Source organism: Oreochromis niloticus, linkage group LG10, assembly GCF_001858045.2.
Source record: "Oreochromis niloticus isolate F11D_XX linkage group LG10, O_niloticus_UMD_NMBU, whole genome shotgun sequence".
Classification (NCBI taxonomy): Eukaryota; Metazoa; Chordata; class Actinopteri; order Cichliformes; family Cichlidae; genus Oreochromis; species Oreochromis niloticus.
In genome coordinates, this window is record NC_031975.2 from 2,312,329 (window position 1) to 2,434,224 (window position 121,896).

General features: G+C 41.3%; 3 protein-coding genes across 4 annotated transcripts in view; all 3 read left to right on the forward strand.

Moving 5' to 3' along the window:
- mogat2 (monoacylglycerol O-acyltransferase 2) overlaps positions 1 to 13,284 on the forward strand; it is a 13,411-nt gene extending 127 nt beyond the window's left edge. The window contains exons 1-6 of one of the 2 annotated variants that reach the window (XM_003458980.5): positions 1 to 65; positions 966 to 1,144; positions 11,507 to 11,711; positions 11,832 to 12,006; positions 12,249 to 12,448; positions 12,809 to 13,284. The exon at positions 1 to 65 is cut by the window's left edge and continues 127 nt beyond it. In XM_003458980.5, coding sequence (XP_003459028.1) covers positions 1 to 65; positions 966 to 1,144; positions 11,507 to 11,711; positions 11,832 to 12,006; positions 12,249 to 12,448; positions 12,809 to 12,963 — 979 coding nt within the window. In that variant the 3' untranslated portion in view covers positions 12,964 to 13,284. Of the gene's footprint in view, positions 66 to 384; positions 600 to 965; positions 1,145 to 11,506; positions 11,712 to 11,831; positions 12,007 to 12,248; positions 12,449 to 12,808 lie in introns of those variants that run through there. The other variant, XM_025910896.1, reaches the window with a different exon arrangement.
- A 5,862-nt stretch (positions 13,285 to 19,146) lies between these two features.
- dgat2 (diacylglycerol O-acyltransferase 2) lies at positions 19,147 to 28,826 on the forward strand. The gene is made up of 8 exons (XM_003458972.5): positions 19,147 to 19,452; positions 20,914 to 21,042; positions 21,221 to 21,328; positions 22,493 to 22,563; positions 24,949 to 25,153; positions 25,539 to 25,713; positions 27,068 to 27,252; positions 27,450 to 28,826. The coding sequence occupies exons 1-8, from the start codon at positions 19,413 to 19,415 to the stop codon at positions 27,602 to 27,604; spliced, it is 1,068 nt and encodes a 355-aa protein (XP_003459020.1). The 5' UTR covers positions 19,147 to 19,412; the 3' UTR covers positions 27,605 to 28,826.
- A 1,863-nt stretch (positions 28,827 to 30,689) lies between these two features.
- On the forward strand, positions 30,690 to 120,741 carry uvrag (UV radiation resistance associated gene). The gene is made up of 15 exons (XM_003458979.5): positions 30,690 to 31,022; positions 39,264 to 39,381; positions 39,715 to 39,749; positions 40,914 to 41,075; positions 42,653 to 42,727; positions 42,854 to 42,939; positions 50,332 to 50,437; positions 54,549 to 54,675; positions 63,341 to 63,425; positions 65,585 to 65,672; positions 65,911 to 65,971; positions 68,592 to 68,757; positions 79,207 to 79,282; positions 106,944 to 107,035; positions 118,348 to 120,741. Exons 1-15 carry the CDS (start codon positions 30,918 to 30,920, stop codon positions 119,204 to 119,206), a joined length of 2,241 nt encoding a protein of 746 aa, XP_003459027.1. The 5' UTR covers positions 30,690 to 30,917; the 3' UTR covers positions 119,207 to 120,741.
- Positions 120,742 to 121,896: the final 1,155 nt, after the last annotated feature.

The window sequence follows — 121,896 nt, forward strand, 5'->3', positions numbered from 1 at the left end:
ACCCCTCCACAGGAGACTGCAGACTGCCATGGTGCTGCAGTGGGTCTTTACCTTCCTTGGTCTGGGTGAGTGTTGACTTTTCTGTGTGCGTTAAATGGGGAAACCTGGAAATGATGGACGGATGCAAGAGCAACCCTGCTAAAGAAATAAAAGTATAAATGAAGATTTTCACGTTAATATTATTGTTTTGAAACATAAACATGCTTGTTTATCTGCTTTTGATAAAGTAACAATTAGTGCAAAACAGAGAGAACTTTGTTTTAAGTGAGCTGTAGTTCTGCTTGGCCAGAAGAGGGAGCCAGACAGCAGCGCATCCATCCAAGTCATTTCATCCGCCTGTTGTTTTTGTAGTTCTGGAGAACAGTGCTCCTTATTCCAGGTTTCCGAGCTTCTTTATTTTTTGACACAGCCACACAATCCTGTCAATATTTGCCGCCACTTTAACTGATGTTATTAGCAGTAAATTAAAGAGGATATTTTGAGAATACGTTTCCTGTATACTGGAGTTGTTTTTGCCCTTTGTCCCACTGGCTCTGCCACTTCACCATCTCTGTAACTAGTTGACCTGGCAACTCTTCATGAGCTCTCTGGTGCAGCAGGTGATACAAGTCATTCATAGTTACTGTGATAACTAGTATTTCATTCACTATTTTGAAAATATCCATGCTAAACACGAGCTTTGGTTATCTGTCTTCATACTATTTGTCTTTTTTTCACCAAGTCAGATTAAAAATATTGATTCCAAGCTTGCTGGAAAGCAATAAAAATGAGAATGATAGCAAATATACATTTATAAAATCAAGATTTGAACTTTACATCTGTAAATCTGTAAAGGACTTCAAGACTCTGAGATGGTCTTCCCCCTGAACAGAGTCCAATTTATGCATATGCTAACATGGCTAACTCTCATATAGTTACCAGTCCTTTAGTGTCTGTTGTGTTAGTGAATGTGCTTCTCTTCTCAGCACCCACCTGCATCTTCCTGTTCTTTTACCTGATGTTCACTCGCTACTGGCTGATCAGCGTGCTGTATGCTGTCTGGTGGTACTTTGATTATGACACTCCTGCACGTGGAGGCCGCAGGTCGCCCTTCCTGTGCAGCCTCAAAGTTTGGGAATACATGCGTGATTACTTTCCCATCAAGGTGAGAGAAAGCTTTTAGACTTTTTGTTTTTTTGCATCATATATTTTGTGTGCATGCACATTGCTTCCATAAGGAGACAGAAAATCAATATGTGCAAGTCAGAGAGTAGGACATCAGAACATCTGCCTGGTCTGATCTAATCTTCAGCCTGCAATGAGGAATGCTTCTTATCTTTGTCCTTGGCAACAAATGATCCACAGATGGAGGACACTCCTCTGTTTCCTGTTGTAATTAAGTACTGTGACAGTGTTATACAATGATAAGTGATACTCATAGCTAAACATATGAGTTAAAAAAGGTATATACACTACTGGTCAAAAGTTTTAGAACACCTCAATCTTTTTGCAATTCCAGTTGTTCAAGTCCAATGAATAGTTTGAAAGGGTCCAAAGGTAAGTGGTGAACTACCAGAGATTAAAAAAGGTAAGGTTACCCGAAACTGAACAATCATGTCCATTTCAGAATTCTACAAAAAGGCCTTTTTCAGGGACACAACATGTGTTAACAATTTAAAGCTGTTCTGCAGCAATCGAGGTTGATCAAGCCTCGAAAGCTGGTGCTACTAATTCCTACAGGTGTTCCAACTATTCTGGATTACTTTCAGCCCCCTCTGTCTGCATAAAAGCAGTGTTGGAAGACCCTGTGGTACCAAACCCTCGTGAGCATCAGTTGAACAGTATTGCACTGCTGAAAGTAGTGTGTTGCTACAAAAATGGTGAGAAACAGGCAATTAACAATGGAAGAGAGACAGACCAACATAACCCTAAATGTAGGTCTGTGCTACAGAGAAACTGCAATGAAAGTCAAGGAGTACAGTTTCCTTCACCATTAAAAGGCACTCAGAAACAAACTCTGACAGGAAGAGGTCTGGCAGACCCAAAGCCACAACTGAATCAGAGGACTGAGTTAACAGCTTGCGTGGTGGGCGGCTCACAGGACAACAGTGGTCGTAGTGAGCAAGTTTCAACTGTGAAAAGAAGACTTCGAGCTGCAGGTTTGACAGGACAATGCTAAGTCAGGCCATGAAACACGGCCATTGGACTACTGAAGACTGGAAGAAGGTATTATGGACCGATGAATCAAAATCTGAAATCTTTGGTTCATCACGCAGGATCTTTGTATGCCGTCGAGTAGGTGACAGGACGGTTCCACAGTGTGTGGCATCAACTGTCAAACATGGAGGAGGAAGTGTGATGGTCTGGGGCTGTTTGCTGGATCCAGGGTCGGTGACTTGTAGAGAATGAGAGGCTCCCTGAACCAAAACAGCAACCACAGCATTCTGCAGCGCCATGCAATACCCTCATGTAGTTGGTCAGGGGTTCATCCTACAGCAAGATAATGACCCCAAACATAAATCCAAGCTGTGCCAGAACTACCTCAGGAAAAATGAACAAGATGGTGAGCTTGAAAACATGGAGTCTCCAGACTTAAACCCCATCGAGCTGGTTTGGGATGAGCTGGACAGAAGAGTGAAAGCAAAGCAGCCTACAAGGTTCACATTTATGGGAACTTTCTGAAGAATATTTGATTTCTGTTGTAGAAACAATGTCACGGGTGTGTTCAGCTGTTATATCTGCCAAAGGAGGCTACTTTGAGTCAGAAGTTTAGAATACACTTTGGTCTATTAAATGATTCCATCATTTCTTTCTTTTTTTAACTCCAATTGCTTATTTGTACTTAGCTTTCATTTTAGAGTTAAATGAGACATTAAACTGCACAATTTTCAATTAAAAAATTGGAAAAATTAGGGTGTTCTCAAACTTTTGACCGGTAGTGTATGAGCTTGAAACCAAATGTTTAATAAAAAAAACAATATTTTAAAATATAAAGCTGTAGTGGAGAGATGGTTTGTCAGCATAACTAAGCCTAAAAGCTGAAAACAGATTAAAATATTTCCAGTACAGTACGTTTGATGTTTTTCAGGATATAAGCATTTTTCCCTTGTTGCCTGGCAAACTCACAGTCCAGGAAGTCATTGTTAGTGGAGAAGGAAGTCTGGCACATAATCCTCACTGAAGTCACTTGTTGTTACACTTCTGCTTTCTGCATGTGTTAAAAAAGATCAAAGCTTTAATGGGCTGATACAGTATACAGTATATGAATACAGTACTAGTGCTAGTGGATAAGCTTTAAGTTTTAACAATCAGGTGTCAGCCAGTAAACTGTGAACTCACCATCCATATTTACCATGAACATGGGATGCCTGTTAGAACACAGGTTATAACCTTATAAAAACAGAGATGTGGTGTGTAAGCTCCACATCTCAATAAAAATATTTAAAATATTTGTTTGTTTTGAAAGAAGAGATGTTTCAGACAAACAAACTGAAAGCATAAAAATAAAACCAAAAGCCCGGGGACCAACGCCAGAGCACAAAGCAGGGGAACAGTCGTACATAACAAAATAAAGACAGGACTATATATACACAAGGGGCTAATTAGGGGACTAGAGAACAGCTGGGTGGAACTTACTTGATAAGGAGACAAGGGGAAAAAAAAACAGATACAAGACACGAGGGACAAAAGACTACCAAAATAAAACAGGAAGTAATCTGATAAGGTTAACACAGAGACGTGACAAACTACAGGAGCACACAGGAGTATGAACTGAAACTCAAAGAATGAAATATGAACCACAAGCAGAAACTAAACTGCCAAAGGTACAAAAAATAAAAATAAAACCGAGAAGGCCTGAGAATATAATTGTAATGAAGCCAACCAGAAAACATGTGCTGTTAGGAAAGAATCCAAAATACAAAAGAACTTAAAACTTGATAAACGCAGGAATAAAAAAATAATATGAAAATAACATGAAACTCAAAACGTAGGTCCAAAACCCACGATCCATGAGAGAAACTGCTGTAAATAAACTGACGCTGGGTTGCCAAGCCCTGATTGTGCGTTACAGGCTCCCCTCTTGTGTTTCATCATGGCCCTCTTGTCACCACATGGATGAGTAGTATTTTGTCTACACGACTATGGAAGTGACTCCTGGCTTATTTTTTGAACCATGACAAATAAATGCAGAAGACCTTTTCTGTGAAATTCACAGAGAACAAAACCTCTATTAACAACATCTGCTTCATTACATGGATAGACTTCTTGGCCCTGGATGTGACTGATACTTTGGACCGAGCTGATAAGACAACATGAAACAACAATAAAGCTGTTGTTGTTTTTAGCACAAACCCCGTATAAGTGTTCATAGTGTTCATAAAGACTTGAAGTTTATTTGTTTGTTTGGTTTTTCCTATGGGTCAATTACTTTAAATAAATGTTTCACTGAAATCTAAAAATTATGATTATTAAAAAGTAATCATGAAGATCAACTTATTTTTATTTTTAATTTTATTAGAAGGAATTCCTCCTAGAAAGCTTTACATTTGAACAGAAAGTGATTCCAGATATTTTATTTTGAAACTATCTGTAGTGCTGTAAGTGGGTCATATCTGTCTTTATGTGAAGAAGCCCTCAAAGCTATTCATGAAAACACAATAGAAATTAACCAATATATTTGCTCACGTCATTGGCTATTATCGTCCAATAGAAGGGCAATATGAAAGCTTGTCCTTTATCTATAGGTCAGCTATGTCAACGCGCAGTCGGCCATAAAATATGTAACACTAGGGGCTCCTTGGATTAGAAACATGATCTTGATACATTTAACAAAAAATATACAATACTGAAAATAATTTTAAATACAGTAACATGAATATTAGTAATAAGTACAACAAATAATATCGGATACAAAATCACTAAAACTTTGTATGTATATCAATAATAATAATAATAATAAGAAGAAGAAGAAACAACCAACACAAGGCACTATTGTAACAATTTAAGGCCACTATTTAATCAAAGTAATATATATATATACATATATACATATGTATATATATATACATATATATATATATATATATATATATATATGTATATATATATACATATGTAAGCTCAGCTCTCCTTACCATGCATGGAGGGTTTCACCCCAAGTCTAGCACCCTGAGGTTGTACGCTAAGCGGAAGGAAGGGGGCCGGGGACTGGTGAGTGTCAGCACCACAGTCCAGGATGAGACAAGAAACATCCACGAATACATCACGAAGATGGCCCCAACTGACAGTGTGCTCAGTGAATACCTCAGGCAGCAGAAACCCAAGAAAGAGGAGGAAGGCGAGGAACCATCATGGAAGGACAGGCCCCTGCACGGTATGTACCACCGGCAGATAGAGGAGGTGGCTGATATACAGAAATCCTACCAGTGGCTGGACAAAGCTGGACTGAAAGACAACACAGAGGCACTAATCATGGCAGCACAAGAACAAGCTCTGAGTACAAGATCCATAGAGGCTGGGGTCTATCACACCAGGCAAGACCCCAGGTGCAGGCTGTGTAAAGATGCCCCTGAGACAATCCAGCACATAACAGCAGGGTGCAAGATGCTAGCAGGCAAGGCATACATGGAACGCCATAACCAAGTGGCCGGCATAGTGTACAGGAACATCTGTGCCGAGTATAACCTGGAAGTCCCAAGGTCAAAATGGGAGATGCCCCCAAGGGTGATAGAGAATGACCGAGCTAAGATCCTGTGGGACTTCCAGATGCAGACGGACAAAATGGTGGTGGCTAACCAACCGGACATAGTGGTGGTAGACAAACAGAAGAAGACGGCCGTAGTGATCGATGTAGCGGTTCCGAATGACAGCAATATCAGGAAGAAGGAACACGAGAAGCTGGAGAAATACCAAGAGCTCAGAGAAGAGCTCGAGAAGATGTGGAGGGTGAAGGTAACGGTGGTCCCCGTGGTAATCGGAGCACTAGGTGCGGTGACTCCCAAGCTAGGCGAGTGGCTCCAGCAGATCCCGGGAACAACATCAGAGATCTCTGTCCAGAAGAGCGCAGTCCTGGGAACAGCTAAGATACTGCGCAGGACCCTCAAGCTCCCAGGCCTCTGGTAGAGGACCCGAGCTTGAAGGATAAACCGCCCGCAGGGGCGTGCTGGGTGTTTTTATATATATACATATATACATATGTATATACTGTATATATATATATATACATATGTATATATATATATAATATATATATATATAATATGTATATATATATATATATATATATATATATATATATATATATATATATATATACATATATACATATGTATATACTGTATATATATATATATACATATGTATATATCATTAGAGGCCTCGTGTGAATATTTTGAATTTCATACATTAAATCATTTCTAAGAAAAAAAAGAAGAATGTTTTGTGCCATCTAGTTCAAACTGAATTCTGCCCAGCATCATCTGACTGTATGCCACATTGGGCCTGAAACAAGGAGTCCGTGTCAGGGTGGAGAGAAGATGTGATATTTAAAGTTTCCTAATTCGTTTCATTAGCGTGTCTTTGCCCACCGTTTCTAATACACCGTCACCAGCTCAGACTGAAAGCTCACCAGCTGATGTGAGTGTCTTGGTTTCTAAAAGGATAAAAATGCATGCAGAAAGGATAGTGACGCAAATTCAAATGCATCTGAAGGCAATTACAGAGCACATATGGCGTCATTTTCAGGCTACAAAACATATTTTTGCATCTTTATGACGATAAACCACACAGTAAGTCACGCAGTCACACGATCTAGATTTCATGCGACTAGATCCTTTCAGAGCCTTACACAACAATTTTAGGTACTGGCGAGCCAGGCTTGCCCTTTTCCCCCTTCTTGTGTTTACACTAAGCGACAGTATACAGTATTGCTCCTACAGATGCAGGTCATGTTTCACAAAGTTTGTAAGATGTTAAATGTGAAATGAGTTTCTTTGTAAAACATTCGTGTATGACTGAATAGACAGAATAGACTAGAACAGTCCTTTATTGTCATTGGCATCAAGGCGTTTGATATTACAAGATAAAGTCACTACAATAACAGAGCGACAACCCCAACAATCAGACAGCTCCCCACGAACAAGCACTTGGTGACAGTGGGAAGGAGAAACTCCCTTTTATCAGGAAGAAACTTCCAGAAGAACCAGGCTCAGGGACGGACGGCCACCTGCTGCAATCGGTGAGGGGGTGAAGGGAGGAAGACGGGACAAAGACAAAGTGAAGTAAAAAGTTTTTTTCTCCTGTGAATATTTGTTGCAGCCGATCTATAATCGGTTTCTGCAGAAAAAAGCCTGAAATTGGATTTAAAATGCCATTTAAAGTTGACACCACCACCAAGTTACCAAGTCCCGAAGTTGGAATCACTGTTGTCAGTGGTTATGGAAAAGGGCTTTCTCACAAGTGATTTGGGTGATACTCATGTGTATCCCACAGACTTTATCGGCCATGATTGTCTTCCCACAAAACTTTCCCAGGGTACATCTATGAATACCTTTCCACTAATGCAGTGGAAGATGCAGTGTGGAGCTAGGTCCACCTGGGAATTTGGGAAAAGTGTTGTATTCTTTTGAAAACTATCTTGGCAGGAATGATAGAAACACAGATTACGTGACGATGACAGCTCGACAGCTGGTGACGCTATGATAGACACTTCTTTTATTTAGTGCCTCATCACTGAAACTAGATTTAATGTTTAACTTTGGGAGCCACCTGCAGCAGGTCCCCACAGCACGGACACCAACAATCAGCTCCATGAAGGTCCAGTAACATGACTTGCTTATATAAGCTTTACTCACAACCTTCATGTGACCTATTACAATATAATCTGAGAAAGCATTAAAATCTGTGTGAATGCACTCTTATTCAATAAGAAATAAGAAATAAAGAGAAAACATTACTGGAAAAACTGTATCAAATGACTGAAACAGGTTCTGAGATGATTGCCTGATAAAAGTGTTGTCTTGAGTATGAATCTCACGCACAGATCAGTGAATATAGACCCAGCATCCGTCTATATTCACCAATTCCTACAAAAAGAGCATCTCAAGCATTAAAGGAGAATCCCAAGAAATAGGTTTGAGTCAGTGCTGCTTATCTTCCTCGAGATTTTAGTGTTGATAATCAGAGAGTGTTTTTTCCTAAAATATTGCTAATATCCAGTGTTTCTGTGACACCAGAAGTCTTTTACCTTGCAAATAGCAAGATGACCTTTGTCATGTGTAAACACTGGCATATCTCTTTAACCTTCCTGCCAAGTGACAAATACATGTCAGTACAAGGTGTTCATTTCAACTTTTATATAAACTTGAAGAGAGCAACCCTGGACACTTATCGCCTTTGGAAACACGATGGGCCCCCATTGTGCTCACCTTTTAGTATTATACTTTATTAAGTGCTGTTTTCACATAAATCTACATAAAGGGCAGCTTTCTCAAAACTCAACTAAAATCTTCTGTACTTTAAGATGTGTGCCAAAAACACTTTGGAAGACAGCCCTGGTCCAGTTGGCTGAACACAGCTGTGAAGTGGAAATTTGAAGCATTGCAAAAGCAATGAGAACAGTCTTTCAGTGACTCAGCAGACATCCACTGCAATCATTAGGTCACGTTTCTGAAGTCACTTTTGTAATGCAAAATATTTCCATATTTATTCTAGAGTTTTGTTCAGGGGACATCTATGTTAGCCAGCGTTAAAAAGAAAAAACAGGTACATTAACATTAGGAGCAGAATATTTATATTTGTGTTTCAGAAGGTTTCAGGAAGATTTTTTGTTTTCCTGCTGTAAAGCCTTCTATGTGCATGAAGGGTTAGAAAACGTGAACCTGCCAAACCTCTGCAACCTGCTCCTTAACTCTGCTTGAGGCTGCCTTCTCCACGTAACTATTAACATAGCACACCTGAATCTCTGACCTCCTGGTTGGCAGTAGTAGCGCTGTGGGCAGTGCCAACTGTATTTTGACCTTTTTAACAGTGTGCTGGGAGTCTAGAATGCTAAAAGCTAAATTAAGGCTAGGTGCTCCTAATATCTGAAAAACACTGCAAGTGCAGTATTTTTTATTCAAATGGCCCTGGTTATTTTCTGAACTTCTCAGACAAGTCAGTGATTAATTGTTCTTCACTGTTTCCAGCATTTCTCCTTCATTTTTGTGTTATGAAATTTGGTACATGCAGGATGTCCCCTGATTCCCCTGAAGTGCTGGGCTGAAATTAGAGGTGCATGTATTCATGCAGCTCTTTAACATTAGGCCCTACTTAAAAGATAAAGAACTGTTGTTTGCTTGTATTAAGCTGAATTTTAAACATCTTGTAATGTCAGTGATGTTATTTGTGTTTTATTTACATGATGACACCAATCAGGGTCATTTCGACCCCAATATAAAATATGTGGAATAAACAGACAACCAGCCAAAAGTGTAATGTAACAGCATCAGCTCTCCTTTCCATGACCAGGGCATGCCCCAGCTCAGCTCTCAGGTAAAGTAGGTCCAGTGACATCTTCAGTGTTTTTACTTACTTTCTTTAGGACTCCTGGCTGGAGTTAATAAAGCTACATACAACTGAGTGTTTTTGACTCAAGTCCTCTAGCATTCCAAAATATTTCTGTTTTTTAAAAAACAAAACAGCATCAGTAGATATAAACAGACTGAAAAAGGCATAAAGATGAGGATTAATAGATAATAAACCACCGGTGCAACATGATAAAACATGTATGTACCTCTGGGGTCTGCAGCTGTCAGGATGAGGGTTAGGATGTGTGGTAAGAACACTTACAGTCCTGATCCAGTTGGCATTAGACACAGTTGTGATGTGGAAACTTGAAGTCTGCATTGCTTAAAATCTGTGCAATGCATTGGACAATGGAGGCAATACTGGGCAGAAAATGTCTATTGAAAGCTTGAACGTGAAGACATGTAATAAAAAAATCACAGTCAGAAAATCTTTTGCAATACCCGTCATGAAATTGCTGTGAAACAGTTGCTAAACTTCAACAGAACGAGGAGGAATTATATAACCGGAGCCTCTGGTCATTTTTAGTCTCTGGTTGAACTCTGGTTGAACGGGCATCTGGGCCTAGCCTTAACACTTTGTAGAGGAAGGAAATGTCCTTTATGTAGAGTTTAGAGAAGAAATGTTACAGCTGATAATATAACTCAGAGACATGTAAAATAGCTTGAAAAAAGAAAACAACTGGACGTCTTCAGGAAGATATTTCATCGCTCATCCAAGAGGCTTCTTAGGTTATAAAAAAAACGGTGGTGAGTCCAAGTTATTTACCACCGAGTGGTGCTTGTCCCCTGAGGCTCGTTGATCCACTATTGATCATGTGAGTCATCACATTAGCCTATGTGTGAAAAAATGGCATGGGTCATTGCAACGCTCATGCTTAAAACATCACTGCAGCACAGTCATGGACAGAGCTGGGTCAGTAGCTTTTTCAGTGAGTCACAAATACACAACAGTGGCAGCAGGACAGATTAAGAGTTTTACAGTTTTATTACTTTTTATGCTCACTGTTGCCATCCTGGATTGTTAACTTTGGGAGGCAGCAAAGCTGGAGCTGGTAGAGCCTGCAGCGAGTTGGAAATCTGAGTTGAGGGAGCATACCAGTTAAAAATTCTGACTAGGGGAAACTGCTGCGTGACCTTGCCCCACCCCATCACATGACCTATTCTTTCACGAATGTTTGTAGAAATCTGCATGCCTAGGTGTTTGATTTTATACACCTGTAGCCATGGAAGTTATCGGAAAACTTAATTCAATGATTTGGATGGGTCTGGAATATTTTTTAAAACATAGTGTTCCCTCAGTGTTTTCTGTTGTATCTCCTTGTGTCAACCCCATAACACTGCATTTCCCTGTTTAGCTCTGACTGATTTCCTGTTTTATTTTGTGTGTTCAGTCTTACTTCCCCCCGCCTCGTTGTCTTGATTATCTGTACCTGTGTGTTGCTTTCAACCTAAATAAAAGTTTGTTGTTTTCTTGTTGTTGGGTTTTTGCGGTTTTTTGCAGTTTAGGCCCCCCTTCTTGTTATTCATGTCAAATATGGCCAGATGTATGAAGCCACACTTGCAATATACGATTTACTTGTAGTATATACTGTATGATAATTGTATATTTATGATGCTTTTTGTGCAGAAAATCGGGCAATTTCAAAGGTTTCACATTCAGTACTTTATCCTGCCAGTGTGGCTGTGAAAGTCAGACCCAATCGAGTCCTGAAGCCTCAGGCAGGGGAGATGAGGGAAGGCTCAGAGGGTCAAAGACATTGTGTTGAAACTGAGATATTGAGGCACATGTTTGGACTGCAGCCAGAGCCCAGCAACTGCAACGCAAAGTCCAAAACAGCTCTTAGGTTGATGAGGATTAAACTATTTACCATGATTCCGGTGGCCATTATCATCCCGAGTATGTCTGCATGCACTCTTGACTATGTATACATCTACAAGTGTAGTGTTTTTTCCCCTTTCAGTTGGTGAAGACGGCTGACTTAGATCCCAGGCATAACTACATCCTTGGCTTCCATCCCCATGGTGTGCTGGTGGCAGGAGCTTTTACCAACTTCTGCACCTACTCTACAGGCTTCAGACAGCTGTTTCCAGGCATCACCAGCTACCTGCTCATGTTGCCTCTTTGGTTCAGAGCTCCATTCTTCAGAGACTACATCATGTGTGGAGGTTTGAGCCATTGACATCTCAATCATATTTCCCATTCTTTCTTTTTTATGTATGTTAAAAGAAACATATTGTATTTGATCACTTTAGATATTTTTTTTTTCTTCTGTTGCAACATTGCAGGTCTGATTCCTTCAGACAAAGAGAGCGCCACTTATCCACTCTGCAAAAAGAAAGGTGGCAATGCTATTGTGATAGCTGTTGGAGGGGCACCAGAGGCCCTTGATGCCCACCCGGGCACTTTCAATGTACTCTTGGCCCATAAGAAAGGCTTCATCAAAATGGCCATGGAGTATGGGTAAGATCAGCCAGCCCTGAGGCAATGTGGAAAGTTCCTCTCCATCTACTTCTCTGAAATGGTTTTGCTTATTAAAAAGATTGTGTCAATCGATTCATTTTAGGGGGTTTTTGCAGCTTGACTGTAGACTCCTGAAACTCCATGCAAGTGACTTGCATGGAGTTTCCTGGGAAAGCACATATTCTGCTATGAGATCAGTTAGAAATAAGAAACTAATAGAGCTCAACCATTTTTTTCCCCAGAGCTCATCTGGTACCAGTCTTCTCTTTTGGGGAGAACGAAGTGTATGACCAGGTGGAAAACCCGAGGGGAACCTGGCTTCGATGGTTGCAGGAAAATCTGCAGAAGATCATGGGTGTCTCTCTTCCTCTCTTCCATGCACGAGGCATTTTCCAGTACTCCTTTGGCCTTATGCCCTACAGAAAACCTATCAACACAGTAGGTGAGTAAGCAGCTTTACTCCACCATCACTACGTGCAGCTGGATGGATACTTGGGCAGCAGTGTATATTAACACTCTAAAGGCCTAATAGATATCTTCCCTCCGGTAAAAACATATAGTGAAGCATCACTGCACTTCCCAATAAGTTTTCAGCGTTGTGAGAAGCACCTGGTGTCACTGAGTTCAGTTTCGGTGCATGTGAGTAATGGCGATCAGATATAGAGTGAGATTCGCTGTGAGAACAAACACACTGGGCTGTCCTTTGTAACTGGCAGGCACGCAGTCCTCACGCTCGGTAAACATATCTCAAACATACTGTAACTAAACAAAGTACATAAAGCACTTTGTCACATCTCTGCAGTTGGACGGCCAATCAAAGTGGAGAAGAAAGCAAAGCCAACTGCCGAGGAACTTGATGCCCTCCACCAGCTGTACATGGATGAACTCAGCAATCTGTTTGAGGAGCACAAAGGCAACTATGGAGTGGACAAAGACACACACCTGAACTTTGTCTAAAGTGCAACAAGGCCTGTGTGGAATTGAACGCCTCTTTGTAAAGCTCTGGTGCTGCAGATTTACCTTTTCACCAGTTCTGTACACCTGCTCACAGCTCCTCCTTTAACTAAAGACAAAGTGATTGTTTGTACACTCGCACTGGGCTGAACAGGCGCTCCGTGTGACTTAAAGCCATTGCAGAGGTCTGGGTTTAAACCTTTCCTGTCCTGTCTCAATGAAGCCCAAACATGTAAGCTGGAAAGGCTGCCTTTAAAATCTCAGATCTAATGAAAGAATTCCCTTTGTTCTACAAGTGCATTAAAATTCATCATGAAACCCTAATAATGTGTTCGGTTCATTTGGATATTTAAAGTGTGTCTAGCTCTTTTAGCTTTAGTGTCTCTGAACAATTTCTCTTTGAAACGACTGCCCATTCCCAGTTAGGCTGACTCATGCTTACACAGTGAAGTCTAATGTAGTCTGAAAAAAGGGAAAGTTGTTTTTTTTTTAATCAAATGATTCTGTGTTTATTTAGCCATGATTATCAAAGAAGCCAACTGAGGCCACACAGCCAAGACACCTGTAATTCTAAGTGATATATTCTGTAATGATTGTCAAAATGGAAAAGTTGCTCCCTTGGTTCTTTTTTCACCTGGTGCATGACTGTGGAGTGAAACGTGAACAAAATGCTACGGAGCGTGGCCCACAGCTGGCACACGGGCCACGCTCTGAGAACCTTGGATTTAGACTGTTGCCCTTCCTCTGGGGCTACATGTGAAAGTCGGGGTTGTTGCATATGAGGTGTTGGAATTTGTGCAAGGCCTGAAACTTTCTCAAATAGAGTCATAGGTTGAAGTCAGATTACAACATTATACTGGCAACACTGTAAAAAAAAGAAAGAAGAAGAAGCAAAAACTGCAGGATTCATTTCATATTTTAAGCAGTACGCTCTATACAGGCAACCCAAAATCAGTGGAAATGTCCTTCTTTTGTCTTCAGAGATGTAAAAGTAGTGTCAAGTAAGTCTCGCACCATTACTGGTTACTTTTAGGATTAAGATTATGATTTTGAATCCAAGCATTTCACTCATCATGGTTGTTTTTAATACTTATACTGTTAGTTAAGTAAAGCAGCTGTACACGTGGTACCTTTGGCTGACTGAGCTGTAGATTTTAAGACCTAACCATCTCCTGGAGCTGCTTTTAATTGTTGGCGAGGAATCATCCAAGTGTATTCCTTCAGTGTCTGCCTACAGTCTTAATGATCGTTTTAAAATTCTTAGATATATTTTTTTGCCAAATGAGACATGTGACAATAAATATGAATGTGTGTGATTTATTGTGTTATTAGATGGCAAAGGAAAACCTGGAAGGAGAGCAAGAAACACAAACTCAGTTTATTTCGTGTACACGGGCGAAGCTTACTGCGTGGCAAGACACAAGCAAGTCGCGCAGAGCCTCAGTCCGTTCTTTATTTTATAGCAGAGAATAGATTACACACAGCATCTCTAGGTGGAGCATATGTAATAGAAAAACATCTCTAGATATGGTTATCGCATGAGTGGCCGTTATCCATAAGACAAGAGGAACTAGTATCTTTTGTCATATCAGCTTCAGGTTGGAACTCTCTCTGCCTGAGCGTGTGTGACTTTGTATGCTTCTGTTCCTTAATCTGTAGGTTGCAGGCACATCATGTCTTCACAAGAAATTATACTTAAGCAAAATAAAGGTTATCAAAGTAAATAAATGTAAAAATCTCTTAACATTAGAAATCACAGGTTAAAGGGTGTCTGGTTTGTTAATCTGAGTCCCAAATGATAAGAGTGTCTGTGAACTTTGGCAGGTGACTTTTATATCACATGGCACAATTCTGATATTTCCAAATGAAATAACTGACAGACTGGACAATGCCCTGCTCCTTTCAACACAGAGCGGGCAAGATCTACTGTATGTGTGTGCGTGTGTGATGAGCTGACAAAAATGCTGACTAAAGGAAATTTTACATCAGGACGAGCAGATGTGGGTAGAGAATAAGAAAGAGATCCTCTTTAAATAAAGCAGTCTGCACTTAATATAGTGAGTCCCTTTTAACCTTGTCTTGTGTCTGACTCCACAAAGTACAACATGAATCAGAATTTAGATTTCTTGCTGGAAATTATGAGCTCATCTACAGGCTAATGTCAGCGTACCATTTAAAAATCATCTGTGACGTTATTGGGAGGATTTAACGCACATCAGGCATTGATACTGTCAGCAAGACCTTTGCCGTCAGCGCTGTGCAAAAGTCTTGATTTTATGCTTGCAAGGACCCAACCTTGTTGTCATTTCTAAAGCAATAGTTCTCCAGGCTTTCTGAGATCTATCAATGTTTTTGGTTTTTGTCTTGTCTGGATAGAACACTATAGTCACCGACTGGCCTCCCCACATCCTGTACCTGTACTGTAATGTGAAGCAGTGTAGGATCATCTTGACAGAGAATCAAATCAAATCAAATCAAATCAAAATGTATTTCTATAGCACATAATAATACAACAAAGTTGACCAAAGTGCTTCACAGTCGGTCAGAGCGATAGCATGAGACAGAATAAAAAAGAAACAGTTAAAAGGAGGGAAGGAAACAATATGACAATTGTATGAAACAAAAACTAGCCACGAAATAACAGAAGAAAAGGCAGCCAACAGCTGAAGAAGAGTTTTGGGATGTCTGTCGAGAACCCTGCAGAACTATTCCCAAAGACTGCTTAAAGAATGACAAAAAACACAGCAAGAGTTCAGGCTGTGCTGAAGAATAAAAGCGGTCATATCCAATATTGACTTTCAAGCTTGCAGGAATTACACAGACCCTGTTTTTGCCTTATATATTTCCACGTCTGTTTGCACATTTCAGTACACACGTTCAAACGCATGCTGTACCTATCTTCCATTTCTCCGTCAATGAATAAAGAAATGAGGGATCAAGACAGTACTGTATGATGCTAAACCACGTTTGCACTTATAACAACATCACGGCTCTATATTAAAGCAGTGTAGTTGCTAAACTGACCTATTTTAGGTTCCAAACAGCCCAATATTGAAAACATAAAGCATAGCATTAAATGAACAGTATCCCATGGAAGGCCTCGAACTGCTGAGCAGTTTAAGTGCTGCTGAATGAAGATGTAATGCAGCGTAGTGGCAAACATGTCTCTGTCCCACATTTGTGGGAAAATGTTGCTGACAATAAACTCAAAATGAGCTCGTATTTCCTCTCTCCTGTCAAATAAACAAGAGGTTTAAGTAATTATTCTTCAGGTGCAAATCTCTGCAGTGGAATTTTTTTTAAATCTTACAAAGTGTTTCACGTTTCACAAAAGCCGAAACATCAGAATTCACCAGTAATCCACTCAGAGGCGTGGGCGTGTCCTTACTTATGTGAAATAAACAAAAGATGAGAAAATGATCCTGTTATTAGTCTTATCAGTGTAAAGTGATGAAAATTTAATGGGGCATGTTTTGTGTTTTGGAAACAGTCCTTGCCTGATAAGTATGTTGTTAGTGTGCTGCACTAATACAGTACAGGAGACAATGCTTTCAATGTTTGTTTGGTCTCAGGCTGCCGTCAGGTGGGTGTGGGGTGTGAGTGAGGTCAGGATAACAACATTATTGACTTATATTTGAAGACAGTGGTCAAAGTGCAAAAGCATAACGGCACAATGTTTACAGAATCCTCCAGGGCACATCTTATCTTTGTGGCTTTTAAGCTTTGCGATCTCAATACTCATTAAAAATATAAAGTAATTTTGGCTCTATCGTCCCAAATGAATTACAACATTTTAAGAAATGAAAAGTTGCTTTAGAGCAGAGAACCTACATGAGACCTTTTTATGTTAGGGGAGGAAGTCATATCTGTAGATAATGGGATATCTGTTCTACAGATTATTATTATTAAATGAGAACAAGAAATTCTGCAACAGTCGGGGTAAGCAGGATGGATTAATGCAGGTGGTGCATAATTTCAGAATTAACTGTCACCACAGCAGAAAAAACTGGAGCTGAACACTTGAACTCCTCACACCAGAATCAAAAGTCAGCCAGAGGCGGCACTGAAATAGCCAAGAAAGAATAAACAATACTAAAGACTGTACTTTACCAGCAGACTATTCCAACGCTGCTGCTGATGCTGTTGCCCTGAATTATTTCTCAACACTGACCTGATGTCAAGGACTATATGATTGATTAATCCAGAAGCTGTTATATTTCTTGGCTGGGTCCCAGTAGATATGCGATATCAGTTTTTGGATGAAGCACATTAGATACAAAGTGCAAGAGATATTTTTTTTCTCTTTTACCGGAACAGACAGGAAATTATATTTAATTTGTTGAAGTCAAAAGAGGTAAAGCCAAAGAGCAAACATTAAAAAGCATGACTTCAGCAGGATCATGAGCTCAGAAATGATTTCATTTAAATCTGCAGGCTGAATTGCTGCACAATCAAAGCTAAACTTCTAAAACTACACATCCAGTGTCCTATATGGTAATACCCCCCATCGAGGGGGGATGTTACTATTTAAACTTCAGGTATCTTTTAATCTCATTCATCTATTTCATCTAAATGCCATTACATAGTAAACAGTAGGTATTTTTACACTGTGATTTTGGTGGTTTACCTTCTCCACAGGTGGGCTCACATTTTCAGCTATTTGCCAGCAGCTTTACTTTAGTCATGTGTCCTGCTGGTTCTGGCTTGGTGAGTATCCCTGCAGTGCCAAGTGCAGATTTACCTGAGCGCTTTCTTGGACAGATGGCAGCCTCTGTAACCTGTTACACAATGCAACCCACAGCTGCCCAGGTTTGGAGTCATGTCATGATATATTGAGCACTTTTCAGTGCAGCAGGTTCAGCTCAGTTTTTTTTTTTTTAAGTATGATGTTGGTGATTTGGTTGCAGCATCGCGGGTAGACAGAATACAATAAGCACAATCCAGTTCATGAGAATAAAAGAATAAATACAATATTGTCGACAGGTCAAAAGTGATATAAGTCTTTAAATCTTACTTCCAATGATTCTGGAAGCAAGATATAAGCTGATGTCTTTGGATAGCAGCCGCTTTTTCACCCATTTTCAGTCACGCACTATTTTTTTTCTTTGTTAAGCTCCTTAACGTGGACCTATGCAAGAAAAAGGTATCTAACTCAAGGGATGAACCAGTATTGTGTCTACACATAGCGAACAACTTAGGTAAGGCATGGATTGGCCTGGACTTCATTACGCTAGAAGTGTGGGATCATCTTGGTAAATGGCCTGTATTTGTATAGCGCTTAGTCCCTAAGGACCCCAAAGCGCTTTACACTACATTCAGTCATCCACCCATCTTGACAATGAAACGGAGACGGAAGAGCTTTGAGTCTCCGTCAAGAAGCCCGGGGAAATATTCCTGAAGCTACGGGCTGTGTTGAAGAATATAGTCATAACAAATATTGACTTTTAAGTTCATTAGAATTATTAGAACGTTTTCTTGTCTACTTCAATGTATGTTTGCACGTTTCAATAAATCGTTGCACATATTTCCCATTTTCCCAGCAAAATATAAAGGAACGATAGGTATAGCGCAAGACCTTTGCACAATACTGTACATAGATTACATATGTTTTAAATCTTAGATCTTAGGAAAATGATTCTCAGCTATAAATAGTTCCCGACGGCGTTTAAACAAGCGAGTAACTGTTAGCTTTGGCAGTTTGGGGACAGAACATTGAACTCTGTATGTGGAGGGTGCAACATCTCTCGAATGATGTAAGGCCGGTGCAACTTCTTTTGCAAGAGATGCTTTTGGCATCAGTCAATACGACCCTGATATACAGTAGGCAGCTCGGTTCGTTAGTAAAATAAATTAAAATTAAAAAGCAGTTTAAATATAGTAAAACTAACGCAAAAGAGTTAGTTCAGCTTTTGCGACAAGGTTTGTAGCTTTGACCAACTAATTTTGGACAATAATAATAATAATAAATAATTCGATTAAAAACAGACTTCCTTTCTCAAAAAAAAGTATTTTTTTTAAAATAAGTTATAATTATTACTTGGCTACTGGCCATAACACAGCTGGACACGTGTTTGTACACAGCTCATCTGTCCCATGAGGCATGCTGAAGAGATGTGGCAGGAAGGGTCAATACATGTTTTGAACAGGTCGCTGACCCACGTGACTGGCCTCATAAATACAGAGAGAGCAGCTCAGCGGCAGCACTGCGCCTCCACGTTACCTGCAGTCCTGGCCCCGCTTTGGTGTCCGCAGACTCCTGCGCATACCTCCTTGCTCCTCCCCGCGCTGATTAAATGCCCGCTGGACTCTTCAGTCAGCTGCTGTTAAACGCAGTCATGACAGAGGAGCTGTAAGCTCGGAGCTCCTGATGTTTTAACTTATTTTATTATTGTTCAAAAAATCATTTTAAAAGTTTTTCGGGCACTTCGATCACCCAACAAGAAGATTCAGCTATGAAAACCATACTTGCTGCATACTCGGGATTCCTCAAAGGTAAGATGGTTATTTGGGGTCTTCAAAAGTGTCCCAAGGACGTGAAGGAGGCAAACGAATAGGAACCCAGACAAGTCTGGAGATTTGTTGTTTTAATGCATGCAAAAGAAAATGGGAGTTTAATACTTAATATGATAACAGAAATGAAATTAATAGGATATTGCTATGCTCAGTCATCCAGTTAATCAATCCCCAAAAGTTGATTCTGTTCATAATGTTTTCAGTGGGAGAATCTCAAAATACTGTCTAAGAATTTGTAGGGAGGACTACATGTGATCCGGTGAACTGTATTTCACTAATCACTGTGTTTGATTTGTGTTCTATGAATACTTATAACACCACTTCCAAGAAACTCTGAATGGTCTTTGGTTGAGAGGACCTAAACTCGGGCTTTTAACTTAAAACCACACAGTGACTGCTGAAAGTTAGTTCAAAGTTGATGGAATAATGACATGCCAATGTAAGTGACCATACCTCTCACAAACACATGCTTTCTGAATACATCTTGCTTATAATTTGTGGGGTTATTGTGGGAATGGGGGTGGAGGAGTGGGAGTGGGGGTTCCCTGTTGTGTCACTGTCCCTTCACTGGATTTAAGTATACCATTTTGTTTCTGCGTCTCAAATATGATTCATAGCTTAAATGGACACTAGAAACTATACAAACACAAGCAGCCCCTCTGATGTGTATATGTGGGCCTTTTTATTGTTTTAATTACAAAACGTTGTGCTTTTTGCATTTAGAGGCGACTACTTGCATGTCCAATAATTCTAGCTGTTTAGGTTTAGGATGGCTCTTGAAAGCCAAACACGTGGCCCCCCTGTTGTGCCCCCTGTTCTCCAGGGGATCACACTGTTTGTTCGGTTTCAGCTTTTACCCACCAGTTTGATCTAGCTCTAAGCGGGCAGGTTTAACCATCATTGCTGAATTCCAGCCAACTTCTCTGCCACACATTTAAGCTGTGGTAGTCTCAAGAACTCATAGCATCATAGTTTGCAGGCATTACCAGCCGAGCCCCGGTACCAGGTTATTTTCAGTGAGGACAGATGGGATTAGAGGACAGTGTTTTCCTGGAGTGCGAGAGCTTCTTATTGGCTCGCTGTGACACGGGCTCGACTCTCGTTAGTTGCTTCTTAATGTTGCTTTGCGCTCCTTTCTCACACATAGCTGCATGGGTTCACTCCTACAGGCTGGTGAGTAGCTGAGGCTGTGTAGTTTTGGACTCGCTGGAAATGTACTGTATTATTGATGTAGGACAGGTCGGTGCAATCCTTTGACACAGTTTTGTAGGAAATCATTAACTCTTTGTTTTGATTGATGTCCACCTTTGGCTTGGTTTAACTCAAATCAACTCTAGGTAAGAATTTCTTCTGGGAAATGTTGACTAGATTTTTTTTGTGTGATCTTTATCTCTTCCTCCTGTTTTTGTACCTGATCCATTGATTTGTTTTTGTCTCAAGGCACTGGCTCCAGCATCCTCTCCGCTCTGCAGGACCTCCCCTCAGGGTTATGGCCCTGCAGATCCAAGATGGAGAAGCATCTGCAGGTGATCTCTGTCATGCAGTGGGTCATCTCCTTCTTAGCCTTGGGTGAGTGAGAGAGTTGGCTTATTAGTATCACAAGTAAGGAGGTCTTTAAAGTGAACACACACTTGTTTGTGGCTTGTTGGCTTTCTTATGTGTGATTACACCCTGATGATGGATTACGTTAACCCTTTGTGATGAATTCAGGTTTAACTTTAGATACCATTTCCCCGTCTCCCCCCAGGTGTTGCCTGCACTGCATTACTGATCTACATCTTCTGCACTGACTGCTGGCTGATAGCTGCCATTTATATAGCCTGGCTTATTTTTGACTGGAACACCCCAAAACAAGGCAAGCCATTAAAGATGACACTTTAAAAAAAAAAAAAAGTTACCTAATGGTTTGAGTTTTGGCTGCACCAGACTATAGGTCTCAAGTTACAGGTTTTAGAAAGAACTGATTGTTTAGCATTTAAATATTTTCCAATTTAATGAGAGACTTTCTGGCACTGTGAACTAGTGTGGTGGTTTAACTAAAATAATTGCTTATTATTATTGTTTTTATTTGATATGAATTCATTTATTTGAAGTAACCAAAATGAGATTTGTGAAATGACAATGTTGAGTCCATAACTTTGAGATTTTAGGCACTTCTGATGAGGATTTCTGTGTCAGCTGACAGATGTATATTAAAGCAAATCGACACAACACATTCGTCAATGCTTCATCAGGCATGATGTAATAGAAAATTAGTAAATACTAAAGCTTAAAACTAATGATATTTCCTCTGCTTTTTATTTTATTTTAATTAGCTTTCCAAGTTCACAAATTGTTTTCATTAGTTGAATTTTTTTTTTTTTTTTCAAAAGTCTAGTTATTATTTTCATTTTGGTTAGCTATATTTTTTCGACATCTAGTTTTAATTTTTAGTTTAGTTTTTGCTAACTATAATAACTTTGAGTCGTAGACAAAGAATTGTCCATCTGTTGGTGCCAAATTCTTTTAAATGACAGGTTAATCCGGTTAAGTGAATTTTTTTTTCATCATTTTAGTGTACTAACACAAAACTTTGTACTTTAGCTAACATGCTATACATTAGCATGTTAGCTAAAGTATAGCATGCTAACATGCTATACTTTAGCTAACATGCTAATGTATAGCATGTTAGCATGCTATACATTAGCATGCTGGCTTAGCTCAGCACAGTGCTCACTGTACCCCTAGCATGGCAGCACATCTAAACGTAGAGCTCAAGGAAGTTTGGGGTAGTGCAGAAACTTATTAATCAGCCATATTCAGTTCATTTTCCAGCATCTTTATGTGAGGATAGTTGTTTGGATTATTTTGACTGGGTAATATTTGAAGACGTCACCTTGCACTTCCGTGACAGACTGTTAACTAAATGACAGATTAATTAACTATATAATCAAAAACTAAGGTTGAATTGTTATGAAAAATTACTGTTCTATTTCTTTGTGGCATGCTCTGAGTGATTCATGTGTAACTTTCTCCTCAGGTGGCAGGAGGTCCTCCTGGGTGAGGAACTGGACAGTGTGGACGTATTTCCGAGACTACTTTCCAATCAGGGTAGGTGAATGTGTCATCTTTGTGATGCTCCTTTGCTGATGTACTCATCTGTAATATAGGGAAATCTGGAGCTTTGCAGAGCAATGGTGGTGCCAGGACTCCAGGAAATGGATCCTAAACATCTCCCTTATGTCAGATGAAGCTGCTCCTGTGTGAAATGTTTAGTTGTGCACATGTTTAACATTACAGATAGACTTATTGGGGCTGCATTGAGCCATCTGCTCAGTACTCTTACTTGTCCTGTGTTGATTAAGATGACGGTATGATGTTGGCTTCAGACTTTGCCCCAGCTGAAGGTCTAAGGAGCAGTGCTAAGCTTTTCTCTCATCAGGTACTCCACAGTGTGGGGGACAATAAAATCCTTGGTCAGGCTAAAGGGCTATGTGTTGGATGGTGCAGATGTTTAGTAGCCGTTCTTCACTATACCGTCACACAAGAAGTCAAAAGTCACAGTTAAAGCATGCTTAAAGGGAGGATAGCTGTCTTCTTACACATTACACGGTAGTTATAAAAATACAGGACCAATGTTCCACTCTCTAACATCCAGGAGCAATATATATTTACTTACTTATTTAATTTATTTATTAAACAAATATGTTGAAGTTGGTCTGATCTTGAGAACAAAGAGCGCTAAATCCAGGGTGATGAACCAAGCATTCACTCTTTGTCATCTAGATGCTTCACTGTAGTTGAGCCTTTCTCATTGATGTCACCACCTCATGTTTAACACAGATGAAGTCACTGTATTAGTTATTCGCTTGTGTGAAGCTGTTACGTTCAAAGTCAAAGTGAGGGATTTACTGTTTTTTTTGTACTTCAGAATATCCTGAAATTATCTACAAACACATGAGTTAGTCACAGGGCAAGTATTGATGATGACTTATGAGTTGGAAACAACTGGTCAAAGTCCGGGCCAACACTGAAGTTGAGGTGAGGACCGAAGGAAGTCCGAAGTGAGACTTGTTATGAAATGTGTTGCACGGATAGATGTGCAAGTCTGCTTCAATACTAGAATCAAGTACTCTTTTATATTATCGCTGCTACTTCTTGTAACAAGTGACTCTCTTCTTCCTTCATCTCTTTGCTTCTACTTGGAACTGTACGAGGGGTTAAGTGCTGTGTTTGCTGCCCTAGTCCCACTGTAATCCCTCACATATGCCAGGTGGTCTCCTGCGCTGCTATGGAGAGCTTGAATGGGTTCTCCTGTGCTAATGTGATTACACAACTGTTATTTTGGACTAGCTACTAATGGAGCTTTGTTTACACATTGTAATGGATCCAAGTCTGCACTGCACATCAGAGCACACTTTTGTTATGGGACTGTGCAGCTTTACAGCTTTATTGTGCAATGGTAGGTTTGATAATAATGCTAACACATCACTGCTGTCAGCCTGAACAGGTGCACACTGGATCCTAATTTTATGATTGTATGTGCTGCCTGGCTGATAAGAGTGTCCTAGTTTTACTAAAGCAGTATACATCATACTGTGTGTGTGTGTGTGTGTGTGTGTGTGTGTGTGTGAATAATGGCTATCTACTCATCCATGTTCACATGTAGTGTTAAAAATATACCTACAACAGTGTTTACTATTGAAAATCACTGAAGTATACATCTATAATCGTATATTGTTAACATTGTTACTGGAACCCATTTCGGTACTTCATATTTCAGAAGTACTTTGCATTACTATCTTGGATTCTCATTCATTGATTGCTATGTGTATAATTGAACTATTTTTGGGGTTCTTTTTTCCTACATTCACAAACAAAAAGCTAGCAAATACTACAGTTCAGATGATGTCATAAGCTTCTTGTCACAGGTTGTTTTACAGGATGCTTCTGCTGAACAGAAATATAGTTGGTGGTTAAAGTTTGGTAAAAGAGAAGCTAGTTCCTAAACTGTTGAGTAATCGGGCCGTGATCTTTGGAAACATACGCTGCTGCTGAATACTTCAATTTCAATTTTTCTTTTTGAGTTTCGAGCACCGCGAGCCAAATGCCATTTAGTTCACATCACAGTGGTCTAGAATAAAAGTGCCCAGGGTGAATTTGATTTTGAGATGAATTGACCCTTGTAAGCTATTGGATATCACAAAAGCATGAACACACCATTTCAGGCTAGCATTCTTGCCGTTATGGCCACTGAACATTGTATTCATTTCAGTATTTTTTTTGTTTTTGTTTTGGGGGGCGGGGGTCCACCTTTAATCACATTTATCGTACAGTGGCTTTAGTTTTGGTCAAAAGTCTCTTTCGGTTTTTGCACCTTATCGGTTTGATGCATGATAAATGCAGGAAAATAAATCCATGTTCTTCAAACTTTTGTCCTCTTATGAGAATCGGTCTCACACTGTTTATCCACTCTTTGTCCTTTTTGTCCTGCAGCTAATTAAAACTCACGACCTGCTGCCCAGCCGGAACTACATATTTGGCTACCATCCCCACGGCATCTTTTGTTTTGGTGGTTTCTGCAACTTTGGGACGGAGGCCACAGGCTTCTCTAAGAAATTCCCCGGCATCAAGCCTTCCCTTGCAACCCTAGCAGGAAACTTTCGTTTTCCCATCCTGCGAGACTATCTGATGTCTGGAGGTGAGATTTGACTGAAGAAGCCAGAAATTCTTGTTTGAATTCTTAAAATGTCAAAATAAGTGATAACTAGCACTGGGAGAGCTGACCTTTGTCCCGCTGCGGCTTCAGTTGACATCGATCGACTGATTTTGCTGATTTTGAGCTTCATCTGTTTGGACGGCCTGTTTGCTCTTCAGGCTTCATCTTTGCCCTTTACATGTGGAATAAGTGCTTGTTTTCTTTTTTTGAATGTTTAACATTTCTTCTGCATATTGGTGGATTTTGCCTAACACACAATATAATATAGAAATCATACAAAAGGCTGGTGTGTAACTTGTACAGAGACCTAAAACTCAGTGGATCTGAGTTGTAATGAGCAGTTTTCCTACATTATGCCCCCCCACAGGTATCTGCCCCGTGAACAGGAACTCCATCGACTACCTGTTGTCACAGAATGGGACGGGAAATGCTGTGATCATCGTTGTCGGAGGGGCAGCCGAGTCGCTGCACTGCACTCCCGGCTTGAATTCTGTCACCCTGAAGAATCGTAAAGGCTTCGTTAGGCTGGCACTGCGGAAAGGGTGAGTCGGCTGCGCAGTTTCAGACACAAGGGCACGTGTGGTTTTCACTGACCCGCACCAAATATGTTGTTGAAAGTGAAAATGTCATTCACTGAGCTGCAGCAACTCACGGGAATAACGAAATCCTAGATTATTATACCCAGAAAGGTCACATGCTTGCAAAGAGAGAGCTGCTAAGTCATTTTATGAATGTGCAGTGTTGTCCCTGCTCAGCTCCTCGTGACATATAGTTCACTTTCACAGGGCTGGGCAGTGTGAGCTCCCCCCCCCTTGGCTATGCGTTAATGAGACAGACTGCAGCGTGAAGGGCCCTCGGTTTGTCTCACCAGCCCAAACAAGCCCATTCCTTCACAAATACAGCCGAGGATTATCATATCAGTGGGTGCACCCTATCCAAAGAAGCTTAGAACGCGCTGGAAAAGACATGCAGTTATGCAGACCTTTATTCGTTACAATTAGACTAACACAGCAGCTGATGTAAGCCTCAGATATGAATTTGGGTCACTTTGGATTGATTTTGTGGAACTTCTAAGGCTTCGTTTCAGTGCTTATGAAATAGAGACGATGTTGCAACCAGTTGAATAACGTGTTGTGTCGTCACAAAACGAGTGTTTGCTTTAACAAATATATTTATGATTTTTGTCAAAGGGATTGATGCTCTGATTGTTTCTTCTAAAATACTGGATGGAAAACCAGATTTAAGCTTTCACAAACAGCTGGAAAAATATCTCTCTAAAAATGACTGATTCTGTGGTCTAAAAACGGCCCCTGCAAACATTCTAGCTTAGTTACAGATCAGGGTAGATTTAAGAAATTTCCCGATCACATAACACCTTCCACAGTTGTTATACAAAAACTTGGCTGTTCCTCCCCACAGGGACATTGAATGCTTTTCACAAACTGTTCGTGTTCCCTGCACTGATTCCTGATGATCTGCATGTTGGACCAGAAATCCAAACCTGTTGGCTATTTTTGAATATTTGGTAAACCTAAGCTGGCCTGTCAGCCGAGTAGAGACATGTAATGAATGTTGATTATTGAGCGCTGCGTGGTGGTTATCACACGTGTGCAACACTTTAAACTCCATTCTTATAACTGCTTTTAAAACCAGGTGATTCACAGATAGGATTGTAATATAACCATAAAGCCACATATTTCGGGTCACGTGAACAACAGCAAGTCTGCAAAGCTTCAGCAAGAGGACAGTGTACAAATATTTGTTTACTAACTGGCATTTTTCTCAAATACGTCTCAATTACCCGACACCTTTTATATATTCTAGATGTTTCACATAGATGTGTTGCTCTTTACACGGTCGGAGGTGTGTTGAGTCACTTGCTTTTTGTTCCCTCAGGGCTGATCTGGTTCCAGTCTATTCCTTCGGCGAGAACGACGCCTACAAGCAGGTGATCTTCGACGAGGGGACCGTCTGGAGGTCTCTGCAAAAGAAGTTACAGAAGATCTTGGGCTTTGCCCCGTGCCTTTTCTTTGGAAGCTCCTGGGGCATCGTGCCTTTTTCCAACCCTATCACTACCATAGGCAAGTTTGTCTGATGTTTGCTTTGACTGCACGGTATAGATTAGTTATCTCTGACCTCGACATGGCTGTGTTACTAAAGTTTTTGTAGGACGGTGACCAACCAAACAGTTCATAGGACACAGTCAATATTTGCTCAACTGTTTTTTTTTTTTTTTGTTTTTTTTTAAATGTCTCCTGTGTTCTTTTTTTTTAAACAGTTGGGGAGCCAATCACTGTGCCAAAAATTGAGGATGCGTCAGAGGAAACGGTGAATCTCTACCATGCAATGTACATAAAGTCCCTCCAGTGCCTTTTTGACAAGTACAAGACCCGCTTTGGTCTGAAAGAGAGTGACGTCCTGCACATCCACTAGGAAGATGACTGGTTGCTGCTAATGGCCCGAACTGTGCATCTTCAAACTCCTCGCCTCGTCTTCGTTTCACCACCTTCGTCATCGCACCTGCGTGCCTAGATATCTTTGGACTGCAGATGACACATTTTGCATGTTTACTGAAGAAACTTTTGCTCATGGCACCATCTCACACACGCATAGTGCTTTCTCAGGCAATGGCAGGTTTAATGAATGGTGGCCTTTACCAGCTGCTCTTGTCTGGTTGTCCACAGTGCCTCATCAGAAAGTGTGCCTCCCCCCCAGTTTTCTTTTAAAACTTGGGCGTCACGTTTTAACTGCTTCTTTGGCGCAGAGGTCGCTAAGCTCCACTAGATGGAGCCAGAAGGACTTCTTCCTAAGCTCTTTTACAACTCTATTACACGCTGAACGCACAAACAATGCAAATGAAAGGTACCACTTTATCACTGGGTAGTGCCCAAAGATTAATCGAGCCAAAGACATATGATGTCCACAGACATGTGATGATTCCTGCTGTACAAAGGCCGAAAGTGAAGGAGTTCTACGAGATATCTATCTATCTGAGATAGATAGATAGATAGTAAATGCACAAACACATAAGACTGTATAAAAGCCTTAAAGTATTAATTGAATTCTGTAGCAAGGAAATGCCTATTTTAGTGCATTTGTCTCAACAAATATTTGTGGTGCACTTGTGATGTTTTACATTAACCTCTGAGGTTTTAGTCTCAAAGATTTCTTTTTTTCTCCCCAAGACAGTCACTGCTCTGCTTGGCTTATTTCTTTTTCTTTTTTTAATGTTCATACTGGTGACAGGGTGTCTATCTGGGTGGATACATTTAATGTATGCAGTGTAAACTACGTGATTTCTTGTAACTTAAGTGTCTTGGAAGGTTTTGAGCTGTAGTTGAAAAGGATAAAATGGTTTTGTGGGTGAAAATCCAAATGTTTGATGATTCCAGTTTACAGTGAGTTTTATAAAAAATCTTTCAGGGGAATCATTTAAAATAAGCAAGCGTGTGTCATGTCGATGGGAATAAAGCGTAACAGAATTGGCTGGAATTTACAGATGCAGTTTTCACTGGTTTCAGCATTGTGACAACTACTATGGAGCAGTGTAATACCTGTGCAATGGATTTGCAAGCAATAAGCAGCGAGACTTGTCCGTGTGATGAGTAGCATAATCTTTCTGCTGATGTTTAAATTAAACTTTTGTATGTTTTCAGAAAAAAAATGTGTGGTGTATCTTTGAAGTCTTTCCCACATTTATGTCAATGTTTTACTAAATCTGATTCTTATGTATGTGCTGTGTAGGGAGCACGCCCACCAAATATATGCTTTGTTTTGAACAGTATTTGGCTGGAGAGCATTTAATATTGACCACAATTCCTGATTCCAAGATTCTTATCAGCAAAAACTTTCAAAGTCCAGTTGGGGCGTACAGTATACCTCTGAAACCACAATTTACCTCTATGGGAGGAAAAAAAACTCCCTTTCATCCCTCCCTGCAGGTGATATAGATGTGATCCTCAAGCTCGAGTTCTTCACCAGACACCTGGGAGTTTAGGGCTCTGTGCTGTATTTTGTCTGTTCCTCTGGACCGACACCTCTGATGTTATACCTGAAGTTTTCTAGAGCCACTCTTCCAATTTCAGGGTTACTGCTGCTAATTACCACTGGGACCATTTTAAATTTTACCTTCCACATCTGCTGGTGCTATGCAAATAAAACAACCTAATATTTTTGAGGACTATTCCACCCCATTTAAAAACAATCAACATGAAAAGTGACAGATCGTGTAAATATTAATTGTATGTTTTCCATTTTATGCACTTACCATATACACTCTCGTGTATGTCATGTTTTGGAATTGTTAAACCTACAACGGAATGATAAACATTGTATCTACTGCTTATGGAGTCGTTGCCTTGTTTTCAGAAGTGAAACTGAAAATGTTTGAGGAATAAAGCCTGTGAGCAAAGTTCATTTAAGGTTTGTCATAATTCAGTTTCTGTAAGTTATACTTGTTCTTATGGCCTTTTTAGTGCGGTCATTAGTTAATTTGACTTTAGTCTCAGAAAGCCTTAATAAAGACAGGAATTACTCTGCCTCCTTTTATCAGCTGGAAGAAAGAAAATATGACAGGAGCAACACATCTCAGTGCAAAAAGCAGTTATTTCACTTCACATGCCTTGAATTCCTATTTATCTAAATTACAACCTTGGTAATATTTTTTTTTTTTTTAGTTTTGCTACCGGTTCTCTTTTATATGACTTTATTAAAACATCTTCAACATTATTTAAAAAAACAAGAACACAGGAAGTGTATGACTAGTCCATCAAGGACGTTCATTTTTATTTTCCCCAAGTTCTTTTACATTTTATCCTTTTTTGTCGAGGTGACAAAGTGGTTAGGGAATGAGGGTAGGAGCTATTTGGTCATTATCTGACTGCAGCCTTCAGTCTCCTGGCCCTGCACAACTATGTAATGTGGCTGATACAGCCCCCTAGTGGTTGCTTAATGTTCTGCAGTCAGTGTGAATGAAGCTGAAAAAACTGTGCTGCTCACATGTAGGTGGCGGTGGGGGATTTACAAGTCATCCTATTTAAAGATGAATTTCTGCTTTACACTACTGAGTTACACGCAAAACACAGAATCTAAATTGGCATGCAACGTTAAGAGAGGCCTAACAAATATAACATCGACTAATTTGCTAATATGTTAAATATGTGTGTGTTTAAGTTTTACATTGCCTAATCTACCCGCGTATTCTGCAGTTGGTTCCTGTCTCTATTTGCGAAAAAAAGTTCATATCCATTTGCATATACATTTTAAATGCTTTAGTCGCTGGCTGTCTTTGCACAGTAAAGATTATGAGATCAGTGCTACCGTTTAAACTGTCACCTGCATGTCACGCTGTACCATACAACTTCCTCATATTTTGCAGCTTTGACAGAATTCAACGGATGCTCGCCCCCTCCAGGGAGACAAACAGATGATACCGCCAATAGAAGCGCGAATTTTCACGACCAGGCCCCGCCTTTACGTGACGGATATTGGTTTGAGCCAATCAGCAACTGAAGTTCCGCGCCTCCTCTCCGTAGACGGATTTCCGAACGTAGCGAAGTAGCCGAGACTTTGTTTACGTCCTGTTGGTTAGCTGACAGCTGTTGTAGCGCTTTCCTCACACAAACACTCGTGTCCGCATGTCTTTGTTAGTTGTCCGGAACTTCGTCAACTTTTAGCCAAGTGTCGTGAATGTCTGAGATGGGATGCTTTATTGAATGAGGGGCTGCCGCTAGATGCCGACAGGAGGATGAACTCCATCACCGGTCGGGTTCTTGCTATCCCCGCCGCCTCTGTCACCAACTCTGGAGCTTCAGCCTCTCGAGCCCTACATGTGGAGCTCACATCCCAGCAGGTAAATGCAAATCCCATGAGCTTTCGTTGTCATCACACTCATTCAGGTGAACTCGGGAAAGCTTGGACTGGGCTCCCATATTGTGTTATGTACTAGTTTATAACTGCTGCCCGGAGGTCCACAGCAGGCCTGACAGGCTAGCTAGCTAGCTAGCAGTTGCTAGCTTGCAGTTAGCTAGCCCGTTGGAAATAAATGAAGTGTGTCTGACTCGCCAGACACGCCAAACCCAGTTAGGTCGGTGTTTGGCTTTTGGAGTCTAGCCTTTTCATGGTACTGCCATATCTTGAGTGTCTGCATTATTTTTCTACATATTTATGTATAAAGCTAGTAATGCTTCTGCTAATGGTAACTTAACTTGACGTTATGTCAGCACGCAGGTGACAGCTAAGTAAAATCAGCAAACAGGGTGTCATTATTTTGACACTAAACGCTCTCGTACGGCTGCTTTAATGTGATTTGAAGCATTTCAAGACTGATTGCGTTATTGGTCCGTTTAACTCCGGGGATTAAGTGGAAGACTTTTAAATTCCATGCTTTCATTCATTTGACATGTAGGCTTCTCTCGTTGTGATTACTTGCCGTAAACCGGAACTAAGTCTCCTACCGACAAATCCCCGTCAGTGTTTACTGGCTGGGTATTATTTGTAGTAGAAAACATGTTGTTTTCAAATATCTTTATTAGGTTGAGATAAATGACACTTTCTCACTTCAGTGAGCCAGAGGTCTGTGTGCAGCAGGAACCTCTTGGACTTGTTTCAACTGTTATCCTGCTTCAGACCAGTAAACTTCACATTAGGAAGCAAAATATGGAGTTAACCTACAGCATAAAATGAATCCTCAGACTTAAGTCTTCTACTGCTACTACTTCATGGTAGTAAAACCTCGCAAATGTGTATTGACATGTTTTGCAAATTCTTGGGATTCATAACGTGGGTGTCACTGATGCACCATTAGATTTTCTTTTCTCATTGATATGACAGACAGTATAATGTATTTACACCACTAAGTGTAACTCTTTTCTCTCCCAGATTGGTTCTTGATCATTTAGATGGACACTTTGATAATGCAATTTGGAATGATTCAAACTGTGTCCTCGTTTTAGTACTATTGACATATTCCAATCTTATCCTGTATACTGGGTATTTTTGTTTTTACTTTGGGAAACCACAAGTCTCTGACATGCAGTTTTTTGTGGCTAGTGTGTGAGTAAAATCTTTTACTTAAACTGCAGCTAAATATGCACATTACTTGCTCTTTAAAGAATCAGTATACCAATTTGTTGTTTACACTTATCCATGAACTCTGGCCATGCAAATAGTTGGGTTTTTTCTAGCTCTTAATCATCTGCAGTTACTGCATTACAGTGGAAACCAACTGGCTGTGTTTGGCCCATAAATTGCTAAAAAGCATCAAAGATTTCATTTAAAATACTTTTCCTTTGTATTTGTTTAATTAACATGGGTCCTCTTATTTATCTGTGATCTCATTAAAAAAAGCTGATGTTGTGACTCAGTCCTCTTAATACAGACTATATGCACATTCATTTTAACCACATGAGAACTAGATGGATAAATACCTTTGTCATGATGAGAAAATTGGATTGCAGAAACCACGTGGCGTTTCCATACATCAACAAAGAATAAACACATCAGCATAAAAGCATATGATACATCAAGACACATTCATTGGACCTTACGGGATGATTTGTCCAAACCAGCTGTTTAAAAATGTATATGGTAAATGGACTGGTACTTGCATAGTGCCTTTCTACTCACTTTGAGCACTCCGAGTACTTTCTGCTACAAGCCTCATTCACCCATTCAAATGCATCAAAACCCTGTTTTTATCTATACCTAAACACTTTGTGCACTCTTAACATTCACACACACCCTGATGGATGCAGTGGGGACAACTTGGGTTTCAGTATATTTCAAAATATGGCTGGGGATTGATCCAACAACCTTGTTATTGGTACCCTCTACGCCTTTTGCTACAAATGCTCTATTAAATGTCGTGAGGAATAAATTACAGTTTGGCCTGTGTTTTGTAAACAAGGGGGGTAATAGCGCCGTCCAGATGGTTTCGCTTTAAAAGAGGAGGCAAATGGATGCCTCTCGTCACCCACAACAGTATTTGCCTTACTTCTAACCCCATAACTATAAATACATTCCTAACTCTGTAATGCAATTCACTTCATGCTGTTACTGTCTTTCTTACAGATTTTTTTTGTGCCTCAGAGGCATTTCCAAACCAACAAAAGATTAAGAAAGTCAGAACACATTCAATAAAAGCACATTAGAACATGTGGAGCATTTTAGAGCCCGCATCGAAAGATACAAGTTTCCCTGAAAAGTTCTTTACATGTGGTCAAAAATAACCCTAAGTTACTGATATTCAGTCACAGACTGGATCAGCTGTTTATTGGTGATAGTGGGCTGGGATGATTGTTGCCCCCTGAAATCTTTGCTGTGTTGAGAACAAGGTCTGACCTCACAGCATTTAATGAAATGGTCAGGATCTGGCCCATGCTGTTCCTCTCCATCATGTAAGAGATTCACTAAAGTGGTAGTAGTGTTTGTGCGGGAATTGGTGTACCGAATAAACAACATAAGAGAGAAAACACAACCCTGAGGGGAGCCTGTGGAAGTTGTCAGTTTGTCTGAAAGTAAAGTTCCTGCTCTGGTTTAACTAGGAAGGAAATCCTTGATCTCTAAAGCCAAACAAAACGGAAGTGAAAATTCTGTTTCCCTTTTATCTGTTAAAATACTCAGTAAAACTGTTAAAAGTAGAGGTGGGAATCACCAGACACCCCACAATACAATATCATCACAATACTTCACTCACAATACGATATATTGGGATTTTTTAACAAACTAAGTGTGTCCAGTGCTGCATGTTTTTCTTGGTTGAGCTGATTTCCTGTAAATTTGCTCAGCTAACCTTCCTGAAGGATGATGGTGCATGAGATTAACCCTCTTGTTTGTAGTATTCCCAGAGTATTTTATTTAAATAATACTGATATTTGGTGTCCCTATATCAATAGAATACCTCCATGCCTATATATCACAATCCGGTCTTTAAGTGATGACGTGATGAATCCTGCTTCTGGGTCCAAACTACTCTGCGTTTAATAAGGCTGTTGTGTTTTTAACATGTTTTAATGCTTTGTATCCTGTTCTATTTAATTTCAACAAGCCCCTAAAAACAGTCAGTGATTACTGTCGGCCTCTCTCGGTTTTTGTTACCACTATTCCCTTTAAAGCTCAGTTTTTAAAACCTTCCAATGTAACTACAGCCCAGCCCATGCAGCTGTATATTAATGACTAACCTTGTATTGTGGATGGATTATCTCAGTTGTTCTCCTGACTGAAGTTTGGCCCGTTTATAGGATCTGGACCTGGAAACGGCTAATGACATCACACTTAAAGACCAATTTTCATCAATTGAAGATCAATTTTTTTTAATCCAACTCGTAGTTAAAAGGCGGGGAAAAGGCCACAAATACAAGTAGCGTGTGCAATACATAAAATAGTTCAATAAATCACCCTCATAGGGTGTTGGTAGGCAAATTTCAGCGGTCTCTTTGATGCCATGTTTATGATTCCATGTACCTGTTCTCTAGGCTTTCACCACATTACATGACCAGTGATCCAAGGTCTGGTCTAAAGTCTTTGGGGCCTGAAGGTCTCGGAGACTTAGGAACAGGAACAATTATGGATACTTTCCAAATTTAAATATTTAGTATCACAAGACTGAGATGATCTAAAAATCTTCAGATTCAACCATGCCGGTCAAGTGAAGCCTATCCCCTATCCTTATGTGGGACATTTGCTGTTATAGTAATACCCTGCAATTAGGGATGGGTATTGATAAGATTTTCATGATTCTGATTCCATTTTCGATTCTGTTTAACGATTCGATTCTCTTATCGATTCTTATTTTTTAAAAAGGAGAACACTAAGGTCGATTAGCTTAGAACTTTGTTTTATATCTTCTCTTTGAACAAGACAGAAATTTAGGAGTAACATGGTCTTACAAACCCAACAGTGAGCTCTTAAGAGATCCACAGCCTACGGCTCTCCAATGGGGTGTCACAGGGTCCACAGGAAAAAAAACTGTAAATGTAAAATGATAAAATAAATATTCTTCTGTAGCAATAACAAAGTATAACATAAATGATTCTGTAGCAATTACACAAGAATATCCAGTAATGTCCCTGCCTACAATTAAACACATTCACTTACTGAAAATCGGGGGCATCTGCTGTGGCAAATGGGTGCAAGCCTTTGACCACAAACTTAGTCACTGCTCGGTCACATTCGTCTATCCTGGCCTGAAAGGAGACGCTACCGGTAGACTGCAGCGAGAAATGCCAGCCAGACTCTGTCTGTCTCATCATGGTCACCTAAATGCACAGTAATGGCAGGTTTTTGTAATAAGGCAGATCAGGCTAACATAATATGCGCTGTTAGTTGATTATTTACCTGCCGCATTAACGGGAGAGGACGTGCAAACGTTACCGCTGCTGCTGCTGGGTTGAGATTCACGAGTCCGGAGCGGAATTAAAAACACGACATTCATTTAAGGTCATCGCGTGTTTTGTGAGCAAATGCTTTTGCATATTCGTAGTGTTTCCTCCTTTAAATGAAATATCTACTTTGTAAGTATTGCAAGTTGCCCTGTTGTCATCCGTTCTCGTAAAGTATAACCGAACTTTTGAGCGTTTGAGCCGCTTAGGCGCCCTGCCAGGTAAATGACGCTCCGCAACGTGGTGACGTCATTCGGGGCGACTGGAATCGATAAGGGAATCGTTTGCAAAAATGGCAAACAATTCCAAGGAATTGAAACAGTGGGAACCGGTTCTCAACAAGAACCAGGTTTCGATACCCATCCCTACCTGCAATGCATCTCTGGGCTTTCTTGATGACAAAGTGCCTTCTGTCTTTTAACTGTACTCGTACTTGTCTACCATTATCAGTCTTTTAATGTCTTTAAGGTCCCTTCTGGCTGTGTCATTGTGGCTCCTGAAAGCATTTTTGTCTTATGAGGTCTTTGAACTTGTTTGACACCCAAGGGTTGTCATTCGCATCATTTAATCTTTTTGGTTGGGACCACAGAGTCCACACAGAAATGAATATAATCAGTCACATGTGTAGTGTGATCATTAATGTCAGCACTCTCAAAGACCTCCCGTACAGTGCAGTCAAAGCAGCCCCAGCCACACATTGTCATGTCAGTGTAGGGTCTTTCTTCTATCTCAGTAGCCTCTCATAGACAGGGTGTGGATAAACCACACTACGATCAGACGCCCCTAGAAGAGGAATCAGTATAGACATCTTTGACAGTTCCATAGCATCAGAATCTTCTGTTTCCTGGTGGGACAGTCGATCTATTGATGGCATGAGCGAAGCTTACTTTATTGGTACACTAATGCGAAATTGTAATGGGACATCATTTAAATTCTTAAATGTGCACCAATCTTTCCAGTTTAGAAGGGAGTTTGAAAGTCTCTGACCTTACTTGTTTATTGAGTAAACACTGGCTCACTTTTCATGTTATAATCAGTGCTAATCTCATGCTAGATAATAAATGTTTTAACTAAGCAGTTTTGAACCTGATATTTTTTTTTTTTTCAAAAAGTACTATAACCTACCTTTATAAATGCAACTGTGGCATTTTAAAGATACATTGTAATGCAATTCAAAGGTTGTTGGATATTCATAAAGACCATATTCATTATGAATGATTCATAATGAATGAATCATGTATTTTTTCAAGGCAGCCGAAATAGCCTTGCAAATGTATCACTACTACAATTGATAATGAATGCTTGTTTCACATACCATTTGGAATTTAAATCCTTGATGTGCCATATTTAGTAGTGGGGGAAACGTGTTTGTAATGCCCATAAAAATCAAAAACCATATCTCATTTAAATTTGGTCAAGTTTTGGTCATCTTTTAGCACTACTGTTTCAGCACTGCTTTTTTTGGAATGCTTTCTGCCAGCGCAGCGATGTCCACCAGTGTGTTAAAAGCAGGACCTTTCAACATGAATGTATTTTTGGGGAACAACAGTCCTGTATTTTTAATCTTCTGTGTTTGGACAAATTAATTCTTGGCCACTCCACAGTTCAGTTCTCCTCAGACACACCAGGATGATCCAGTAGAGCTTCCAGGGGCGATGCTTTCACTGTACACAATCTCATAATTTTGAAAAGCAAACAACAAGCATGCATTTTGACCTGATTCACTGTTTTTGGGGTTGACTACTGTGGACTAAGTGAAAACTGTTGCTTTATCTCTGGGCCATAACCTGAGATTCAGCTCTCATCAGCAGCTATGATCCATGACATAAAGTCAGGGGAGTTTGAGATCCATGATGCGTTTGCATCCCACTCGGTACACATGGGCAGAATTGGCACTTGAGAGCTTAAAATAGCAGCAGTCCAGAAACTGGGCCAGTATTGCATGACAAGAAAACTTTGAAGGGAAAATTTAATTTAGTTAAGTAATTTTAGATTTATACGGTACGTAGATTCTAGGAACCTTTTGGTCACACTTCTTTATATGTGTGACCAAAAGGTTCCTTGCGTGTAGCAAACAAGAGGAGATAATCCACTTCAGATGACTTCTCACTACTGGAAATACTGAGTTTGGTTCATGTGTGGGAGTTGTCTCAGTACGCAGTACACATGATACCAATTCGCTTGCTGTGAAATAACCTGACACCTATTTGCACTACCCGCTCATGCATAAATGTGACATTACATGGACTTCTTGGGCAACCAGAAGACCTTTTAGGACCATTTGTCCTATTCTATTATAATCCACTTATTTGAACATTTGCATTCTCACCTATACATCTCTGGGTTTAGATTTCAGTGCTGCAGTTCATGTATGAAAAAAGCTTAGTTTATCTTTAGATGCATGGGAGTGGGGATTTATTGGAAGCCTCCTGCATAAAGTTGGCATCAGTTTTAACTGTCTGTACCTAATAAACTGGCATTAAAGTGTGTTTTCATATCAGGACTACAGAAGTATCTGTGAGCTACCTGTCATATCTGCTTTAGTTTGGTCAGTCCACTCTCTAAAACAGGGTTGGGCAACTCCCGGCCTCGAGGGCCAGTGCCCTGCAGGTTTTAGATCTCACCCTGGGTCAACACACCTGAATCAGCTGATGAGTTCATTACCAGGCCTCTGGAGAACTACAAAACATGTTGTGGAGGTAATTTAGCAATTTTAATCAGCTGTGTTAGATCAAGTACCCATCTTAAACCTGCAGGACTCCGGCCCTCAAGTTACCCACCCCTGATCTAAAATAATGTCTGCATGCTCACGAATTACAGAAGGCTTGTGACCACCTAGTCACCCAGATTACAAGCCACGTATCACCATCAGACTTGTATGGTCGTTTTATAACATGCGGTCAAATTTGCAGTGCTCTTGTGTTTGAGCATAGTCTGAGAGGACTCTGATATTTGAGCTGTTTGAATAATTTTGTTGTTTTATTTTTGTTTTGCATGTGGTTCATACATTACATAAATTATAAAATTAATAAGGAGAGGGTTAAAAGTCCCCTGGAGAACAATCATTGTTTTGTTTTTGAAGTAGTTAATCTTTTGGGAAATCCCATGACTTAGATTTGTCCTTGCTATGGCTGCAGGAAGGAGGTGGGCCGGCCATTCAAGGGAAAGGTTAGACTGTAGGACGTGTCGTCCAAAGCTGAAAGCTGCCAAATGGCATCGTTTTTTTTTTTTATTTCCCAGGAATCTGTCACATCAAGATATGAGATTTTTAGTAGATTGAAGAGACTGTTCACTAACAAGGTCCTTGACTTCAAAAACTTCAAACAATCCAGTCTTAAAGTGTTGCTGGATTGGTTTAAAAAGTAACTGATGAGTGAGATATTCATTTGTCTTTATCGTACAACACTTGATAAAGACAAAAAACAAAAAAACTATATGCTTGCACTTGTCTGTCTCTAGATTGTGTTACAATTTGTAGATGTGACCATGGTAGTTAACATAATTCTACAATGAAGATGAGTAATGTCTCCATTACTTATGCTGCCTCTGTGCATTAGAAAGGGCGGCTATTTTAAGCTGTTTTATATGTGGGATAGATTTGACCAATCACATGAGCCAAATTAAGCTGGTTACAAAACTGCTGCTATCTGTTATCAATAATCCTCACTATTTCACCATGTCTCTCTCCCTCTCTATTTCCTCCCGGCAAACAGAGACGGTTGCGTCATCTTCGGAGCATCGCAGCCAGAAACATTGTCAACAAGAATGGCTCTCCACTGCTGGACACGTACTTCACGCTCCACCTTTGTATAGGAGACCGCATTTCTAGAGGTCTGTGTTAACGTCCTCTCACACACTACTGATCATGCTTATTTTGTACAATTTTCATGAACAGCCTTTTAAATAAAGTTAAATGGGCAGTGTGCAATATGTTTATATTTATTTTGTACTTGCAGCAAGTAGTGGTTTAGCATCTCAGGCAAATGCAATTTAAAGTGGCACTAACACTGCACCGTTCCTCTGATTTTCGAGCATAAAATCAGTGCAAAATTTGTATGTGATAGACTTGTGTAACTGGTGTCAGCTGAGCTTTAGCAAAACATGTTCAGGGTTTAGTTCCTCCTGTTTATTGTGCATTAATCAACATTCTTTCATGTTTTTTAGATTTTTACAAGAGTGAAGTCATACGAGACTCACTGGTGAGTATACTAACCCTCAAACGCTTCCTCTCCGCGTCCTGGGATAGGTCCAGTATGTTGTCATTTCCTGTAGCCTGCTGTTGGAGAATGCAGTCCTTACGAGCTGTGTAGCAGTGAAGCAGTGTTGTATTTTATGAATGCTAAGCTTGGCATTTATCTGGTCCCTTCTTGCCCGTCACGCATGTAGCCAGCTCTTGTTTAACATGAACCTTATTTAAGCAATGTGAAAACATGATTTGCTGAATAAAATATCAGGCGTGTGTCGGCATGAATACAATATGATACGCGTTTCTCTTAAACAGCTTTCTCTTTTGGCCTGCATGCATCATTAAGCTGTGCAAATGACCGTGCTGTGTCGTGTTACCACGTTGTTAGTTTTTTTAAATTTCCACTTTTATTTGTGATGCAGACACAGCTATGCACAAACGACAGACGTAGCCAAGGGATATTAAGCAATTACTGTTTGGGCTTGCTGCCGAGCCATGAGCTGACCTAAGCTGGTTTCCAGGCGTACTCGTCAGTACCTTCAGCAGACAGACAGTGTAATGCACTTCAGGAGTCATGACTCCTGTCATCTCCCAGCACAACTTCCTCCTGTTTTATTTAACATCTGTGCTGACGTTCTCGGCTATTCCGTCTCCTTCCTGTCATCGCTCATATAAGGAACTGTTTCCTGTTGCTCTTCCTGTTTTCATTCCCCTCTGCTTCTAATGCTAGTTTTTGTCTTCCATCCCCCTTCACCTGTGAATTGTACTTCTGCTTTTGGCATTCCTCTCCTGCCTGTCCATGAAATTTACCCAGGGAGAAAGAGATTTTTCTCTATGATGAAGGGAAATGGTACATAGTTAAATGATGTAAATGACTCCAGTTCTGTGCCGCTGAACCAGCAGTCATGCTGTCATTCTGAACGTTCAGGGACAGACTGCAAACACAAATCAGGATCAGACTTTAAAGTTAATGCAGAACAGGATGATTCAGTTACTTTGCAGTGGTTAAGGCTCATTGTATGGATTTAACAGAGGTAACATACATTTTGCTCTCAGATTTTTATTTCAAACTCTTGAACCTATCCTTCCATTTTTTTTTTTAAAAGTCAGAAAGCAGAAAATATTTAAGATGTGACTGCTGTTCCTTTTGAAATGAGTGTTTGTGTATATTTGTTAGAATCCAACTTGGCGGAGCCTGGACTTTGGCATGCTCCCAGACCTTCTGGACACCTCAGTGTCTTGCTTTGTGGTGAGAATCTGGGGAGGGCAGAAGGAACAGTACCAGCTCCTCATCGAATGGAAGGTTAATTTGGACGGCCTCAGATACACAGGGCAGCAGGTCAGCAAACGCACCCAAGAGCAACAAAGTAGCAACTATCATAGCGGTCTCTTTATTTGCACAATATATCATTTTTCCCGAGGATTTCTGTGTGGCTTTTGAAAAAGTGAATTGTTATTGCAAAAATCTAATAGTACAGTTTTGATCTTTACAAAGGATTTGTTGGATATAATCTAACACCTGTGTTAAATGTTTAATAGCTGAATGTGTATTTAAAACTGAATACCACAAACATTTATTTAACTCTGGATCTGCTTTTGAGTTTTAATTTCTAAATATTTGAACATGAAAACTAAATAGTTCACTAAATGGAAATCTTTCTGTCACATTAAACTTTATATACAGTGTTTAACAAACTGATTGTTGGTTTAAGGTTTATGCCACAGCTGGCCTGAATTAACAGTTTCAGTATTTACCAAAATAATTTTTTTAATGTTTCTATAATTTTAATTGGCAATTATGTGTAAACTCTGTCATCAAAATGATATTTCTAATGTTAAAATAGAGTTACTATTGTTATAAAATTTTCAAATTTACTGTTTAAGGTAAAAGAAAAAAGTAAGTACATTATGTATTTATTTATTAATGATTAAGATGCCAAATTACAGTGATTTATTTCCATTTCTAAAAAATGATCAAAGAAGTCCAGTGTGCCAACTGAATAAACTGAACAAATGAATTCAGTTTATTTGCTTAATAAATAACAACATCGTTTTTAGTTTAAACTAGTTTTTTCTAAAGTATGTGTTCTCTATTTTAATGACATGTGGTCTAATAAGTTTTAGTACAGCTTGTACATTATTACATGTGAATAATTACAGTAGAACATACAAACTGTGGTTAGAAATGCAGGTCCCCAAACATTCAACTTTCTACATTACTTTCAGTCATATAGAACAATTTTATTAGTGACTATTTTACTGTAATGTCATCTAATCACTAACACTGAACATTATTACAAGGTAAAATGATTATTGTGACTGTCTGTCGTTGCATCAGTTCACTCTTTTATTCGTTGCACCAAATGTTCTTTCACTCCGACTTAAACCATCTAAAAATGCACTGAGCTTATATACTACACATTGCATTATTGTAAATAACTTCCATCAGTGTAACACGTTTAGTACTTTATATTTTGACAGTAATCAAAGAAAATTGCAATTCTTTTCCTCATCGTCTTCAATACAATTCTCTTTTCCTGTACATGCCCACATATATGTCAGTGGTAGGGAAACAACCAGTAATTATATAGCAGACTGCTCATTAGTGTAATGCGGCACATGCTGCATTGATTCAGTAGTAATATGAAATGTCTGTATGTGAAAATGTGATTTAGAGCTTCAGAATCTAGCTGTCTGTTTGGCTCTTTGCGTTGAGAGTTTGGCCTTCATCAAAAGAGTAAATGCAGTTCAAATGCTGATGAAGAACTCGATGTTATTCCAATTTATTCAAATCCAGACTGCACTGGAAGTTGGTAAACAGATAGCACAGTCTCATGCACATCCAGATGCAGCTGTCCTTTGTTCTGCGACTCTGTCCCCGTACAATCAGCCTTTTCTGCCCTGCTTTGTCCATAGATTCGATCCAGAAATCCAAATGAGATCATATTTGGATTGAATGATGGCTACTATGCAGCTGACTTTGATCAGAAGGTATGTCCTTTTGCCTGTTTTCTAAAGCTTTTTGCATGACGATAGAATACCAAGTTCAAATCTTGTTAGCATCGTTTTGACATTGTTTGGCTTCTGCGCTGAAACTCAGACATGTGGCTGTTTCAGGACCAGTCGGAGCGTAAGAAAAACAGCCTGCTTCAGGTTGACCAGAGTTCAGTCAGGAACTCGTACAGCGTTTTTTCTTTGCTCAGGTAAGATTCAAGCTGTGCAGCATTGTCGCACCCCATATTCATTTTATCGGAGCTGGCCTTAAATCAAATATAGTGACTCACTTTTTATGGGGAGCATCTTCTCCTGACAAATAGTTTCCATTCAGTTTTATTTATACAGCACTGAATCACAACAGCAGTCACCTCAAGGTGCTTTATATTGTAAGGTAGACCCTACAATAATACATAGAGAAAACCCAACAATCACATGACGCCCTATGATCAGGCACTTTGGCGACAGTGGGAAGGAAAAACTCCCTTTTAACAGGAAGAAACCTCCAGCAGAACCAGGCTCACGGAGGGGCGGGGCCGTCTTCTTCTTCTTATTATTATTATTAATTTTATTAAAAAGGTCTTTCTTGCTTTTTTCATAAATATTTTCAATACATTTCCAGTTGTTTTACTTGCCTTTTGTGGATTTTACTTGGGTATTTGTTGTCCAGCAGATGGTGCCAGAGGAACGGTTTTAATTTAGTCGTTGTGAGGGAAGCTCTGCAATGTGGTAGTAACTCATACATCACAGAGTGAAGACTGTTGGTCTCAGACAAAATTAAACTATTGAATTACAGATTTTAATCACCTTTTCATTAGGTCAGTGGCAGTCTTGTGGTGAGTGGGGTACTTGAGGATATGGAGTGTATAATGATTGTAATGCATTTGTACGCCACAGGAGGGAGACAAAAATTTGCTCAGTAAGTTGCTAGTTGGTGGGAGAAACCCTGGTACAGTAATTAGGAACTTGAGACATAAGGGACGGCTGCATCTGTTGACAAACAGGCTTGTTGTTCTGCATGTATATTTAAATGCGGTAGAACGTAAACAGCACTTACTGAATCACCAGGGCTTCCCCGAGGGGAAACCCTCTGTTTACCGATCGTGTAATTACCCCCAGTTTTGTCTAAATAAATATATATTTGGAAAGTTTGAAGTTAGATGTTTCCAAAATAAGATAACGATCCTGTCATTAGGTGCATTATGAAGGCTTACACTAAGATTTTCCTCCTTTAAGAATTAAATAAGGGGTCATAAATGCGTCACAGGCCTTTGCAATGTCAAGTAAATGGAGTTATGCCAAAGCTGTCTGAACTTTAACAGTCTAGAAGTGGTCATGGTTTATGGTTATATGAGTGGAGACCATCGCCTCTCCAGCAGCTTGAAGGAGAAAAAGCCCAGTTTGAATCATAACTTTTATGACCTCTGCTCTGGCTTCTTCTATTATTGTAGCCTTCCTCTCCGTCCTCTTCTTTCTATCCGCACCACATGGGATCTGTGGGGTTTACCACACTTAAGTTGATCCCCTCTATTTCCTCACACTGCTCTGTCTGCAGCTTCCACCTCTGTCAGTGTTTTTTTTCTTGGCTTGGTGCACTCGCATGCACATGATTTATTATTATTATGTACTATAGCATGACTCATCAGACATGGTGCACTGTTGTAGCCCCCACCCCCAATGGCATGTAAGCATGTATGCTTAGTTTCTGGAGCTGTTTCATGATGAAGTGAGATGAAGGGTGGTCACCTTTGCTCATCTAACTCATGGGGAGAATGTATATAAATGTATATAAATAAAAATGTTAAATCTTCAAACAGCAGTTGTGCATGTCCACTGCAAACACCCACAGTGTCAAGATCTCGCCCAGCTCTCTCCGGCTCTCCCTTCTGGCCCGGTGCAGTGTGTCTGTCTTAGTGCTGTGTTTTAATGGAAATGAATGAGAGCGGCTTCACAGAGAGCTTGCTGATCTTGATAAATGGCGGTAATTTGTCAGCAGATTCATAGTGTGCTTTTTCGGCCTGGCTCCAGCTGACAACACCCTTCGCTTGTGTGAGTAACATGTTGATGTGGGCTAGCAAACACAACACATCTCAGATGGTGAGATGAAGAGGGAGCAAACAGATCATCAATCAGCAAACTCTTGTCTCTTTCAGTGAGGCTGTGATAGAGGGCAGGCCACATCCTACAAAGAGCAGGGCCCCTGTCTGGGTAGAAAAAAAATGTGACAGCTGTTCAACAAAGCTCCCCCCCCTTTATGTAGAGACTATTAATAAAGGTTCAGACATTCTTTGACCCCTGAACTATGCTTCTCTGTCCTGGCAGAGATTGTAAGTGGAATGATTATTTGGTAGGACAGGGTGGAAGCTTGTAGCTCACAGCACTTGGTTTTAAATTTGATATCACCAACTCTGCAGTTTAAACTTATGTCACACTGAAGCAGTGTGTAAGTGAAAATATGCACGTCGTGGTCCCTGCTCTCTGAAACCAGGTTAAAGAGTCATGCACTTGTAAACCCTGCGAGGCCTTATGATGATGTGATGCATGGTAAACACGGTTCTTGGAGCAGAACTTTTCACAGGTTAGCATGATGTCTCAAACGCCCAAAGCCTAAAAGGGAGGCTTTCTCTTCTTCTCCAGTGATCAGAGCCATATGTTGTCTCCTGATTTCCTTGCGTATGCTCGTACGTGGACGACATGTACGTACGGTGTGTGTCAACGGAAGCCGTGCACAGTGTTGCTGAACTCAACAGGGGGAGGGGCTTAGTGCCTTCAGAGACTGTTGAGGTGCTAATGCTTTCCTGCAGGCAGCCCCTGAGGTCAGCAAGCCTGCTGGTTGTTTTATTCCTCTGGAGCAACACGACCAATCGTTATTTAAGATATGCTGTGTGTGTCATTTTATTTTAGTTATTTACTCACTGCCTGTCCTCCAAAACACATCTTTCAGCCTGAGGTTGCTTTCTCTAGAGATGCATGTTTCCACTTTGTCTGCTGTTCCTGACACTGCCCATTACTTGTCCTATTTTCTCTCACTCTGCAGCGTTACAGCCCCTCTGGTGTGTGCCTAGCATTGCAGGCTTTTGTTATCTCAGCTTGTTGACGTAAGGATTACTCCTTCCACATGTACAGTACTAAGCTATAGTCTCTCTTTGTGTTTTCTGGCTTCTTAAACAAAAGAGTGCAAGCTTTGACTAACAGCGTTTGGACATTTAAAAAAAAGAAAGGCTGGTGTAATTAGCCTTTAAGTGAGCATAACTAATAATTTGACACTTTTAGAGTAAGACCAGCGTAAGGAGCCTACACTTGTGACTCATCATGGGAATCCAGCCTTCCAGAGTTGTCTAAATGCTTGACCCCTTTTTGACCCTTTCAAGACTAAACATATCTTTCCTCGAGATCTCTCTGGCTTCCCTGCATCTTTGTTGTAGCTCATGTAAACATGGCTTATAGCAACAGATCCCCACAAAAACACCAGCCCCGGAGCAGAAGCACATACACGAGCTCGCCAAAGAAACTTCTCAGCAGTAATCTTATCTTCCAGTCCATGTGGATGGAGACAATGGAGAGGTGATGTGAATAGCAAGTAGTTAAATGTGTTGACATTCTTTTGCTGTGAGATATAGGCCGCAGTGAGAAGAGTTGTTTGCTGTGATTTTCCTACGTTGTGTTGTCTGTATTGTCCCTGGCAGAGGTGTGTAGTGGGATCTTACCCTCCATTTGTTGTTTTCAATGGGTTAATTGGCCTGCCCTGTTCACCCTGTGCTGGTTGCTAGAAATGAATTCAGCACAGTCGTTAATCTGTGGGCTTGTTTCCTTTGATCCAGGATTGTTTGACAAATGCATTGGGTACACTTACATGGGATAAACAGGTGGAAGTCTGGGCAGGCCACACAGTGAGTACTGCTTTACAGTCAGTATAAAGCAGAAGAAATATGTGTTTGTCACACCACAGAAACGTGTTATCAACCACCCAGCCAAACACCCAAATATTTTTAAAAATTACAAAGTGTGAGAAAAAAAATAGGTGATTTTAAAAAAATGTAAATTGTGAGAGAGAGAAAAAATGAGCAGCCAGCTGCTCTGAAAGCCTGTTGGCATGCCTGCTGAGAGGGTGCTGATTGACAGCTCTCACATAAGCGACTGGATTCCCCCTGCAGGAGACTTTGAGGAGTTGCCCTCGGCGTAGATTTAATTGAACCACACAGGCAAGGTGGGGAATCACAACATACATTTAGTCACTTTACATCTGTTTCTCCTTTTTTGTGCCAGACATCTTCACTGTGGTCTCGTGTACCCAAAGGAAAGGAGCCCTCTAGAGTCTGAGGTGTTGCTCTTGGGTTTTTTGCACAGTGTGACCATTTGTTGGCACATTCACTCCTGGGAAGACATTGTGTTAACATACACTCCCACACTCAAAGTGCCAAAACCTCTGCCTTTATAGGAGTAGCCACACTTAATTAGCAATTAACCGAGTGGATTTGATTAGCAGCACCTTGCTACGACTTTCCCCTCTTAATTCCAGTGGGAGCAGTAAGGACGCACAACAGTTTTTACAAACTGCTTCTGCGTAGTTTTTGTTAAATAAAGAATGACATGTTGTAAAACAAACAATGTTGTTGTTTGTCTGAGGTTGTATTTACCTGTAATTTTAAGACCTGTTTGTGCTCAGGTAATTTTGTTTTAGTGTCTCCTGATGCACGAAACCTGAAAGAATCAAGAGCGGCTCTACTACTTTATATTGTAAGAAACTGGAAGATCGTCTGCACATAAAAATGATAGAAAGGATTCAGCTAACTACAGGTACTGCATAGTGATGTCCTCGTTTCGAGTCGCCTGCCCGAGAAACAGAGCAACACAAGGCCACCCTTGATGTTTAGCTCTCACGTTCTTTCAGATGAGAAACGACATGTTCCCAGGTGCTTTCTTCAGACCAGGCTGCCTTGTTTGTAAGCCAGATGACACATCTGTATTTGCTGATTCGTTCTCAGTCCTCATTTACAGAATTGCAAATTCAGGACTACATCATGGCCTAAAATGTTTATTTTAAGATAATCAGCAAAGGAACAGAAAACAAAAGCTGTGTTTCATGAAGGCTCCCCCACCCCACCACCACCCCACCACCACCACCAATTTTCCTTGGTTATCAAAAAATACTTACCATTTATTGAATTTTTTCGGTAAACCCTTATCCAGAGTTTCCAACAGTGCCTTCTTTTTTTTATCAAAAAAATCTGGAATTTTCATAAGTGCTAGTTTCATGCGACACCTCATAGTATCTAGAATCCACGAAGCAGATGTTGTTGTTTGTCCGATGTTTATCATTATGAAGGGTTGAGTGCACAGCCTCAGTCATAACTTCCTGCGTGTCCAGCAGAGTTGTCAGGCATGAAAACAATGACCACATGAGCTGATGTTTGCTGGACAGTTACCCAAATCTTAAAGAGACCCACTGAGAGCGCACAGTATGAACACCCCCTGCCTCCCCTCTGCTGGTGATTGCTGGGCTTTAGACTGAGGCTCAGCGAGAGATAACGGAGCAGACATGCGTGAAAAGGAGTGAGGAGATAACAGCTCTCACCTGAGGGAACGCACTGCAATCACCTAAACAGATGAAGCTTTCAAAACAGATTTATCCTGATCTTTCAAAAGACTACAACAACTCTTATCACTGTCACCTCAGACAGATTTAAAAAAATATAAGAGTGTGGTTCCCCTGCAGGACAACTACTTGCAGCTCTATCTACATCATTATATAAGCGTTTTTGTTGCTGTTGTTTTGGTTCTTGAAGAAGTATATTTTCATTACAAAAAAGCCCCTCAGGTCTGAAATTATTACGCTTTATTCCTCATTTAGATGAAGAGACCTAGTATCATTATTTCATGTGTAAGGCACTTGAACAGCACTTTCTACTTTTGTTTTCGTTTGTTTTGTCTTTGAGCCAGAAGTTACTTTATATGAATAAAAGGTTGCAGTGCTAATTTATCAGCAAACACTAGCAAGCTGCATTACTCCATTGTGTGTGCGCAATACTCAGACACACCTAACGGCTGATAAGAACTTAAGTTATAGTCTATTAAATGAATGAATGAAGCCCAAACCTCTTGGATGGTCTGTCCCTGCACATTAAGCCATAATATTATTTAGATAAAAACACCATAAAAGGCACCAGCAACACACTCACAGTGACACGCAGTGACTCAAAGTAGTGGATGAGGCCTGGATGCTGATTGGTTCCAACTGCCTATACTGGGATACCTACCATTCTGTGCAGCCACGCCCCTAAGTCCATTTTCCAGGACACAGTTGCACTAAAAGCTGCACAAAGAGGCAAAAACAGTTCTTGCTACCAGGCCGTAAAAAAGCTTTTTGAGTCGGATGTTGTAACATTAGTAACATTGTAACATTGTTGTAACATTAGTCTCTGGATATCAACTTGCTTTTTTTTGAGTCAGCCTAGAGCCCAGAGGTTGCTAGCAGGACTGCTGACAATCGATGCACTGCTCTTGGTGCACAAATCAAATGAATTGATTAGATGAGCTCTTTGTTAAAATATATGACCCAAGTACTGGATCCCTACATCAAACCCAACCATGCTGGATGACTTCTAAGAGTGAGGCAAACAGTATGTCATTTCATTTTTAAGGGTCGCTTTGTGTGCATGGAAATGGAACTGTAACCATTATAGTCCAATCATTGCTTATGGCATATGAACGCCACTGACACGTTTTGCATGAAGCAGATGATTTAACACCAGACTGACAGTTGGATTGCTAACTGCCAGTTCCCACCATGTGGGATTTTTGTCTGTTGATGAGTTGTTGAGTCCCAGGGGTTGTGCTGAGGGTTTTTTTGTCTATCTTTGTGCGACTTGACAAAAACATTCTCCGTAGCTAAATGCTTCTGTGATCGATGGTCTAAATAATGTGCTTGCTTGTCATTTGTATACTGATGTTGCTGTTTCCTATTTCAGTGATGACAGTGACATGGAATTTGGATGTGGGCTTCCATCTTTGTGGTTTTAGTTAATTAGTGGGGCTGCTGAGGTTTCTCTAAGCTCTCTGGCACGCTTGGGTTCAGGTCTATTGGAGCTTGTTTGATCTCAGGCAGTATTGTTTCCATTATTAGACAATATTAGTGATTAAACTTTTGCTGTCGTATTGCTGGTACTTTAGAACTCGACCCGTCTGTTCTGGCTGCTCTTTTTTATTATTAGAAATGTTCTCAATATTGTTTATGTCCTTATTTAATGGCAGAACTATTCAATGGCTTTTACAGTTTAAGAGACTCAACAGTTGGGCTGGAACAATGAAGGTCAACCCAAGTCAGAAAAAGAAACGGGGAGGGATGACAAACACACTGCTCAATGAGTCTTCCCCACATGGGGACGATCATTATTCTTATTGTGCCCTACAAACAGTCGGTGTAAACATCCAAGCTAAAAAGAATGATTTGCTGGTGTAATCATAACTGACTCTCAACTTTTAGCCAGCCCATCAATTTAATGGTCTCCTGGAAACTCAGTTTCAGCACTGAGTTGTTCTTGTGGTCTGATGTGTGGTTAAAATGATGTGGATGATGACTTTGTGTTCTACTCCCTTGGCAGGCTTCACACAGCCCAGAGAGCCATCAAACAGACCCAAGTCACAGTGCAGAAGATCGGGAAGGAGATCGAGGAGAAGCTAAGAACGACGGCGGCCTGCACAGAGCGGGTGAGCGCGGTCGCCCCTCGGCAGCAAATTCCAGCTCATCAGCAACTTGTTTAGATGTTTTCAGTAGCTTGAAAGTTGGTGTGAAGTTTGTGTTTTCAGAGAAAGTACGATGTATAACGCCACATGGTAACTGATGTGATCAGCGATAACGGGGTTTCTGGCCTCCACCAATAATAAACGTCAGAATGGTGCTCGATGCTTACAAGGATTTAAGAGCTTGTCTCACACAAAGCTCCAAACGTAATTGTAACATAAAGCAATGTGAGATCTGAAAAGCCATTGAGTGTGATTGTTTTGATAGCTCACCTGCCTCAGTGATGATGCCTGGGCCAAAATGCCTTGTTTATGTTTCCACCTCCTGTAATATACTCAAATACGCTAAAGAAGCGTATTTAACATTTTTGGAATTGTCAGGCACACAGCTGTGAAAACGCAGTACTGATCCCAGGTTTGACATTCTGGTTTATTGTAAAAATTCACTTCAAAAGCATCCCCTCTCTTCTGGTGTTGTACAAGCCCGGAGGCAATGATGCTTTAGTATTTTTGTCCCCCTGGTAGGCAGCACAAAAAAGCATTTTCACACACCATGCATGGTACAATTCTGGACAACTGGGATGCTTTTGTGTCCAGTCCAACTGGACTTTGAGAGTGTGTATGTGTGCTGGTAGAAGATTTAAATGATCTGAATGTCTGCTTAGTGAGCCTCTCTATACAGCTGTTACAGCTGTTGCTTTCTATCTTGCTGCTCCTCATGAGTTTTTGATATCCCTGATTTTTTTGTTCCTTTCCTTAGGCCTTCACCCTACTTATTAAGGCAGCCCCCCACTACAGCCTCAGCTTTCCCACAAAAACATTGAGGCTCCATTCTTTTCGCCACAAAGGATCCCTTTCAAGAACTTTTCTCTGATATTTCCCTCTCAGTGAAACATTCCTCAAACCCCTTTTCAGAGTTCAAATCTGCCAATAAATCACATAATCCTCATCTTCTACCTTTCTGTAAAAGGCCAACCCCCCCCCATCTTGGAGTGAGTGGAGCATTGTGTGGCTCTTCTAAGGGCTTCCCACTTTGGAGAGCTCTGTGCCATCTTTCTGTATGTGTCATGGTGAATATGGATCAAAGGGCGATGGAGTGGAGGCCACCTAGCCGAGCACATGCCCCTTTCACCCTCTCGCCCACACTCTGCCATTAATCTGCTCAGTTATAACACGCCCCCCCACCCCCCACGCCTGCTGCTTATTTACTCAGCTGACCCACTGCTGTTTGATGTTCAGTAGACATCAGACGGACCCTGCTGGTTAGGTACAGTCTTTCTCCCTCTCTGTCTCTCACACACACTCACACACACATCACAGCAACCCACTTGTTAACTCTGGTGCTCAGTGAAAGTGTAGGAGGCTCGTGGTTCGTGCCAAAGCCAGTTGTGGTTAACATGCAAGTGTCAGGGTGCGACACATTGGACAGATAGAGGCTCTATCAGTCGTCTCTTTCCCCGTGTTTTCTCCACAGTACCCACAGGAAGAAAAAAAAAAAAAAGGCATATCTGTTTTTGCTCTGATCCAAGCTGCGATCTCTTATCTAAGTGAATGTGTGAGATGCCAAAGTCCCTGCTTGCAAACCGCAGGATGAATAACAAGCTCCTTCCCTCCCCAATCTTACATCATTATCAGTTCCTTGTTTGTGTCTTCCATCTCCAAATTACAAGTGTGTGTGTGTGTGTGTGTGTGTGTGTATATAGTTTTTTTTTTTCTGTCTCAGCAACTGTGCTGCCCTCCTGAATCCCCCTAAATCTATCTTCCTGTTTTGAATTAATCATTTTTTGTCTGTCACTGCTCTCTCGCCTTCATCTACTGTGCAAGTGCATCCATGAACCCCTATTTCTGTTCCTTATTAGATGATTAGGGTTAGCCCACTTCACACTCCTCTTTACCAGATAGAGAAATGAAGATGATGAAGGGACGCCGCTCAGAGAGGCTTAGATTACGACTAATGACCTGCACTCTGATGGTGCTGGTGATCAGGGATGCGGGGTGGAGAGGCGCCTCCTGGCACGAGTTTTAATTCCAGACCGTCACTCATCTGGAGTCGGGGGGCTTTATTGTGGTCTTTTGCTTCGGGTTATGTTTGAGGGTTTGTGTACATCTTCCTGTTTGCATGTTCTGAGACTTTCATGTGGCGTCTTACTCTTTAGTCTTTCTTACATTTTAATTGATGAAAAGCGACTGAACAAACCCACAGCTACAACTTCACATTCACGTTCTCCCAGCCGAATCCATGCACAAGCAATTTCCTCCAAATGTTGAGCGTACATATTTCTAACTTCCACTCTTGCCACTCATAACACATTCTTTCCTGAGATAACACACAGATAATGTCACTGTCTGCATCAGTTTAAGAATCACTTTTGTGTTGACACCTGCATGACTACAAATCTGCTCAGGTTGCTGTTGGAGACAGCTGTTTCCTCAGCCTCTATTTTCTTCTCTTTTTTTTTTCTTTTTTTTTCTATGTAATATCGCAGTAATAAAGCAATATCATATGGCGGGGGAAAGTTACACAAACAGTCGAGAAATCAAAACACAGTATTAAAATAAACTGTGTAAAATTAAGTAAATATACATATATTTTCATTTTTCTCATTTTAATTAAAGTGTACTTGGATTCCATCCACCCAACCACCCATGTTTGTGATTCAGAGTCATTGTTGAGCAGGAGTCTATGTCAGCTGTCGTTGGGCAAAAGGCAAGGTCACCTTCAATATGTTACCAGTCTGTTACTGGGATCAGTTCAGATTATTAGGAAGTAATGTTAGGTAGTAATTTTCACCCAGAAGCTCAGGCTTCAAACCTTTAGTTTGACAGGGATAGCTGTTTAGAAGAAAATGGTTTGCTTGAGACAGAGGATGCACTCAGGGGCTGAAGGGAGTCCCAGTATTAGATGAATTAAGTTAAACTGGGAGTCATGGAAAGCTATGACTTTCCATGACTCCAAGTGGGAAATATTAAACGAATTAATAAGAATTAGTTGACGTTTGTTATTTTCACAGTATATCCTGCATTTCTCCCATCACTCACAAACGCTTCCGGCAGATGGCCGCCCAGCTCCGAGCCTGGTTCTACCGAGGGCTGCTTCTTCCTGTTGAAAGGGAGTTTTTCCTTCCCACTGTTACCAAATGCTTGCTCATAGATGGTCATCTGGTTGTTGGGTTTTCTCTGTATTGTTGCAGGGTAGGTTTACATCCAAATATTTAAAGCACCTTGAGGCAACTGTTGTTGGGGTTTGTTGCTATATAAACAAGATTGAATGTTTTCACTTTCACAAGTGCAGAAAAACAGGTGAGTCAGGTTGCTGTCAATCAGTCACAGTCTGTGCACAGCCATGCAAACATGAGAAATAGGCCTTAGCAGCCACAATAAGTGAAAACACCTGTTTGTCTCTGTGTGTATAGACCTGTGAAGTAGAGTTTAGTAGGAGACAGAAGGAAATTGGAACAAACCAAAAACATGCTCGGTCCGTTGTTTAAATGAAATAAATGGTAAGAGACATATTATAAAACACACCTTCTTTCCCAGCTGTAACGATTTAAAAAGGAACAAATGACTGCATACAAGGACAGATGTGTTATGTAGATGATTTGTAAATTATATGCTCTATGTGAGAGGTGGCTGCCTGAAAGAGAGAAGCCTTTATTCACTGTGGTTCTGGTGCAGGTTTGGCACCCGGCCTCATCGGCTCACCTCGTATCAGACCAGCTGTTTGAACGTGGAACTCCGTACTACTGAACTCGGAGCCGGCCGTTCCCATGACTTGGGCTCATTAGTAAACATTAACGATGATCCCGGGGCTCAGTAAGACGTTTTGAGCACGCAAATCTTCCTTTCTGTGTTATCATTAGCTGTTGACTGTGCTTTCTGTTATTACTAACAGTGAGCATTGGCTCAGTGGTTGCACATTAAATCAGTGCGAGATGGGATCAGCCTAAAAAAACAGAGTTTGTTTTTGTGGGAGCTAGTAGGAATCTTGGGGTCTTTATAAAAGGTTGCTGTGACCACATGCTAAATATTTTCTTTCACTGTCTTTTTCTGTTTCCTTTCTGCCGCTTTGTGTGAGCAGAAGAAGGAGCGCGAGTGCATGCAGCTGCGTATAGCGGTCCTTCACAGTGAGCTGGAGCGGCAGAGGAAGGCACTTGGGAGGGAGAGAGACCTGCGACAGAAAGAGAGGGCACTGCTGCAGAAGAAAGGTAAATGGAATAGGTGGACATGCTGCATATGCACCTGGGGAAAGTGTTAACACCACACCACCATGCATAAATCATCTTTTAATTTTGTTTGATGCTATTGAGTGCACCGCTTGCTTGCAGTAACTAGTGGGTGAAAACATGAACACACGAGCGATAAGAATAATTAAAGGCACCGGGCTCAGTTTGCTCTTCTATAACAGTAACTTCAAATGATCGGTTATTCCCTCTGCAACTCATTTTGCTGTCTCCAGTGGTGCTGCATCACTCAGATCCTGCTTGTGGAAGAAGACTTAATATAATGGTAAAAACATGTGCTCCCAATTCCAACGAAATCCCCAAATCTTTTCATGATAATCCACAGAAGGCTCTGCTGCAGCTACCAGTTGTAAAGAGAACAGAATATAAAAGTAGTTCTGACAGTTTGACTATTTTGTGTAAATTGTGGTAAGCACAGGTCTAACCAGGATGGTTTGCATGTTAATTTAGAACAATAGTGAGTTTGTTTTGACTCACTCATGTAATAGCTGGGAGATGTTAGCCTGTCACTTATGTAGTGCAATTGGCACATACAAAGATATGAATTCACATCCACAATGCAAAAAACAAACAACAAAATAACAAGAAAAAGAAAAGATTCTTAGAATTGAGAAATACTGTTGCTGAACAGACAGATGGTCGTCTGTATTAGAAAATCTGTTGCCTGAATGTTTGTCTTATATTTAGCCAAATGCATTAATATAAAGTTATTGACCAATATATAGATGTCAGTGTTTTTCTATTCCCTAAAAATACGTTTTGGTATCAAAAATCCAGCATTGGTCATACACAGCTTATGGAAATGAATTAACAGGTTTCTTTATGTTGCACATAATTTACATTTCTCTTCAATAAAACCAATTACACCAATCCTTCCAAATGTATTCTTTCAGTAATATGACAGTTTTTGTTGTTGTTGAAAGAGAGAAAGTGAAGCTTGATACCAAGCTAATGGATTTTACACACATGATTCCATAAATTCAGGTCCTGAAACAGTGTTAATAATTTGTCTTACACCTATGAGACGCATCAGTTCTGCATGCGATATCTATAGAGAAATCTGCTCTTTTTAACGCCTCGGTCAAGGTTTCCATGTTGTCAGAGCAGCAGGTAGACCATTTTAGTATATTAGACAACGTCATCTTGGTCCAGTCAGAAGATGGAGTTTCTTAACAGAAGCAGATCTGCAGTACACAGATAATTCCTGTGGTTTGTGCTGGTGCCGCGCCGCTAAAGCAGAAGTGTTTGTGCAGTTGTCACTTAGTTAACCCTATAAAGTTTCCATCGTGGAGATAGATATATCCATCTATATATGTATAGTCACATGTTCTGATAACAGCTGTAATGAGCCCAGTGCAACTTTTCAAAATGAATTGACATAATTTGATTTCTGGGTCCTGTAAGATCAGCTCGCTCTTTGGCAAAGACAGATCACTGAATCACCGATCTGAGGAAGTGATTAGCGTGAAGTCTGCACTCATACATACGCTGTCACATAATAAAAGACGTCTAAGAGTGCTTCAGGGAGAGGCTGCCTTTGTGACACGATTCTGAAAAATGACCATTAATTCCCTTCCTCTTTATCTGTCACCACTCGGTCTGCAGCCAAAAGAACTCGCAGCTCTATAGTGGCCTTTTTCCAGACTGGACAGGTGCTTATTAAAAATAGAAGGAAAATTCCTTTGGCTGGTTAAATAGAGAGGGGAAAATCTGGTCTTTTAGGATAAATTGAAATGCTATATCTAAAGACAGCCAGGCTGAAGTCTTGTTGCTTTTCCCAGACTCGTATGTCAAAATCCAAAAGCCATATGCTGCTGAGCTCTGCTGTACTTCCAGCTTGTTGTTTAACTCCTCTAATCAGCCAGCAGACATTCATTTGTTTCAAGATTGGAAAAAAGTATGCATTAATTACAGGACAGGATACTGTTGGAGACAGGTGTTTACAGTGCTTCGTACAGCAGCTGATTTTGTGTCTGATTATATTTAGATTGGCACCACAATGTGTTTGTTTCATATGATCTCGTCTTTCACTTTTGAAACGCATATGATTCTATCAATTGCAGGCTAAATTTCATTTAGAAATTTCCCCGAGAAGCCTGTGAAAAATGGACAGATTTGAGCCAAAAATGGTTCCTGTTCAGCAAAATCACAAGAGCATGCGGCTGAGCCGGCGATTTCATATGCCACTGTTGTTTTAATCAGAAGCAAGTGTTTCATTTGTTGAGCTTTCACACATTCCAGTGCTTATAAGTTGCAGGTTTACCTTCAAATTTTATTGACAGTTTTACAGCGAGTGTAAGTATGTTGCTATGAAATATGTCCCCCGTGGGCACCCCAGATGGGCTGGTAAGCTCCATTCTTCGTCACGCTCTTTAGGATCTCATCCGTACCTGGCCGTGTGGTCTCGTTGTCTCCCACACGTTCACAGGGCCCATTAGCAAATAGCTCTTATCAACCTGTTGTTCCCACTGAATGGGCCTCCCTAACAAAACAGCAGGCGCAGAAAACCCAAACAGAGAGAAGGTGTTGCTTTTTTCTCTCATGTGTTGAACTTGTGAGAAACCAGATAAAATGACTCGAGTGTTAAACTATTAGAATTTTCCTTTAGACTTGCTCGGGCCTGTTTGGTGTGTGTCCACCGTGATGCTGTTAGTATAACGAGCTGTCCACTGCATGCTGATTAATGTAATTCCAGGGAAATCAGAGCAGGGAAGTAAAAGTTTGTTTTTCTGTGCATGGGAACGTGCACACGCCATGTCACATGTGAGCGTGATCACTTTCCCTTTTTTTTTTTTTTTTTAAGTTATGAATTGAAAATAAGTCTTTCTGTCCTTCCTCTGAAATCAATCACTTTGGTTTCTGTGGGGTCACACTCTTGTCACAATTTCCGCCTGTCTAATTTCCCTCCTCCCACCTTGAGCAGATGACATAAATCAGGCCTGTGAGCAGCGTTTATTGTACTTGGTAACAGTAGTTATTCTCACGCTCTGCCACACAGCCAGGGCTCCTGACCAATAAATGTCAGCGGTTGGGTTTCTCCAGGTTTTGTGAAGGTATGGTGTGTGGAGGTATTTGTCACCTCAGAGAAAAAGGTCTCATATTGAAGCGATCATCATTAGAGCTCTTTTAGCAGCAGCTCAGCTTTACACATTTACTTCAACCAGCTGGCTGCCATCTTGAGTCAGGGTAAAGGTTGGCAGGTACTGGAGTCAGACACTGTGCTTAACGGGCCAATCATCTGCCTTTTTATGCTTACTATGTCAAGGTCAGAAATTTCCTATATTTTATCCTAATAATTGATATTTTTCCACTGAGCTTTTCATGCAAGTTATATATCTCAATATACTGGTATAAAAACCAAGTTTATTTACAGTGTATATTAGATTAATGCACCTTTTTAAATGATAGTTTCATTGAGAACTTTGCATACACTTTCTAACTAGCTTTGACTTGCACTTTCAAAGTATTTCTGTACCGTGGGTGCCAAGCGCCCCGTGTTTCAGGAGCCACAGACAGCCCAGTTTGATGGTGGGAAGTAATATATAACCATCCATAATGTAAAGGAGATCAAAGAAGCTGCTTTTTGCTGCTTACTTGTCACTAGTGTTCACCTCACATGTTAGAGTTTTACGCTGTATCCCCTTTCTCATGCAACCAGAGGAGCCAAACTGTAAACAAGTCCATTTATGGATCTTTCATTTACAAAAAAAATTGAATTAACAGCCTGATATGTCTTATTATGTCTTAGTCAGTGTTGGGCAAGTTACTTTGAAAAAGTAATTCATTAGTTACTTTTTTGAAGTAGTAACTAGTAACTGAGTTAGTAACTGAGTTACAAGATTCTAAAAGTAATTCATTACTTGAAAAGTAACTACTGCGTTACTTTAAAAAAAAGTTTAACCCTGTGGGGTCCAGGGTATAATTGGCCATTTTTGACTACTTTTGATTTTCTGTCTACATTTCACCTTTAAAAACTGTTTATTTGCCTTGTTTGGTATCATTGTTTTCAGCACAGCCTCACGTGTCTGAATTTACAGTTATGTTTTCATTTTGACATAGTGTATTAACACAACTGATCTAAAATCAGACAAAAATCATAAAATCAGAGTAGAAAAAGTTAATTTTTTACTGTAACAACCACAAACATGTTTATTGAATCAGATTTCATAACTTTAAATGCAAATATAAACTATGAGTTTTTAAAAATCATATGCAAAAGTTTTGCAAACAACAAAGTTATTTGCATCCATTTACCTTTTACCCTTTTTTTTTTTTATAACCATTTCAAACTATTTACAGAACAATCAGGTGTTCTGCATTTAATAAGATGCCACACAAATTATTTGTGCCACTCCAAAAAAATAATTTCTGTCCATGATAAAGGAGAACATCACAGCCTGATACCTGCAGGCCTGACAGCAGCAGGTGTATCACTGCTCCTGTTTTCATTCAGCAGTCGCCTCATTGTTCTGACACACCACACAAAACTATCCACAACACTACACACTAACTACACAAGACAACACATTAACTACACACTCCAAACACGCTAAACGTCACAAATCTCTCATCTCAAAACTCTCTCTCTCTCTCTCTCTCTCTCTCTCTCTCTCTCTCTCTCTCTCTCTCTCTCTCCCGCCGTCACTCCTCAAACTTCCCCCTCTTCCTAAACACCCAAATGTCATGTTGCCGTATCATTTTTTGATTGGTCGACATGGTGCATTTTTCCGCCAACATGAACGGGCTGTTTTTTGTTTTGCTTCTTGTTTTTTGCTCATAAGCAGGGAGGTCTCGCTGCGCTGTCCTTAGACAGTAAACGTGACGAAACTATTGAGGAAAAAACACGTGTATATATTGTTTATCACGACTCTGGTTTTACGTGGCCTATCAACACAGTTTATAAACTGGTATATATCACCTTGTTGCTTTGTCTTTAAGTGGTCATGTGATTGGCTTACCATGACTACTTTATTCTTCCTCAGTCAAACAGCAGCACTCATGCGATTGTTTTGCCCCCTGAGCTCCAGGTGTTGTGCTAGACAGTGATCGTGATTACCGTCCGCGGGAGCGCGCAGCTGCTAAACGCTGTAGCGCCCAGATTACTTACATAGACAGCTACTTCCATGCAACTGATATAAGAAGCGGTAAGCTGAACACAGCTTCAACCGTCTGTTTGTTGAAAAATAGTAACGTGACCGCACCACATTTTCTTGTTAGTAACAGTAACGGCGTTGTAACGATAGAAATAGTAATTAGTTAGATTACTCGTTACTGAAAAAAGTAACGCCGTTAGTAACGCCGTCATTCCCGTCACTGGTCTTAGTATGTGTATTTTCCAAATTCTGTAAATTCTGTGTACTTGTTTAACTGCGTTTGGGCTGGCACACTGGATTTCTCACTACAACAGATTTTCCTGTGCAGGAATTGTCACTAATGTGTGTCCATGCTGTTGCATGCATGTTTGACTGTTTGAAGGCAGAGGCACCACTGAGTGCCACGTCTCCGTCTTATAATTTGTCTGGTTTCATGCAAGTCACAAGCTGCCCATTAGTAGCGCCACAGAGGGGAACGTGCATTTGTTCATAAGAGGAACTTGGCGAGAGCGCTCTTTTTGTAAGGCATACCACGACAGAGCTTTGCCCGTCACGTGATAAAGCCACTCATAGCTTCTGTGTGTTAGTTGATGGTGGCTGAAACCGACTGACACTTCTATTGTCCAGACTTTACCCAGTGCAGGAATACAGTTCTTTCATGGTACTGTACTCACAAATGGTTAGGCCAGTCTCAATAAGGCTTCTGTCTGATTTACAGGAGGAAATCCAGTAGAGTCCCCTCTGTCTGTGACCAGAGGGGACTCTACTGTAGTGTAACGTCTGTCCAGTGTCAGAATAGTTTTGCAGCTGGTCATACATTTTTTTTTTTTTCTCTGTTTTGTTGTGGCTTTTATTCTATGTTTAATATGGGAGATGGTGTAGTGAGAGACCACCGGACAGAACGATGCATATTCACTGCTGTGTCTTTACTGTAGTGTCTTTCCATACCGTGGAACAGATTAGTGGGATGAAAGCACGAGACGATGGATGGACAGAACAGATAGGACAGAAGTGGGCATTACATGAAAGCAGGAGTAGAAGACCATGCAATCTGAGTTACTATGTTTTCGTGTGATCTCTCACAACAGAGTGATGGCCTGTGATCTCTGTCTTACGCTATCTGCCTTTCTTTCTAATCTGATGAAGTACCTGTATTTTCTCCTTTGCTCTGTCTGCACTATGCCCTCTCACCTCATACCCTTATGATGTCAGTTGGACAATCATGGATATGAGTGGAAATATGTGATCAAAGCAATCCTGTTATCCACCTGATCGCACGTGCTTTGATGAGCTTTATTGCTCCAAACTCTCACTTGTGCCGGCTGCTCTTTGCAGACTTATTTAGATTCAAATTTCAACAAGAGGGCAACAGTCTTTTTTCACACATGAACGTTGTGAGGGATTTTCCTGTCTACTCGCAATAAAAGTGCATTTAAAAACAGTTGTATGGGAGAATATTTAGAAATGTGCTATGTTGTTTCTGTTCCAGATATACCGATGTGGTGCTGGTCTTCTTCTGTTAGAATGCTTAATACAAAACGCACTGATGACAAAAATCACCATAAAGTAGACAGGTGTCACCTCTGAATCCCACCAGATGCAGCTGTGGTGATGTGGCGCATGTTGGAAGCATGCAGTAATTTTTCATTGGGTAATACGCTGACATTTAAAGGAAGAAAACAGATTTCTTTCAGACTCTTTAGCAGTGGTGTTTTGTTAATGTCACAGTTTTTTTCCCCCCCAAAGCTTGTGGGAGCCACAGCTTAGGGGCTAAAGAGCCGCAGGTTGGTGACCTTTGGCCTAAGTAGACCCTACAATCAGCTTTGGAGGCCATTGTCTGCATGTTGTAGCTCTTTACTGTCACCAAGGGGCAGTGTCACAAACTGGTCTGTGGCTTGTTGTTGCTTGTTCTGTTGGTTCTTTAGTCAGCTGCAAGGAGGGAAAAAACCAAAGTAGGCAAAGAACTGAAGTCTGTCTGTCTTTCCCATTTCACTATTTAACTTACGCACAGCTTTATCTTTGTCTGCCTGTGTGTTCCTGTTTTTATAGATGGGTTGCATAGGTTATATACCCTCTCTGTAAGCAAATGGACACAGCATTAACACACTGAAAACTGCACAATAGCACCTATAAGCAGCACGGTCATTTTCTTCTAGACCTTTGCAACAAGGATGTTCGCCCTCTGTTGTTTGTCGGAAAGATTTAACGTCCTTCTGCTTTGGCTTCATTTTTCAGATCCGTACGCTGTGCCCATCATTGTATACAGTCTGTTCTGTATGTTTTGCTGGTTTCATGCAGACACTGAACTAAACTGAATTCAGTACCACTTAAATGTGCTTGTCCTATGACTACATATTTACTGTAAACAAAATGTATTTCACTGAAATTCTTCTTTCTCTGAAAATGTGTTACATTTGCCAGAATGTGAGTTATTCTAAGCTAGATTGTGTGTTTAACTCTGCAAACGTATTTAAGATTAAAGTCTTTGTTTGATGGCACACATTGAGAGGAACTAGAGATATAGAAAAACTTCAGAAGGAGCTGCCATCACGGCTTAACCAGTTAGACGAAGCCAAAAATGTTAGACACATGTGATTTCAGATCAGCCATCTATCCATCTCCTCTTACAGTTAAACAAAGCTGCTGCCCACTGAGGAATTAGAAGCGATAAGAGGCTGCTAACCACAGGCAAACCTGAAGAGGAAATTCATGTGAAAGGAGAGGAGCTTTTATGGGAGGACGCTTCACATCCAATAACAATTTTCCCATCAAAATCCTTTTTTATCTGCATGAAATGATGCTGTTTATTCACACGATTCAGAACGCTGTTGTGAGTACTGTACGGGATACCAGACGAGACACTCCAACGTTTCTCGTGTGGTGAAGCCAGAATGTAATGCACAGACTGCTTTGCTAAGTTGATGTGAAATGTTAGATTGATGCACGTCTCTGCAGTTCACCCCGTCACGCAGCAAACAGCGCTGCTTTCCTTTGTAGTGATTATTATTCATAATTTGAAAGGGATAAAAATTAAATCATTTGCCGTGTAAATAAGCCAAAAAAAACCTGTAAACATTGAGTTAGTCAATGCAAATCCAAAGCAAAAAAATTCAATGCATTTCTATTGCATTTACCCGTAATCTTATGCGATGCTCTATCCGAGAAACATGCTGTTAGAACCTTTAATTAGCCGTTATCGTTCTGCTTTATTCACGTGCATACTGTGAGCTTGCCAATGCTGCGGTAACGCCACTTCCTCTGTATCATCCCGTCCCTTTTCTGTCTGATTTTATTCATTTCCCCAACTCTGTATTTACAGAGTCTGACAAATCCTGTAATCTGCATACATATGTCATTAGGTTTTATGTTGTGTCAGAAGGAAATGTTCTGGGCTGATCAGAGGAGCTGTTTGATCTTGCTCGGGTTTAACAGTGGATGGCAGCCAACCAAACACAAGCCCACCTGGCTGGCTGTTCAGATAGACCAGAACAAACACACACCTAATAATTTACATTTTTCTTTTCTGTCTCTGTCAGAGGATTCGTTTTCTGCTCAGCACGAGCGTCTGAAGGAGGAGAAAGAGTCCTTATCCAAGCTGCAGAAGGAATGCACAGCCAAGAGGTGTGTATCAAACCGCAATTAACCGTTTCTGTGTTTGCTGCACAGAAAAACTATTTAAAAGTATTAACCCCATCAGACGGACACTACCCTCTGAGTGATGATGCTCAGTGTGTTAGTCATTTGTATTAAATTGAGATGACACCCTGCACCTTACTCTTTCAAAACAATGGTCTGTTTTTGTGGCCGCTGCTCCCCGTTTATGTGTTCTCGACCAAGAGTTTGCACATTGTGCTAAAAAGACGTTTGGCCCGTGTTTGCCTTGGCTTGCGGTGAGACGTGTGTGCGGCGGGCACACATTCTGGATACGCTTTTGTTTATCTGAGAAGTACCTGGCAGTCGCAGAGGGTAAGCCAGAGCCCCAGGAAGGCCAGCAGGGGCCAAGAGACCCAGCAAACAGGAAATTAACACCGACACTTGTATCTGCTTAACATCCATTCCTTGGAAATAACTTGTCGTTTGTTTTTCATGAAAGTGTCTCTTTTCATTTATAGCGTTTAGCGAGGGAATGTTATACTGAGCATACACACTTTTTCTCAGCCTTTCCACGTTTCTGTTTAATATTATTTGAATCTTTAAACCAACTTGTGTCATGGCTTCGATGCCCAGAAAGTTACAAGTACATTTACTTAATCGTTTTACCCTGCAAATGTGATGTCATTACAGTATTTTCATGATACTATTTTATAGCTACAGTTGACTTAATGGGGAGAAATATGACATTTTTTGAATGCTTCTATACCAAGATAAGATGTGTGATTTATTTATATATTTTTTGTTAAAGGAAAGCTGACGCACAATAGTTTACTATTGTGCGTCAGCTTTCCTGAGTTAAGAGCAGTTTTAATTAAGATATTTCACATTTCCACATGTTGGCAGTTCAACCGAAGAAATATTTCTTTTCTAAACTCATCAGATGGTTTCGTCCAGATAAACTCCCAGCAGAGGTCACGTTAATCGCAGTTTTGTTGGGAAGAAGCAGTTAAGCAAAGAGTTACAACACAGCAAACCAACATGACACAACTATATGTGACAACTAAAAGTATTCTGCTCAAAAACATAAAAGCAACACTTAAATCACATGTTGGACCTTCATGAAAGAAATGTTCATGTTGAAAATCTTTATTGAAAGATCTTTTTGGAGCAGTATATTTATTCCAATTATAAACTAAAAGTGCTACTTATTTACTAATACACTGTATCATTAGTTACACTGTATCAGACTCGACTGATGAGTCATTGGTCAGATGTGAGCTTCACTGACTCATCAGTTTGTGTCAGACTCTTTCACAAACCTTCCAGCCTCGTCCAGAGCAAACAGACGTGGACACGTGTCATACAGGGCTGACAGCCTACACTCATTACAAACACAGCATGAACAGCATGTTGTTAGAGCTGTTCGTTCTACAGTGGCCACCAGTTATGCACAATCTGCAGTCCAATGGCATCTAGTGGTGAGATTATACACACATCAATGGAAGAGCGTTGTAGAAGTATCTGCATGAAATGATTCGCTATTATCCACACTGATCCACAAGTACAGGCATGAGTGCTGTACAGGGCACCTAAAATGCGAGCAGACTCACTTAAATGTATGCATACACATTTAGAGAATATTCATACAAAGGCATCCAGTCATATTCATGACTTTTAATTATAAAACTTCAGGTAACAACATTTAAATGCAAAAAAATAAAAAGGGGAATCTTCCGAGCTTCTGACAGGCCTGTACCTTTAGTTTAGGTCTGTGTTACCGCAGAGCTATACGTACGCATACTCAGGTCAAAGACTGAAACCTGGATAACAGCCATTAAGAATGATTTTTCCTAGTGGCCATAGACAGACCCTGCATTACTAAAAAGGACTGACCTGTAATGACAGTTTTGAACAGTACATTGTCACTTGAAGAGAGAGAGGAGAAAACCCCCAGATCATGCTATTTTTGTTCCTTTTTTTTAACCAACATTAAACTGCAATATTATGCTGCATCAATAAATTCCCGTCTTTTGTCATGAACACTTTTATATAGGCAGTAGCTGTAAGGCCTTTGAGGCTTTAATTGGGAGCCTGTGTGGGCATTCCTAGCCCGGACGAGTTCTCCTTCTCATTTTCATCTGTTCCCATCTCTTTAACTGACCTCTGCTCTGTCTCCACCTCCTCAGAGAGCAGTTCCTCAAGTCCAACGCCCAGCTCACCTTCCGTTGTCGTCAGCTCCTCTCTGAGCTTTCCTACATCTACCCCATTGATGTGGTGAGTTGGGCAACTGCAAAGAAATATCTGGTTACAAAAGTAAGACTTTGGTGAAGCACAGATGCTGGAGAGGGTTATATAGTGTGTGCAGCGATTTCCATGTTTATTCCAAATATAAATTTAATTTGTATACTAACTGAATGATTTTAGGCCCGTTCCTCTGCCAGCTGTTTATGGATCTGTTTCTGATGTCCAGTTGCTCTGTCCTTCATATGAAACCTCTTCTTTAAATCCACAGACCAATCAGTCGGATTATGTCATCTGTGGAGTGAAGCTGCCAAACTCGGAAGACTTTCAAGGTAATTGATTATGTGCCTGCCCGCCTATTTAAGTGTTACAGGAGGATAAGTGGTATGCTGTGTAAGTGTTTTGTCTTGCATTCGACGCTTGTGGTTAGATGCAGATGTCGTGAAGCGAAGCAATCTAACATTTTACTGAAGGATAAATGAAGGCTGATGATTTCATAGACAGTTATCTATGATATCATAGTTTTGGCTATTGTAGATGGCAATTTTGCAAAAAGCTATTACTGTGTTAAGGTACCATACCCTTTGTCGTACTGTGCACGAATACGATAATTGATAGTTTGTCATTTTCATACATAAAGGGCATAATGACATAATTGTAGCATAAATGAGGGGAGAATAGCTATAGTAGCTACAGATGATTGATATTCCCATTCACTCGGTCTGCTCAGTTGAAATCACAGTCCACCCACTACTGCACGTCTCGTCTTGTACATGACATCAGTGATCAAATTAACAGAGACATGCACAGCCCTTTATAGGTAGACATGCACAAGTAAAATGAGACAAAATAAAGGAGCACAAACTACGCAGGTATTGCTGGAGTGCGCCGTGTAAAAAGAAGGAAGACTGCTTCATTCTGGTCTAATTGCGTTCAGTTATGAAGGGCAATGAGAAAGAGTTTCTGCTAGGAATTGTTGATTTGGTAGTTTTGCCCTGATGAGATGCAGCGTGGTTAGTTTGCATTCTTGGTAGCTGTTGGAGTTGTTCACTGCCACCACATTCTAAGAGGGTCTTGTCACAAGATGCTTTTTATCTGGTTCTACACAAAAACCACATGATATGGGATAAAAGACGCATTACTGAACTGCAGGGCATTAAAAAAGTTTTGTCAGCAGGCACATTTGGACACAATGCTCCCGTTATGAGCTTGGTGGGGAAGGTTAGAGTAAAGGTCGCATCGTATATGTCGTGACAAATTGGATTTGCAGTCACAGCAAGAGAAATGTGATGACTGTACGACCTCTTAATAGTTGGGGGATGAGAATCGAATGGGTTTCTGAATGCTTAGCTTTGGGCAGGACCACTTGTCTGACACAGGGAACACAACCTCCACTGTCCACGCCGCATTCTCGGGCTCCCCTTCCTCACAGCTGGTGAAACCCAGCAAGCCTCTGAGGCCGTAATTCAGCAACACTAGCCTGGTCTCCTCCGCCCCCTGCTGCCACTCCCCACCTGTTAACATCTTTTAAGTACACAGTAGAGATGGGCAGCCATTACTCGTTCTCAATTTAAAATTTGACTCGCAGACCCAAATCCTGTTTCCTCTCGTTTTTAAATGATCGATCAGTCCTTTCAGACACATCTATAAAAGTGCAAGCATGAACCACAGCCCTGAAGTTGTCTGTTACTGGTGTGAGGCTAAAGTGAGGCAGATTAAATTTAATACTTAAATTTAATACTGATTCAAAAGGAAACCGATGTGCTGCATGTGTTGTCAGTAAGAACAGATGGAGAAACATGGACTCCCCTCCTCGACTTTAGTCGTTTCTCTTTATCCCAGTTCTTATTTGTGTGAAGTCCTGTGAGGTCCTCAGAGTGCAGAGTTGTCTGACTGTGTGTCAAAGTTGTTTTGAAAAAGCCTGCAGGGGAGGAATATTTCACATCAGAGCCCAGGATTAGGTTTAGTTGGCGTCCTAATCCTGCTGAGGGTCAAGGTGGGCATTGAAACCCGTCTATGTTTGACGTTTATCCAAAAGCCTTCCCTGTCAGCTCAGCCTGACGAGGTATCTGCAGTCTCCATTAGCACCCAGAGGTGTCACTTAAACTTGTGTGTCCTTCAGTTGACCTGATATTCCCTGGGGGCAGGAAGTTGTTCTCTCCATGGGCTTTAACCCTTTGGACTAAAAAGAGAGGAAGGACAGTGATGTAATCCAGGGGTTCTGTGCTAAGTTGAAAAACACACATTTTGAGCCAAAGAGCCTACCACTCTCTGTTGCCATAGTCTATTATTTCAAAGCATTAAGATAAAAACCACAGTGATTTTAAGTCTTAGCCTCGAGCAGTGTCCTTCTGAGAATGTGAAACCACTTTGTGTTTTGTCTTGAAACAATTTCTCGTGCTTAAAGTGAGTTGGTTTGCAGTTTCTTTCCCAGTCCGTCAAATGTTCACGAAGGCATCCAGTTTTCCACCCTAACAGATATTTGGACTCGGAGGGGATAGTTGTACGTGATGCTTTTGCTTCTTAAGCACATATCACAGAGACTTTTTTTGGTACCGTGTGCTGTGCCACGTACTGCAACGCATTAAAAACATGAATGCGACTACTCTCCTTCCAGCGAATACTTTGTTACCAAGTTATCTTTAGCTGGATGTTTGTACGCTGCAGTTTGGGGGTCATAAGATGTAGAAAAACTCCAAACAGCACTGACATTGACTGTGTGCTTGTATGAGGTTTTCACCATAATAAAATGTTACTATTTTGACTCAGTTTTCATTGAGTGAGATTCTTAAACACTTTGGTATATTATAATTATTATTATTATTATTATTATTATTATTATTATAAATAACTAAAAGGCTCACTTAACAACTGAGCAGGAAAACGTCTCATTTGTGAACTAACCTTAAATACGTGATAAGTAGAGCATCTTTTTCACTTTGTGTCCTGCAGCAAAGGATGATGGGAGCATAGCAGTCGCCTTGGGTTACACAGCACACCTGGTCCTCATGATCTCATGCTTCCTGCAGATCCCTCTTAGGTATCCGGTGATCCACAAGGGTTCACGCTCTTCTATCAAGGACACCATCACTGACAGACTCACTGAGAAAGAGAGAGAGTAAGTACAGTTTACAAACACACCTAATATTAGCAAAAACCTGAAATATCCACATCACAAATGCTGAGGTCTGTCTTTCTTACTGTACGATCTGTACATATAGTATACGGCACTGCGCAAAAGTCTTGAGCCACTCCTCATTTCTTTGTATTTTGCAACTTATTTAAAATATGCAAACGTACAATGATCCAGTATATAAAGCAGAAACAGAATTTGTACAATTCTAACAAGGTTGAGAGTCAACATTTGGCATGAGCACATTTATTCGGCTGCAGTGAAACTGAGAAAATCCAAATCTCTCAAAAAACAAGGAAAATAAAACTTGTTAGAGGAAACATGCAAACCAGACACGGGAAATAAGAGGTGGATAATTCAGTGAGCTGACTGACAGCACACAGACAAAATATAGACGGAGGGTAACAAGGTGAACTCAATCAGACACTAACAAGGGCGAGACGAGAACAAAAGGAGGAAGTCAAAAGGCAGGAAGACACACATGGGAATAATCTCCAAAATAATACAAAAAGAAAGAGAGACCAATAACAAAATTGTTGCACAGACAGGGCGATCAAAGAAGGCACAGAAACAGCAAAGTATTACAACAGAACAGTGACAGTGATGTTTGTGACATTTCTTTTTATTCCAATGTCGCCTTTTATGAATGAGATCAGCTCAGCAGATGGATGAAAATAAGCCATCTGTTTCTCATGTAGGGTCCTTCAAATAAATTGCTTCTCTTTGCAAAGTCAGAATCATCAAATTATCATATGCATCCAGACTTTGAAGAAAGCGGTTGATGTAAATTGCCTTGAATAAAACAGAGGGAAAAAAAGTCGATGACTTTGTTCTCTCAAGAAGGATGAATGTTGTTCTTGTTGTGAATATGTAAATGTACAGATTTAAACTGTGAAATTCTGATAAATGAAGCAGTTTTACTGTGAAATCCACCGTTTAGACTTTACTGCATTTCGAGCAAAGTTCATGCCTCTCATTGCAGATCAGATTGGCTGTTAAATTTTCTCTGTTGCAAACAAACACTTTTTTGTATTGTGCTCCTGGGCGGGAAAAATATTCATGCCTTTTGTCATCTATACTAAGACTGTGCAAGTCATTCTCTTCTTCGCAGCTCCTTTTCCTTTTGCCGCTGCTGCACAAGCACTGGTTATTTGTTCTGTCTCTTTTACTTATCTCAGTTTTAGTTTCTACAAAATTAAATTATCTCTTTCAAAAAGTTTATTTACTCTATTCCAGCTTATATTTGTTTTGTGTCCAAACATTCTGCCTTGTTCACGTCCAAACCGTCTTCTACAAACATGTCTCTGCATGTTTTCAGCTAAAATTAGTCTTGTTTGGCTAGTATTTCTTTACTCCAACACCAATATATTTTTTTGACTGCGGGGTCAGTGCTGGTCTCTAACTCAACAAAAGCCTTTAACATTTGTAACGTATCAACATTGTTAACAAGAATGTTTTATTGGTAAAACATCACAATGTTCCAAAGTATTGTTTAAAGTGATTGTCACCACCATTGGAACCAGCTGCATCACACTTTCAGCAATCTACTCAAACCTACGGAGCCACAATGAATACGTGAAAGCTTTATTAGAGTTGGTAAATTACCATCCTTGAGGCTTTATATTTAGATTTCCTACAGATGATAAATTCCAGTTTCCAAGCAGTTGTATCCATGGATTTGTTACCAAGTTTTTACAGTTGTTACAGCTTTGAGGTGGCCGTAGCCCAGGAGGGTAGAGCAGCTTATCTACAAGTCGGAAGGTTGGTAGTTCAATCCCTGAGTGTTCCCTTTCTGTATGGGATACTAACCCTGATGCATTCATCTGACTGTGAATGTCTGCAAATGATGGATAGAAAGCACTCATACAAATAAAGCTGTATACAGTGTACTCCAGATCTGCAAATATCTTAAGCCAAAGTTTCTGCGTCTGATCACAAGTGGAAAGTGTTGAATCCTGCTGCAGACCTCATTGTTTGAATCTTTGGCCTTAGCATGCATCACTGTAACAGTGCATACAGTATGTAGAGTATGTGACAGAAAATAAGGAACCAGAATCGTCACCTTTAGTTACTGAATCGACTGGTTTGTGTGGACCTGTGCTTCTTAGCTGTGTTTGACTAAAACGGTGTTTTGGGGGTTTTTTCGTCCCCCACCCCCGAGTTGAGTTTGAATTTTGCAAACACAACACAGATTTGGTAGTCATGAGCTCCACACGAGTGCATCAGTGCACAATCACACACAGACCAGACCACACAGTAGCATCAGTAGACGGCTGTGTTGGCTTCTTGATTCAGACGCGCGTCCAAATCTGAAATACTGTTCTGATTTGGAAATAACTGCTGAACAAAAACCTCAGTATGGATACTTGTTTTTTCACGTTAGCACATGCATAGCTGGTCGTTGAAGAAATCGCCTTAGTCGCCCCCCTAAGTTGTTTTGTTTTGCCTATGGTAGCAACTGGGTTTACTCAGGTGTTCACAGAGAACAGACTGTAAATCACACAACAGCCTTTGACAGTCATACCCTACGGTTGTAACCACTTCGCTTCCTACCCTTGCCACATTGTATCATTTTTTTTAACATTTCTTTTTGTTCAGTCACGATGTTGACACGGAGCGTGGCAAATGATAAACTGATAATCTTAACTCATCTGGGGGTTTGCCAGGACCCTTTGTGTTAGTCAGGAAGCACAGAGGAGCAGCAGTTACAACAACGGCTAATGTGATGAAATTATTATTTGTGTGTGTTGTGCTCTTGTAACTATGCATCAAGTCAGAAAAATAATTTAAAAAATGAGAAACAAAAAAACCCTCTGTGTTATGATAATTGCACACTCGGGACACGCGCTCAGGAATGTACATACGTACTGACATTCCACACATAAAGACCTTCCAATACGTGACAGACGTGGAGCGAGGAGCGAGATTTGGCTGTAAACAGCAGTGCTGCTGATGGCCGTGGATGTAGTACTTTCTTATAGAGTAAGATGAAGTCCACAGTCTTGCTAACACTCATCAGATCTTTACCTGTTGCCTGCTGGTTGATATCTGTGGAATATTTCAGTCAATGATCTGATGTTTGTTGTTTCTGGATTAATATTGATGCCATAATTTTGTCTCTTGTTGCGATGCTGAACAGATTGAGGCACTGTGTTCATTTAAATACTCATCTGCAATAATTTTGCAGGAAAGCACCTATAAATTATTATTGCTTTTGCATTAAGGCCACCTGCATTAAGCACTGCCCATGCCCTTCAGTCACATAACGTGAATGGATCAGTCGCTGTTATGTAGTTAACTGCGAACGAAGACACATGGCCGCCAAAAATACTGGCTTTGTTTTGTCTTTGCATGTCTGCAGTGGAGGCACGCGTATGGAACTGATGTCACTGAGCACTGCCTCTTTCACATCCACATGTCACATAAAAAGAGGAAAGCATTGTGAGGAGCCGAAACAATTCAGTGGCTTAACATGTCAAGACAATAGAGAGACTCACTGTGAGTCGCTTTACTCGTTTCCAGTCCTACCAAGCATGCTGTTTACACCAGCATCCATCAACAACCTGTGGCGTCCATGGATATCGCAAAGACACAACAGTCCAACTTTGCTCTTTAGGTTTTACCACGTGGGGCCATGCACTCCAGCAAACCCCACCCCCTGCACACGTTAATGACTGCTGAGGCCCCAGTGGGCTGCAGACATGCAACAAAATGATGTGTGGGGAGATGGAAAGCACCCAGCCGGGCTCTGAAAGTTTACAAAAAAGGGGTGATTAAAGTGTCGGAACAGGCCGGCTAGTGGTGATAAGTTAGGTGGTGTGTGATCAGCTTCAGGATTAGCAAAGCCACTTTTAATAGCGTGCACATAGACACTTTGAGGTGTCTTAGTTGCACCATCTGCTGTTAAATGGTAATTGCACTTACTTGGCTTTCCCTAAACGCTAGTTTTACTATTTGAGCCATCTTTGTAGTTCTCATCAACATCTCAGGCTCAACATCTTCATTCATTCTCTACTGCAGTATATTATAACTAGTGTGAGTCCAGGTTGTGGTAGCTTAAATACACACTTCTGTTACTATCCAGCAGAAAATTCTGCTCCTTAAGCCGTTAAGAGCGACGGCCAGAGCTGAGCAAGAACATTTTTCTATTGTCGCCGTTAATTTAAATGTTACAAGAAGCAGAGCTTTAGTTTGGTGAGAGAAGAATCTGAAAATATTTTACCTTGTGAGTTTGGTTAGGATTACCTCATTCTTTTCCTCCTGTGGGTTAAAACAACAATAATAGCTACCTTTTATTACAAAGACCAAAATATTTTAGTCCAAGAAAATCACTCAAGGCCTCTGTTGATCTGAACTGTGTTAAACTCCAACTATGGGCAAAGGCCAGAGTTTGAATCTGGCCCCGCAACAGTGTTTGAAAGCAGGGTGTAGAATATGACTGGACTGTTTAACGCCCAGTATAATTTGACCTTTTTGGGGATCGCTGTCCTCTGGGTCAGAGATGTTCTCAAAAATTGTTGGACTTTTAACATGTTGCACCCACATTGGGTCTCGTGTTGAGCACAGTTCCAGTGTTGCTGATTGCGAGGGGGAGAAGGAGGGAGATGTGATCCAGATGTCCTGCAATTGATTGAGACCAGAGCCTGGCCATTAAAAAAACACGAACTGAGTCATATAGTTGTTCAACCAAAGCACTGGAGCGCATCAGCTTTTTTCCTTTAAACTATCGCTGGTTAGAGGAAAATCGATGTAAGTGGGATTTACGCATCGCTGCTTGCTTCAAACGTAAAAGAAAGAGCTGCTGCCAGGGAAGGGATACCAGCTGAAGACGAGAGGAACCTGCGAACACCAAGAAAAGCAGTTATTGTTTCAGGCCTCCAGCGGTTTCATGTCTCTTAACATGGACTATGTGAAGAGGAGAAGAGTGGGAATAACCCCCCTGCTGCTCTGCCTGCCTGAAGTTGCACAGCAGTGACAAGAAAAAGCAATGTGAGGCTAAACACCCGGTTTACAGGGTGACCTACATTACTGGAAAGCATGCATGCCCACGAGAGGAGAGTAACTTTTTATTGTTCCATTTAAGTTGTTTCAGGATCAGTAAATAAAAGTTAAAAGGGCAGTTCACCCCAACGAGTTAAGAAAAAGAAAAACAGTATGCACCCCTGGTGGTTATTTTGCAAATGGAGTTACGTTTCATTTTCTCCTGCTCTTAAGCCCATTCAGTGCAGATGAAGAGAATGACATTTGGTCCTCCTCTAAATTCTCACTCAGTTAAAATGTGTTGGGAGATTTCGTGCATTTTAAATTGCTTGTGTTGTTATCCAGGATGAAACGAGTGTTCTGTCCAGTATAAAACGACACTGGGCTCCACAGTGACAGAAACAAGTAAACACATTCTCTTGGTATTATAGAATAAATGTTGTGGTTTCACTGGTGTGATACGCACATGTTCTGTAGTGGTTCGGTTGCATAGTTGCTGTATTCTTCATACAAGAGATGAATGAGGCGATCAGCTTGGAAGCCAAGAGGGCTTAAATCAAATTTGAGAATGGCTCATTATTTAGGTACGTACGTCAACTACAAAGGCACCCGAGGACTGGACAGAGTGTTTACTTGTCTTCTGAGGTTTTCTGTCATATCACTCAAGGACAAAGGCAGGAATGGTATGTTTTTAATGGCTCTGAAGAAGTCAATGAGGCTCCTCTAGGTTGACAGCTGAGTTGCGTAAGCAGGCCTTCATCTTGGTGTCCTGCTGCTGTGAAGCCTATACAAGCACTTTTTATCCATTCTTCATTAAAAAGTTAATAAAAAGCATCTGTGCTGCATGTGTGATAGTTTTTTTGTTTTTGCCACACAAACAGCATGTCTGTCGAGATGCTCGTCCGTCTGATGGAGTTACCACGGTACTGGAAAATTCTATAAAGTACAAGTGGTGTTCATCGTCACACACGATATAACATTTTGGACTGGTGTGATGGTCAGCTTAGGTTTTTCACACACATTTCTCCACCTTTCCTTGTTTTCTCAAGGGGAGGTGAAGAAGACAAAAGAAGAAAACGAGGAAAGAGGAGTGTGTGGGGGCTGGGTGCCGGGGTCAGCAGACCCCTGGATATTCTTAAGAGCCGTGATGAAAACCCGGTGTGACAGAGCAAGCAGCCACCACATCACTCAGGAGACGCTTTAACGGCATTGACCAAGATGGTGAAATGGTTATGCCGGGGTCTTAAGTGCAGCAGTAGTCATTAAAATAGCATTCAGTGACAGATGCTCAGTGTAATAATTTCTCAGATATTGGAAATTACAGCTCCCGGTGATTTATAGAGTAACCGCTGCCATTAGAGCTTTGACAGTTGCAAGGCAGGTGTGTTTTTTTTTTTTGTTTTTTTTTTGTCTTTTTAAAGCAAGTCCAAATGATTTATGGTCCCCTGGCATTTGAAATTGCACATTAAAGACATTGTGAAACTTACAAGCAGCCCACACCACCATTTAAATACAGGTCTGTGAGCGCCGGCCAAGCCTCGGCTCCGGCATGTGAGCCAGATCTGTTGTTTTGCACATTTGGAGTATTAATTAGAATGTCTAAACAGGCAAGCCAACACATGTGGAGACTTCAGCCTGTGTATACATTTCAGCGGGTCAGTCAGTCAGTCACTAGGAGCCTTCCCACCATATTCTCATGAACCACGCTAAAGCTACGCTCGACCACCCACCTGCATAGCTGTGTCTTCCGTATGTTCCTCAGTTTCATCCAGTGGCCTCGGGAGGGGAGTGAGAGCAGTCGGTATACCAGAAAATGCTTAAATATACAGACTTTGTATAGTTTGCATATGAAGAGCCCTGTGACCCTGTGGCCCCGGTTCTCTAATTGGCTGCTTTTAATGCTTTTAACAAGGTGTCTATAGAGACCATCGCAATTTTGACAGAAAGAAAACAGAGCTCAGATGGACTCGGTGCCCTCTATTTTGGCTTTGTTATTGTTGTAAAATCTCCAGAATTCAATGGTTGTTTTAAACAGACTTGTATGTCTTTGTGCCGCAGGAACCTTACCTTTCCTCACATTATCTTATCTCAATCGCCCACAAATGTGGCTGTTTATCCAGAGGCTATAAAAAACCCCGTCACGTGCTGCTGACACCTGCTAGCAGGCCCCCAGAGTACAGTACAGGCAGACAGTGTAGAGACACTGGTCGTGCATCAACCAAAGATGAAAGCATTATAAGTCAGCCTGCTATTAAGAGATCCCTGCACAGAAATAAAACGCAGGACAAGGAGTGAGTTTAAAAAGAAATGGACAGGAAGAGAGAGAGCAGTGAACCTTCCTTTGCTTCATCCCATCATTGTAACTACGCGTTTATTGGTTGTTTCCTTCATTTAACAAGAGTCCCAGCTTTATATTTGAAGGCTGTCTGTGGATAAAGGGTGTCTAGACCCTGCAGTTAAAAAGCTGGCAGGCTGGGGGCATTCATATAAAACCCGGGGACTTTCCTGTAAGATACTGCTTTTGTCTTTTTACAATGTCGTGGCTCCACACTTATTAATTACATATTTTCGGGTCTACACCCAGAGCCAGCACTTGCACATTAACTATCCTGTGGTTGGGTTGCTCTTTAGATGAGAAGGAAAGAGAAGTGCATTTTTATTTTATTTTTTTTGCAGGGGGAAGAAATGTGACAGATTTATGTCTGCCCTCAAATCACTGTTATTCTTTGTAATCTTTTTTTTTTTTTTTTTTTGGTCTGTCCGGTGCATCCAGAGTTGAATATTAGCTAAATGAAAGCAGATTTCATGTTTCAGTAATCAGTCTTTTGAATGCACCCTTAAGTGAGTGGGCGTGTTGATTACGGCGCCTGTCATTTTCAGTTTGCTGTGTTAGTTTCATAGACGTGACCCTTCAGCGGTGCTGCCACTGAGGGGAGCGGGAGAGGGATGTGCTGACGGAGGAAACTGCCTGATCAAGGAAAGTGAAGAAATGTGCGGAGGACTGCTGGGAAAGAGATGATTTGATTTGATTTACATGTACAACAGAATTAAACAAAAGAACCACGTAGATTGTGCACGAGGTGCGAGAGGCAAAAAAGGCCTGAGCTTACTTGAGATAAAACGAGAACAAATTGTTTGGAAATTCAGCGAGTAAGCACAACCGGTGCCACACACAGGTCATCTCTGGGCCTGTTTGTGGAGTCAGTCACAGACAGATTTCCTTTTTACCCTGGAACGAAATACAGCAAATAAGAACAAATGATTGAACGCTGGTGTTTCTGTTTGCCTGAAGATTTCTCAAGTCATCCAAACTTAACGGGTTCTTTGTTTGCCCGACCACTCCACCGGGTTTTATTAAACTGTGCCTGCCGCTTTTTGTGTAGTCTCGCTGACAGACAAACAAACGGCATTAATTAGAAGTGCTCTCTAACTTAAGTTCTCCTTCAGCGCCTCCTCCCCTCGACTCGATCCTCCCCGCCGCTGCGGTGTAATAATATATTTGGCGTTACGGGACGTCCCCGTGAGGAATTCCTGGTGTTTGGTGAACCAGAGTCTCTCTGCAGTGTGATTTCAGACACAGCGGACAGCAGTCATTAATCACCGCACTGTACGGGAGTGCGCGTGGTGCGTTTGTGCGTTTGTGTGTGTTGAAGGTAGCTTTGTTTCCCTTTCAGTCATGTTCATCAGCAAACAAATCCTATCTGTTTTTGGGGAAGTGATATTGGCTCTGCCAGCAGTGCACAGGGAATGCCTGTTGTGTTGTTCTTCCTCTCCCTGTTAGTTATTTCCGAATGCTGAGATATGACCTCTGGCGTGTCGCCTTCTCCGCGGGGCCCTGGCTGCATGTCGGCGATACGGAGGTCTAACGAGTGACGGGCTGTGTGGCCCTCGGGCTACACCGGCACTTTTTCTTTGCCAGACTTTTGCAGCAACATCCTGTTAAATTTCATTTTCGGGGCTGCAACGATCTCCATGTGTTCGAGGTTTACTTCTCAACCTTCCCGGATTTGCAGTGCGATGCGTGAGTGAGGAGGTGTTTACAGTGAACCCTGCAGTCAGAATGTTGTCTGACATGTCCAGACAGCCGCAGATATGATGTAAAGCAAACTTTCAGGACGTGGATAAAAGCCAAATAAAAGAAAGAGAGCTGTTAAAAATCCCTTAGTTCTGTATGTTCTTGTTATCGAGAGGAAATGCTAAAACACGAATGTCATACAGTGAAATCTGGACGTATAGTATCCTATAAGCTGCAGAGTGTCTGCTGTATTTTTCTACTTTATTCCTGCACAGCATTAAGAACACCTCTGACCTCCCTGTGGCACACGCACACGGGAATACTATCATATAGACCTTAAGGAATTAGTCACAGTGAGTGTGTATTGTAGGTTTTTTTTTAAATTCTTTTACTTTTCCACCTTATTCTTTTAGTAAAGAAAAACATTTACACCTCAAGTAAAACAGCACAAGCTTTATTCATTTTTATCTTTACAACCTTGTTTATATTTGACTTGGCCTCTTATCAGCTCAACATGTAACATCTCAGCTCTGCTGATGAATTTCATGAGCCAGAAAACACTAAAACTCCTCCAAAGTTCACTCATATTTCCTCACACATTGCTTCAGTGTTTGGGTGAGGGGTTAAGAGCGGACTAGGGGTTGGGTTCCTCCAAAGGTAAAGGTGAAGAATTTTGAAGAGCTCTTCAGATAAAGCTCTGATATGAATGTAGTCCCTAAAAGTATTCACAGGTTTGAGTATGTGTGTGTTTGCTCAGAGCAAATCCCTGCTTATTCTGTGGAGCTGGTTTCTCATTATGCTGAAGCCTCCTCAGTGGGAGATCAGGAGGCATAAGCACTTAATGACTGAAAGGGATGAGTCCGGCCTTAACATCCCTGGAAGTAAAGCGAACCGTATCTCTCTGCATGTCAGCATATTCACCTCACTACCCCACGCCAGCACCCAAGGGCATCTCCTGGATCTCCTTCATGAGCATTCCCTGCGTGTCCTACCTAAGACATGCGACTGGCGCCGATGGGACTTTCCCACCATGCTGAAAAGAAAATTTGTTCCTGTTCAGGGGCGGATAAACACGTTGTTTGGACGCCTCTGCTGTTTGATATTTCAGTTTAGCACGGTACAGAGGTGGCATCTGTGGGAAGGGATCATAGACTCAGACTTAGTTTCCTGAGCAATCTGCAAGTATCACTCAATGTAAACACTGCCGGCTACATTATCGGACACTTTCAACAATGCGAGTCAAATCGTTCCCTGTGGCAAAGCCAGAGAGAACGAGGGTTTTGTTGACTTTTTCACGTAGTTGGAACTGTAGTATATTTTGATGTGTAATATGGATATAATGTAGCCAGCTTGCAGACATAGGGTTCTCTGACTGCCAGTACTGGATCATGTACAGTAAATTCCTCCTTAAGTGTTTCTTTTTCTTCTGTATTTCACAGATTCCCTTTGTACCCCAGAGGAGAGCGGTTTCATTTTGAATATGGCGTCTACTTACTCAACAAGAACATTGCCCAGGTAATACATTGCATACACACGCACTAAACATGTTTGAAGCCATTTTTCAATTTGAACATTTATAGATCTTACTTATTTAGAGTTGGAAACTTATTTAGAAAATCATACTAATTTGTAACTGTAAGTTGTCCTGCAGTTTCTAAAAGTTGCTCGTACCGAGTGCAGCGCCTCGTCCGTTAAGTTTCACAATGCAGCGTTTAGTGTGTCGAGACCTGTTGTTGACATACAGGCGTTAATGCATTCACACTCTGCCATCACTATAAAGGATGATGATATTATATCCGTCTCATGTCATCAAATTGTCTCATGAAAACAGCAAAGCCATTGTGTATTAATCCATCTCAACACCTGCAGACTTCCCCAGTCTGTCTGTTGCTCCCAGGAACATCTGGTTGGTGATTAAAAAGCTTGATTGTTATTAATGGAGGTGTTACTCATAAAAAAATTCCTGAAACAGCTGTAAAAGCCTTTTAGTCAGGCTTAATTTAAATATTAGTAAGTGCTGAATTATTGTGATCTATGTGGACTAATGTGGAATGAAGTTTTTACGTCCTTGATGTAAAAGTAATGAATGATACTGGTAGTCAGTCGAAGAGACACACAGGCAAAGCTCGCAACGTACTCATCAACTCATTAACACTTTTAAATAAGTGCCAATTTACAAGTGTTAATCTGTGATTGTTACCTCTGCCAAGGAAGTTATGTAATTGATTCAGTTTGTGTGTTTGTTGCTCAAAGTTATGGATGATTTGCATGGAAATTTTACCAGATGTGTAATTTTGGCTCAGCTGTTGGACTCGAGCTGCGTGTAGATCCAGGAATAATTTATAATTCCAAGATAGGATGAAATTGGGCGTTTGCTGTCATATCTCACATGTCCAATTGGACATTGTGTAAAATGTAAGTAAAAACAGAATCAGATGATTTGCTAATCTCATAAACCCATATTTTATTACCAGTAGAACAGGGAAAACATTTCAGATGTTTTTAACTATTAGCTCATTTTAAATTTGATGGCAGCAGCAGGTCTCAAATTTGGGATGGAAAATAAGTGCCACTGAAAACAAACAGCTGAAAGAACATTTTGCAACTAATTGGTTGAATTGGCAGCAGCTCAGTAACATGATTTGGTATAAAGAGCATCTTACAGAGGCAGTTTTTCAATAATCAGAGGTTCATTATTTTGCAGAAAACTTATATCTACAATACAAAGTAATATTTTGTTTGATGATCTGAAACATGCAAGCGTGAAAAATATGCAAAAAACAGCTTAAATCTTTTTTATGCGACTGTATATACTTAATAGCAGGAACAATTTATTATTGGTTTTGGTCTTTTCATGTGATCTGTTGAACTCTTGACCCGTCTCGGTTTATTGAAGTACATATAATGTGTTGACCTTAGTTACGCCCTCCAGTTATCCTCGAGTCATTTGGCACCGACTTTTAACAATTTGCATTCCATTCCCTGTTTCCCTCCTCGTTCAGCCGAGGATGACGGAGCTCTCCACCTCTTAACGGGGCCACTCGCTCTAACAGGTGGCTCACTTCTGAACGCGGCGCACTGGGAGGTTTTAGTGTTAATGCTACACCACGAGCTTCTAGCCAGCAATAAAATCTGCCATCTTTCCAACAGCATCCAAGAATAAGAAAATAAGCGAGATAAGAAAACATTTTAGACGGCAAAAGAAAATAAGTGCTGTCTAAAACCACTAAATGGAACTCACTGGTATTACCGTGTCATGTAGCTAAATGATGATTTGTGTTTCATGATTTCAGAAGGGAAGCTATTATTCACGTTAATAGCGGAATGCACATTGTTAGGTCAGTGTTCTTTGTTGAGTAATGCCAAACTAATCCAGCACTCATTCCATCACTGCTTGTCAGTCTAAGCGATCTCTTGTCAAAGGTGAAATATTAGCTGGGCTGAGGTTTGTATTTTTCTCTGGATTTTACTGTTTTGTAATAACTGTCAGGGCCAAACACATATGCACATGTTTGAGCACTCACATATGTATACAGACATGCATTCACACTCGCAAAGCCTGGGAAAAGTTTGTAATAAAGCTCAGACAAGGTGGTACACATCTCCAAAGATGAACATGTAGAAGTATGCGAGTTTGCGTGCAGGATCTCAGGATGTCTTATGTTCTGGTGTTGTATCGTAGGTGGATTCAAATTGACTGGATTTTAAAGGAAGATCATTTGGTGTGCAATCATCAGTTTAGTTTTTTTTATCAGAGCCACACATCGGCTTTCTGTTTCACCAGGCTCAGCCACATAGTGACATCAGATGCAGCACAGCATGCTCTCTCCTGCTGAAAGTTTAATTTGCCCACTGATTGAAGGCACATGCAAGGATGGCTTGGCTGGAGGAGAAATATTCCTGATTGAAATCAGCTTATCCGTAATGCAAATATTGTCAAGTAATATTGCTGAATTTGTCGGTTCAAAATGCGGCAGTGATTCATAGAGAGGTCTTTTTGGGATTTCAAGAGGAAAACTTTATTCTTTAGACACATTCCTTCATGAAACTGGCCTTATATATATGGTGCTTCAAAGGAATCTGGTCCACTGCAGAGGAACAATGAGTTCCAGACAGCTGGACGTCCTCACCAGTGTCCATGAAACCAATGCAGAAAGATTCAAATTAAAGGTTTGAATCCAGATGGAAGCCTTCAGCTATAGCGCAGGTGGGCACATGTGCAGAGTGCACGATAACTTTGTAAAAAGAATCCGTGGAATGATGAATTAATAAAAAGGCGGCACGCCTGCTATTTGCCGATATGTAACGCTCGCAGAGCCTCATCTCTGCAGTAACAGATTTCACTACACAATAAATGTAAGCCTTGCTTGTAGATTCCCAAATTCTCTGTGCTGCTGTGGCCTTTTGTTTAGGAGAGATCCAAACACTTTGTGTCTTTGCTTTTTTGACCTTGAGAAACGTGCTTTTAACAGCTCAGAGGAGCGTTACTATTTTTACAGGATAAAATTTCAGCTTTTGTTCAAAGCACTTTGTTACACATTCCATGTGTGCGTCTCCACATTATGGATGAGTTATCAGCTTGACTCCAGAACAGTATGGCTGTGCCACATCAGAAGTCCAGCTCGATGCGGCGATTGTTTGAAACCTGAAAAAACTGAAGAAGTGGTAAACATGTCACAGTCAATAAAATGGAACGCTCCACAAACGGAGCTTCTTCCTCCCAGTTTGGCTGATTTCTGAACTTCACATTAAGCTGTTCACTTCTCTGAATGTAAGCTATCAGTTTTGTGGTCTCGCATCACAAAATTTCAGGGTTTAGGACTTAATCCTGGGAAATGCAGGCTTAACTCGTATGCAATGTCTCCTTTAAACCTAATTACAAGTCATTAACTGTCATTGTCAAGCACTTTATCAGCTGGCTGACTTTAACTTTTTACTTTTACTGCTCTATGTTTCCTGTCGAGGTTCTTATTGGGGCTTTTACTGGGAAATGGCTCATTTATTGACCCTACACTTTAAGCTGTGGTTTTCTCTGGCTAATATTATTTTCAAACAGACGGCTTTTCTAGTTGCAGCAGAGAGTCATTATTTAGATTGCGGTTTTAAAATTTTTCTTTGTGTCTTTGGAGGCCTCCTTATGTTGAATCAGCCACGTTAAGCAGTCATGCACAGCTTGTCCAAAGTCTGGCTTTGCAGACATCAGACAAGCAGAGGTCTGGTTTCACAGCAGGCCCGGCTGAAGGTCTGATTGGCTGCTTTGGTGGTGACTGGACCCTGGGTGGGATACATTAGCTGTCCATCTACTATTAAATTGCCTTGTGCGGCCGTGTTTGAAAGTGATACGGTCGAAGCTGGTCGAAGGATCTGTGCCATAGCGGGGCGACCCTTCTTTGATGTGGCAGAGGGGAACGTTTGCTCCTATTGGGATGGAGAAGATGCACTGAGCATCCTGGACGTCAGGTGATAACAGGCTCCCGTGCAGCTTGTTCGGCTTAATTTGTTTGAGGATAAGAAGTTTAAAAACCAAAAAAAAAAAGCTACGAGGAATGTTTGGGCTAAAGTCCAGCTATTCTCCCCAATTCCCTCTTTTATTTCTTGTGCAATCAGAAAATATTGCAAAATGTGCAACGCCTGAGTGAGTCACAAATGTTTGTTTGGAAACTTTGCCATTTTTTGTTAACATGTATATTTTCTCTTTTATTCCAAGCTGAACCGATCCCCAAACCTCAGAGTTTGGAGAGGATGTGATGTTAGAAGATTTTTTCTCTCTCTCTTTGCTTTGCTGTTACATGAATGAATTCCATGAGGTTTTTTTTAGTAGTATGTAAGTGGGCCTGATGTATCCATCTACAGGGAGGCATAAGTGTTAAATCTGCCTCTCATCTATACACAGAAAAAACCCACCAAGTTAGGGTGGCTGAGTGGAGCGGCTTATTGTCATGTGCTGCGTTTCCAGACTGCCAGCTTTATCCACCATGCTCTGTTTTTGGGAAACAGGCATGTGGGGCTTATTAGATGACAACTGATGCTACACGAAGGAGCCATGCTTTCAGCAGGAAGAGGTCAACACAACAGCTAGTTCTCAGACGCAGTGCTTGCTATATCATATTTTGTGGGCCTCAGGCACAGGAAACCAAGTATTGGGATTTAAAACACAGTAAATCTGTTGCAGCCCAAGCAGGTCACCCCTGGGTTCACCTTTATTTCTGTCTACAGGAGAAAGTCGCTTGTATTCTTCCACCTGCCAAGTCTCTGGGCAATTTCACACCATGATCTACAGGCAGAGTGCCATAGCGGTGGTCTGGGGCATACGTCAGAGCGCCTGCTGTCATTAAGAGCGGCAACTGTGGCTCCATAAAACACAGCTATGACTCATGGGGGAGCCTACTGCATTTAGTGGTTAGTGGAGGTGGCAGCAAGCGCAACACGAGCTGGTTGGCTGGAGGTATTCTTGGTGAAGCTCCTTTGGAAAGGTTGTTTAAAATTACAGCAGTATACAAGAATTGGTGTTTACAGTTGGATGATGTTGATTCTGCTTCATTTATATATACTGTCACCTAGTGTGAGTTCCTTAACTTTGGATAAATATTGAAATGGGAGATTTAATACTAAATATATTCTAAAAACATGTCAAACTAATTTTTAAAGTTAAGGATTATGAACATAAATCAGAGCATACAGCGTTGCGGTTGTGTTGTATGGTCCCCCGGTCACTCAGCCCCTAATAGTGAAATTTTGCTTATCTCAACCCTCCACAGCGAGCGTGTTGGTTTGGATAAAATACAACAGGGGAAATTGTCCTTTTTCCCTCACAGACACCGCTGAAACCAAAGTTAGTCAGAAGTCTGACAGATTTGTAAATAAAATGTGAGCTGGCAGGAAACTGGTCTCGTTTTGCCATCTTAAAAAAGAACATGGAAACGTTACTGTGTGTCTCTTCAGCTTATGGTGAGGTGTGTGCAGGGAAACCCTTTGACCTCATCGGCTCTTTTGTTCATTGTTGCTCTTCTTTCATTCATCTCTGTAGAAAGCTCTAGTCCAAGCTTTAGACCCTCCATCTCTTCGCCTCTGTGACAGAGTTTTTGACCCCAAGTCACAAGAGATGGGACAAAATCTTGGCATAGCCCTCTGCTGCCGTTAGCTCATGTGATTGTGCTTCGATAAAAACCATATGACCCACTCAAAGACACGCAGAAAGTGAGCATTACACAGCTGCCTTCCACCTCATAACTCCCCTCCACCTCAGACTGAGTTGTCACGATGGTTAAAATTCTCCATGGGAAACTATCTCCAGCTATTACCTTATTTTCTTTAGTACTGCACATGTTGGAGATGGTACAGGTCGATGCCTGACCGGGTTTTCCCTTTAATGAAACAATGGGTGTACCGTATTTGCTCATGAACTCAGTTTTTCCGTAGTTGACATTCCTCCGAACAGCTTTGTGTTTACTCCGTCTGCAAGCCTGTGATTCAGAGGTGGCGGTATACAATGACTGATTGTTTAGTAGTCACATGTAAATGATCAAAATGTGCGTTCTTGCTGCCCACTTTTGTGTTTATGTGTATGTATAGTGTAAATGCAGGGATTCTAATTTCAGTTTTTTGCCACATCTTGCAACATCTCCTCATTCTTAAACAAACTGAATAAAGTAGCAGTGGAACTGTGATGTGTAAGCCCATATCCCGAGCTTACTTTGAGGCTTTTATGTTTATAAAGAAAAACAAAGAAAAAAAGACAACGTTTGGCAGCGACTTATCTTTCAGTTTCCGAGGCACTGCTTACACAAGAAAAGTCCTCCTGTATCTGGCCTTATCTGCAGTATTTATCCTTTTTTTTCGCCTCTGCACAGCTCAGATTTCCTTGAAAATGAGAGCAGAAACTGGATCTTCAGCCTGTTTCTCCAAAGGATCTTTCTGAGAATTTGGAAGCGTTTTAGACAAAACTATTCTGTTTCCCTCAGAAATCCGTTGGTGTTTCTCTCCTCGTCTAGCTATGACTTTGCGGTTTGTGACTCACTTTTTGGTGCGTACCAGAGAACATTCCCCAAAAACAAAAAGAAAACTAGGAAGAAAAACGGCCGATTACATCTGCACTGTCCCCCCCTCCGCCCAAAACAACAGCGATCATTCTCCGGCCCGGCTGCCTCAGTGCAGACCTCATCTCAACAAAAAGAGGCCTCGATGTTCAGTAATCGTAATGCAGCCCACTGTATGCTGTTTGTTTACCTGAACCCTGGACCGCGGCTCTCCAGGCTCTGCCACCATTTTTACTCTGGAACAGACTGGGCCTGGAAGTAATCAGGCCATTTCAACTGCCTGCTGCCACTCATTGTCTTCATCATTCCATAACGGCCACATCCGCTTTCTATTTCAAAGGCATTAATATGATACAACACATAATGGGCAGGACAGGCACCGGAGTACACGGCTCTAAATCAATCGTGTATCCGTCACTTTCACCTTAACAGGAAAGAAGAAATGAGGTACTAGGTGATGTTCTGTTTTAGGCCAAGCCATAAACGTGTCTGTTCTCCTCCAGGCTGGTGAACAAGAGCTTGAATCGCTAAGCTTTGAGCATCATTTCCCACATGACCACATGCTATACAAATGTTGGATAATCATCCCCTCGTATCTAATAGAGGAGAAGTTGTTGAGCCAAAGTTTAACAATGTGTTATGCATTTAAAGGCCATTAAGGTGCCACTTTTAACAACATCTCTTTACTCCACTTCATTATTCTACTTTGTTTATCACATTTCAAGTGAGAAATTCTTCCTGGCAGCTTATAAGCAGGTTAAATTGAGAGCTGTATGGATTGTATAATGAAACTGCCAACAAACCTGAGCTGAAGCGAAAAGGTTGAGTCTGTAACCTGCACTGCTACGTGATCTCATTTGGATTGTGCTTTGTATGTGTTGGACAGATACTGTGTGAATTATTATAACAAGAACAGAGTGTTTGCAGTTTTGTGAGAAATAATGCAGATTATAGTTAAATTGTTGCATTTTCATGTTGTGTCAGACAGAAACGACTTTGGATTATTGGAGCCTGTGTTGTGTTTTTTGGGGGGTTTTTTTTGCCACATTTAATTTGCATTATGATTATAAAATCATTACTCACCCTCCTAGATGAATGACTCGGATTACTTAGAAAACATTTGATTAGCATTAATACTTACATCAAGGTAATCGATATGTTGATCAAACACTTTTAGGAATAAGGTGTAACACATCGTCTGAATGTTTCACCTTCTGAATTGAAAGCACGTGAATAAAATGAACTTACTGATGTGGGAACAGTTCAAAGGTCACATGAAAGGAGAGTTCTAACCAAACTTTAACTTGTCTTTTAAATTTTGTCTGTTACATTTATGTGTGCGTGTTCTTGCATGTCTGTTGTAAAAAGGAAGCGGCTATATTCACTGCTGCCGTCTTGTGCCAAGCTGAACTGATGTTTTGCCACATGAATTGGGAGCTGCTAGCGGTCTATCTGCACGAGATGTGAAACTTGATCATCTCACTGCTACAGAACCGGAAGAACAGCTACTGAGAAATTACACCAGTTCTTCTAATGTTTGAAGTAGAGGCTGTGGGGGAAGCTCCTTTGTGGATTAGTCGTTCTGTGTTTCTCTGGAAAGCCATATTCAAGCTATCCATTAACCAAAGCCAGACTTTAATGTACACCCCTCTTTGCCCTTGGGTTTTCGTAGCCTTACTGTGTGGTCCCTATTTTCCATCACAAACTTGTGTTGTTAGCTACAGCTTGCATCCACTGCCACTTATTGGCCAGAGAGAGCTGTTGGCGGGACCCTTTTTACAACCCAAAGTGGGAGCACCCGTTTCTATAAACGGATATTTACCATATCCTGCTGTACCACCGATTGTGGCGCTTGACGTTCCGCTCTCAGTTACCGTTTTTCACAAGAAAAGATGGGAATTAATAGATGCTCCAGAGCTGACCAGGACAATGAAGAAAGCCACCTTTGTAGTCTGTCAGCTCTAACTTGCCTCGAGATTTACAAGCAGGTCTCAGACCACATTTCTAAGTGTATGTCACTGTTCTGTGGTTTCCACTTATGGGCGTGTGTACGTAGTGAGGCTGTCACTGCACAGCGATTATGCCTGAGCTCTGAGCTTTTATGAGAATTCCTCTGGACAGCCACCTATGACTTTATGAAACACTTAAATTCATCTAATTGAATTTCCACATTTCGTGGTTGGTAGTTCTAGGTTTGTCCTTCACCGCAAAGAGGTACCACAGGAGCTAGTTCCACTACAGAGAAGAGTAAAAGTAAATGTTAATCCTGTCTGTATATAAGGGAAAGTGAGCAGTTGGAAAGAATTCCATATGAGGATCAGTACTGAGATTTTTTTTTTTTAAACCCCAACCAGTGTGTCGTGTCTCTAGTTAGCAAAACGTGTGGCTTTGTGCAAAAACTGATGTTGTCTAGGTTCACTGGTTGGGTGGAGGGGGACCTACATGTCGTCGAGTAATTTGCATAAAGAAGTTTAAATAATAGATTGAGATCCACGGATGATAAGCTGCGATCTTGTGCCATATTTCATTTGCTTTTGTGTATCATCCTTTATAATCAATTGGTGCAGTCGTGTTATGGTTATCTTAAAATGTATTTTTCCCACAGGTCAGGCTGTGGATTTTCTTTGGCGCGGCGGTCCAAAAAATGAGGGCTTTGCTGAGATTCTGGGTGTTTAGAGAGTGTTGGCTGCTCTGCTCCATCATTTACTTAATAGTGTGTCTGCAGTTTCCAGCTGCTTGGAATTTGTAGCCGAGGCCTGTGTGTTTGGAGCTCGCCGTCCTTGTTTCACTAGCACTCTGTTAGAGCGTTGAAGCCTCTCAGATCTCTCCTCTCTTTTGTCTAAAAATGCTGACTTAGGTTAGAATTAAACAAACTTCTCAACAGATTAATGGAATGGGAGGAAGCCGGGGGGGGTTCCACTGGAGGTTTTATCACTTCCTTTGATCGTGGTTATTTGATGGCGTGTTACAGTATCTGTAGTGTTTGGATCCATCCGTTTCCCTCTTGGTTAAAGCAGTTGGAAAGCAGACCAAAGCACACAAACGAAAGGATTTTCTCTGCTTTTGGATGGCCAAGCTTAGCACCAGAGGTCCCTGTTAACTCATCATAAGAGAAGACGGCGCAGAGAACGAGTGTATTTTATATCAGCAAGTTTAGAACAATTTGTTTTCCTTTTTAATTCATCAAACCTCGTGTGTGCTCTCATATGGGCTTATGTGAGTAGAGCTATTTGTTCTTGAGTGCTGGCCTCATTACAGCTCAGTGATATTAAACAGCTCTGAGAATAAAACAATGCTGGCCCCAGCTGGTCAGTATTTGAAAAAATATCAGCCATTCCAGCTCTGCGTTAGTGCCTCTAGCCAGTGCTTTTCCTGCCTGCATGTGGATTTCATTACAGCCCTTTGACTCCGGCCAGTCGGCAGCCTTTGATCTGAATTAGCACCGCGGCTGTGGTCCACAAAGTCTATACGTTGGGCGCTTATCATCGCAAAATCAGTGCCTCTATCACTAATTTAGGTTTGTCAGGTGAATCTCAGAATTAGTCTCTTTCCTTAAATGCCACTCTCTCCAACACTCCCGTCTGCCATGTACAGTCTCACCTCATTAGGGCAGTGTCTCTCCATCAACCCCTGGTGTCAGCTTCAGTTAGCTGGCAAGGGGGAGAGGATGTGGGTGGAGTGTCCTTACTGTCATGTCATCATCTCTGCCATCCAGCCATAGCTAAGCTTTTTTTGTTTTGTTTTTTTTAAATTAATGAAGCGTCTATGATGCGCCCAAGCCTGCTGCCCCAGAGGTCGCGTAACCATTTTACAGTTGTTGAAGAAAAGAGGCTAAGTGGCTCATGAAAGAGCTGTTAAATAAACACCGGCTCACGTAAAAAACAAAAAAACTGAGAGACTGCAAGGGGAGTTCTTTGTCTTTGAAAATAATTCGTCTAAGCTGTCTTCTGTAAATCTAAATAACGTATTTTCTTAGTTTTAAGCACCGTGAAGGATTTCTCCATTGTCTTTAGACAAGTAATGACTTTCCCAGCACTTGCAGACACCTACAGCTTAAGTTCATGATGCAAACATACACGATCAGATATATAGTGCAAGAAGCAGCTGCACACTGATGAGCTGAAACATCATACATACTCACTGTGGAAGCTCGGGACTTATGTAAAGATTTTATCTGTTCTGACAAGGGTGAAATTGTTATTGCCAGAACACCTAGGCTCATGGGCTGCTCTCAACCAGCAGTGTTGAGTAATTACAGACAGTGGTCCAATTCAGCATCATGTTGGGGGATGTGCTGAGCCACGTCTGATCTGCAGTGGGTCCAGCTCAAAACCTTGTGGGATATAAAGGATCTGCTGCTCTGATCCTGTTGCCAGATACCACAGGGCACCTTCAGAGCAGTGGGATGGAGCCACGCAAAGGACCAGTAGCCTATTAGGCAAATTCAGTTTGAACATTCTGAGCTGTCGGTGTAGATTTTACCATAATATTTTCAGCTGTTAGTAATGATCACTGTTAGAGGAAGTCCTTTTAAAACTTTAACTTCCTTCTAGAGGCAAATCTTTCCATTTAACAGCCATCCTGATAACGGCAAGGCACTTATTTACAGGAAGGAAAACTGCATCTATAGAATAATTAGTCAAATTTCATAATACCCACCCCACCATTTGCCAAGAAAAGTACACTTACTTACATCTGTACCAAGACAATAAGTAGATGTGGCTGCCACCACACAGTTCACTCCACTGTGTCCGTGCATCAACAGAGCGAGGCATTGCACTGTGTAATTTTTCTCTAGACTTTTTCTCTAGATGTTCTGTTTTACTTTATTGCATATCAACTGTTGTTTGTTTTGGTGCTTCAGGTTTTTACTCACCCGTTATGACGCCAAGCGGACAACTCTAAAATTTTAGTGGACAAATTACTACCAGTGCCATGGAAACACCCACCGACCTTATATTCTTTCTTTTTTTGAATGCTAAAACATGTCTCAGCCAAGTTGTTGGCTCGTGCTTTTCAGAGCAGTTCGGTTGCGTCCCGCCTCAGTATCCAACTATAAACACAAATACACACATGGTGTAATCCTGCGTCAGTGCACGTGTTATACTTTTATGTCTTTGGAGCCTCAGCCTTACAACTGTTACAGCAGTCAGAGTGAAGCAGGTTAGAGTGTTTCTTGAGAGCTGGAGGGTATTGCTCTTTACACTGCTGGGAGAGCTGAACAACCAGAGAAGTTCACCTGTCAGCACAGCTGTCAGAACTCACCTCCTCAATCACTGCTGTGTCTGCTTGGCTGTCTGCACTTGATGGCCTCATCTATTGGCACTTTTTAGAACCCAGAGTAATGGTCAGCTGAAGCAGCTCCAGTGAGATGTGCCATGTGAACAGCTATTTGGATTACCTGGCTTTGCTTTTATTTTGTCAGATTTCATCAGATCAGTTTTCATCTTTCTCTGTGAGAAGATGTTTTAGTCGGGTCGATGAATTTGCAGTTTTATGAAAGCTGGATTCCCCCGCATTTCACTGCAGCCTTCAGTGCAGCGGTGGCGTTCGTCCAGGTTATTAGAGAGTTAGAAACCGCACATTCAGCCTCACACTTTTTCCCCTCATGCTGAATTAATGGAACAATCTACATAGTTGGCCTGCAGATGTGTGTTTGTGTGTTGGGGGGGGCTCGTCCACACAATAGCTATTTGTTCCTTGTTCCATCTCTGCTCACTCTCTTTAAATCCCAGTCATGGTTGGTTGGGAATTAGGTCATATCTTTAAAATAAAATAAAAATGTTGATTTACTTATTATGAAAATCTCAAGTGTGTGTTTTTGTAAGTAAACATCAATGCACTGCAATTGTATCTGGGAAAGTTATTTGGTGCTTTCGCGCTGTGGGGATTAAACTTAAAAGGTATGAAATGTTTGATGTGCGTTTTATGTTGTGTATATATTTGTCTTGCCTTAGCACATGGAGGCTGGCAGTTACTCAACAGCAAGTTGAGTAAATCATCGTATTCTAGGTAGATAAAGAGCTGTGAACAGTTTTTATTAAGCACACAGTCAAGCAGGTCAGAGGACGATATGAATCATGGTTATTATAGTAACCTAAAACAAGATGTGAAAACATTTTCTTTTCTTTTCATTTTATTCTTATACATGAACAGATTTTCCTAAATCTTGCCCCCGACGTATGCCGAATAATAATTAAAAAGACTAAAACTAACACTCAAACTAATATTTTCATACAATTTAAAAACTAAACTGGACTCGAACATGAACAGAAAGTAAAACCAAAATAAAGATAAAAACTAATTAGAAAATACAAACAATGTTAACTGTAACAGTTTGAGTCAGACATTCTAATTCCAGATTAGATCCTAATCCTCACCTGATGTGAAGCAAATCATGCATTAAACACTCCACATCTAGGTGTAATCAAATATGATGTCATTTGAATTACAAAGTTGTAATCAGCGATTTTTTTTCTGTATTGGACTGTTTCATATTCAAACTCTACAACCCTTTGGCAATGTAAAAAAATGTTTAAACATGGTAACGCTCTGCTGGGTCACAGTTGAACAAACCCAGATGATCGGGGAACGCTCCGGGCTCTCCAAAATAAACGGGACCGAGCCGATCCTCTTCCTATGTCGTAGCAGGTTTTAATTTGATACTTGGAACCAGTGAAAGCCGAGGCTTCTCCTTTTCTCGTGCACTACTGTATTTGCTGTGTTTTACAACACACTTTGTTCATAGTCGTATTTTTCAGTCCTGGTTTGCGGCACTTTAATTGCTCATGTGTCATCTGATGGTTTAAATCCCAAACGACATTAACACAAGTCCGTCTTTAAACCTTCCAAGCCTGATTAAAATCTATTAGAAGTCTTTTACATAAGTGTCCTTTCTGAAGCATCATGAAGATTTTGTCTTTCTAGTTCTTGCTACAATCTACTGGTAATATTCAATAAATCTGCATCTTCGTGGCTGACGTATAAATACACTTTTAGACATATTCAAATCCAAAGTGCAGTATTTCTACTGAAGATGTCCATATTACAAGTCCACACATACAGTGGAGATATGAAATTCTTCTTGTTTTCCTATTTATGCTTTTATCCTCACGGAGTCAAATTGCTCCACGGGGCAGTTTAATGGGGCACGTTTTATCCGGGAAACTAGCAGCAGGATCTGACTGCAAGTCCCTTTGAACTGTCTGAAATATTGAAAGTCTAAGATTTCATCTTCGGCTTTCTGCTTACTGTTTTGATAGGGCATGTACTTGGCCAGCGAGCTGTACTGCAGCCCAGACGTAGTCATTTTACTGTCATCGAGGTTGTATTCATACTTGACAAACTGTTTCGGTGACGTAGGCTGAAAGAGGTTTTAATGCTATCTGCCAGATGCAAATGTTTGCTGTTTTTATGTAGTGTGAAATAGTTTTTAAACAACCAAACCAAAGCCCACATCATTTATTATTCATTCTTCAGTTCTTGTCATGGCTCACTCATGCTTTAGACTTAAAAAAAGACAGTTAAACTAAGCAGACATTTGGATAAGTAGCTCTCTCAAGCGTCACTCTGAAAGCAATACATTTCCAAGCTGGTAATTCGGACAGATGAAAAATGTGCACAGAGTTTTCCAGCCCAGGCTCTCCCTGTGACCTCGGATCCAGCGGTAAAATTAATAGAAAATCTCAGTCGTAAAGACATCCACAAAATAAAGAGGAAACGAAAAGAAAATAATATGCCCTATTCACCAGAAGTTAAATAGACTCGGAGAGAACATGTGGGCAGCGTGAAGCTAGGATAGGCACCTGCCCACAAACCATATATTCATCCTCTGGTCTAGTATTTTCCAGGGGCCTTGTGGAAACACATGTATTAAAAAAAAAAGGGAGAGAAAAATTTCCCCTGTAAAACACCGCAGCACTTTAATCCCAAGTAATAAAATGAGTGTGATCAGACTCGCACTATATTTGAAATAAGTAAGTTGTCATGAGTGTATGTGGCCTACTGCAGGAGCAAAGTTTGTTGTGTCGATTCAGGAGAAGCATCCTCCTTTAATGGATCATTACCTCTAATGAAGAATACCGTAGATGTGTGCGATGAGCTCTGATCAAGCTCCAGTTCCCTTTAGTTACTCATCGTTCATCCTGTCCCCTTCATTCTTCTCTTCATTCCACGGACATGTGTGGCTTCACGAGCTTTGTATGCTTTGTACTAGAAAACTACAAAGTAGAGAATTACCATACTCTGCTAGGTGTGCCTCATCCAAGCACCGGGAGTCCTTATGAGAGCTGCCATGGAGGATTGATGATAGCCTTCCATGCCAGTACTGCTGACAGGAAATTGGACTCGGTGTTGTGATTTCACAGAGAGGGCTAGCACGCGTAGGTGTTGGGTTTCTTAGTTTGTCTAGTGTTACAGTGACGAGGGTCATTAGCCCGAGCAACGCTCGAGGAGGGTGGCACCTCTAATAGGTGACTCTGTTAGACACGCTGGCCTGCTGCACTGATCAATAATCACTCAGGAACCACATCATGGCACTGCAGCACCCACCTTGTCCTCGCAGTGCTCGGGCTCAGAGGAGACTACCATTGGTCTCTTGCCACCAGTGGTCTCCCTAACTGAATTTCCTATTCGTCTCATACAGCCTTTCCCGTAATTATGTAAATCTGTTGACTGAATTTGGCAGCAACACGATACTCGGCAAAGTGTAACAACAAGTAATGCGACAGAAGAATCTGGTTTGAATTAGGGCTCTATTTGAACCGGACCCGGGCTCAGTGAGTACACCACACCTGTATTACATTACCAGAGTGTGGAGGAGACAGAAGGGAGGGAGCAGAGAGGGGAAAAGGAGAAAGCCAACACAGTTAAAAAATGTTAAATGCAGTGGGAGAGCTTTCAGTATGAAATACTAAGAGCTGTTTTATCACACGCTTGTTTGACACAAGAGACGGGAAGCACAAAAATGACTACATTTGAGCTGTTAAAGGAGGAATTTAAAATTCTTGTGTGACGATATGCAGTCATCCAGTTCCCATGAAGATATGAGTGGTTTGCTTTGGGTTTTATGCATTTTTAAGCCACTGTGCTAAAGCCGATAATTTGGTCAAAAACCTTAACCTGAAGCATACTGCTGCACTGTGTACCAATAAGTGTGTCGATAGATAGATGGAGGACATTTAAAGCTCATTTGAGGACACAGTGCTATAACACTTTTGTTTCTTTAGTCCTCGGGGTTCTTGTTTGCAAAACCGTCCACTTGCATTACCCACACTGTAACGTGACCTCTGACAGTGTGGTCACACGTTTAGGGATGTCGGCCAGTAGGAGCTAATGTAACCCAGGCTTCACTCGAGCCTCCTGCACTCAACTGAAGTCTGGGCACACCCAAGATGATTTAGAGACACAATTGTTTTGGTTTTTTTGTCTTTTTTCCCATTAGTTTCCTAAAGTAAAATGTTTAGAGTCTGTACGTACTGTTTTCCCTTTCCTTTCCGTCACTTTTCTCCAATCTTGCTCAGATGCCCGGATCCTGGATATTAGACATTATGTGCTGTAGATTAGTTACAGGCCGCTGCGAGCTGAGCTGTGGAGCTTTAGATGATAAGGGCAGATAAAGTCTTCAATGATTAACCCGTGACTTTCATTTACCACAGAAGGAGTCGCGTTACATCTTTTCAGATAGATGTTAACATTTAGCTACATTTCAGCCCCTTTGGAAGTTCTCCCTGTTGCTTATACTGTGCACCTCCTCGTCTACATGAAGGGCTGCTCGGTAGAAGAAAGGGATTTGATTGTTCAAGCCTGAATGTGGTCTCAGTCTGTTTTCTATCAGCTGCTTTGAGCCACGTCTAAAAATAAAAAGCACGATTTAATGTTTGGTTGATTTAATTAGTGAGAATAAAACTTTAACTTATTTTTATAGCGCCTGCCCAGCATGTGTTGACACTTTTCTGGAATTGACGGAAGCAGTTTATCAACTGGTCAGCGCTTAATGTTGACAAAAAATCTGATAATGACTTGAAAGACACGATCCAACTGGTGTTGAATCGGTATGTGTTTGTGGCAGCGCAAATACTTTTTGCCTCAATATGGGCTTCGATTTCAGCCGAGATGCAGATGCTCCCACCTCCAAGAAAAACAGAAGAAATGGAGGGCTTACAACATTACTCAGCGAGCAGTCTAGTGTGCTTTTTTTAAGCAATAGGTAATTTTTTTAACTCCTAAAATAGAAATATGAATTATGAGCTCATATAACAGTTGAATCATTATCCTTGCCACACAGACGCACACTGTGGCTGTTCAGCCTCTCCTCTATGGTTACGCGCGTCCAGAAGGACAACAGGAAGTCTAATATTAAATCGTATTTTTCTAAAAGAAAACCAAACATACATGTGAAGCACCATTTTTTTGAAGTACACAACACCTGAAGAAATATTAATGTTCTACTTTGTTTATGCAACTCGCTTCTTTTTGTTCGTCCTTTGCAACATTTGGAGCCAGGCTGTTCACTCGAACTGTGACGCCTCTTGGACGTCGGTGGACCGCTGCCCTGCACTCATGTTTGAGCATTTATGAATGTAGTTGTCTGCGTTTGCATGCAGCTCACTTCTAATTGAATGTAACTGCGTTGATGTATTAAATGAAGAACTAAAAGAAATACTTTTTCTAGAAAATAGTAATGGTTTTTTGGGGTTTTTTTTTTTTTACAAGTTGTGTATGAGACGGTGGTGATTCTTTAAACTCTAAAGATGTGGGAAGTCTTTCTCGTTGGTAAGCAAATGCTCGCAGTGTTTATGAATACTAAGTTTGGCTCAAAGACTGGATGATGATAGCCGTGGCGTGTATTCAAGGCCGGAGAGCTGCTCGGAATTTAAGGGAAGTGAATTTTTGTTGTGAATGAATGACCCTAGCCAGACTCAAACAACTTTTCAGCCCTCCTCTGTGTATTTATTCAGACACATGAAAGGCTCTGGTGATTAATCAACTTGGACTTCATGTTGTGCACTGTGCTGCACAACAGTTGAGGTTTTGAACCTGCATTGCACCACTTGACGTTTTTCCTGTCGGATAACTCAAAGCCGCAAATGCAGGATCTAAAAACAGCAGGCCGGCGATTAACACGACCATGTACAGCATTAAAAATGCTCGTCCTCCTGTGAAACGGTCACTTTTTCTCACTGGATGCCACTACTCCCATCTGCTGCCCTTTTGTCTCGGCCATTTTGTGTGCATCCTGCCCACCATTTCAATATAATTCATTTAGTGGATGATTGATGGCTGTACAGGCTGATTTTCATTATGGGCCTACTGTGTAGGATAGAATAGGCCAGATGGGTGAAATCACAGGAGCACCATACTGTAGCAAACATAATCAACCATTTCTAATCCACCAGTGAGCTAGAAAGAGATTCTCAGAGGGGACGTTCTGTTTAATGGAAAGCAAACGGAGTTGAGGAGGGGAAAAGGCAAAAAAAGATAAAAATTGGAGATAAGACCAGAAGGTATTTCTGAGTGCAACTGCTGGTTTCTGGTATTTGTTAGAGGTGCCGTAGTTATACCAGTATGAAGCTAGCTTTGCAACATGCCAGTAATGCTCTGTATTTAAATTCATATCCAACTACTGGCCAGCCTGTTTGGGGAGAGAGTAAAAAAGCTTTCTTTTTCTGCTGCTACAGTATGAAAACATCTATCGTTTCATATTATGCTATCATTTTTTTCATGGTGTCACAAAATAAACTGTTTACAGCAATATTTTATATCGTTTTGATGGTCACTGGAGTGGCTGTATTAATTTCTTAAAGTTCTCTCTTTCTCTTATATTTAAAATAACCACGCTACGGACAGAATAGCCACTGTTTTTACGTGTTGTTATTAGCAACAATGACAGTAAACCCAGCGTGTGGCTCTGCCGTCTGCTTGTTTATTTTCCACATAAACATTTCACAATAAAGCTGAAAATCCTGTTGAGATTATTCAAAATAAACATGATGCCAAACAGAAAGACCAGTCAAAACAAATCGAGGACCTTATTCCTAAACGAGGGGCTCCCTCTGTAGCATGGACATGGGTTGGTTATGAAAAGTCTGACATGGACCAGAAAACTGTACTATGCAAATTACGCAGGATTTTGAGCCGTCAGGTGCTCCAAATAAACCTCAGACTCAAACGTTAGAACAGGCTTTTCCCCGCAGCACGCCACCTAATAAATACTCACAAAGAAAATGGTGGCTGTCTAATAATATATAATTTCATATATAGTTTCATGCATCGGTCAAAACACTCGACTCCAGGTACACGACGCCCAGCTGAAAACACTTCACACAAGTGGAGCTGCTCGATTCACAGAATTTACAGAAAATGTAATATTTTTGTGATTTATATCGTTGTCGGGATGATAAATGTCTTATATCAGGATATGAGACTTTGGTCATATCGCACAGCCCCAGTTAACACTGGGAAACACTGGTAACAGCGAACACTTCCCCGAAGGACTTGAGACTCAGCACTTGGGTTCTTAGCGATGCACTTGTCTGGTTGCAGTTGCCAAGAAAGACAAAGAAAAGATGCATCAGCAACAACACAGATTTGTCACGTTGTTAGTAAGATGTAAGAGCAGAAACGTCATTTGCTTTTATTTTTAATTGTTGCTCACAGATGCAAACATGGCAAAGAGGAAAGTTCAAATGAGATGCAAAGGCACAGTTGTGTCTTTAGGAAAGTTTCACTTTCAGGTTCAGTTGCAAAGTTATAAATCCAGAATAATTTGTTTTCTTCCTCATGTTCAAAGTTCAAGCCAAGCTTGGTTATATCATGTTGTATTCTAGGTTCAAATAAATAAACTGTATAACACAAGAAATTATGTGGCCTGGCTTTGCAGCTTAGCCACAAAGATAATGCCAGTGCTGTAATCTTTCTCCTGACTTAAACTGTTTATTGAAACATCAAAATAACATATCAGATGAAATCTCCCCATATGTAAATATAGTGTTCTGACATTTCCACCATATCAGCCCACTGAGGTGAATCAGATGTTTATTTCCTCAAGGCTGGACTCGACCTTGAAGCCGTTGGCTGCAAAAGATACGAAGGCAAACGGAGAAAAGAGATTCAGAGCCGTATGTGTGGATCGCGGAGCTGCAAACAAAAACGAACAAAATGTACTTTGACGTGCCACTGCGTGCGCTGGTTGTACAAAAACACAGATGCTAATATAATAGCAGCTATAATGAGAACAGTAAAACATGGAACTGCTGCCATCGAGTGTGAGGAAATCATCTGCAAAGCAGTTCTGGCCACACACGCGCGCTGCGTGTGGGGCGGGTGATTTTCACGCACCAGCCAAACGACCCGAAAAGACACCACAGCTGCCCAAAAGCTGCTCTAATCAGCCAAGAAACTGCTGTTTTATTGCATGTCTCACTTGAACAGAGGGATGGTCCATATGCATCACAACCCATATCGGTCCGAATTTAGGTAAATGCAACATTAGCTACAGTAACGCTTTTTCACTGTTTTATTGGGCTTTTTAGAATTGACCAGATTTTTAATAGTAATCTAAAACCTGGTCTGTGTGTTAGCTTTGGCTTAACAATTAACAGCACTGCAGACTTTCCATCTATCATGATGAGAGGAGTGACGGGAACAGTTTAATTACACTGTAACAAATTAGTCCAGACTAATGGTCATAATTTGTTACAGGGGATTTTGCTACGCCAATATATCATTCAGCTCTTGCAATATTATTTCTTCGTATACTCTGTTTCTTTTTCATTCACTGTTATGTAAGCTGTTCATGAATCAATCATCTTAAACAGAAAAGGCACGGCTCTGAAAAATTGTCTGTGGCAAGTTATCTCCCAAAGCTCCAATTCTCAACATATGAGGTCCAAGGATGAAAACTAATGCCTGGGTCAGCCTCGCCGCCTCTGCTGAAGTATCCTGTACACAGTCTGACCACAGGGACAGTGGAGGGAGGAACCCCTGGTTAGCCCCTTTATAACAAGCTGTCATAGGACCTAATGAGCTCCCTGATTACCTTCCCCAGGGAGCATGTAAAACCTATGTGCTCTGTAAAATAACCATTCCTGTCTTTACCCCAGTGGACAGGCTAGGCATGCATATGATCCTGCAGAGTTTGATTTGGAGACTTTCACCTTTTAACTCATCAAGTTCAGGTTTTGGGCTGCATCAGATAGCAACCTGTGATGCTGAAAAACAAAGCTAGTGTAGAAATGGCAAAAATGGCATTTTCTGGAGTGGAAAAGCGGGTCAAACCCAGAGACTGTCATGTTAAAGTTAACAGAACATGGCACCAACTTTACACCATGTTTGTAGCCTGGTTCCACTACAGATAGTTACCCTTTTATGGTGGGCGAATCCAAGGGGAAAAATGAAGTGTGCTGTAACTGACAGGTGTTCAGCTGTCGGCAGTGGCTGCTAGACATCACCTTTGCTAATTCGAGTCTGAACTGGACCTCTTGACTGTGTTTGACCTGTTGCAGCCTTTTGGAGCATTTTAATACATGATAAATAATATGTCACACTGTGCAGTACAGTCCATTCAAGAAATTTGTGCATTAGTTGTGATGAGTTAAAGTCGAGTACTTTATTAGTTTATTATTTAGCACCAGGGGTGCAGCTTGCTACCCAGGCTTGTTAGCACCACTTGATAAGCACTCTCTGACCTAAATATGGTGACTTTTGTTTTTGATTTCGAAACCTCAAGAGAAGAAAAAACAGACTTCAGAAACCAGTTACCTGGGCGACCGTTTCTGCAACGCGTCGTCAGTAATAAACCTCAAAATTCTCAGCAGCCCGGCCATATTCGTGGTTTTAATCTGAATGTGATTAGTACTGACAAACTCGGGGAAGTGGTAATACACGGCATGAGTGGGGCTGTACTTGTTTAGTGTCTTTACAGAGTTCAGAGCAAACAAGCAGATTTTGCCAAATGATGGGTGGCATGTACTGTAAACCGACTGGTTCCCGCCAGCCCTGTTCAGCTTGCGTGTGTTTGTGTGTGGTCATGGCTCCAGCGGATTGGCAAGCTGGGCCTGTATACACTGCTGCATTCTTTGGGCTGTTCCTTTATCTTGATGATGAATAGGGATGAGTCCCCAAATTCTCAGATGTGATGGGTCATTTGCACTCGTTCTCTAAACTCACACACTCGTAATAAACGCTGCTGTCATACAGACTGATTACCCACTAGACACGCTGCAGTCTCCAAAGCCCTGAGTGGGTTTTGTTGAAGGGAATGTACACATACACAGAACTGTGTGCAGCAGCGAGGATCCCTTGCTAGATCGATTTCACTATGTCATCATTTGAAAAAGCCCCAGTGGGTGTCCCCAATCCACTCCCCCCCCACCCTGAACTAGATCCTCTCACCTTTCAGCTGTCCTCAATGGGCCCTGGGAATTTCTTGCCACGGCATGGTTAGCCCTATTACAAGGAACCCTGTGGGCAGCATGAAAGCACGCATCCATACTCGTGCACAAACACGTAAATGACTCCATCATAAATCACAAGGAGGTATGAAAGGGAAACTGGAAATGACAAGCTCTCTCAAGTGATCTGATTCTGAGCAATTGTTTGAGCGGCTCTGTATTTGCTGACAGAAACACTGAGATTGTTTCTGCATGCTGTTGTTTTGCACAAAAGTTCAATCCTGCTGTGTGCAGCAGAAAACAAGTCGTTTTTTATTTGGTGTCAGCGACACACTCCCAAAAAACAGTTTGAATTTTTAGACCAGAATCTAAACCTTCCTGTTTAGCTGTTTGTTTCCATCCTGCAGTCAAAGCTTTCATGGAGCACAGAGTTGGAAATAACACCCAGCTTTAAGCCATTAAGCTGCATCAGGTCTTTCTCACTGCTGCTGTTTCAGCTGCTCCCTTTAGGGGTCACCACAGTGAATCATCTGCGTCAATCTCATCATATCTCGAGCATCCTGTTCTGACACACCAACTTTCTGCACATCCTCTTTCTTTACATCCGTAAACCTCCTCTGAGGTCTGCAAACCATCTCAGCCTTGCTTCTCTAACCTTGTCTTCTCTGCTGTACTCATTTCTCATACTGTCCATTCTGCTCACTCTTAATTTGATCATCTTCAGCTCAGCCTTCCATCTTTTTGTTAGCGCCGCTGTCTTCAAACCATACATCACAGCAGATCTCTCTACCAATCTTTTCATTCACTCTTGCTGCTATCCTTCTCTCACAAGTCACCCCTGACGCTAATCTCCACCCACTCCACCTTGCCTGCACTCTCTTCCTCACCTCTCTTGTGCACTGCCCGTTGCTTTGGATGGTTGACCTAAGGTAATTCAGCTCATAAACCTTGGCTACTGTTACTGCTTTCATGCTAACCTTTCCCTATCATTCACACATATGTAGTCTGTCTCGGATCTACTGACTTTGACTCCTTTTCTCTCCAGTACATCCCTCCACCTCTCCATGCTCTCACTACAGATCACATAAACATCATACTCCACAAAGACTCTTGCCTGACCTCATCTGTAAGCCTGTCAATTACCATTGCAAACATCAGAGCAGATCCCTGATGTAGTCCCACCTCTACCTTTAAACCCATATGTTACTCTCACGGTCCTCATACATGTGCAGCACCAGCCTTACATGCTTTTCTGCCACTCCTGACTTGCTCATTCAGTACCACAGCTCCTGTCTTGGTGATCTATCATATGCTTTCTTTAGATCCACAGACACAATAACTTCTCTATACGTCTCCATCAGTACTGTCAAAGCAAACATCACATCTGTAGTGCTCTTTCTCAGTATAAAGCCATACCACTGCTCACTGATCACCACCTCTCTTCTTAACCCAGCTTCAGCAGCTCTTTGCCATAGCTTCATGGCATTGCTGATCCCAGGCCTGGATAAATGGGGAGTAAACTGGCTTGTGGCCCCCTGTTGCTGGATTCTCACAATTTTCATCTTCTTTTACAATATTCTCAGCTCTCTATGTTCCAATTTTGATTTTCTGTTTGTGTCTAGAGATCAGAAGGCGGGTCAGAAGAAGAAATAAGGGGGTTGATGCTTGCATATTTGAAAGCCAGCTTACAGGAAAAATTTCTTCCCTACACAAAGGCCACAAGCAGCACTCATATATATATACACATACCCTGTGAACCCTGAGGAGAAACTTAATGCAGCTTCTACCAGGAAGGGCCAGACTGGTTTATGAATATTGATAGTCTGGCTGGCTGAGCGCTGGGTCAGCTGTAGGGCTGTATGCATTCAGCCTTACAAACTGTCTGAATGTGTTTAACACCTCATTACAGAGACAGTGTGAAGCTGCAGTCGCCCAGCACTGGTGGCTCTGCACTGCTGCCAAACACACACTTAGCTCAAGTGTTGTTGGTGCACACTGGCAGAGATTTGGCTTGAGTGAATATCCATGCAGGTAGAGTTTGGAATTCTTCAGCGTTGGCTTGCAGGAGGCATACATTATAAAGAACCAGCCATGTTCCTCATCAGAATACAAAGCAACCACATATGGGCTTCCTCAGGAGGGACATATTTATACCTACTGTGCTCATTTCCAGCACGATATATTTGTCTACAGATGGTCCTAGAGCAGTTTTGCATGATTTGCAGTTCAGTAATAATCCTTTCTTACCCTATACTACGTCTTGGTGCAGTCCCTCGTCCTCTGAAACAAGCTGTTCGCTCCCTTTCCTATTAAGCCTACTTTCTTCTGCTTGGCTGCCCCTTGCAGAGCAAAACAAGACCAAAAACATCAGAAGTTAAATCGCTCACGCCAGCCTCCACAGTGATGAAGATCACTGGGAGCGAGACTGTAACGTCACCCATCACTCTCTCGTATTCGCTTATATCCGCTTGCTGTACGCCGCGTACTTTCTAATCATAAGGAAAACAATAAAAGGAACACATACAAATGCAGGCTCATGCTTTTTCTCCTCCACACGTACTCAAACATACAGCCATGTAATTTGACATCAGTGTTTTTCACACACTCATGAACACAGGCCAAGTAATCGGATTTTAAAGATAGCATTTTGTTACGCTGCCTAACTGAGAAGGAAAACATATATTATGCTGTACAAAGGCTTTAACCTTATATTTATTCCATGCTTATATCTGATTCATGATTTCTGCTTTATTGTTTTTAAAGCTCTGGGATTGATGTGAGGTGGGAAAGGGTTTTGAATTTTTGTAGCATTTAGCAGCCAGCCCCACTTTGCTGACATTGCTGTGCTTTCTCTTTTTTGGGTCTAAATCTGTTGGTGTTATTGATCTTGGCCTAACGATTCAAACCCAGTTCCACCATCTCTTGGTCAGAACCCCGATGTTTACCTTGATCCATGAATGGGATCTCTGTGTTGTTCTCGTAGGTTTTGGACCGTTCCATCATCAGCTGGGTTTTGAGGTGTCACCCTTGTCTCCGACTCCCCCACTATGAACTGTATTTGATAAAACCTCCCTCTGATACTGTCAGGGCTGTTGATTCTGGTGCTCCCCTAACAGACACGGGCCATTTGAGACCAGAACACACACATGCAAAAACACACTGCAAGATTGATGCAAAACACTTCAGTCCATCATACACATACTGTACCCTTCATGCCATACAGTGTGCACATTATTCTGGCAGCTGTTGACATTGAAGGGGATTTATGTCGAGTGGCCCTTTTTGTTTCAGTGCCTTTATGCCTCTGCTTACTATTAATCAAGCTTTACAGGAGCCACGCTTGGTGTTTGTCTGGGTTTCTCATATTTGAAGATCTTTTACTGCCAAACTTATTTTTGCTGTTTAATCTTTTCAAACTACAACTTGTGTTCACACCATCCACCTGCCAGCTGGGGTGACAGTACCACATCATCCTGACAAGTTGTGCAGAATTTAGCAGATCAGCTCCATCAACGCTGTTACGGGTCCTAATCTGGCTTCAGATGGATATCCTTACAGTTACCACTGGTCTCTGTGTTGTGGGCTGAGAGACGAGTGTGCAGCAATCCTCTACAAAGCCTCACTGCTCTCCTGTTGGTTATACAATGAAACTTATGTCTTTGGGTAAATAATGCATACAAATATAATTTGGGGAATTTTTATCGTGTACCATATTTTTCAGGCCATAAAGCACACCGGATTATAAGCAAAACAAAACACTCAGATGAGTCAAACTTTACTCAACTCATTCTTCTTGCTTCCTCCACTTCCGTACCATTGATTCATTAATGTTGAATTCTCTTGCATTTGTCCCTAACCATCGGGAACCCTCACGTTAACTTTTAACGAGTGGTTAGCATTCATCCTCCAGCTTCACTGTGTGTATGCTATGCTAACATAGCTGTGTCGCTAGCGATCACGTAGCACATCATTATATAGCAGCTAGCCCAACTTCAGTAACCCTACAAACGTCACTGCTGTTTAGTTTTCTGTCTTCATTTATGTTGGAAGTGATAGCAGAGCTGTACGTTTGAATGTTTCAGAAATCTCTCAGTCAGAACATGCTATATCATGTTTAGGTGGAAGCTAGCGAGCTAACTTCCTGCTAACTTCTAACTCTGTTAAATTTAATAAATCCTGTTTTCATGGATGCCTGGATGTTAAATTTAATTGTTACACCTGGTAAAGCAGCAACGCTGATCATTTTATTAAAGATGAAAGAATTTAGACAGTTTTTAACTCTCAGTGATGCTCTGTGTTCGTTTGACTTTGGGACCTGAAGAAGACAGAGTTTAGGACCCAGATTACTCTGCGAGGCTCCTGACTACGGTAGCCGTAATGCTCCAACAATCCATCAAGCGGTGCAGCTTCGTAGCTTACCAAAGTCGTACTAAAACATTAAGACAGATTTTTGAGCACCGTGTGCCACATAAAATCGGTCAGTGAGCACAACCAGAATTCATACATAAGGCGCACTGTCGCACTGTTTAGAGATTTTTAGTGCAGAAAATACGGTACTCTTTAGTTGTGCTTTGTAACCACAATCACTTCACACATCATGCCTTTTAGTCATACAACAAAATAATTTAAGAGAGCCCCACAAAAGCACCGGATTGTGAAACCTAAATGTTAGGTGTGGCTACTGTGCCACTACAGCAAAGTTCACCACAAGAAAAAAAAAACTTTCTTGTGTGGACGTTTCTGAAGGCCTGCTGACGACCTTGAAAACATCTGTCTCTTCTTTTACTGTAAACAGGTAAATCTAACCTTTGACCTCAGAGGCCTCAACATTTATTTCTCCTTAATTCCTTTTTCAGTTAGGCCACTTATCCATTAAGTGCTCATATATCAACGAGCTGCATCTGAGTGCATCCTGAGTGAGTGGACTGTCATAGTCATGTGCGCTTCATCTCTTCACCACAGAAGTGTTTAAAAAAGAAATTTGAGTGGTTGCTGTGGCACCCAAGTGGAAACAAAACAGATGTGAGCCGGTGTAGGCAGTGTGTATGTGATAGAGGGGCCTCTGAGATATAAGCTAGACGTGTGGCATGATGCTCCTCTGCTGTTCAGTGATATAGGTTAAATAAACTCCCTGGGACAACTGATGGCTTGCTGTGACATCACTCAACTGTTGGAAGAGATATTTCTGGCACGAGTGCTGGAGGTTCAAGGTGGCCTTGAAACTTTTTCTTTTTTTTAAATGTAAGATTTGATTGTATCATCATGAAATAAAGTGCCGTGGCTAAAAGGAGGGGACTGTTCAAGGCCAAATTTAGAAGTCAGCCTACTAAAGAGAGAGAGGGAGGGATCATGGGAAAATGTAATGGGCTTTCTAATGTCCTGTCTTTGCCCCATTTCATCCAGATGTTTCAGTAACGTGTTTGTTGTTTCTTGCCACCCGCATCTCATCTCCTGTCTTTCCACACACTTTACATATTAGCGCACATGCCTGTTATCAGGGAAGACTGCCCACTCGGTGTCCAGATGAGTAATAGTCTGAAGGGGAGAATAGTACTGTGTCATGGCGAAAGAATGTAGACTTCTTCTGTAGGTAATATTTCTATCTCCTGTAAACATGGAGACTGTGCACATGTGTCAGAGTTAAATGCGGCGGTGCCGGCCCACCATACGCTTCGTGTAAGGTTACATGTACAATGTGGTAGGTTGTCAGGAGTTAATGACACAGCATGTGGCTCCCTTGTCTTGCAGCTGAGATATCAACATGGACTGACCACCCCAGACCTGCAGCAGACACTACCCAACCTGAAGAACTTCCTGGAACATGGGCTGATGGTGCGATGGTAAGAATGACGCAGACACTTTGTACAGTGGGTGCTAAAGATGATTCAAAAATCTGCTCTGTGGAGGAGACACATGCAGCTTCACACGCAAGCTGTGTTTAGCTAAATTCATTGTATAGACCATGCTCCAAGTTGATAGTTTGTAAAGTTTACTAAGCACAGCAAGTGGACATGGTGCTACGGTCTCAAACACGCTAACTTTGAAGTAGACGTTTTTGCTGGAGATCTGCTAACAACGCGCACATTTCTAAACACACAAGCTGCCGATTTACATCAGTAATGACAAGCACACTTTTCAAATGAGCTGAACTATTAGAAGAATCCGTACATTGTGACAAACAGACAAAGTCTTCCGTCTGACACTTTTCAACACTCTGACTTACAAACACTTTTGTCCCTGTTAGTGATTTCAACCATGAAATGGGCTAAAGTAGGCTAATAGTAGCACTGCTGCCAAAAACAAACAGACTCTTTAACACTTTTGAATTGGTCAGCTAATCAGCAATAGTGCCATTCATGTTTTGTATCTTGAACCAGCGGTCCCCAACCCCCGGGCCATGAGTCGTTTGGTCCCAGGCCACAAGAGTTAAGGCTTGGGTGTGAAATTTATGGGTTTCAGGGTTTTTATCGTTTTTATCATTAACTCGGCTTCCCTGAATAAATCTTCTTTTTTTGGTACCGGTACTGTTTTTATTTTGTTGTATTTATCCGCGACACCTTAAAGGCCAGTCCGTGAAAATATTGTCGGACATAAACCGGTCTGTGGCGCAAAAAAGTTTGGGGACCGCTGTCTTAAACAACAGATTAATAGAGAATATACAGCGCAGTAGTCAGAACATTAGTAGGAAATGAAAATAAAGATTTGGTGCAGCCATTCATTATTGACTGACACTAAACATTGCGCTTGGTTTGTCACATAGACTGTTATTTACAAAAGACTTTCAAAGTGCGCGCTGCTAAAAGAATACGCTGTTTTAAGTTATGATGATGTAACGTCCCTGCACATCATCATTCCCCTACATCTAAAAAAAAAAGGAGTGGGTAATGAGTTTTGCAGCAGCTACTTTGTCTAGTGGAATGCTTAGATCTCTGCTCCAGTCTTATGGCCTGTGAGTAACCCTTTACTAAAACCTGGGAGTTGGTCTCCATCAGACTTCAGCTCCACTTCCCTATAAAAGACAAAGCTGTCTTTGATCTCCTCTCCCAGGGTCAGCAAAGGGGAAAATGTGTGTTACACACATTAATTGAATAATCTTTTGTTTTGAAAGGAAAGAAGCCATGAAAAGCTCGAGCTCTCAACTCTGTCCCACCCCCAAAAAATCTTCACGGGAAGTGGAAGAGCCCAAAGATAGATGAGATGAAAGCTTGGGTCTGCTAACCCTGAAGCTGTGTGTGCGTGTGCGCGAGCGCGTGGAAGGTTTTAAAGAAAGTGGAAGTCTTCTGCAGCGGTTTTCCACAGCCACACTCTTGTGTGACAACGAGACCACAGTGACAGAGACGAGAGTTGCTCTGTACTGACTCAGAAGCCATCAGCTGAGTGAAAGAAACTGCTGTTCCCATCATTTTGAGCAGCACTGAGCCACAAACACATGTTACAGATTTATCTGTCATTAGCACTGTCAGAAGATATAGAGCTTCAGCTATGTTGCCACAGCGATTAGATGGTTCGGCATTTGGAGAAAATACGTACGAACTAGATTGATGTTCACTTTCGTTTCTGTAGAGTAAATATGAAGCAGCCAGCAGCTGATTAGTTTATTTTAGCACAAAGACTGGAAGCGCACTCTGTCTGCCTACAGGCACCTCTGAAGACTAATAATTGATGGTGTGCCACAACACTAAGTCGTCTTTAAACCCTGTCGTACTTATTGAGCAAAACTATTTTAGTTAAGTTTTGATATTTTGCCATTTAGCTACTCAATACAGCACAGTACAACAGGAAATTGTAACAGATATTAGACATAAAGAAGATGAAGAAGAAAGTTTAGGACAATAGTTGTAGAGTCAAACAAAGGTAACAATTTTCTTTTAATAAGTATATGTGTGTATGTTCAAATGAAACCCACAATGGTATGCTGTCCATGTTTATGTTCTGGGACTCAACTCCACTGGATCTATGTTGGTGTGGGTTCTCAGCCATCCAGGTCATGGTTATCTGCGAGTTTCAGAGACGAGTTTGATGACGTTTCATCCGAGAAGCTTCTTCAGTTCAAAGACCAAATCAGAAATTTACACTGGATCCAGATGAAACCACAGAGCCCTTTGATGTGGTCTCACACTTCACCTACATACCTAAAACTGAGGCAGTGGAGACGGTCAGAAAATGACTAGAGCAAGACAGCGCCTCAGAGAACAGAATTAGCTTTACCCCCAATCAGATTTGCACACTTTAGACCTCTGCCTTACAACCAAATATTTTAAATATTCAATTTTAATTTTTCAATTCAATTCAGTTTTATTTATACAGCGCCAAATTGCAACAAAAGTCGCCTCAAGGCACTTTTTATATTGTAAGGTAGGCCCTACAATAATACATACAGAGAAAACCCCAACAATCATATGACCCCCTATGAGCAAGCACTTTGGTGACAGTGGGAAGGAAAAACTCCCTTTTAACAGGAAGAAACCTCCAGCAGAACCAGGCTCAGGGAGGGGCGGGGCCATCTGCTGCGACCGGTTGGGGTGAGAGAAGGATGACAGGATGAAGGACATGCCATTGAAATACAATGAAGGTTTCTACTGACAAAAACATGAATGTGCTATGGGCTCCCCAGTGTCACCCACTGTAGCAAACCTTGTGGAAGTGGAAAGTAAGGCTCTTTGCCCTTTTAAAGGAACAGTACCTAATCACTGGTACAGATACGTTGATGACAAATCAAAACCCAAGAAATAGAATCCTTCACTGTTCACATCAACTCAGTGAATAGTACAAAGAATAATAGTTTGCCATTTCTGGACTGTGCTGTGTACATTGAGGAGAATGGAAACCTCAATGCTGAAGTTTATCGGAAGCCCACACACGCAGACCAGTATCGACTCTTTGACTCCCACCACCCTCTGGAACACAGACTTGGAGTAATCAGGACCCTGCAACACCGGGCAGAAAACGTCCCCTCTGAGGCAGAAGGGAAAGAAAAGGAACACACGCATGTACAGAAACCTCTTTAAACATGTGGTTATCCCAACTGGGCTTTCATCCAATCAGCAGAGATGCACAGTAAAGAAGGTCAGACACCAGCTAGGGTGAGCAGAATGGACGGAACAACATTTCGTCACTCTTTCGAGGATGCCAATGTTCACATTTTGGACAGAGAAACCAAATAAAAGACGTAGATTCTGTTCGTCTGGACATAGTGTTTGTGTTTGCATAGTTGAAACTAGCACCGCTGGTGAACAGCCGGCTGTGAGACAGTTTCTTGGTCAGAAACTGTCTCACAGTGGTTTCCCCTGAAACCTCTGTTGATAATGACCCACACCTGTTTTCACACATTGACTTATATGATAAGTCAATAGTGGGTCGGGGACCCTCTTAAGGAGCAACTCCCACCAGGGCTTAAATACCTTGGACTCTGCACCGAGCTCTTAGAACTGAAGAAGCTTCTCAGATGGGAGCTGAAACGTCTTTGAGAAACCTAAAGAGGTCCACTTTTCTTTCCAAGCTCCTTAGATTTCCACTGGATTTACATTTCACAAAAATCTTTTTAGTTTATTAGTTTCTACTTCTTAGTTTCTGTCTTTGGATTTTCTGCCTCTGCTCTGACTAGGGCTGTTCGATATAACGATATATATCGGATGACGATATAAAAACGTCTATCGTTTCATTTTACGCTATCGTTTGTTTCGTGGTGTCGCAAAATAAACTGTTTACGGCAATATTTTTTCATTATTTTGATGGTCACTGTAGCGGCTATATTAATTTCCTAAAGTTCTCTCTTTCTCTTATATTTAATATAACCACACTAGAGACGGACAAGCGCTTGTTTGTATGCGTTGTCGTTAGCAACAACGACGGTAAAACCACCTCGTGTCCGCTTGTTTATTTTCCACATAAACCTTTCACAATAAAGCTCAAGATCCTGTTGAGACTTTTCAAAATAAACTGAATCACGTGAAAGATGCAGAGTATTTACGGATGAGGAGCAAAAAAGAGCCGTCAGGTGCTAAAAAATAAACCTTAGACTCAAACGTTGGAACAGGCTTTTCCCCGCAGCACGCTGTGTAATAAATACTCACAAAGAAAACAGCGGCTGTTACAACTTATGTCTAAAAATGTATCGTTTCATGCATCAGTTAAAACACTCGACTCCAGGTACGCGACGCCCAGCTGGAAACACTTCACGCAAGTCGAGCTGCCCGAGATTCACAGAATTTACAGAAAATGTTACATTTTTGTGATTTATATCGTTATCGGACGATAGATGTCTTAATATCGGGATATGAGATTTTGGTCATATCGCACAGCCCTAGCTCTGACTTTCACAAATAGAACCACAGCCTCCTCTTTCCATTGTGGAATGAATACAAACTAATTCTAGGCCTCCCCAAAAAATCGTTCCTAAACTAGATTCATTCTTTAATCATTCCATTAGGTCTTCCACCTAAATTAAGCTCCCCCGGCTAAATAAATGGTTGCTTAAGTAGCTTTTGTAGCCTACTGTTACTCTAACCTGCAGTAACTCACAGGAAAAAAGAAAATCTTAAAATAGCAAAAAGAAGCTTAGTAACAATGTATATGCCCACTGTCTTTGCTCAAAGTGTCGTCATAAGACACACGGTCCAGTATTTCACTGATGTAATGTTGCTTATGTAACTTCTATAAATGGAGCAGCCCGGTGTTTTTTGGATTCGCCCAGATGAAAGTCCAGCCTGATACAGGGCTCTGTTGATGAAAGAATCCTCTGTAAAGTGGTGTGAATGAACAAATCTCTCAACTTCTGACTGCTGCTTGAAAAAAGAAACTATCCGCCTTTATTGCTCCTTGTACACCAACCGAAACAGCCTGTTCTGAGCAAGAAGAGTAATGTACGTACATTTATGTTTTCAACATTTTATTTGTTCATTTGTGTTACTTAGTAAGTTGACCAACACATTTTGTCTAAAAGTACAGCTTCACTGTAACCAGGAAATATTCTAGAGTCTCTGGGATGGTGTAAGACGGATATGCATGTTAGACGCACTGTTGCGCTGCTTTCTATCCAGGTCAGTTCCGGTTCTTCTTCCTGTCGGGTTAAAAAGGCTGAATTCAGATAGAATTCCTGGAGCTGGGACTTATGAAATATGGATGTTTTTAAGAGGCTACATGACAGCTGCAGGTAATTTTGCTATATAGCCTGTGAGAGGCAGGCTAATCAGCTGCCTATCTGCCTCTTTGCCACCTTTTTCTTCCTTCCACACATCCAAACAAGAATGATGTGGTGAAGGCTATGACACAGGGAACTGTTTCCAGAACAGATTTGGAAACATTTCCCTCCTACATATAGAAATAATTCATACCCACACCACGGGTGCATAGTGGGTTCATCTTGGATATTTTATACAGACCGAATGGAAAAGCGGAGTGCGTGTAAGAATCTATAAGAGCGTATGTCATTTTTATACAGTGGGCTTCGTGACGCTCATCTGGGAAACTGCTGATCATATCTTAATAGATTTCCAAACAGTTCTCTCTCAGAAACACATCATAACATGTCAGAGTATATACAATGCAGCCCTGGTGAAAAATGAGCAGTATAGTTTTTTTCTTTTTCTTTTTTCTCCTCTAATCTCGCTGAAGGATGAGAAACAGTGGGAAAATGGTGAATCTATTATCGAGAGGCATATAGAGACAGCACCAGAAACCAGTTCTTTGTAAACTACACAGTCTGTCGACATCAAAGCAAACACGTTCAACATGGTCCCATTTGCCGCTCCACATCCGCTGAGGGCCTGGCAGAAGTTCACAGGGTCCTAATCCCACTCCGGTGCCTGGAAGCAGGGCTACGTACACGTGTGTGGGGGGAGCAAGGTGTGGCAGGGCGCCTAGCCATGCACATTCAGCGCCACAGCTGGTGGATGTGAATCTTCCCCAAAACCCCACAGTGACTGAAGTTAGCAAAAGGATTTGTGTTGCATGAAGTACACCGAGGGTTGTAATATTTAGACAGCTGCGCTCCTGTCAGTGCAAAAAAAGGAAGAGAAATTCTTGAGTTATACACCAAAAATAAGCATTTGTAAGGGACGTTAAGCTTGACAGGTTGTCTGTGGAATTGCTGTATTTTCAATAATTCTGAAAGAACTCTAGAACATTTCCTTTTTCATGTTCATGGGATTTAGTGTAAATACACATTTAGTCTCCAAGCATCCATTCCTCCTCATTTGGGAATATATTTTCTCTTTCTCTCACCTTTTTTAAAAAGTTGTGATACCATTTTGTTTAGTTTTTTTAATATCTTACATTCTGACAATATGTAAGATAAATATAAATACCCCTCCCCACCCCGCGTGGTCGTCTGTGGCCCAAACACCTGAGTTTGACAGCCACTGACCCAACCCAGCATCTTAAGTGGGGTTTGTACACAGCTCATCATAAATAGTAGAGAGTACTGACTTTTTGAGGGGACTAGATCGCAGGAAGATGGTAGCAACATGCATACTGCATACACACTGTGTATACATACATACTGTATATCAGTGTTGCAGATTGTCTTTGTAATTTCCGTAGCACATCAGCACCATTGAGTAGTGCGAGGATGTTCCCAGCTTTTGCTCCACATGCTGTGCTGCGGTCAGTCTCTGTCTTCAAAGGCCAGACAGTCAATAAGAGCCACTCTAATAAAGCAAAAAGAAAACTTAGCTTCCACCATACCACGTATCACGTTTTTAGTAATGTTTACTTTAGTCGTTTCACAGGGATTTCCCTAAACCACATCAAACGCACAAGTCTTATCTGCTGTTGTTAGCTTTGGCCCAAAACCTGTGACGCCATAGCAGCATTTGGATATGATCGGGGGCGTGTTGTGAAGCCTGTCAGGGGATTAGACAGTAAAAAGGCTTGACTCACCAAATTCCTGAATCGCCTTGAAATGTGCCAGGTTTGACAACAGCAGTGGAAAGGAAGAGAGAAGGCAAAACGCTTAAGAGGAAAGACAGCTATTTCTGGCTTGGCAAGTCGAGTTTTCGGCTTGATGATTTAGACAGAGGCCTGTTAGTAGCCTTTATAATGTGTAGTTTGTTTGAGGCCGGGGCCCAGTGAGACTTAAATGTCTCCTGTAGGTGAGCAGCTTGTGCTAACTGTGGAGCTGCACAGCATACATTAGGGAGCAACAGGTCTACTTCCAGTCGGCGTGAAATGTCAAGCTCCCAAGCTGCACAGAAAGTTTGAGAGCTCAAGCCTAGATTACAGCATCTCGTCTTCATAAGTGGTGTACACGTGCAGGCCAATACTCTATATAAATATACTGTATATGTATATTGTGTCAAAAAAGAGGAAAAGATGGTGTCATTGGTGTTTATACTGTATGTAAAACGATAACAGTGTTGTATATACGTTCCAGTAGTGCATTCAGTTGGCAGCTTGCTGTGATCCTCCACGTGCTGCAGACTACCGAGAATATTGTAAACAATGGAGTCAAAGCTGCATTATGTAATGACAGCATTTCTAAATTACCACCAGCATCATCTTCACAATTATTGGAAAAAGCCCAAAAAAGGATGTGATCTGACTCTGAATATGTTTAAACAGAAGTAAAGGAGCTCAGAGAGCAGCTGAATAAACCCATCTGAGGCGTGGAAGAATATCTGTGCGTCACCCACGATTAGTAACTCACCTGACGTTCTCTTACAAAACTGTTGAATTTCAGGTTAACTGTGGTTCTGATATTTTTATATAGTAACTCTAAATGGAAGTACTATAAAGCAGAATTTTGGTTTACTGCACTGCAAAGGTAGTTTACTTCTTACCTGAGTACATCGTCATATACTACAGACCTAGAGATCAGTGTCTACTATCCAAACGGACAATAACACCCCATTCCTGGAAATTCCTTCCACCCTCTGTGCATAGACAGCAGGGTTTAGGGTTTTTAGAGAGCATCTAAACTCTGTTTCCCGCCCGTGAGTATCAGTAATAGATACGAATTCATAGACACAACTTCCTTCCAAGTCTTATCTATGTTTGTGATTGGTCAGATGCTCCTAACACCTCTCCTTCTATGTGAAAACACTCATAATAAGCTCTGGATTTATTTAACAAGACATATAGTTACCCTGTGCTGCTTGATATAAGCACTTGGCATTATTTAAATGTGACCACTTTAAGTTCCGCCTTTTCCAGACAACTTTAGGAAGTGTTTTCATGGCATGATTAATCGACACACATTCTCACATATGGTCATACCTATTTAACCTAATTGCCAGTATTAAATAGCACGAAATAGCTATAACAGTTAAAATGTTTCACGAAAAAGAAAAATGTATTCCTGCTCGTAGATTCTCTTGGCTGGCTTCCTCCCCGACACACCCAGTCTCCTCTGTTGCTAATACTCTGCCGCACAATTTGACACAAGTAATGACAGTAATAGGAGCCTAACCTTGAAACTGAGTGGAACAAAGTAACACGGTCCAAACACAAAATTCCTCATTCTGTAAAAGACTGTATGGTGACCGTGTGATTTTATGCCAGTGTCAATAATGCATTGTTCTCTGGCATAGATGAAATCGGAGCAGATGGGTTAAATGGTGAGCCAGCTGGAGGGAGGACTGGAAGAAAATAAGCGATACTAATTAAAGTCAGAGGCTTCTAATCAGCCACTGCCGAACAGACATCAATCGGTCAAACTAGAAAACATAGTAATCGTTTACTAGCTTGTTATAAATGATGCGCGGAAATCTTCAGATTTTTACTCGGTCTTCTTCGGTTTCCAAATGTGCATTACATTTCAGTCTGAACAACATTTTCCAATTACTTAAATGGAAAATGACTTCTCACGGCATCTGCCTTTATGCGTTTCCACTGATTCAGGTTTTGAATCTTTTTTTGAACTGGCTTCCAAGGAGGCCATGATGGTTCCATTTGGAAAGTTACAGATAAGTGTTTGAGATGGCAAATCATTCAGCTTCTCGCTCTGTTCCTTCTTCTTATTGATGTTTCCAGAAAATTAGGTGGTAAAGAGCACATTGTTTCCAATTTGCCCAAATACGCTTTGCCTCAGGACTGACCATGTGCCTGTTGGAGGAGAGCAGTTGTAGCAGATGATGTGTTTTGGTTGACCTGTACTGCCAAGTAAAGCAGAGCCTAGCTCCTGTCGACCACACTTGGGAGGAACTCTTTCAGTGCATAGCGTCATTACCTCTTCCCTTTATTGTTTTTTGAACCTGACCTTGTTCGACGATCCAACGTGTACATCTCCACGTAAGCCTCCAGTTAGCTTAAACGTGAGCCATGAGGGACAGTATGTACAGGTTGTTACAATAAGCAGTTTCATACTGGAGCTTCAGACTGTGAATGTTTCTCATTTACTGCGTCACAGGCACTTTGAAGTTTGACACGTTTCTCTTAAAACTAGACGAGCTTCTCCACTCTGCTTAGCGAGTCCCTGTCAGGACCACCCTGGCAGGATGCCTGAGAGGGTCAGACCCAAGGTCCTTTTTACAAGCTGTCATGGGTTTGGTGGTGAAACTGTCCATCAGACCTTTGGGTAACGCACGTGTCAACCAGTGCTGTCATTACTGATGTCAAATGTTACAAAGAAGACTTCCTCGGTGAGTGTCAGTGACAGGAAAACTTTTATAAGGACGTCTGTTACGACCGCATGTCTGACTGATCAGAGATTTGACCTCGATTCACAGTTAGGCCCTGCTTCACCTTTAACCCCGGCTGTTCTGCACCAGAATGGTCATTTTAAGCAGAGTATTCCAATGAATTATACGTGGCCTTGCTATCGGAAATAAGCGGCGAGGCGCCCGTTTAAATAGATTTATGGCTCCAGTTTATGGGCGGGGCGATCCGAAGACTGTTATCTGTGATGGAAGAAAATGTCTGACATACTTGGGTCGGCGCCTGCTGTGCTTTTTCCAGCAAGCAGAAGTTGAATGTATAGTGCTCTCACAGAGCGCACAAATGTTTTCTGAGTGGTGTGAGGTGAAGCGATCTACAAAGAGCTGCAGCTGCTGCTGGACCAGGGGAAAGTCTTCTTAGGATTCCCCACTTTCTTCTGTTGGCTGCAGAATTGATCTTTGATCTGTTACAAATACGAACAATATGTTATAACAGATTTGAACAAACGGTGTCCGTGTAAAACCGTCTTTTGACATTGAAAAATACTGTTTGGATTTATTAAAGAGGAGCAATAATAAAAGTTCAGGACTTAAAGTTGTGGTGTCATTTGATTCTTCCATAACTATATGCTTTACTTGCAGCGTTGCTCACCTCATCATCAGGTCAGCTCATTCATAATCCTCTGCTTTGGGAGATTGCACTGGTCATTGTTGAATTGACCTGGCTGCATATATGTTAAGAAATTGTGCGTTGTTAGTTGATGGCCTGCAGATGTTCTCATTTACAATATCACATTTATGCGACAGCCTCTTCACTCTAAAAAGGTACAGTACATAGAGTCATGGTCATTCTTTTTCCAGGTTTCCTAGAACGGACTCTGCTTGTAAAAATAGGCTGCAATTTTTCAACGAGGTCAGGCCCTTCCACAAGCTTAATGTTGGCCTTTTTCACTTATCTGAAGGTGACAGTTTCTTCCAGAGCATAGAAAAGTGGTGACACATCCAATTAACATGTACTTGCATGCAATTATTTGATCTAATAATCTTGGAATCAGCAGTTGTTTAGAAAAAGAGGCCTTTCCAACTTGTGCAAATCATTCACTCTTCTTAGATCTCCTGATCTTGGTCAATCCAAATCCCTTAGATGCTGGCAAGGAGAAACTGCAAATCAGTCATGATCACTGAAAACAGGTTGAGAGGCCTTGGTATTGGTTAAATTGGCTTTGGTTAAATGGTTGAACCTTCAGGACAAGTTCTAAAAAGATTTAAGTGAGTGCATGTGTAGGCCTTTTGACCGTGTGTGGATCAGAGAAAATGAATCCAAACTCAAGCAGTTGTTGTCATTAAAGGTGTACAGCGTACAATTATTCCTCCCTGCAAAAAGATCAGTTCAAAGAAGTCGTTACCATGACATTCACGCCAATGATGAGTGCATGTAAACCTCTGAGCACCGCTCTATATGTTATCTTTAATTTGGTACCGTCATATAGAGAGGCACTTTGTTATCGTTGCTTTTTAAATGTCTTTACTTATTCGATATCTCTCTTTACTCCTTACAGTGACCGACATCACGTCTCTAGCTCCATCCCAGTGCCCACCAAGTCCCACCTCGGTGTGTCTGCAGCTTCCGAGCTGGCCTATCCCTGCCACACCAGCTCCCCAGACCGAGGCCTGAGGAACAGGGCGAGTTCAGAGGCTGAAGCAGAGCTTAAATACAAGCCAGCAACCCCTCCACCCAGCTACAATACAGCCATCAGTGAGGGAAAGTCCCAGGTTGGCCTGGCACCACCTTCGCCTTCACCGTCACCATCACCCACACACCTGTCATCCTCCCTTGATCCAAGCAAGGCCCCACTTGACCTCTCCACGAATACGGAAACCAATGTGGAGGAAGAGCAGAAGGAAGAGAAGCAGGAGGCTAGAGGCACAGCGGGGGAGGCAGAAGGACGTAAAACCGCTGAACAAGAGAGCGAACAACATAAAGAGAACAACAGTGATGACATGGGGGAGAACCCGTCCAGCAGCTCAGTGGCACCAAACTCTTCTGCAGTGCAGGACACTGATGAAGAAACGATGCCCGCTGCCCAGCACGCAGGTGCCATGAATGGCTCTTTAGTATTAGAACAGGCGCCCATCAGCCTGGTCCCAGAGCTGCACTGCTCAGTGGAACAAGCCGAGGAGATCATGGGCACAGAGGCCACTGGTTTAGGTCTGGGGATGGGGTTGGGATTAGCAGATGAAGCCCGGCTGGATGACTACCGTTGCATCCCCGTAGACCATGCCGTGGCTGTGGAGTGTGATGAACAAGTGCTGGGAGAGCTGGACATGGCTGGCTTCGAGGAGTTTTCCAGGCGAATCTATGCACTGAATGAGAACATGTCCAGTTTTCGTCGACCACGCAAGAACTCTGAGAAGTAAGTCACAGGACCCGAGGAGAGACGAAGGAAGGAAGAAACTTGCACAGATGCTTTTGGAAAAAATGCGACGCAGGGCGTGCGAGGCTTAGAGGACATGTGTGGCTCTCGCTCCTTAACCATAGCATAAAAACATCGTAGGAGCTCTACTGGAAAAACAACCAATTTGCACTTATTGTAAACATTTCCATAATAAACTTTTAAATAAGAAGCAGTTGAAAGTGCAAGTACTGGGACAACAAGCGGTGCTCTTACTGTTCATGCAAACTTTAATATATTTTACAAACCGATTGAAAACAGTGTTAAGACCTTTTGGATTCATAGAAGGATTGAGGCTCAGTTTAAGTAATCCCCCCTCTGTTGTTCCAGTAAACGGGACCATAAAATAACGCTCAGCCTTGACCTTGCCTCGTTCTAGATCCACAGCCAGAGTGCAGCTCAGTACCTCCACAGCTCCCTCCTGATCACTCTGCTACTCTGTTGAATTAGTGCGGTTTTTCTTTTTGAGAGTCGGATGTCCCAGTAATTCCACCTTCGACTGTACAAGCAAAAGTTAAAATGCTTCCCGAGCCTTCATTCAGGGTGTATGACAGTGGGCACTTGAGGAGGGATTACTTGGAAGTAAGTGTGTGAATGTGCACACACCTCACATCAGCATGTCACCATAGTCACACAATCACAGTTGGAGTAATCCCACCAATGACCCCAAGGACACGGCAGTATTCTGCTACCACAGAGCGAGGTGGGCGCTGGAACCCGTAGCCCAGTCAGAGACTTGTTAACTGTGACACGCTGCATCTCCTCTGCTTCGACAGCCTGACCCACTCGTCATTCTCCTCACGGGCTCGAGTTTCTCCTTCAGGTCTTAAATGAGGATCTTAAGAGTGGCAGGTTGAAGCGCTCAGATCTTGGCAGGGATACGGTGTCTTTTTTTTCTCAGCTTTTACCTTTTAAGTTTATCGTACCCCATCGGCATAAATTTAATGACATGTCCACTGATTCTTACATTCAGTAGACCAAAACCTGTCATTGCGTGTCCGTCGTCTGTTGGAATGTCACTCAGGCTCTTCTAACTGTTAATAACGAGTGTCTCAATCCCACCGTCTGTGATTTAGCGTCTCCCTGCTCCCAATGCTTTCTTGCACTGGTATTCAGTTTTTGCATTATTTATGTCTGTCAGCAACTGTGTGTGCAAAGAAATCAATATTTAGTTTGAATTCACTCATGAATGTTGTCAAATGTAGTAGACTGATGTCATAACCAGTATCCGGGTCCAGACTTGGACAGCTGCTTTGCACCGCTGGCCTTGATGAAGATGGACTTTCCACTGGCAGCGCACGTCGTGTTTCCGATGCAGTACCGTGTTTGCTGATTGTTGGGATTTATTGTATTTAAAACTGAAAGATGAACCATATTAGATCATTTCCATAACCATACAGTTCAGTAAGTGACCATGTACATATACTTTTGTATGGAGATTTTTTGGGGTGTTATTAAAGACTTGCGGTCCAATGGCATGGGTGTATGTATCCCATTTAAGAGTCGTCTCTTTGCATTTGTTTGGAATAGTTCCTATCAAAAGTAGAAACACCAGTAATTCTGTCTCAAGCATCTCATTCACACACAGAAGCATTCACACTTCAATGGAAGTGTTTGGAGAAACTGGAGCCACCAACTTTCCAGTTGCACGACTGCCCTGAGCTAACATGGGAATGCTAAGAGATTCCAGAGATTGTCCATCCATTCAAAATCCCCATACATGCATGAAGCGATTTGTAATAATCCCTTTGCAGCTGACACTGGACACTAGTGGGCATACAACTGACTGACACGATCTTGGTTTTCCTCGTCCACATCTAAGCACAGAAACTGAGGTGTTTTTCTCTGCTTGCAGTGACCACAAACACAGTTCACATGCAGACAAAAGGCCAACATGCACAAAGCTATGTTTACCACAATACCCGTGTAGGTGCTGACAGGGTGTAATTATTTACCATAGCAGCATGTAGAGGTCAGTGGGTTTCCTTCACTCCCACTGCTAGTTGCTTCATAGTGACAGTAAATTTAAAGGTCTCTACACACGGAGCTCGATGGGTAAAAAAAAAAAACAGAAATTCCCAAATTTTCCAGATGTGACTCTGTTGTATGATGTATATACAGACCGAACTTCTTGAGATTTTGCAAAATTGCAAAACAGGGAGAACTTCATGTTTTGTATCGCGACCGCTTTAGTCCATATTTCAGGATGTCGGGGGCAGTTTGAGCTCCTATTAGCAGAGTTGGAGGCAGAGAAATCATTTCAGGGACGGCTGACCCTGAGCAGCGTCTAGCTGTGTGTCTGAGGTAAAATAGGATTATTTTACTGTTTGTATGTTCAGTGCCGGTGCGCTTTGTGAGCAACAGATGGTCTGGCTCATTAGCATGCTAAAAATCAAAAAAGTAAATGCCATAAATTTGTTCCGTGTAATTAATTGGTGGGAATGGCTGCATTAAAAATGGGCGAATAACAGAAAATACTTTTACTGCATGATATAATATAATGAAAGCCTCAACTCTCCACCTGCCCGCTTCCATAGACATTCCAATCTGTGTTGATGCATCACTGCTACGTCCTGTGCGGATGCCTCGCCAACACCGTAGACTGCTAACATTTAAACTATCATTACTATTACTTTGGGAGGCTATGAATCATTA

What these genes read in the sequence shown, in the direction of transcription:
- dgat2 (XM_003458972.5), top strand. Translation starts at nt 19,413, where the DNA reads ATGAAAACCATACTTGCTGCATACTCGGGATTCCTCAAAG. An exon ending in CTGGAACACCCCAAAACAAG is followed by an intron (nt 21,329 to 22,492) that starts GCAAGCCATTAA and finishes CTTTCTCCTCAG; the next exon opens with GTGGCAGGAGGTCCTCCTGG. An exon ending in CAACCCTATCACTACCATAG is followed by an intron (nt 27,253 to 27,449) that starts GCAAGTTTGTCT and finishes TTTTTTAAACAG; the next exon opens with TTGGGGAGCCAATCACTGTG.
- uvrag (XM_003458979.5), top strand. Translation starts at nt 30,918, where the DNA reads ATGAACTCCATCACCGGTCGGGTTCTTGCTATCCCCGCCGCCTCTGTC. An exon ending in TGGAGCTCACATCCCAGCAG is followed by an intron (nt 31,023 to 39,263) that starts GTAAATGCAAAT and finishes CCCGGCAAACAG; the next exon opens with AGACGGTTGCGTCATCTTCG. An exon ending in AAACTCGGAAGACTTTCAAG is followed by an intron (nt 65,972 to 68,591) that starts GTAATTGATTAT and finishes TGTGTCCTGCAG; the next exon opens with CAAAGGATGATGGGAGCATA.